Source organism: Varanus komodoensis, unplaced genomic scaffold (genome assembly GCF_004798865.1).
Source record: "Varanus komodoensis strain SLA01 unplaced genomic scaffold, ASM479886v1 scaffold21, whole genome shotgun sequence".
Taxonomy (NCBI): Eukaryota; Metazoa; Chordata; class Lepidosauria; order Squamata; family Varanidae; genus Varanus; species Varanus komodoensis.
Genome location: NW_025335589.1, coordinates 18,039,325 through 18,160,038, shown reverse-complemented (window position 1 = coordinate 18,160,038; position 120,714 = coordinate 18,039,325). Strand labels below are relative to the sequence as shown.

Genomic DNA, 120,714 nt, shown 5'->3' with positions numbered 1-120,714 from the left:
GTTCACAACCAACATCATCAATGGCTAGTCCAAGATTCGGCTCAAAGAAGAATTGTGACTAAATCCTTAAGTTCTGTACAGTGTGCTAACTCTTTTCCTCACATGCAAAAGATGATCCCTGCATTTGGAGACTGACACAACTTCAGGTGCTGTTGAGGAAAGACGCTCTAGCTGGGAAAATTATGATCTGTGTGAACCAGGCCTCCTTCATGCAGCCCCCACCACACTGCCAAATTTGACAGTGGCAGGTACCCCTAAAAGGTTGAGGAAGAAGAAGAGGAAAGGGCAGCCGTGGCACTATGGAATGCTGAGATCAACCATTTTTAACAAATTGTTTAAAAGGAAAGCTTACGCTATTGTAATGAATGAAATTAATAATGAAATGAAGTAAACAAGTAAGTAAATGAATAGAAGGACCTGATGTACCTTGTAAATTTAATCCTTGTGGTGTATCATATCAACCTGCTCCCAGAATTTGAGTCACAGATATGAGAAAATGGCCCCTGCCCCTCTCCAACTTATCCACCCAGCTCTAAGATTCTAAACAGAAGCAAGCAAGCAAGCAAGCAAGCAAGCAAGCAGACCTATGATCTTTGCATCTTTATAAATGCCGCCTGGGCTGCATCATTTACATAAGTCAGCTCTCCTTTCATCTGTTACTTTTAAATTGTAAGTAAAAGATGAATACTTTTAAACACTTGGAGCCAATAGAATGCCCTGCACCCTCCGTGCATTTAAGCTTGCAAATGTGGCGGCTTGCATGCCTCCTATGCCTGGAATGAGGATCTATAGTGGTGATCTCTGCCACTCTTCCCCCACTGAGTTCTTTATCCAGACAGCTGTTTTCAGCCATCTAGATTTAGTGCCTGACAAGAAGAGGGAAGCAGGCTATAATGCTCTTGGACCTAGCCTCTTCCCCTCCCTACTTTGATAATTAGTAGTATGTGTAGTAGTGTTTATTATTATATTGCATTGTTTACTTCTCCAAGGCCCAGTTGCAATGGGAAAGCTTGATTGTATCTCCACTGGCTCCAAGGTGGCAGGGTAGGAGATTGGATTTCCAAGCCCCATCAACTAGATGGAAGCAGCTGGGATTCTAAAGGCTCTTCTGGCCTCCCATACAATGTTGGAAGGCCATGGTATTTATGCCCTAATTAAGGAAAAATAAATTTTAAAAAATCTAGCCATTTCTGTGGCCTTTCGAATTTGAGGACTGGTTTTAAAGCAGGCTTTCAGTCAACAACAACAACAACAGCAGTAGTAGTTAATTCCTGAAGACAAATAAGGTGCTCGGGGAGGGAGGAATGCCAAATGGTGCTCAGAATTCTCTCCAACCCAAATGTCACATCCACTTAAGAATTACTCATCTTTCTCCGAGAGGCCTTATGGAATATTGTTAAAGCATTCTCCATAATGAACAGCAGAAAGGAGAATCCCCTTTTCCATCATTTGTGTTCCTGTGAAAAGATGCATTCAGCCACTCTTTCAGTAGGAGCTCTGAACTTAGCGCATTTCACACAACAGAGCAACTGCAAGCATTTCCAGTAATGGTTAGTGTGACAGTTTTGTTTCTGAAATGCTAAATATTTGTTTTCCTACTTCAGGCCAGCTCAGGACAACAAAAAATAAAAGTCTTTGGCATAGCTGAGAGGGCAACAAAGTTGTCATTGTGTGTGGAGTAGTTCAGTCGGCTAGCAGCTGTGCTGCAAGCAAGCAAGGACCTGGTGAACCAAGGCCAGGATACCTGCTCCACACAGTAAAGCAGGCAGGATTCTGCCACAAGAGCAAGTCTGTGTGGATCACTTGCCTGCAGACATGACTGAAAAACCATATCCAGAGGTTTTGACAGGAAGTCTGGCCGATTGCCTGTCAGGAATGATTCTATTTTAGTGAGACTTGCTGCAGTAGCAGAAGATCAGGCTCATGACCTGAGAAACCCTGTTACTCATTAACAGAATACCCAAATGAATGGCTGCCTGCTAGGTAGGTTCACTTGCGTGCAAGAACAATACAGGAGGAACTGGAGAATATTTATAGAGGTGAGCTGATGAATGATGTCATAATCATTTCCTAACGAACATGAGAAGGGCATATTTTTCGGCGCCAGGCGAAGACCTTTTTATTCAAATGTCATTTTAACTGTTAATAGTATTTATTTATTTTATTCTTTGGCCAGGGCAACTTAATTTATACTGTTAATTTATATTATTTTAAGGAAGTTTATTTATGTTTGTGAGCCGCCCCGAGGCGTTGGCGAATGGGGCGGCAGAGAAGTTTCCTAAATAAATAAATAAATATTGTATATCACATATCATATATCACATATCACGGACATCACCAGCAGCAGCAGCAGCAGCAGCATCACCATCACCATCATCATCATCATCATCATCATCACTATGCAGTTATATCCCACATTTCTTCCTCTTCTTAGGAACTCAAGGTGACTGATGTGGTGCTTCTCTACTCCATTTTTATCCTCACAACAACCTGGTGAGGTACGTGAGGCACAGCATGGGTGACTGTCCCAGAGTCATCCAATGAGCTTCATGGCCAAGCAGGGAGAAAAATGCAAATCTGCCAGGTCCCCAGCACTGGGTCTCATACTGGCTCTCAGTAGCCTTTTCAGGCTAAACAGGATGACAAATACTACACTTGAATTCAATAAATGCTAGTATTACCGTTCCAATAGCTCTTTGTAGACCTTGATGCTAGAAATGGGCAAGTCTTTAATTTCACATTCAAGGGTTAAGAGTAGAACAGATCTTGACTAATTGCTTGACTTGTTCAGCTGCTTTAATAAGTCAGCATGAGCTTCTGTGAAAATCTATTTCATTACACACCTGGCATAGAAAAGTAAACCTGGTTACTTCTCTGAGGATATATGGCTGACCTCAGAGAAGGGTTCTAGAGGCTGGAGGAGAGAAGAGTGGGACCACCATCTTACAATGTATCCTAGCAGCACCTCAGCCTCCTTCCTTCCACTTCAAAGCAAAACAGGTAGATGATTGAAATCAGCCATCTATTGTTTTACAGAGCAGGATGAATGTGGAGGCAACCTTAACTTCCACTTTTCATAGGATGCCCACAATTTCCCAAGTTGATGGGGGGTATGGGCAACCCCATTGGATTCCTTCTCCCCAAAAATATTTAGCTTATATGTGTGCTACACTTCACCTTTAAATGTGTTAGCCGAAGGTCAGGAGAATTATACTATATTTTATCTTTAGTTTCAGTTTCTTGAAACTGAATACCATTTTTTCAACTATATTTTTAAGCTACCATGGAAATACATATGGGGTCAAGCTGCCTTCTAATGCATCTAGTTTTCTATGCAATTTTTCATAGCATATATATTATCATGAACTTTCAAACATTATCTTCATAACAATACACACTTTTGTGTGATTTTTCCCCTAATGTGCATATTTTTCTTGCATTTCTGACTGAAGAACGCCATTGAATTATTTGGAGAAAATGAACTTCAAATGCTAACTGCAGTTCAGTTCCTAAATGTAAGTTCAAAAGTATAAAATCAGGTAAATTCATGTTATGTTGCATTTTATTCAATTAATATTTCCCCTTCTCCTATTCCTATTTGAATCTAACCATAGATGTAATCCTAGAAAAGTATAGACAGGAGAAATGGCCTACAGACGGTTGGGACATACTAGGAGTTGCAGGGAAGGGGGGTGGTCTCTTTCTTTTTCTTTTCCTTTTCCTTTTCCTTTTTTGTTTGTTTGTTTTGTCCAAACAAAAAGCACGAAGTCATCTTAGTAGCTGAGTCATAAGGATATTGACTCAGATAGAGTCAAGAGATAGATCAACCTTTTTAGAATAGTTTATCCAAAAGTTACTTATTTTATCAATTCAGTTTTGTTCAGTTATAATTTATGATAGTAGTCAATTGTTTTCATTTTCAAGATTTGAACCTAGTTATAATTTAAATATAATATCTGCAAGATTATTCCAATTATTTACTTTTACCTTGTATTACTGTATAACTATGTTTTTTCTTTGCAGGATTCTCAACAAATCGTACCTTATCCTGCATGATAATCTAGAAATAGACCATTTTCCATTATGATTTTATTTCTGTGTCTACTCTCACTATTTCCATTAATATTTATCAGTCTTGGCTTACTGATCTCTTCTTTTGTTTGCTTGTATAATTCTGCTGGCCATTGACAAATGAGTAATAATTTCTCTGCAGTCAGTCCTATCTTAGAAAGGTCAGATGGATATATTTTGCAAGGCAATGTCTTCCTTATGCCACTGCTTTCAGTTTCCCTACAGAGCTCAATGCATGGTGGTCTTCAGATAAGTGAAGCTCCTCAGAAGGGTTTCCTTATTTGTTTTGTTTGTGCTCTGTTAACATCCATTTTTTTCTCCTCTCAACGCTACTGTAAGAAGTTAACCTGAAAGAAAGTGATTGATCAAATCTCTGTACTTTATTGCTAAACAGAGATTTGAACATGGGTCTGCTCAAGGTAAGTCCAACAGTCTGTCCACTCTGCTAGTGGCTGGAACTGGGTCACCATAATTTGACACTAGCGATTGCAATTTTGTTCTCTTAAAAGCATTGGGAGAGTTACTGTAGCTTGCACCATACAGTGACTATAATCAACAAGAGTATATGGGCTAGTATAATAAGTATATCATAATAAGTATAATATTAGCATTAAAAAGAACATATTAGGATCCCATTAATAATTTGCCATTTCAGAAATAAGGACCTGGATTTACTTCAGCATTCATATTTCAGGTGCAGCTGGTAATAGAATACAAACCACCTTATTTATACACATGCTGCATTGTATTTAAGTATAGGCAACTCATTTTAATGCATGATAATCCATGTCTACGCATTCTTTTCTTAGGCACTTAATCCAATGCTTTCACAAGGACAGTACTCCGGTGTCCCCCTTTAACACATTCGCACACCTTTATCTGATAGCTTTTCAATGAGTAGCAAAAAGTCATGAAATAGTGCTTGGGCAAAATGCTACACCATGCTCATAAATCTTCAGCAGAATATCAATTTTTCTGGTTCTTTCTTTCTCATATGTGTTTCTCATTAATATGGTATTACCAGACTTCTATTGACAAGAGGAGGGCATGTTAACCAGCTAATTGAAGTTAACCATCAACCTGCAGTGGTATGATATGCATGGAAAATAAAACATTGGATAAATCACTTTCAAGTCTGAAAAGTTATATTTGGTAACTCCACTACTGAATAGCACCCACTGAATGTAAGTAAGTATGAAGCTGCTCAAGGTCACTTGGAGAACATCTGACAAACGTCTGCTTCCTGCAGACACTCCATCTTTTTCTATGTCAGTTGTTCGTGCCTGACTAAGTCAATGCTCTTTACCAAGGAGCAAGGGCTTCCTGATAGCAAAGGATCAGCTGAGTAGATGTTGTGACTGTCATTTGAAAATTCATTGTGGGGAAAGGCTTTAAAAGTACTTCTGTGTGTGCCTTCTTTTATTTATTTGGAAATTTTGTGATTAATGTTTCAGAATCCCAGTACTTGGATTCAACAATAACCAGTTCCTGCATAATTGGTTTCATTAGCATGCAACAGCTAACCCCTGTGGTTAGGGCTGCTCTAAAGCAAAAAGATCGGAGGTGCATCATAAAAAAAAGGGTACTCAAAAACTGTTGTGCATATTGGTAATGAATGCAACAAAATGTAGAAGGCAGGAGCTGCTGCCCTGTACACAGATACACTCCTGAAATGCCATCAGCCTCAAGTCATTTAAACTTGGAATGCATACCTTTGTTTCTAAACTTCAGTGTACTGTAGGGGAAAAGAACAGCAGGCTTTCACTTTGTATTTCCACAATTTTGAAAGGTATTTCAGATGTTACTTTTAAGTGGAAGTGCCTCCATACATGGTTAAAACAAATAATTAATATGGAAAATAGGGTGTGCTTATGTGACTTCTGTTTGTGCAGACCCTATGGGACTTAACTGGAATAAAATGTGCAGGGATTTCAATTGAGCAAATGTCCTTCACTTGGAACCACAGTTGTACATCAAACAATGAAGGAGAGGAGAGCAGCCAAAGAGAGTGAAAGATAGTGGTAAAGAGGACTCAGAAAGACAGAGACAGAGAGAGGATCCCACACTGAAAAAGAAGATGTACTTGAAGAAAAGAAAGCCAGAAAAGAGGGAAAGAGAGAAAGAAGAAGAGAGAAATCAGAGTGAGAAGCACATACACAGGGTGCATATTCATCAACATATACAAACACAGACAAGAAATATGCTCCCAACATTTTTTGATTGGCTGAACACCCACCTACAGCAGCTATTTTGTGATCGTACTCAGAAGAGTTTCCAAAATGCTAAATATGTGAATGATCCTTAAAAGTATGGAGATATCTTTTAAGAGAGGTATCTGTGCACAATGTTCCTCTAGAATGTATACTTTAGGCTTTGACTAAGGCTGGGAGGGTGGAAGAAATTCTAGCAACTGCCACACTGTTTACTATAGAATTCACATTATGAATACAATGAGTGTCTTGATGTTGGATACATAACATTTATGAGGAAGTAAATCCTACTGGTTTTAGTGTGGTTTCCTAGATGTGTTCTTATGATGTATTTCTCATTTGAAAACAAGAAGTCAAACGAATTCTAATCCTAAACATTTGCACCAATGTATAGATCTGTCATTCTAGAGCAACATCCTAGTGATACCAGTGTAAAATCAATTTTTTCACATTACCATCAATATAGTCCATTCCCCCTCACTCTGGTTTTTTGCTGCTTCAGCAAGTTTCACAACACTCTCAGATGGATATGCTGACTTGAACTATTCATGAAGAGTTCAAAATTTCTGCTTGATAGGAGCCAACATGTGATATGTAATGATGGGAAGATGCCTTTCCCAGTCTCATTCAGCTTGAATTGCATCAGAAACTTTTTTTCTCATCAGAGATGCAGTAGAGTTCATTCCCCACCCCAGGAGTGGTCAACTGGTGATCCTCCAGCTGTTTTGGCATACAAGTCCCATTAGCCCTGGCCAGTGTACTTAATGGTAAGGGATTGTGGGAGCTGTAAGCAAGACCATCTGGGTGGCCACACGTAAGTCACCTCTACCCTACATGAGTCCCCAGCCTAAACAATCAGAAGTACTCAGCCCAGTGTTCTGCTGTGGGGTTAAGGAGAACAAAAATCCCCTTTCTTTCACCAGGTAGGTGGGCAAGCAAGGCTGGGGACTTGAGGAAAGGGAAAGGAGAAAGGTGTTAAATTTGAGTGAGAGAACAACCTTGGTGGTCCTAATCCTGTCATTATGTTTTTTAAAAGTACTACTAGTTGCCAAGGTTAATTGCCAAACACTGTATCATTTCTGATGATTCCTTTGCTAATCAACTTGCTTGCCATCATTATGAAATTGTCTGATGTAATAAAAATCAATGACCTATGATAAGTGGAGACAAGTTACTAGCAGTCATACTTAAGTTATCATGTTGAAAGACAAATTCTGATTTATAAAACTCATGTGCAAGCATTTAACTACGTTATAAATGAAAGCAGATATTGGCCCTGGAAAATTATTCAACTTGCATAGGGGTAGAGCAATGTCTTCTTTTACTGTTCTTAGAGATATTTTGCATTTGTAGGTACAAACTATTAAATTGTCTGATTACATTTCATATGCTAATTACCTCAAATATCATTTCTGCTTAGCTTTGAATTTGAACTAGACATTGCAGATCAACACAAATTCTAGATAACTGTGATAATTACTGTAATTTTGGTTTGTTCCAATTAGCACCTTGAGGAAGTTTAAAGAAATGCTTAAGGAATATTTGACTTTTTCTTTCTGCAGCAAACACATTGTTGGGAATGAAAAAGGCCATTGTGCATGGCACATGTTTCGCGGGCAGGAAGATTTGAACACTTGGATGGCCATCTGACCCTGGGGAACTGGGTCTCCAGATACTGAGAAGGCAGAAGTGGTGAAGCTTATCTCAAGCTGCCCTCTCCAAGTGATCAGGTCAATTCTGAGATAGCCAGGATCTACAATTGCTGCATTGGAGGCATGGGACAAGAGCTCCAGCAGCCAGACAAACCTAATATATGATGCAGTAGAAGGGCTAGCCAATTAGCATACAGAAAAGAGGCTTGCCTGCCTCCCAAAGGGAGGGCCCACGGTTACTCAAAAGAGGTCTTGGAAGTAGTTGCTAGATTGAGTTTAACAAACCTCTTTGCATACTCAGAGACTCATTCTGTGGTGATTGTGCCTACTGGATATGCTTTGGAGAAGAAAGAGCTTTTGTCAAAGAATGTTCTGTTGTTTTGAAAGTATGAAAGAAGAAATCTAGCTCCCAACACCCATATCCTATAAAGAAAACTGATTTACTTGTTGTTGGATTTCAAATGGATGGCTGGTTTGTTTTAAGGTGTAGTAGGGAGGCTGCTGTTTGAGAGTCTCAAGGTCAAGTTTCCTCGGACATGTAAAACTGATTTTGTAGTTCTGTGAAACTTGAGTTCTATCAATTGATCAAGTTTGCTGTGTGTGTGTGTGTGTGTGTGTGTGTGTGTATAATTTTCCAATTTTTGCTTTGATATGTACAGTGGATGAGAATTGCTGATTGGACTACAACCAAACAAACTATGCTTAACTCCATCTATCAGTCATGGGGAGAACACATGGTTTTATCTGAAAAAGTTAAAATGCTTAATTTATCAGATCATGCTCTCAAGAAATACTTCTTGATCCAACTGGCATCAGTACACAAATGTTTGGGTTGCAAGGAGGAAAATATAGTCTTCAGCTTCCCCTTTGTTATGTTCGTTCAAAGAAGAGATTTTAATCTACACTGGGTATTTTCACTCTCCCCCATTTCCTATCCAGCTTGCAAGCTTACAGTCAAAACACATGGTATGCCTAGTGAAGTCAGCAATGACACACATTCCTAGTTACATCACACTTTTTCTCATAGTATGTCTTTTGGAACTGTTGAATAATGCATACTGAAAGCAGTTTTCTATAAAGGAGAACTACAATCTATTTACACTAGGAATCTCATGATAGGAGTTTTAATTAATACTGTGAAAAGTAAAGCACATCTGCTTAAGTCTCTTTGGGAAATAAAGCAAATTAAATGGCTTTGTTAAAAGAAACCTCGTACTCCAATATAAAGGAATACATTCTGGGCCTATTTCTCTCACCTTCGATACAGCATAGGCTTACCAGAACTGATTCCAGAATCTAATAAGCTTGATTGGAATGTATGCATTTCTTTTTAAGTGCCATTTCATGGCTTATTGAATACTGTTTACATAACAAAAATAGCAAATGTGTAAACTTAATGAGATGCCCTTTCTAACATGATGCTAGCAGTGATGGGTTCAAATTCAGTCCTCAAAGCAATTCATATTCTAGAAATGGTGAAAGAAAAGTTAGTAATTCTTTCGTTTGCATGTCAGCTTTATTAATTGGTATACATTCTGGCTGTCCTCAGTCAAGGAGGCTCATCTTGTAGCTTTGTTAATGAAGATACAAATCTTTGGAAGATATTCCACCTTGCATGTGCGTACAGGCTGGATTCCTGAAGACATTTACTAGGCACACTTATGGAAGACAATGGAGCTTATATCTGAGCAAGCGTTCATAGAATGCTAATCTCCACCGCCACTTTTTCATTTCAGAAACGCAGGATGCTGGTGAATAACTTCGCAATTGCAGCCCTCAACTGCCTTCTTATTGAACTCCAGGACTACTCAGCGACCTCTCCGCAATGCATAGCGCACATTTTCAATCTCTGTCTCTCGCTCGCTCGCTCTCTCGCTCGCACACACACACAAGCGCGCGCGCGCGCACGCACACAATACACGGATCCTACTCTTTCCCAAGATAACCTTTCCTGTCATCAGGGACTATTTACAACAGGAATAATCGCTCCTTCGGCAGGGTCTTTCTGGAGCTTCCTGCACCCCAAACCAAGATGTAATCCCTTTCCAAATGAACACTTGCGCTGCCTCTCCTTACGCACCTTTCCCCATACTTCTAAATCCTTTGGGACCGGCTGTTCCCAGCCTGCCTTTTGGCGAGATTGGGAATCCTCCGCACGCCACCCACGCTGCCTGCCCAACTAGCCTTTTCCTGGAGGATATCCCCCTCCCTGCCAATCCCTCCGCTTCAGTACACACAAACACGGTCCCCTGTGCGTGCCTTCTGCGTGTTTTTGCCAGGCAGCTCTGCTTCTGCCTTCTGTCGGTCTGGGAGCTCCCCTGACTGGCTGAGGGAAGTCCACTGCTTTGATTTCGTCTCCGCCCCCTCCTCTCCTCCCCCTCCCGAGCCTTGACATTTCCAGCGTTCAGGAATGTGGCGAGCTGGCTTCTGGCCGGAGAAGGAAGGCAGGGACCGGGGGAAACCCGAAAGGAGGCTTGCTTTGGCGCGTCTTTGCTTCTACCGGTGCTTCTGCTTGGTGGTCTGGGCTTCCCCTCTGAGGTTAGGCGTTCTCTGTAAATGCGCCGCGCAAATCTTGGCGAGCTTGTTGCCAAGCACGACAACCCCAAAATGCCCGAAGTCCCCGACGCCGGCGAATAGGAGACCCAGGGCCAAGGCGTCCTCGGGCTGGTGGATGTACAGGCGCGGTGCGCTGCCGGGGAGCTGTCCAAGGTCCTGAAACTCTCCCGCTTCTCTCGCGACTTGGAAGTCTCCCCAGTTCTCCGCTTTCCTCCGGATTCCCTCATGACTCGGACACGTTCTCTTGGGAGTAGGTTGTAAAAACCTCGCAGATACCATGGCCCGGATTAGATACCTGCGTGCAGCTGTCTCTGGATTCTATCTGTGGGAAGCTGCGCTGCTGCTCAGGTGAGTCTCCACCAGATCTCCCAGGGATCCTTAAGCTGGGCTTAATTGCACGGTAGAGTCAATGGAACTCGCGGTGGGAGAGGTGACAATGGCTATTCCAGCCTTAATGGCCACACTACACATCTCCTAGCAAAGCAAGAGGTACATAGACATTGCTATATCTGGTGTAATGGTCTCGTGCTTTCCATTTTTCCTTGAAGGGATACTTTAATCACCCGAGGCTGGTTTAGATAGAGTTCCATTCTCTGCTTAGTCCTTTAATCTCTCTGGAATCATTCCCACCCCACCCTCCACTCAACCAATGGAAAATGAAGCAATGTTTCCATCATGTAACATTTATTGGGACCTAAAAATAACTGTGAATCTGATATTATATTAAATAAAATATAATTAATTAATCTCTTCCTGGTACCAGTCTTTGCTAGTTTAAGTATGCATGTATGTATACCAAACAAACCATCTATATCTACACACACACACACACACACACACACGAGATCTCCAGGTTTTGTCAACTATTGAGATGTGGGACTTTCCATCTGGAACTGCCCATATTTCATGCACTTCATGCATACATGAGATACTGAAATATTGTTGATATGTTTATATTCTAACAAAAAGATACTGGAAGGAAACTTATGTGTGAACAGTATTTTCTCATGCATACAAATAGTATTGATTAATCAATATTAATTGAAGTTGATGCATGTTTGCATAGCAATTATTTGTACTGTTTCTATTTGCATAACCTATGTAATATATCTAAGTTGTCTCTCAAAATCAATGTGAAATGAAAATAACTACAAATTTCTTAATATAAGATGACTAAAATAAATCTAGGGATACTTCGATGTAGTGGTACAGTTCATGAGAAGTAAAATTAATCTTCTGCACACTTGAAAGAGCCAGGAACCTCATTCTAAAGTTTCCAAATGTTACAGGTACATGATTAAAGGTATGTAAATACAGTAATCCCTTAAAATCATATTTATTTAGCAATATGCATATACTAAATAACAGAAACAACAATAATAATGAAGAGAAAAAGATGAAGAAGAGAAAGATGTAAATGCAAGAGCACATTCCTACTTGTGTTTTCTGCCACTAGTACAGATATACATACTGCCTCTGATACAGGAAGTAATATATAGCCCTCATAATTAGTAGATATTGATAGCCTTAATGATTTATCCAATTCCATTTCATAGCCATCCAAAATGGTAGCCATGACTACATCTTGTAGACATGAATTCCATAGTTTTATGTGTTGTACAAAGGAGTGCTTACTTTTATCTCTCCTAAATATCCCACCAATCAGCTTCATGAGAGGACCCCTTTATGTTCTAGCATTATGATAGGGAAAAAATTCTCCCCATACTGGAAGCAGCCAGATTCAATACATTTTCACATTTGACCAGAGGCTATCAGGATACATTCCTCTGTTGACTACTGCCTAGGATGCAACCATCATATGCTGTTTTCCTAGGCTGGCAAAATGAGCAGGCTGTGACTGATTGGATGACAATAGGGTTGAAACAGCTATGACAGAGCTAGGCAGATGAGAGGGCCAAAGGGAAAGAACACATGATTAAGCATGCAACATTGTGAGGATGCACAAAGCCAGAGGGGGAAAGACAGCTGAATGTTGAGGTGGCATTGGCATTTTGTTTACATGTCACATTTAAGCTGTTAGCTCTATTTTATTAAATAAAACTTTAAAAAATGTGAAATCAGCAGGCTATCTAATCACAGCCTACTGCTCTCTAGATGTGATTTCCTACTGGCTGAGAATCATGAGAATTGTATTCCAACAGATCTAAGGAGGCACCAGGTTGGGGAAAGATGATCTAAAGAACTCTCTCTCTCTCTCTCTCTCTCTCTCTCTCTCTCTCTCTCTCTCTCTCTCTCTGTGTGTGTGTGTGTGTGTGTGTGTGTGTGTCCATTGGACCAAACTAATTTATGCTCTTCAAATTCACTGATGCCAGCTCACATAAGTGCACTTAATTTTCATTAGACAGAACATATCTGCCATATTTGTGGTAGACTTTGATGTGTAGGGGACATATACTTGTTTTTATTCAAATGCACCTGCCATTGGTCCATTTTGTCCAATGAGTACAGTGACTAGTGCTAACCCTTATAATAGTCACTCTGATGCTGCAAATCAGTAGCCCTTGTATTTTGAAGGGGAGTATTGTTATATCTCTGGATAAAAATTCCCAAATGTGCTGAAACATATTCAACTAATATATTGCCATTAAACCATCTGTTTTCATTAAAGCAGTCTCAGATACCACTGTGTTGCAGCCACCAAAGCATTTTTTTCAGTCAATAGTTGGGAGGAAATGGTAAATAGAAAAGTGTTTGTGGCAAGTGAGAGTGACCTTTGTTTGGAGGTTTCTGTATTTGATTGGCAACAGGAGAATGAAACAGGTGGGTGTGTTGAGTCTCAGAATTAGCAATTATGTAGGTGCATGGAATTTAGCTTCTTATAATTTAAGTATGGAATTGGTTTTTATTTAAGGAACTTGTTCTTCTATAACCAACTTTGAACAGATTCACTGGAGCATTCTTATATGTAGAAATGCTGAAGAAGAAGAAGACAATTTTTCTGACGTATTCTGTGTGGTATAATAATTTTGTGAATAACTTCAATTTGGCAAGTCAGGCTGCTTTTTACCAAGTCATACAAAATTTTACCAACATTCACATTGCTACTTCAGGATACCACTGTTTTCAGGCTATGACTTGCTGTAATTCAACACAGCATGGAACCAAGCAAAAGATATGGGCCAGGCATATAGTAGGAGGAGAAGGCACACAAGTCAACTTATATTGGCTTCAGTATAGCTAAATCAATCCTACTTTCATCCGTTGAAACCAGTGGACATGTTGGTCATGACTTACTTCAGTCGTATCAATTTCAGTGAGACCAAAACACAACGAATCTCATTTTGGTCCAACCTAATATGCTGATCTGTATAGCTCTGCATGATTATCCATGTTTCTAATAGCATAGCAACATAAAGCAGATTGATATGCAAATCAGCTTTGTGCAATAATGTTTAATTATGATTTCTGTTATGTAGACCATTTGATCACTTTTTCAATATAAATGATAGGCCAAGTCAAATCCATGTAAAAATTTCTCATTTTTCCAATACTACAGTTATAAGCATATAAGTTTCTTTGTAATACTCATAATATTTTAATTAAAGGTACACAAATCTTATTTCTTATAGTGTTTACACCTTTTTGAAATATATGAAGTCTGCAAGAAGAACATTCTGCTCACATATCATGATTTGACTATGCCTTTGTTTTTTTTACTATGTGTTGCATAAAAATAATTTCACACCATGATTCTGCTTAATTAGTTGATTATTCTTTTCGAGAAAACTGCCTGGTTACAGGTATGTTCCTACTCTGAAGACAGCTAAGGAATAGTACTATTCATTTGTCAGGAATCTTTATTCAAGTTCATATCTATTTATTTTCTTTGCAATCTTAAGAGTTTGGTTAAGGCATAAATCTCTTTATAAGCCAAGGTTTGCTCATATCTTCCTGAAATTGACCTAACAATACCTATATTCAATTGTACTATTGTTCTGCCTCTGGAAAGCCATTACTTCGGGTTTTTTTCTTAATTTTCTCCTTTGTACTCTGATCTGTAGATGTGAGTAGCTGCAAGACTACATAAGAGGCATGTTAAGAAATTCTCACGGAGGCATTCTGTATGGGGCAATTCTGCCTTACTATGCTGTCTGTCAGTTTAAATTCCATTAGAAGAGTTTGCTGTGATATAACAGGCATATACACATGCACTGAACCAGAGGGCCAGGCAAGGTGCATTGCTATGGCACACAGAAGCATCATCTCATAAACTGGCTTTTCCCATCACCTTTTTAGCAACATCTGTGTTCACCTGACATAAGCTTATTGCTGTGGTTGTGTACCAGGAGAGAATGGCCTTCTGTCCTCATACTGGCAAGACAGACAGAACAAAATCCTGCCAGATTACAGTCCTTACAACCAAGATGGCAACATACAAATACTCAGGAAGAAAACAAAATGGTGTCCTTCCCTTCCAGAAATATTGATCCTGGTCGTGCTTCATTTAGATGCTGAAGAGAAGAGCTAACAAATGCAAAGGCTTCCGTTTGACTTCTCATGAGTAAGGTGCTGCTCATAGACTGCTGTGAGCTGACCATGCTTGAGATAAACATCAAGTGCTTAACAACAGCACCACTGCTTCCTCTATCCTATGTCTGTACTCCACCCCAGCCAACTTAGCTGAAGCATGAAAAGGGGTAGGCAGAGTTGACAATGAAAACTGAGGGTGTCAGTTACTGTTTTGTGTAATCTCACATGGATCATGCACAAAACTTGAGCTTTGCACTTGCTCGCTTTGAACATGTGCTTCCTGCAATCAAACATTAAAATGAAAAACAAGATCGATGTCTTTCTGAAAGGTTCAGAAGAAAGGATAATTATTTCATTTCCCAGTATCCTGGTAGGCTTGTTATACTCTCTTGTCATTCAGTTCCAAAAGTCTAGAGGGGTGTCTTCTCTTCTCTTCTCTTCTCTTCTCTTCTCTTCTCTTCTCTTCTCTTCTCTCTTCTCTCTTCTCTCTTCTCTCTTCTCTTCTCTTCTCCTTTTTGCTATTTTTGATATATGAAAAAGCAATTGGATACAATGAATTTGCATTAAGAAACCCAGCCTGTTAAGTGAACAGAAGTGACAGCTGAGTATGGCCTTTCCAGTTGCTGAATCTTTCCCAACCACCACTCTATACAGAAATGATCTATATCAAATGAAAGATTAGGTCTCCCACAATATTCCCTGTTTATTTGTAATTTGGTAAAGATGAGCAACCTAATCATGTCATGTCAGTCATGAAGTCGTGCCCAACCCACTCAACTCAAAATTCAAGTTAGGGTCTTTGTCCTTTTTCACACATAATGCTAAGCCATGGTGTGGTGTGTTAAAATCTGTCTTCTTGCCAGATCTGGCAACAAGGTACAAACAAAAGTCATGTCTTGTTGTGAGCTTACTAAATCTGACTTACCTAAACCATTGCTTCTAAAAGGGTACCTGAATTTAGAACTGTACTTGATCGCTGACTTGTCCATGTGGCTTTCTGCCCCTGAAACAAAGCCACCCAATAAGAGCTACCTGAAAATGAAAATGCTCTGTAAGGTGGAAACATGGGTGGGAAAGAAACAAACAGAGCTAGGGAAACAGGCCACCATTTTCTTACTCAACTTCAAGAAAGTTCTTGGCTAAAGTAACAAGCCACAGTCAACATAAAGTATGACTTAGTTTTCTGTGTAAACACAGCCTGTGGATGATCCATATGAAGTCTCAAAACTCTCAAGCTTGAGGACCTGATGGATGCCCTTCCTCTTCCCATCTTCTTTTGCCAGGCCAATCTCTTCCTCTTGGCAAAGAGGAGTTCTTTTTTGTAGCCAGAAGTAGCTAGCTGTAGAGGGCAGCAGGTGTGAAGAGAATCAAGGAAGTGGGCTGCCTGAGATTGGTTCTGGCTGCTTCTATTTTACTCCTGTAACCTGAACAGCATCATTGTTCCCTTAATTTGAATTCTCACTTCATCTCTCTTTGTGATGTTTACACACACATGTGCATTTTAACTGCCACCTGCAAAGGGACAACTGAGGCATTTATTTATAGTGTGTTTTTTCCTCCCTTCAGCCAAAAAAGGCCCCTAGCAAAGCCTATACAATCAGTAAGAGAATTCAATCTTTGGTACACAAAGAAAAAGAGATGGCAAGGGAACAGGGCAAAGCAAACAGACTCTCCATAGAAGTGGGGGAATGTCCCTTTTTCCCATTGCATCTTCCACTGTACAGAATAACTGCTGGTGACAGAGATAACAGTACTGTCTTGAATATTGCATGGTAGAAGAGTGAGTTGGTTGTGATGAGTAGCTTTATTGTCAGAAGGAAATATTGTTTATCTGCTTGGAATGTTCCGTGATTGGGCTAGAATCCAGCACCTAAAAGAAGGGAAGCAAGCAAACTGGAGGCTGGAGATTCCCTCTCATCCCAGAGAGGACAGTATAAAAGACAGAAGTAGCTGCAATGGCAAACCTTTGAAGTTTACACAGTCAGAAAAATGGTAACTCAAGCCTGCCTTCTTTTACGAAAGCTCCAGAGACCTGATGTTTCATGACCACAGCTCTTTTTAGCTATGAGTCCCAGCATCTCTCCAAATCAGAATACACATCAGAAGAGCAACATGTGTTTTGAAATGGGCAAGACTTATTCAACATCTTACCTTTGTTTTCCTTTAAAAAAAAGATGAAGCACCTATAGTACCCAGTATTCCTGGGTAGTCTCCCACACAAGCACTAATCAATCCTGCTCAATGAATGAGCAAGAATGTTCATCTCTATCTGTAGGTGTGTGTTACATTTCTGGAAGGAAGGAAGGGAAAGACAGACAGTTTCATTCAGTGGAAATAATCTGCCTGTCCATCACTGCCGCTGATCAGGTCTGGCCCAAGATATTTTGCTACCTGAAGCAAAGGACAAGATGTTGTCTTTCCCTATTCCATGTACAAAGCCCAACCAGACTGGCCAGTGAATCTAACTTCAATATTGGCAATGAGACCACACTGTCCCCTGTTCCTCTGTAGCCCCTTGACAATTTGTTGTTGTTTATGAGACTCTTGGGAAAGGTGTTGAATATGGTGCAAGGAATGAAGATGGAGAAAGAACTTGGTGGAAATCTCCACTGCTCCCATGAAAGATGAAACACATTACGGTCTAAATTATTGTTGTTTTATGGATATTTTGTCATTGTTGAGAAATATTTTTATGTTGTACTGTTTCCTTAGCTATCTTAAGAGTCTAGCCTCATGCAGATTTGACATACACCTCATAATACTACTAACAAGCTTGTGAACAGTACTGGAAATTTAAGCTACTGTTCTCAGTAAAGTCAGTGGAAACTTTTAGCTTAATTCCTTGCTTTGTAGCCAACATAGGACCCATTCATGTGACCAAACTGATATGATGAAATTTGAATTGAATGGATCTCTCATTCCAGATTCTTCATATATCCATTCAACTCTCTTTTCAGCTTGCAATTTGGCTCTGTAATTTGTCCCACGCAAAAGGGTCAGCACAAGTGAGATGATGGTTCTAGATTTACCTAATGTTCTCTAGCTGGGTACCCTCCAGATGTTTTAGACTTCAACTCACATTGGTGTCAGCCAGCATGACCAATGTTCAGGTATGTTTGGAGTTGTAGTCCAGAATATCTGGACAGCTCCAGGGTAGGGAAGACTGGTCTACTATAATTTCCAGATACAGTTTTTTTTACCTATAAATAAATGTTTGAAATGAAATCTTTCAGAAGAAAAAAGTAAAGGGAGATTTCATGAATGATCTTTATCATGAATCGTGACAAAGTAGTTTCTAGAAGGGTCTCAAAATTACACTTGGGTTTCTTATTATGCATCATGCCTCATGCTGTGTTAAGTCTATTTTCTTATTCTCAGCTATTATTAATATGCTTCTCTCTAACTGATATGAATAGTGGTGAGTTACTTGGCAATAATATTGCTATTCTGTAAATAGGATGTTACTGAATGCCCAACCCACAAACCAGTTAAGCCAAAGAAAATGGACTGGAGTCCATTTAGATCTGCTTGACTGCAGTACTTCGGATGCCATTGAATGCCACTTTAGCTTATGAAGAACTCTCACTCCCAAAAAATGTTCACACTGTTCCAACATAATTCTAAATGTGTTATGGGAAACTGAGTCCTGAATCAAGGTGTGGATGTACACTGTGATAACACACATGATTTAGTACAGAGGTGTTCAACCCTTTTCAGCCCAAGGCTCAAATTCGGCTTCCCTGACACTTCAGGGCCTGCATCCCAGGGTTGGACAGGGATAAAGGAAAAATAAGGTGTTGCCAAATATCAGCATTTTTTGGCTTAAACTGCTTACTGCCAGGAATTAAGCCTTCAGAGAGGCATTCCTAAACTTCCTGAATGGGGTTTAATGCAAAAAATACAGGAAACTCCCAAATGACCAATGGTTGGTGAAAACAGGCTGAGGACCATGAATGAGATGCAACCATGTCAAGGACCCTGAAAGGTTGGACGGAACCAGGCATAGGATTTGGCCATAAGAGATAAGGTATAATACCCTTGCTTTAGTAGGTAATGTTCACCTATAGTGAATAACATTTAAAAAATACCATGTTCAGTGTTCAAAAAATCAGGCATCCAACTTTGGATTTTGCTATTGGCTGTAGCACTATGACTATTTTAGATTACAGGATTTGTACAGGGGTTACATGCTGTGTATGTTTGAAAATTGTATGGTTGGCTCATAGGTCGCATTATACAAATTAACTGTAGCTTCGTAATTTATAAAATATTTCTCCCGTGGGTATAGCCACACTTAAGCAGATTAGTATTTCAAACCTCTATTTGGTTTGATGAAATTATATATATTTATTAAGTCAATTTTTGTTGCTTAAATGTTTCAAAAAGGTCAACATATTGAAAAAGTCTTACATTAATTTAAATATCTGATTTATATTTTTAATCAGACAGGTTGTATAGAAGACACAAATGAAATAATTATTCTTACTTGTGAAAAGTCTAATACAAGGACATCTGAAATTGTGAAATTCTACATAAATTTAGATATTATATTTATATCCTGCATTTTTTCCAGAGAGCACATAGAATACTATTTTAATATTCATAAGAATCCTCTGAGGTAGGCTAGACTGAAAAAGGTGAATGGCTCAAATATCAAAGCTGAGGGGATTTGACCATGCGTGTCAGCCCATCAGAGTGGGTACCAGGGAGGCCAGTGTCCTCTAGGTACAATCTTCTTTATTTGAACATCTGATTATACAAATATTTGCCCATCCCCTTCCATATTTTAAGGAACCCCAATATTTTCACATCATGTTATCATAGAATCACAGAATAGCAGAGTTGAAAGGGGCCATGAAGGCCATTGGGTCCAACCCTGCTGTTGTAGAACACCAGTTTATATCATCCCATTCAGATGACTGTCCAGGTTCTTTTTGAATGTCTCCAGTGTGGGAGAGCCCACCACCTCTCTAGGCAGCTGGTTCCACTGTCATATTGCTCTGACACCTAGGAAGCTTTTCCTGATGTCCAGCCTGAATCTGGTTTGTTGCAACTTGAGTTGATTAGTCACTGTATGAGCACATGTTTTCATTCATTTCAACTGTATAATGGGAGAGGAGAATCATGCTATCTAACATTGGTTATCATAATTTTTCTATTTTATTTTGCATACTCTTTTTTTCTACTAGTCTAGAGACATGCTAACTTAAATTGATGTCCATAGGAGTAGAATTTCCCCAGGCTATCCTTCACTGTCCAATAATATAACATATATTTAGCAAAAATATTTTCTTATGTGTAAATGTTTTGACATATTCACCTACTGCATGCAAGGTTTGGACAGTACATTTTGTTGCACCATTGTAGTTATAGATGGGTAAAGGTTTCTGAGCACTGTTATCTTACAATTTCTTCCTGTAAAATATTTAAAGGTTAATGGAGGCAAATATGACAACTATTCATTATTAATCAGCTTATAAAACAGAATAAAACTGCGTATGAAAATAACCTAGATATTCTGCTTGTTCAGCACATAGTGGATCTTGAGTTTCCATCTGGATGTCCTTATTTTCCAGTTCTCTCCCTCTCTATCACTCATTGAATGAAAACCAGGGGGGACCATTATTTTGTTTCTACAGCAGGGTGTTTGATACTGAATTAAAACTATTGTCCTATATTGGCTAGTTCAGGTATAGGCTATTTGATATTTACATGTCAGGGTATTTACTGACATGATTCTATAAATGGAAGATTTTCCAAGCATCAGATTTCAGATTCAGTATAAAGACTGTTTAGATGACATATACCAAGAGACTTGGTAAAATAGATATAAAACCAAGGCAGAGCCCCTTAACTCCAGAAAGGCAGATGCCTACTAACCCTACTAGGAAACCTTTTCATGGCAGGGAGCAAAAAATATGACTTTCAAAGATGGAGGATCACTTTCGTGTTTCAGGGGAAACACACACCCAAAAACGTTTTGATGTTTAATTCAGCACCAGAGATATTTGGCATAGAAATTGTCACATAATTCATAAGAATAAGTTATACTGTTCAAAGATCATTGGTGTGTCTTCCTCAAATATTCTGATATTGTAGCAAGGGAATTTATATACTCACTAATTGAATGCAGAACACAGATGGCGTCCTGTATCCATACAATTTACCACATATTAAGGATCACTTTACCTTGATGGATTCCATTTCACCTTGAACAGGCACTTGACAAAATATTCCTTTTTTCACTGACTCATAAGTCCGTCAGATTAATTAAGGTATCAGTTAAATTCTCACTGAAACATTAGAGTTTCCTATAGCCTCAAGACAGACACTCTGTCCAGGTGTTCTGTAAGCATGTGATAGATCCAGCCCCATTTCTCCATCACCATCCAAATCACCTTTCACATGTTGAGGGGTAACTTCTGCAGTGGAGAGATGTGATTTCACCAGCTGATTTTCCAGAGGTCTTAATTGTGCATGAAACATACATGGATACAAATGTTCTCTGCTGCAGAAGCATTAACATATTCATCTAAACATTCATTCATTCTTCTCATGTTCATTCTTTAAAAAGAATAACTGAATAGAGCTAGCATCTAATTTAAAACTGTAATACCTCAAATCTGGAACTCAAATTTATCATCACTGTTTTAAGTGATTTCCAAAGTGATCAAGCAACAATATAAACACCAGACCTTCATTAAAATATTATAAAATAATATAACAATAGATATATATTTGTCAAAAAGATACTGATCGGACACAAGTTCTTAAAACATTAACATCCAATAGTATAAGCCTTTCTATATAAGATGTCATTATAGCTTCTTTGGAGTTAGAATTAGACTACAACTGATTCCAACAACTTAGATTTTCTGAAGAGAAGACTCGATGCTTCTTTGGAAGAGCTCTTTAAATGTAAGAACAGACTCCTTGAATTATATTCACAGGCTAAGAATGTAGCCTGGGAATGTAAGCCATCCTGGGATGATTTTCAAGTAAGACGGGATATAAATATTTTAAATAAATAAATAAGAATTAAGCCAGGATTAATTGTTAGAAGGTATATGACTACAGTCAATATCATCTTCAGCTTTTGTATATTCTCCCAGAATATCCCTTTGTTTTCCTGTAGTAAAAAATACAGCTGTAGATACTCTTGGAGGATGCAGAATATCTGCACACAGCTTTATTTAGATTTGAGTCTGCTTTAGGCCTGGTTTCAAGATGGGCAACTAAGCATTAATTTGATAGACATTACTGGATGTGGAGGGCAGATGTGATCCTGTTGCTTCTCTTTTCATCAGCTTTTGGTACTATTGTACTGGTACCCTTTTGACCAGTACTGTAATGTGGGAAAAGGGGTCACCATGGCATCAGTTGCAGAGAATGGAATTGGGCAATTATATACCCTTTGGCAACTGCTCTGTGAGGTGGTGTATGACATGGTCCTGATGCCAATGATTTTAAACATCTACATCTAACCATTGGGCAGCATCATTAAGGGATGGCATCCTATTTTGTTTCCCTCATACATCTGAGAGAGGTGTGGTTGTTCATGAACTGGGCTGGTGCCATTGGTGGACTAGACCAGGGCTAACCAGCTGATGTTAAATCTTGGTAGGTCAGGGATTGTGTGGATGGACAATTCCTGGGTCTGGGTTGGGTAATTGGGCGCAGAATGGGATTACACACCACCTGCAATCTGTGGGTGTCTTGGATTGATTTCTGTCACTGGAGAATGCAGCCCGAGTGGCAAAGAACATCTGTAACAAGTTGTGGCTTGTATGACAGCCAAGATAATTCCTGGACCGAGACAGCCTAGCCACAATGATGGATGCACAGGCTGGACTATTGTCTTGCACTTTACTGCCATTGAGATTCCTTCAGAAACTACAGCTAGTGCAAAATGAGGCAGCTAGATTGGGTCTTAACCTGATGGGTGTCTCTTTAACATAATAAAGATTGTATTTAGAAGCCTCTCATCATGATCTGGTGAGAAGAAAAAAGAGAGAGAGAGGAGAGGGAAGGATAGACAACCAGCTTGTGACAAATTGCTAGCTTCAGATTCTCTGTGAAAGCCCAGATGACTGTAAGATTGCAGTTCAGCCTGAAAATTCTTATCACTGGAAGAGTTATGCAAGAGTAAAAATTTACCCATTAATGATTTAACCATCAAGATGCCATAGTTGCAGAAACAGCTTTGGTTGTTTGTGTCTTTTAGAGACAAAAGGCTGCTCTCAAAGTCTGGTCCTATTAGCCTAGCAACACACAAAGATGTAAACAAGCATTTCCCCAGAGACAAAGCTTCTCAAGCTTCGGCAGGTCTTTGTGCACAACTATATCTCACAATCTTCTGAATAAGACACAAGGTATCATTTGATGCTCATATCACAAACTTACTGTTTTCTTCTCTCCAAAATGTTCCTCATCCATCCATGTACTGAAAATTCTTATGGCTGATTTCTAGAGTGACCAAGTGTACAGAAGACAGTCCTCCATCTGAAGGAATAGCTTATCTAATCCATTTACAAATGAAAAACATAAGAAATGCTATCCGTCAAAAGTTATCACCTGAACAGCAACTGAACTGGTGGCAGACACATACAACACTGGTCCCAGTATGCCATCCATTTCCCTTCTTTTATGTCTAGCACTCAGATCTGAAAAACTGTATTGGTGTGTGCGTATGTGTGTGTGTTTGTGCATGCATGTTTAAAGGAGCCATTTATAAAGATATACCTCACAAGTAGAGTCCGATTTCATTTTGTGTTTGCATGTGCAGAACCGCCAGTGACACTAATGGGAAATTATGTTGTGCACCCACTCATTATCAGAGACTTGTTTTACAAAGACAGTATGTAAGGAAATGGAGAAAAAAAATCACAACAAACTGTTTAGGAGCAAAATATGTCTCGTTAGTTCCTTGTAGGTTTTCTTGCAATGATGTGTTTTTCTTTTGTGTAGACACTAATGCTGTTTCTACTTACCCCCTCATTTGCAAATATTACAGTCATAAGAAGTTATCTACACTGTTGCTAAACTAGCAATGTTTCTGTTGTTGGGGCCAAGATGCTAAATTTCATGATTTTGATGCAGGTTTGGCAGTTTCAAAAGCCAGGCTTTATGTATTTATTTATCTATCCATTACCCAGTTGCAAAATTCCTAGCAAAGCACATAGGTTTTTGTCAAGTACTGATGCAGGCTTGTAACCCCCAATTAAAACATTACTGTTGGTAAACATTCTGTTAGTAAATCTCCATTACAACCCTTTTTTTGAATAACTGGCATTTATTCACTCCCAACTATCTTAATACTGCCTATAAATACATACAAATTAAAGCAGGCACCTGTTGTTCATATCAAAAAAACCAACTGCAAATTGAAAATAAACAAAATAAAATGCACTTTTAATGGCATTATGCTCCTTGTATTTTTACGTTCCATGTCCTAGAGCTATTTATAAAATTTGCATGTTTTGCTCCTATTAAATCTATGAATTGAATTGCTTGCATAAATGGGCATTTGGCTTTAGTTAGTTCCCAGACTCAGCTTCTTTTTTCAAATCGTGTAGTTCCTTCCATTACAGTAGTTTACAAGTTCAATCACTGCAAGCCTTATTATTATTCTTGAGATCAATATTCCATCCACCTATTCACTGAGGGTCAAAAGAGACTTTACTTTAAATCTGTGCCTAGCAGCTATGCATTTTTTTTTCATTCCTTGAGTTAGTAGAAAGGACTCCAGTTCAGATAATCCTAGTCTGAGGAACGGGGGGTTGGGCAGGACACATGAGCTAAGATCTTGATCAGAAGTCCTATACCTACTCAATACTAAGAATGAACCAAAAAGTTAAAGTAATATTTGCTCTGGTTTTTTTTAACATTTGTATTATTTTTTTTTCTAAATACTACTAAAATAAAAGATTAGAACTAAAATAGAAACATAAAAATAAACATACAATTGAAATAATTCTTAAATTCTGGTTACCTGAAGGAGCGCTTACATCCATATATGCCCGACCGCCCCTTGAGATCTGCGGGAGAGGCCCTTCTCTGGGAACCCTCCATGAAAGAAATTAGGAGGGTAGGTACTCGGAGGAGGGCTTTCTCTGTGGTGGCATCCAATCTATGGAATGTGCTCCCCAGAGAGGTCCGCCTGGCGCCGTTGTTATTTGTTTTTTGGCGCCAGGTGAAGACCTTTTTATTTAAACGTCATTTTAATTGTTAACAATATTTGCTTATTTATCTGGCCAGGGTGACTTCTTTTATATTTTATATTTTATATTTTTATTTATTTTATATTGTTAATTTTAATTTTATATTGTTATTTTTGTATTTTATTGTATTTTATTGTGTTGTAAGCCGCCCCGAGGCTTTGGCAAGGGGCGACATAGAAATGTTCTAATCATCATCATCATCATCATCATAAATATCTGCTTTGGACTTCAGCTAAACAGCTAGAAAGAATATAGTTGTGTATGCTAGAGTCTAGGATTTTCCTCTTCCATTCATGGTGAACCATCTGCTTTTCTTAAGTACACATACTTAACATACTTAAGAGAGTTAAGAGTTAATTATTATCCCATGGATACAATGTGAAAATAGTGTTCAAAGTACGAAGTAAGCAGACCAGCACTCCCGCATAATATCAATGACCCATTCACAGTGCATGACGAACCACTGGTCACTTGGCCTTACATGAATGCTGTCGTCTCTTACTGCATTGTGCAGAGAGGGTGCTCTATGGCAGAATGCTTCAGCAATTTCATAGCATTAAGATTCTATGAAATGTACTCTTAGTGGGAAGGAGGCACTTACACATCACCAAGAAATAGGGCAGAGATGTGTGTAAAATTGGCATATGCAAATTCATGTCCAGAAGGAAAAAGAAGAAGAATGACTATAATTAAATTATAAAGGCATTACAACTCACCATAGTAGAGCTGATGAGCAGCTTCAAGGACTCTGCTTTCAGTTCTTATAGTATTCTTTAACTCAGATGTTGACAGCCCTGCAGGGAATTGACCTCTTACAATCCTTCAGAAGACAATTCTGTCTTCTGCTAAGCCGGGTGCCCAAGTACCTGCTGCCTGCTGAGTTAAAAGATAGTTTGCTCTGTTGGCCTTGTAAGAAGAGAACTAAGCCTCATTTGAGTATATCATTCTTACGTCCTTATGCTAGAACATAGGAAGAGTCATGCTGTATCAGACTAAGGGGCCATCTAGTCCAGCATTCTCTTCACACAGCAGACAACCAGCTGCCCACAGAAAACCCACTCAAGCTGCCCAGCAACTGGTGTACACAGGCATGCTGCCCCTGATACTGGAGGTAGCATATGGTCATGGGGACTAGTAGCCAGTGATAGCGTTCTCATCTATTAATTTGTCCAATCCCATTTTAAAGCCATCCAGAGTGGTGGCTCCTACTACATCTTGTTGCTACATTGCACCAATTTGTTTTTTTCAAACAGTTTTTCCAATAAACATTCTCAAGGAAACCACTAGAGAGCTTCAGATTGTTCTGCTCTTCCCACAACACCACGTGTCATGCAATAAGGTAGCATGTGTGTGAGAAACCAAGGGCATTGTGGTTCCTTTACATCCTTGCTTCTATCTGTAGACTTAAGGAGAGAGAAGAAACTATGACACCTTCTACTTTTATGTTTCCTGCAAATAGTCTATAACGACAATCCCTTTTCTGGGCTCTTTTTACTTGGCCATAAACTGTGATCTAATCTTGATGGGAGGGCAGTGTGGGGTCTGGTTGCCTGGCATGGTTTAGTTTTTTGACATTTTCGTCACTGTATTTCATCCTGAGGTTAAGGAACGATTACTTTTATTGCTCTAATTATTCATGTCAGCAATTGCTCCATCACTTGAATCGGTAGAAACCACAAACAAGGGTTGCCTCATGCCACTCTTCTCCAACCTGTTACCTTCCAGATGTACTGTGTTGCAATTCCCAGAATCCCCATCCAATTAAAAGTGTGGGTTTTGCTTTTGCTTTTAGTTTGGTGGCCACGAAGGAAACAGACAGTGCAAGATCTCGTAGCACATCAATGTCTCCATCGGATTTCCTGGATAAATTAATGGGTAGAATGTCTGGCTATGATGCAAGAATCCGGCCAAACTTCAAAGGTAATTTCATCTCCCAGTTATCCACATGAGAATGACATTTCCATTGTGCAATACTTTGGGTAAAATGATCACTTTGGAAGGATGGATGGAAGGAAGGATTAATGTTTAGCTAATAAACATTTAACTGGAAGATGGGTTTGCTCTCTCACACACATTTTTCTGCATGGTTGAAATTTCTGGAGAATTTGCTATGCCCAAGTTATGTTAGAGAGTGGAGGACTTTTATAACATTTGTGGGTGAAAGACATACAGTAGAAATTAAATGCCTACAGAAAGACACAAGTTGTTCACAGCCAAGTTTTGTTTGAAAAGTAGCATTCTGATCTGTAACAAACTGAAGTTTGTGGACCAATATAACATGCAGTAACCTTCCTTCCTTCCTTGTAGTTAGTCTGCTTTTTAAATTTTTATTTTTATTTTTTGTTTTGGGCCTGCTTTCTCTTACCCAGAGAACATAAGGAGAGGCAGGAATGGAAGTCATAAATGTCATTAAATGTATCTTAGAACTTAGAATATTTGCCAGAAGATATTAAACTATTAAATTAAATATTAAATTAAAATATTAAACACTTGTGAAGAGAATAATTTTTTAAATTACTGGAAATATTAAATATTACTAGAAGTCGGGGCTGAAGAACAACACTTTCCTGCCTGGGACAAAGTAAACAACAAATCCAAGGCTTTTTCACAGGTTTGTTTATGAGCAAGGAAACTCTGATATTAAATGTTAAACCACAAATACCAGAACAGAGGTCCCATGAGAAGTCGCAAATCCAGTATTGTGAAGCTATACCATAGCACCACCTTTTGATAGATAAACAGAATATTTAGACAAGCACAAACCTCAGGGGGAAAATACCTGTGCAAGGTTCACACATTTCATTCCACAATAAAAACAGAATATTCAATAAAACAATTGGTTAAACACCTCATGTAGAGTAGTCTTCTATAGTCCCCAAAATAAGAAATCAATAGCTTAATTATTATTAGCTTTATAAATTAACGGGAGCTTTGTCTATTGGGAAGTATAGACAATAGACTTTGTCGCTGAAATAAATAATAACAGCAACAAAGACAATTACCTGTCCTTTCATGCCACCAAAAAGGCATCTCATTCTCCTTCTCTCCATTTGTGCAAGAGAAGCAGCAGTAGCAGCAGCAGGCCAGTGTGGTGTGGTGGTTAGAGGGCTGGACTGGGAACCTGAGAGATCCAGGTTCTAGTCCCAGTTTGGACATGGAGCCTGTGGGGTGACTTTGGCCCTATCACTCACTCTTAGCCTAACCTACCTCATCAGACTGAGGATTAAGTGGAGTGGAGAATAACTATGGAAGCTGTCTTGGGTTCCACACAAGAGAGAAGATGGGATACATGGGTAATATACGAATTACATCTCTACCCGAAGATTACTCATCGCTTGTAAACACACATAGACAGCACATTGTTATTTTAATATAACGGGCAGTATCCAATACAGCTGCTGTGCTTCTGTGTATTCTATTGCACTTGTGTGACTCATTGCAAGTGGAAAAAGAACTGATGCTTCCTAAAGACATCCAAAAATGATTATTTCCAGAACTTATTTCCATGCATTTCCCATTGCTTCAGGAAACTCTAGGTTTCCAGTGCGCTAATAGCAGGCCCTGCTAATATGCAATATTGGATGCCATTCTTGTTTCACTTTAAGCAGGGAAAGAAAGGGGAGAATCTCCTGAATAACTGCGCCTTCCTATGACCACACTTTAATGATCTGTTCCATTTATTAGCATTCTTTGAATTTAGCAGACAAGAATGTTGTCCCTCCAGGTAACTGTGGCCTGGTAATGCCCACCAATGACCGCTACATGGAGGTGTGAGCTTGTTTTGGCTTTTGGCTCCTTTAATCATTCCATGTAATGGCTGGATCCTCCCATGTAGCCTTTTCTCACAGGAAGCCACTTGTGCATTCTCAGAACCTCTGCTTTAGTGGAGCAGACTAAATTCCTGCATCAGCAGAGAAACTCCACAGAAAGAGCTTCTTAGCAAGAGCCAGGAATTTAACACAACCTGCGTGGGCAGCTGTTCCATATGCACTGATCGTCATGTGACTGAGGGAGGAGGGTGGCTCGACGAAGAAAAACAAGTAGGTTGGCATATAAGTGAACTTACACAGTTACATAAGATACACGCTTCTAATGTTACTTTCCTGCTGTTGTGTCATCTTCCTAATTGCTCTCTTTGCCCCAGCCTGCCCTGGGTTTGTTGCTCAAGCTGTTCTATGCTTCGTATTGCTGCCATCATTAGCCCCCGAACTTCAAGTTCAACCCCAGGTAAAGCCACGCTCCACAGAAGATGACTTCCTTGAGCAAATATATTTCTCCCCATTTTCTTGCAACCTTTTACAGATTTCTGGGAAAGCATTAGGAGAAAGCTTAAGACTTAGTGGTTCATTTGGTGATTGCAGTGTGGATCTTCTTATGCAACCATGCTCATCTGGTAAAGCTATAGAATAGAGTAGGGGTGACATTTAGCCATTAACAGGTTTTTGTTACATGTTTCCTAAATATAAAAAGATTGGGAGCCTTCTTTTGTAAGTTGCTGGGATATGAAAATATCAAGATGAAAGAGACAAGAACATAAGCTGACATTCTTTTCCTTCTCCTTAAAATTGCACTTCACAAATCTTCTGAACAATTATGTATTTAAACCGCATATTGCAGGAGCAATTCAGATCTATTGCTAGGAAACCATACCTACCTCTCTGCTCTTTGCAACTTTTATACAAATTTTCTATTACAATGAAAGCAAGTATGTTCAAACATAATTAAATATCATTTATGACTCTACAGAAAGACAACACATTTCAAAAGATAACTCTAGAAGCACTTTTGTCTTTCATGTAATATGAGAGTTACTCGTGCAGATATACACTTGATGTTGAAGATGAAAATTATTACATCATCTATTAGGGGTATGCTTCAGATTCAGACAAATCCCAAATCCTGAGCTGTACTGGGCAGTTTCAGAGAACATCAGAGTTTGTCTGAACTGAAAAGAGCTCCCCTGGAAACATTCCAAAGTGAATTGAGTTCTCTCTGAAGCCGCATGATTGATTTGGAGACAAAGGAATAAGCAGATAGTTTGTCACCACTACTTCCTATACTTTCCTTATAGGGAAAAGGCCAAGGTCTAGGGACAGAAGTGAGGGAGAAGAGATTTTGTGACTGAAATGTTTGGTTTTACTCTCAGGGAATGATTTTACTAAGACTTCCTAATCATAATGTTTGGGGGTAGGATGTTGAAATAATTTATCCACATATTTCCAAACTGTTTTGGTGCTGTTTGCTAATTTATCTATTGAGCAGGAATCTTAGAAGTTTTTGGCTTGTGTTTCTTATTTTTACCAGAACCTAAACCAGTTTCCTACCTTATCTTAACTAATCCTTTACCATAAAACACATGAACAAAAACCAAAACCAAAAAGTCTTAAACTGATTTCCACTCATTCCAACACTCTAACCCATATATCTGTCTTCCTAAAATTTCTTGCTGAGAGACCTCCATGATGTGACACTTTCATAGTAATTGGCTGCAGAAAGCATTTTTTAAAAATCCCAAAGTATATATTCTCATTTTCCATGAAATCTTCTGCACGTATTCAGGTGACATTTGGCAGACTACCATCCTGGAAAGCTTCATCTATATCTGCCTTGAAACTTATAGACAGTTCCCTTAAAAAATAACAAAAATTAAAAGGAATTTGCACAACACCTCCTAGAGAGCTTCATCTCTTGGGTAGTATAGAAATTAAATGAATGAATGAATAGAACCCAATACACTCTTTTGTTTGAAATTTGAGCAACTATTATCACCCCCACAAAAGAAGCTCTTTTGCCTTGAAATTTCATCTGCTTCTCACTGGTGGGTATGAAGTTGAGATTTCCTGAAATAAGATTTTGATGGAGGCACGAGCTTAATTAGGTGCCCTTCAAACTTTTCTGAGCTGCATCCAGTGGCTGTCTGAATCACCAACGTGGGGTGTGAACTAAGTATGGTTGGGGCACTCTTCTAATATCTGTAACTGCTTATTCCTTATGACAGACTAGCTCATTATAACTAAACTGAAGAGGCTCTTTCTTTTTTTGCCCATAGCAAAATGGTAGCAAGAACTCCTGTAACCTACCTGTGATTCCACTGCTTTATTCATTCAGACATAATATGATGGTTCATCATGCATCTTGTTCTTTGATGAGTTTTTTCACCTCATGTATTAATTTCCATTATTCTTCTGGAATGACCTTAGGTTCAATTTAATTTTCCTAGAACTGGAAAGCAACTGAGCATCTATTAATACTATTCTCAAAATACATTATTATTCTCCTTTCTTATAACCACTCCAGGCAATAGGTAATTATCCCCATTTCACAGATATGGATCTCAGGCTGAGAGGCTCACTTGCTGAAGGCCACTTAGTGATTGTTGGAGAAGAGTTATCACAATGACCCTGATCATCATTCAGGAACATCAACACAAAAGACCACACATGGTAGAAACCATTCAGGACCACTTGTTGTGATGTGTGAACCTGGCCAGTGAAAAAAATTGAAAGAGGGGAACAATGGTGACAAAATAACACGTGAAAGCATAGCTTTAAGTTACTTCCTTCGTTTGTACAATGTTTTATCATACTTTGAACTGATTTGGTTATTGGGTGGCATAGAGATGTAATAGATGCATGTGTCAGTTATTAAATGCCAACCAAGTCCCAAATTAGAGATAGTTTGCTGTTGCAGAAGGCATGGCACATGGCATTATGCTTGTACACATCCTCTCCTATTAAAGGTAGGATCAGTCCTACTGAAATCTTTTCAGTGGAGCAGAAGTTCTAGGTGTATACCTTTCAGTGCTAAGTTTGAGATGGTTTTCATCTCTGCATCCCTTTTACACAGGTGGAAGGGCATATCTGTAGATTTCTACAATGATCAAGAGCTACCTTGATCATTGTCTTTAGCCCACCTACTTTCCAATAATCATGAACATTGACAAGGAATAGAAAATGATGGTTTGATGTGCTCAAATGCACATGAAACAAATTGTTACACAACCATCAAAGGAGTTTTTTTAAAAAAGCTCCCCTTCTTTTTTGGCACTTCTGCAAATGTTTGATGTTAAGGCAGAAAATATTTCTAGACTACCTTTGACAAATACCTGAAGGAGTGTGTCCTCTTTGTTCTACTTGACAACCCCTTCTAAGTTGTCAGGGCAGTAAAATGTGATTGGATTTAACTTAAAGGAAGAGATTCATTGAAACAGTGTCTATTTTATTCATTGTGAAGTAAGGCTGCACTGTGTACTGATTCACAGAAAGTGACGTGCATGCTACCAATTTTATAGATTTTCACAGTATACATTTCACCAATGGTAGACTGATCTTTCCTTCAGCTGTCTGAAGTTTCTGTATTTCAGGCAGCCTGGGCAATATCCAATGATAGTAAGAGAGTATCAGTGCCACTCCTCTAAGTTCTTATCCTAATCCCACCTGCTCCTCAAATTCTGTTGCTATGGGGGTTTCCAGCCTGTTAGGGTTGGTAAGCGCTTTTGGAATTTTGAGGGAATGTTGTGAGCAGTCTCTCAAAATGGCTAGCATTGGATGCTTGCCTGTTCGTTAAAATGGCTATCATGGTGCACATGGCTAGTCATAAAACTCATTTTCCAGAAAACAACTGGTAAAAACAAAAAAAATGATAAATTGCCCTATGGACTCTTTTTTATTATTTGAACCCAAATAAAGGTAGTGCAGGAAGATACTTTGCAGCATACTAGACTGTCAGTTAACAAGAGAAAGAGGAGCATGGAACTTGATGGGTATCCATCAGCACATTGGTTCCCATGGGCACCATTTTGGACAGCTCAGTTTTACTGATTCTCACAAAGCCAATTTGTTCATCACTATAGCCTAGCCCACTAATATTGTTTGACAACAATACAATTGTTTGCTTCATGTAAGCATTAATATTTGAATGTTTGAAATTTCTTTTCAGGGCCTCCAGTAAATGTCACATGCAACATCTTTATAAACAGTTTTGGATCCATTGCAGAAACCACTATGGTAAGATGTTGTTTACCACAAAATTTAAATTTCTATTTATTTAGGCTGTAATGATTCACATGTTGACTCATTAGTAAGTTCCGTTGATCTGAATAGGACTCAGATGTAACCTTCTAAACAGAGACAGATTCCATACACTTACAGAATTCCTGCTTTACATGTATAGCCTTTCATTTTATTGACATTATATTATATTCAAATACTCTTAGGATGATGAATGTCCTTGGTGAAATCAGAAGCCCTGACTGACTTATTCACCTTATGTCCATGCCGTTTTTTTTCTCCACTGCTACGTATGTGGTCAAGTAATGTTAATGTGCCACCTTGATCAACACTCTACCTTTTATGTTCTATCAAACTATCTATCTATCTATCTATCTATCTATCTATTTATAAAATGTGTATGCCATCCAATTACTAACATCTCTGAATGGCTAACAGCATGAATAAATTGATGACCCACTCTGGCTGCAATTAATAAAATACAATGATACAATTCAATATTAAAACTTATTAAAATATTGATTAAATAAAAAGGTCTTAACCTGGCGCCGAAAAACAAATAATGACAGCGCCAGGCAGACCTCTCTGGGGAGCGCATTCCATAGATAGGGCGCTACCGCAGAAAAGGCCCTCCTCTGGGTACTCTGTCTCCTAATATCTTTCACAGAGGGTTCCCGGAGGAGGGCTTCTGCTGCTGATCTCAGGGGGCAGGAGGGCAAATAGGGAAGAAGGCGTTCCTTTAGATATCCTGGTCCCAAGCTGTTTAGGGCTTTATCAGTAATAACCAGCACCTTGAATTGAGCCCAGACTTCGATGGGAAACCAATGGAGCTGATAGAGGACTGGGGTTATATGAGAATAACGCCAAGACCTGACCCTCCACTCCAGCCTTTCTCATTTTCCACCCAGGAACTCATCTCCTTTAAGGCTAAGCCTCCAATCCCTTCTTAAGAATATGCCTTCCACAACCCCTCAGCATTTGTGAGAGAGCTCAGCCAAAGGAATGCGGGGTCTGCCTTTCTAAGTCTGCATGAAGCAGAAGCTCTCTCATCTCTTCAAAGTATGTCATCCAAGTTCTCTGTTGCATCCTGCAGGATGTTATCAAGAAGAGATCCATGACTGTTGCTACTGATCTAATGAGTGCATTTGTGAAGTCACTGCCCATTTCAGATACATCCTTGGTGTTCCATCAGTAGCATTCCACATTCATTTAATGGAATGGATGTTATTCTTGCACAGAGATGCTCCTTACACTAAAATGAATGGAGACAGCATTGCACAGAAGTCCATCAGAATTCTGGATGCAAGCCATCATTGGATCGTAGCAACTGAGTGGCAATTCCAGTGTGTTTTGGGGAGGATCAGGAAAAGCCCAGGAAGCAGAGAGAGGGTCATAGATTTATACAGGTGCCACACTGACTCTGTGATTTCATGGTCTTTAGCAGACCCCATCCACATATTTGGAGACCTCTTTATTTCCTCCCAGGAACCAGAATGCTGTTCATCCAAAAAGAAAGCTCTTATTTGGCAGGTACATGCAATGCATATTAGTCTCTGGAGTCTTGAGTGCAGTCAATGATAAATTATTGCATAATTTTTCTTTTTCCGTGTTCCTGGTATATTGGTTTTCAGGAATAACTAGTAAACGGCAGAGCTGAATGCAGGGGACTGCCAGTGCTCTGTAATAGTTTGGCTTCTAAATTATGCATTGATGGAGTGCAAAGGAGGACTTTTTTGCGGTCAGCAATTGTCATATTCTGTCAGAATCAAAGCAATCATTTGGAGAATACAAGCATGCTTAAAACGTACACAGCACTATTTGTGACCTTTATCTTAGTTTAGCATCCAGACTCTTTAACTTCACTATACCAAACAAGAAAAGCTTTTAAAATTAAAGTAGGACACTTAGGTACCTTAGTTAACATTTTAATGCTTTTTTTACTTAGCAGGGGGTCATCTTCAACTGCATATCACTTGGCTTGTGTAATCCTTACATTTTGCTTTCTCCTTGGAATGAGGAGAAACTGTTACTTAAGGCTGTATGACTGAATCTACTTCCAAGAGCACTGAATCTGGGAGCTAGGACTCTGGTTAACCCTAAGAGCACTTCAGGCAAGGTCGGGAGGCCATAGGAGTGTGGCCTAATTCTCTACCCAAATATGCCAATGTTTTTAAGAAAGGCTTTGAATTAGTTGACGTAAAAGTTCCTTTACACAGTATTATATGGAGCACACTGGGTAACATGGGACCAGTCACAGGCTCTCAGCTCAAACTACCTCACATGGTTGTTGTCAGGATAAAAAAATTGAGAGGAGGAGGAAGATTATGTAATTCCTTGAAGGGTTTTTCCTTGAATTATGACCTGACTTACTCAAAAGAAAAAGGAACAATATTAATTAAATAACGGACTATGTATTACCTGAGGAGATATCAAATTTAAATTCTGTATTTGGAATGATGTCATTTCACTTTCATGTACATTTCTCAAACACAAACACAGGTTATATTACCTGAAAGATTGATTTTATAATCTCTTTTAACTTAATACATCCAATATATTTATTTTTAAACATACACACCAAAATATTAGGTTTGTGGGGCGAAACAAAACAGTCAACAGGCAGGTAAATTCAGAAAGGTATGCCTTTGAGAGTGTAATTACTTTAAAAAAAAAATAAAAAACTTGAGGACTTTAAATGATAATGGTTAAGACTTGACCTTGTTATAATAAATTAAAAGAGAAATATGGAGATGCTAATGCTGGTGCTGATGATTATTTCTCAATATTCACAAAAAAGCATTCCACAATACAAGGTAATCAAATATAATAGAAAATACATGCAATTCTAGATGTAACGTAATCTAAACAGCCAAAACAGTAACAGTAAGCTTTTCAGTCTGAGGAATAGCAATTCCTGTACTGCATACCAAGTGCCATACACCTGGGAAGAAAGAACTGTCTTAACCTGTGGCATCAGGTGGATCTCAGTAGTAGCAGCATCTCATGACTGGGGGAAAGGGGGCATACTGAGATGCTCCTCTTTCATGTTGCCATGTCCCAAGCCTTCTCAGAATCAATACTTGGAGGAAGGCCTCTGAAGTCAATCTTAGTCTCCTGGATGCTATGGGGAGGAGGTCCAAATGTTAGGTAGACCTAGTGTTAGCTCCAGAGTCTTAAGAGTCCTTGGACAACACACTCTGAATGGCTCTCTCTTTCTTGGGAAGTCTATCTTCTCACCACCAGGCCTTCAGCTGTTATTATCCCTCATCCTCTGTCTCATCATTGCTGCCACTTGCTTTCCTGACAGGAGGAGAGACAGTGAGCAAGATGCTGGTTGCTATGGTGCAGAAGAGAAGCAAAACCAAAGAGGCTTGCTGGTGGACACCTGCTGGGTGTAGGCCCTGAGCAACGCCCAATCACACCCACCTTTGGTTCCAGTCTTCCTGCTACCCTCAATGAATTTGCAAATGTGGCATGTAACTCCTGCTGCAATCAGACACAGTTGATATTTAAAATTGCATGAAATATGTACTCCATTAAATTCCCCTTTTCCTCTTCCCCTTTTAAAGCAAAATACATTCATGCTCCCTTTCCATTCATTCTTTATTTACAGCTGAAGTAATCTACAAAGCCTTCCAGCATAAAGCAAGAACTGCATTCTCATAACACCTTTTTCTTGTGTTTGACAGCAGAGTCAGGGGGAGACAGCAGTGAGTCCTGATTTCATGAATTGACCAAACATTGTAGAACTGCATGCATGCTTGGTGACCTGAAAATAAGTTCCATAGGAATTTGCTCAAAGCTAATCAGAAAGCTAATACATTCTGATGAGACTGGACTAGTCCAAACATGCATGATTTTTATTTCCAGATGTCCAAGCAAGGAGGCAGCTTCCATATATACCCTATTTTCGAACTAGTTTAAAATTCCTTAATCTGAAAAGTTAGTATTTACATCTTAAAACTGTATTCAAGGCTTCCAAGTGTTGGGATATATTTTTCTATGTCGTGTTAGACACTTTTGAGCTCTATGTATAAAATATTAGATGTATCAACACACAAGGGATAAAATAATTTCATACTCCAATGGCACAATTTTATGCCTGCTGAACACAGCAGAACTTAGTTCCTAAGTAAGGAAGTTTGCATAGGATGAGGTACTATCCAAATCTGTAAAGACTGCACTTTTGCTTCATAGTTCACTGAAGGTATGTAGACAACTGCAGGAAGTTTGCATGTTTTGCTAAGTAGGCTTTCAATGAAATGTTTGCTACAGTTTACTTACTTGGTGACGGCCATGATGTTTAAGAAATTCCACCTGATCTGCTCAAAAACAGAGTTGTAAAAACTTGTTATAATTTATTAGCCAAATTTGCATTTAATATTTACTATTAACATAACAGATTGAAAGTTAATGCAGTAAGTGTGATCCTTGTTAGGCTTAGGAATCCTTTTAGTATAAACATAATTTAATAATGAAAAAGAGGGCCTGATTCAAAAATATGTTTATACAGATAATTAAGCTTTGGAATGACCAGTTTGAAGAAGTTTTATAGCACTCAGTTGCACACCTGTCTGGACTAGGTGATTCCACCATATTCATATATGTAATTGCTTTCATAATTTCCTAAGAGCGCAAAAGAAGCGAGAAAAACTGTCAGTGTGAGGAACCTAAACATGGAATATAAATTTGAGGGGAAATAATAATAATAAAAGCCCCCAAGTCCTGCTCTTATGCTTCCTACCTGAATTTTACAAATCAGAATGAAACTCTACAAATTGTGAATTGACTTCTACAGGAGATGTACATGTCATTTTACTGCCATCTTAAATAGCTGAAATAAAATTTCAGTGTTTTGATATTTAAGACAACATCCCGGATTCTTACCATTTCCCAACTGTGCCTGTAATAAACAGGTTACGGCAAAATCTATCAGCTATGAAAGAATATTACTCAGCTCATATTCAATGCTCTGCAACTCCAGATAAAGTTGTGCAGTTAAATATCTTATAACCCAATCTGGCAAATGCCTAACTGGATTATAAAGAGATATCAGCTTCTTATTTAGCAATATTTGTTCCATTTCAGAAAATCTCATCAAAAGCATAATTTGACTTCATATAAAAGCTTTACTGGCCTCCCACTCAATGGCACAAGAGTCAACATTACCCTCATTAATTTTAACAGTATAAATCAGATTTTTCAACAGCTTCTCATTAAACAGAGAAACATTAGAGCATCAGAGACTGGAAGACCTTGCCAAATCTGAAAATGGGAACTCTTAGCAAACTGGGCCATGGTCTGAGACTACCAGCATATCAGCTTCTACAAACACTGCTGTAACACTGGTGGTAAACACAAGTATTACATAAAACATTATATGTTTGCTGTCACAGTCAGCAATCACAACAGTAGGCGCATTATTGAGCTTGCCTGTCAAATGAATTCCTTTACCTTGTGAAAATAGACTTATGAATCTATAAGCCAACCACTCATGCTGCAGTTGGCTAGGATTCGGCATAAACTAAAGACATTTTGGTGACTGCCTAAATATAATTTTTACTAATGAGACAAGATTCTTTTCTCAATGAACTGATGCTCTTTGCTACCTTGACTCCCCTGCATTTTTTAATGGCAGCAGTATTAAAGTTGGTTATAGACCCAATGAGCAGGAAAGTAGAAAAGAGCTCACTTCCATTAGGACTGCCAGGTGAAGTGGTAAGGGACACTTGCTGGCTTCTATGTCTTTAGCAGTTTGGCCTACAGAAGTAGAAAAGCTGCAGGTGAAGTCACTTTTCACTACATGGAAATTGGTGTCCTGGCCTGCTAATATCTGCAGTTAATGTTGCTGTTGAAAGTACCAAGGCAGGTCTATTATAGAAAGAAAGGTGGCAACCCTATTCCAGAGCTGTCCTTTGGGTTATCAGTGGTTTCAGTGGCTGGTTTCTATGGCTGCTTATTCTGGTGGACTGCTTGATTGAAGGAGCAAGGGGCTAAGCAAAAACCTTCTCTTCAATCTTCCTACCTGTATCTGCTAAGTAGATTTCAGACATCCAATTGAATGTCCTTTGTTCCAAATTCAGCTCAGAAATCCAGGTGCCACATTCCAAGGCCAAACTCCTTCCATAAGCCGGGTTACAAAACCACTTTCAGTGAGCAGGAGATGTGCCCTTTCTGTTAATCTTCTGCTACCTATCATAGGATTGTATTATTCTGAACGGTCAAAGATAATATTTTGTGCAGTTTCTGTTTTTCATACTATTTCTATTTTAGCAAAATGTTTGAAACACCCAAGATAGGTAGTGGGCTTTATTTATATCTCACAGAATAAGACTATTTCTCCTTTTTTACTTTGCCCATAAGATTGGTATTGAATTAAGATCATTAGGAGAAGTCCAACATTTGGAGGCATATGGCCATTCCCTGCAAGGCAGGAGAAGCAGTGGAGGTGATCTCTGCCTCCCTATCTTCCCACTCTGCATTGTCATTAGAGGAGGTTTTTTGTCCATCTAGTTGGGCTGCCTTAGAGGAGAAGGGAAGGGGGCTGGGGAGGCATCAGGATAGTTGGGACTCTGGCTCTTCCAGTCTCTGACTCTCTCTACCCCTGAAATACCACCTTAGCCACTCTCCAGGGCTGCTTCCTGATCTCAGAGAGCATCCAATGTAGTTCTTTCCACAAGGGCTGTGAGGTGCAGTGGTAGATAAGATCTATTTCCTAGCTCTTAAACCAGAGTGCTCTCCCCAACATCAGATTGGGAATCCCAACTATCCTACGGCTGCTTAGTTACTATTTATAGGCCTTGAGATGCCTCCTTTAGGATTCAGTCCTATTGCCCCTGTAGCAAATGCCCATCATCTCTTAACTTGGAGGCTTTCAGGCTTCCAGTGGTAAGAGTAAGTCAAAGCAGCAAGAATCTCCACTGCCACCAGGCCTCACTTCCTGCATTTTCTTTAGATAGTCTTTTTCAGCCATCTAGATTTACTGCCAGGGAATAGGAGGGAAGGAGAGTAGGTTGCCAGTTGAAACTGGCACAATCTGTGGCCTATCCTCATCCCTTTCCATGCCCCAGTTTGCCCTCCAAGGCCCAGTTGTGACCAGGAGACAGGAAATCCAGCATGGTTTTTTCCATGCTAGCAGTGAGATAGAGTAGGAGCTTGGTCTTTGGAGTCCCACCTCTAAGATTGGTCTTTGGAGTCCCACCTCTGAAGGTTCCTATGGCTTTCCAGATCCTGTCAGAGGCCATACAAGAGCATTTTAGTCATCCTTTCAAAATATGGAATGCTTGACAGACTACTAGAATTTCTTAAAATGTATGTACTTTGGACAAAACATACTAGAGTAATACATCCATGTTAATTTGAGGATGAATGGAAGATTTCTACTCTACCACTAAATTAATGGCCCAGGATTTCTAGGTCAGATATATTAGAAGGAATTTTCTTTCTCTTGTCTCGAAAAGGACACAATTTGCCTGCTTTTTTAATTGGCCAGGCATGAATCCCCTGTGGAGTTCTACAAGGCACACTTAGTTCAGCTAATTTGGGTTTAAAATTTTAAATGGACAGATAAAGGAAGACTACTCAGGTGTCCCATTGGATATAATGGACAGCTTATCAGAAATCACCCCCATTTTAATTGCCTCTCAAATGGTGACACTTTGCCCAATTGCACTGAAATGTGACAAGCTTAATGATCTGAAGGACTTCTACAAAAACCTGCAAATTGCTTGACATTAAAATTTAAAATGCAAATATTATGGTGGCAGTAGACAAGTGAGGACTCCTATTGAAAATGATGTTATCTGAAACAGAAGCAGAAATGAGAAATATTATACAAGCTTATCATGCAGGGATATTGAGATTAGCAAAATTTAAAAGGGTGTGTGGGATTATAATCAACATCATCAATGTAATAATGATAAAGTTAGTAATCATCTATTTGATACCACCGAGATAAATGTACTAGATTGCTCTTTCCCTGCTAGATGTGGCCATTGGCATTGTACCCTGCACCCAGAAGTGTGATTGGACGTATCAGCTGAAGGCACTGCCATCCTAACCTTTTTAACAGAAAACTTTGATACTGCAATCCTAAACTCACTGAACAAAGTGGGACTGCTTTCCGAGCAAACATGCACAAGATTTGTGTTCATTTGTCTTTAGTCCTATACACACACACCTGGGACTTGCTTCTGGCCACACATGTAGAAGATTCCATGGTTATTTAACTACTGAACACACTAATGCATTCTGCTCTTCTACTAGCCTGTGAATGTTTAACATGAAACACTACTATTTAAATCATGCTCATGCTTTATGGCTGAGTTGTAACAGCAAAACTGCCAAAATAAGTTTCAGTATGCGAATAACTTTTGGGGTAAGAAGCCCCAATCTCATTGATTACTGTAGTTCTGAAGTTTAAAAAATAGGATTTCAAATGGAATTTTAAGCTGAAACAAAATCTCATGCGGTTTCCTCTATAACACAAGTTGTATAATGACACTAAGTACTTCTTGCCTCAAGACCTAAATCTTAGAATTTGATTCATTAGTAATTCATGACAGAAAATAAATACATATGGAATTCTCATAAGCATGTAAGATCAGATCAAGATCCATATAGTCCAGTTTTCTGTTCACAAGAAACCCACAGGGAGATCACGGCAACAGCATCCTCTCAGCCATGTTCACTGGCAACTGGTATGCATTGGATTCTGATACGGGATGTAACATACCAGAGCAGTAGAGCAGGCAGTCTTCTGGTTTCTTTTCAGCAACCCCAGTTAATACTACCTCTATGTCCAGGCCAAAGCCATCACAGGTGCCAAGTACCAGCCAGCACAGCAGGTGAAGTGTTGGTGCCTGGTGCGCTGACTGCCTGGCCCCACAAATAGCCACCTTGCCTTATCCTGCACCAGCTGAAGTGTGCAAGCCATCTTCAGAGGCAGTCCCACATACAGAACATTATCTTAGTCCAGACTGGATGACAGGGCATGAAATATTTGTAATTTGCCAGCCAGGATAACCATATGGCACCACTTGCTAGGAGGACACACATAAATCACACATACCAGCATTCTCTGACGTGACTTCCCTTGGAAAATGACAACTCCTAATTTTGCTGTTCCCATCCCTAAGTGATTTGTGTGTGTGCATGTGTACATATATAACTGTATACATTTATCATGCAAATTAATTGCTTCCACTTTCTCCTTCAGTCCTGTAAGGTACACTTTGTCAAGTGTACAGAGAGAGAGAGAGAGAGAATAACGTGGAGCATCTGTTTTTCATTTGTTCTGTTTTGGTCCAGCTTGTATTTAACAGCTACTTGGGGAGATTGAAACAGGCTGGAGCTGTTCCAGGTAGTTAGTGGTAAATGCACCTGGTAGGCAACACTTGCCCTGCTCGTAGAAGCCACATACTGCAGCTCGTGTGGCTATGCACCCAACCTCTGACTTCATCCTGCCCTTTGCGCCTTAGTGCCCTAGTGGTCCATGCAGAAGGTTCTACTCATAATGAGCTTTTATTTTATTTAACTTCATTTCTATACCACCCAATAGCCAAAGTTCCCTGTGCAGCGCACAACTGCCCCCCATCATTGAAGCAAGCTTCCTGCTACAGCCCACATGGCACCAAAATTTTTTGGCACCAGCTCAAGCCAGCCCTCCATGCAGCAGCCTTTAAAGATCTCCTTGGTCACCCAGGGGCTCAATGGGATCATCCTGGTGCTTTTTCTTCTTGCCAGGTCTTTTTATTGTATTATAAGCTACTTTAAATTAATTTGAAATTCTATTAACATTGTTATTTTATATTCTTTATATTCCTTTTTATTATTTTGTTTTATACCTTGTTGTAAACTGGTCAGAGAGCTTCAGCTATGGAGAGGTGTAGAAATGAAATAAATAAATAACAATTAATCATAATATGTAAAGGAGAGCCTTTTCCCATATGAACCTACCCTTAGATCTGCATCTGAGGCCCTGTGAGGGAGCCCCCACCTCAGGATATAAGGAGGGTGTGTACAAGAAGAAGGGCCTTTTCAGGAGTGGCACCCTGAGTTTGGAATGAGCTCCCCAGAGAGGTTCACCTGATGCCATCTTTATACTCTTTTCAGTGCCCGGCAAAACCCATCAGTATTTTGTACAGGGAGCCATGTGACTAATGGTGTGTGTTAGAAATCATATAAATAAATAAATAAAAACACAAAAGAAACAAAAAGTACAATTGCAATAAAACACAGTATATGATACCAATATACAAATTTAGAGTATTATTTCCAACTTTTTTCTTGGGGACAATATTATGTTTTTGAGTGAATAATGATTATTGAGATACTATGGAGTGATGTTAATACTAAAACAATGTAAGAAACTACTTCTTCAGGCGTGATAAAATGAATGCTGAGTACTGTTAGACCATAAGCAGTTCAATGGGACATAAAGACACTGAAGTGTGTCTAGATTATGTGCACCACACTAGATTTTTTAGTTTATCTTGCTCTATGAAATCAAAATGGCCTGTCCTGAATAACCTTGAAGTTATTTCATTCCTGTATTACTGAAAGCCACACTGAATACTTGAAAAGCCATTGGAAATGGCTTTACCTATAATTTGCCTTTGTCAAAAGCAGCAATCACTGCTTTGGGTGACTTGTAATGCTCTATGTTGCAGGCATACACAAAATCAGTAGAATGAACTGTAAATAATTTCAATGCATTGGTTAAATTATTCCAATTTAACCAATCTAACCAATTCCACCAAGTTAGACTTAAAGAGATTAAAAAGCTAATGCGGCTTGGGAAACCCTAGCATACATCCCAGTGTGCTCATTGAAGTTTGAACAAATGGTAATGAAATTAGAGAGTCAAAGAAACTTGGATATTTTGTTCCGGAAGCCAAAGGTAAGGAAAGATGCAGCAAAACTCAAAGAAATCCTCCTGTCCTTCCTCATCACTTATTGAAACATTCTTGAGACAAATGGCATTTTTTAAAAAAGATGAGGCAAATAAAGCATAGGATGGATTCATTTAAAAACTGGTAAACCGAGAAAAGCAGTTATTCCATGCATATCCATTTCTTCCATAAAATGAAATGCAGTGAAGTTTTTTGATTGGATGACCTTGACAAAATGAACAGGACTCCAGTGAATTACACTAAAGAGAGTGCTGTCAGCTTTTTGCTATTTTCATCATGCATTTGTGGAAATGGTGAATATTCCTCATAGATGACTGGACTCTAAAGTGACACCAATAAAACTGTACTAAAAAATAGCTCTGATGATCAGCTCAGTGGTAAAATAAAATAAAGTATGTGGTACAGAATCTTGAATTGTGTCACCAAACATGTACTATAACCAGAAGAAGAGGAGTGGGGCTCATCTCCCCATTGTAAGGGCATGCTTGGTTTTGAATAAACAGCACCATAGCTCTTATTACAGAAAGTGCAAAACTGTCCAGAGGAATTTTAATTCTGCCTTGATGGCTCACTGAGAAGCTTCTACAGATGGGATGGCTGTCAGAACATATCTACTGAGCACTCACTCCTTACCATCAGTAAATAATTTTGTATAAACATGTTTGACTTTCTTTTCTTCTTCTTTTTAAGTCTTCATAAAATGGAATGGAAATAATGGATGTGGTAAACTAGGGCCTGCACTAACATTTGTACTCATAATTTCCCCCATTGGAGACTGCTCAAGGTTTATTTCATTTTCTAGCCTGTCTCCCAAGGAGCTCTGGGCCATATATACAGTGTCCTGCCCCCAATATTGACACAGATTTTTTTTCTCACAACTCAGTCTTGTGAGATAGGTCAGGCTGAATCACTATGAGTGGTCCCTAGTGAGAGTCACAACCAAAGATGACAGAGTGGCTTAGGAAAATATGGGAACGACTGAAACTTGGCAAGTTAGCAGCATTACAGAGATTTACATTAAAACATCAAGAACTGATCCACACTCATTATCTATTTTACAAGTTCCCTAGGTCCAATTTTAATTTATATTTTGTGAGTTAACATATTTGTCTTGAATATGATGTGTGACAGTTTCTTGTTTCTACATTATATTGTAGTGTTGTGTGAGGTTTTTTCCTCTTTTCTTGTAAACTTGCTATATGAAATAATAAATAAATACACAGGCTACACATCTTTTTTTAGGGGCTCTATACAATGGACAGGTGACAAGCATCTGCAGAAGGCCTGCCCACAGGCACAGAGGCATTGATTCCATGGAACATTAAGGAACCTTCCTTCCTAGCACACTGTAGGTGCAGTTTGGCAGTGCAGCTTGGTAAAGGCCTTTCCTAATAAAGGAGTTAGACTGTAATATCACATTTTAGGTAGGAATGATGAAACATGCAAAAAACACAACTGTAGGGTACCTGCTGGAAGAAGACAGGCCCAGACCTTGTCAAATTCTTTTATTATGCTACATTCAGGTCTAGCAGCAATAAAAGTCAAGGAGGGTTCTGGTGAAGAAATTTGCATGCATGTCCTCTGTTCAGAAGGGTTAGTATTGGTTCATTTCTGTAACTACAAAATGAGAACAGAATGAAATAAAGCATTATTTTAAAAACTCTTTTACAGGCAAGTAAATTACTCTGGAAAAGTAATCCTCCTCTGTGTTTACATACACAAAAGTACACGTTTAGCCTTAAGTTTTCAATCTTAAATTCTGAAAGCAAATAGAGCTATGATTATTTTTCAGGAAATCACTGGTATAGTTTCTCTCTCTTTCTTCATGCAGTTTAGGTTTATATACAGTACTGTTTCATGGCTAAAGAGGTTGAAGTCCACAATTAGTGGTACAAATGACTTAAGAGAATTGTGGTTGGTTATAGGGTGAAGATAATAAAATATATATTATTCAGCTAAATGAAAGGAAAACCGCTATCCTTCATAAAACACTAATTCCTTTTTCCTTATCCTTTTCCTTTTCCTTTCCCATTAGGACTATCGGGTGAACATATTTCTCCGTCAGAACTGGAATGATCCACGTCTTACTTATAGTGAATATCCAGATGACTCTTTAGATTTAGATCCATCTATGTTGGACTCTATTTGGAAACCTGACTTGTTCTTTGCCAATGAAAAGGGAGCAAACTTTCATGAAGTAACAACAGACAACAAGTTGCTACGAATTTTTAAAAATGGAAATGTTCTTTATTCTATCAGGTAAATTGCAGAATTTATGTGGGACCTATGAGCTGATGTTGCAGTTTGGGTGCAATCAACATTCCATTAAGGTAAATGGTAAAATTGTAGTTTCATCTATTGGTTGTTCACATATACGAATATACAGGATATAGCCTGAGCCATCCATATAGAACAAGATCAGTAAAATTCCTGACAAGTGATTTGAATATTAAGGCCCCATGTGGAAATCACAGTTTCGCATTGCCCCAAAAGTATAACTGCTGAATTTTCATTTGAAAGCAAAAAAAAGTTAGTGTTTTTCTAAGAGTTTATTTTACTGGTTCTAGTTTCAGTTAAGCCCCTCAACCTTAGATTTCAGAGGAAAGTGTTATGATAATAATACTTGTGTCTCTTTATTTTGTTTATTTTGATGGTGGTGGTAGCTGATTCTCAACTTTTAGATCAAAGTCTTCTCTGAATTCCCTTCTTTAGTAATGTGGTCTAGATCTCCAAGGTAGAATAGCATTTATTTTTCACATTGCCAGAGGCTAACCACAAATACCCCCTTTCCCAAATATCAACAGGAACATAACATAAAATGAGCCCCATGGATATGACCAAATGCCAAAGAAGTCCAGTATCCCGTGGCCAAATCAATAGGAAATTTATAGTCCCATCGCAGTGTTGTTCCCCAGCAACTGGCATTCAGAGGCATTATATCAGCTGTGTAGAGTACATTTTAGTGATACCAGTTATAGTATCTGAAATAGCAGTCAGAGGCAGGAAGTTGTGAACAAACAAAATCAGTTTCAAGACCAGCTCTCTGATTGCAAATCCTGATAGTGACTCCATGAGCTAACATCTGATTAGGCTGCCCTAGCAAGGAATTGTTATTCCTTGGGCAAGTCTCAATGAGAAACAAAGCAAGTAAGTTCTGTATTTATGCAATGTGTGAAATACTTGAGGTCAACTTTGGCCTAAAATTGTAGGCCAAAGTTTTATATGGATTTTGAGGTAAGAGCTAGGCACATTGTATCCCTTTATGGATTTGATGGGAGGGTGTTGCTTTTTAGGGCAATGTACTAGATGTACGCTATGCTTCAATGCAGGGGTACTGAACATTTTTCAGTAAGGAAGCCAAATTCAATTTTGGAGAAGCTTTTGGGCTGTAATCCAATAGTGGGTAGGGCTGAAGTCAAAGTGGGTGCAGCTCAGAACTATTCTTGTCAGTGAATAAGCTTTAAGAGAGGCAGTTGTACCTTTTAGAATGGGGAAAGACACACAGAGAGCATATGGGAAATGGTCAGTGATTGCTGATCAGGGTAAAGTGAAGGAGGAAGAGGTCTGGCCATCTGGTGAACTCCATAGGACAATATTAGAACACCTGATCAACCTGAGCTTCCATACTCCTGCTTCTTCTCTTTCCAGCCTTTTGATCTCTACAATTAAAGGATACCAGTGTATTACTTTACTTGAATTAAGAAGATTCCACTAGTAGGCAACAAGTAAGATGGTCTTTATTTGAAACTCCTAGATGGTCCTTTAGCAGTTATCTCACAAACCTATCATAGCCTTCCAGGATTGATCTGTAGTCTACAATGTAGCTGAATCCTGTAAAACCCTCAAAACATATTTACTCACAGGAAGTCCACTGACTTTCTTAAGGTTTTCTACTGATGTACAGCCTTAAAATACATTTTTCAAGATAACTTCATGTTATTTTCCAAATGCCTAACTGATTGCAATAGCATATGCCTGACTGCTGAATGTTTTACTTTATAGTGCATATGGATGTGTACGCACGGTCATTTTGAGTAAGCAAGGACTATGTGCCATTCAACGTATACTGTATAAAAGTTGTTTTGTATTCTTTCAGATTGACTTTAATACTCTCCTGTCCAATGGATCTCAAAAATTTCCCAATGGATGTCCAAACATGTATAATGCAGCTGGAAAGCTGTAAGTTTAAACATAGTATTTTCATGTTGCTAGCAGATAGACTGTACTGGGTTAAAGGCTATTAATTCATTGCAGTATGACCTCTCATAGATGATAACTGTATTCTTCACAGACAAGTTCCATGTATACATGCAAATAGTAATAATGGTTACATATGAGCACATTCTCCTGCTTCTCTTAATAGAATACACATCACCCATTCAAAAAATGCTCATCCTTACCCTTTCAATGCAATTTAGTAGCGTGCAGAAAGAAATATGAGTCAAGCATGCTTCTTAACCCAGATAAACTTGGGAATTTCCAAATTGGTACCTATATGCTGTGACATACAATGTCCTCCATATAAAGGTGGAGTGGGAAATTGACAACTGTCATCTGCAATGACATGGATGTGAGCTCGTTATTAACAGCAATGCTCTTTTTCCCTATCACACGGAGATTAAAGTCCTGGAATGTAAAATAAGCTGTAATACCTCCTTGTTTTTCTGCTTGTTTCTTCACAGTGGAACTCAGGTCATGCTTAAAGAATCTGTGATATGGTTAGCTTCAGGAATTCTAATCTTCAGACAGAGCTGCATGCGTTTGGCTCTCCTGGAGGCATGCTGTTGGCTTGCCTTGCGGGGAAGTAGTAAAATCAGTGCAGTCAACAGGATGAGATTTCTTAACCACAGCAGGATGCCTAGAGATCCACTTGGATTCAGAAAAGCAAAATAGCTCTGGAATATGTGCCTTATGTAGTAATTTGTGTGTGTTTCTGTGGGTGAATGAGAACAAGTAAGTCACTGTGACTCGGAGAGCTATAAGGCTAATGTCTAATCTAATTGAGCTGTTGTGAATAATTGCTTACTGTACAAAAACACTCTGACTTATCTTACTGTGTCCAAAGCACTTCATGTGTATGGTCAAACTAAGTGAGCAGGGTGGGATGCAGTTGTTTAAGATAAATGCTGGCACTACCCAAACAAAGCATTGAAAAATAAATAGCTGTTATGACTGGTAAAAATCTTACAAGGTCACAAAGTCCCTTCGCACAATCATGCAGTTTTATTGTAGACCTGTACATGCTTTGTGGGTGTAACTGAATCATGACTGTCCTTCTCCTTTGGGAAGGAAAGAGGGAAGGAAAGAGCATACAGTAGAGTTCCAACTATCTGGCCTAATGTGGTGGAAGGGCAGGCCAGATAACAAAAAAGCCAGATAGGCCGGAGTTCTATAAATGCTCACTTCCTAGTCCACCCATACCATTAAAAACACCCTTTTTATACCATAACCCACTCTTATTCATATTTTCTGACCTCTTAGTACAGGCCAGTACTTTATAAATGTTTGTTATGTACTGTACTGTACAAGTTAAAAATTTATTACAGAAAAAGGAAGTCCAAGGATAAAAATATTGTACACATTTTAAGATAAATTTTATAATGTCTAATTTAATTGCAGGAAACATAAAATCATGTACATTGTACAGTATGAATACATACACTTTTAAAATAAACAAAACATTAACGTAAAATGTAGGCTTAATTCTTACAAAAATTATTTAAACTTATTTTACTGTTCATTGATAGTTATTTTTAAACTAGGCTGGATAGTACGGAGGCCGGATAGTCATGAGCCGGATAGTCGAGAGTCTACTGTATATGTTGCATATAGAAGTTCCCAGGTTCAATTCTGGCATCTTCAGGTAGTGCGAGGAAAGAACCCTGCCTGAAACCCTGGCCTGGCAAGGTGGTGGGGCCACTGGGTAAAAAACCCCACTTTTTTCCTTCACACAGCAACACCTGAATTGCAGCTCCTCCCCCAGAATGGCTGGCCTGCAGGTGACACATGGCAGAAGCTATAATCCAGGTAGAGATAGGTGAATGAGCTTGCTCTGCTCAAATGGATAAATTGCACAATGATCAAACATAATTTTCTAGTGCGTGCAACTTTCTTCCATGGAGTAAAGTAAGGCTGATTCAGTATACAAGGGAAATTTGTGCAATAATTTGCAATTTTGCAATTTGTACAAAAGCAAACCTTGTGCAAATGGAATGCAAGCACATGTCTAGCAAACATTTTTGGCAGACATGTGCTTATGTTTTCAGTTATATTCAGGGCATGCTTACATGTTTTGCAAGCAAACACAAAATTCTCATATGTCCTAAACTCAAAGCTCATGTCCTCTCCATGAAGTTGAGCGGGTTGTTGCTACATACCGACTGCAGCATTTTATCCAAAGTGTGCCAGTATGTTAAAGCCCATTACCAGTGGTACTACTCTGTAGGAGCTATCCAGCATACAGAATTACAACAGTGTGATTGGCTTTGTGGTATCCATAGTCTGCTCTTCTGCTCTCATCTCATCACTTTCCAGCTCAGCTTATTTCAGGCCCACAAGCTATTAGAGCACTGTGTCTGTTTACAACTGTTGTGCTGGTGCAGTGGCACGCAGACACGACTCTCCTAACATCTAGGTCCTGGGACAGCTCATTATACTAGCGCAGATTTGGTATTGCATTAACAAAGCAGTTTTGAGTGCCTCTCTCTCTCTCTCTCTCTCTGTTTGTGTGTGTGTGTGTGTGAGAGGGGGGGGGCAGGGAGGCAGGGAGAAAATGCTGTGGCTTATAGGATCCGGCCATAAGTTTAGCTGTGAAAGGTTAGTAGATCATTTTGAGCATTCTTCAACCAGGGACTATAATGCTGTCAAGTATTAATAGGGTATGTCCTCATCTATTGATCTGTAAAGTTTATTTCCATATTTTGATGTCAGAAATTCATTTTCTATGCCATGGAAAAGATAACTGGTCCCCTCAGTGCTATCTGGTTAGTGGGGATGATGATACTGTATCATACTCTAGAGAGAGACCGTATAAGTCTGTTATAACAAGAACAAAAAAAAGTCTTGAAATCTTTGAGACCAAGTCTGCATTTTTACTTAGGAATAAGCCTCACTGAACTTTCCTAGCTTTGCTTAGCACTATGCTGTAACAAATTTATTGCAGTGTAAGCTTTCATGCACTACAATCAACATCTTTATAAGTATGAAGTGCTATTATCCTAGCTAACAAGTAGGTAGATATGAGAGAGAGAGGGGGGGGGGGAGGACAAATGGATGGATGGATTTGTAATCATCTTATGCAGTATACTTTGCCATTTTCAAAAGTAACTTTCTACAGAGAGCATTCAAAGTTCAGAACTGAGAGATATTTAAGTGGGATTTTTTGCCCATTTTTTAAAAATGAAACTTTCTCCCTACAGCAGAGTGTTCACTGAGTTAAAAATAATAAGGGACAAGGACAAAAATGCTGGCAGAAGAATTCATCTGCAGAGAGAATCCTGAAGACTTAGAGGAACCGAGTGACATATTAAATAATACACTTGCATTCAGGCACTTTGATTTGCTGTCTTAAATATTTAAAATGTCTTAAATTCTCACCAATCTTTTATCATGCTAACAGGGTGTGTGCTCTACAAACATTCATCCCTACTGCAGCATAACTTATCTTCCTGCCAGTTTTTGCATATGCAAAGCTATTCATCAGGAGCTGACTGTATGTTGAAAAGACCAGTATGCTGTATTGATACTCCCTCCCTTCATCTTAGTTGAGCAATCCTAAGCACTCTTACTTGAAAAGTGTCATTGAAATAATGGGATTTACTTCTAAGTAGGCATGAATAGGATTGTACTGTTATTGGGGCAGACTATAGATGGAGATATGCATTCATTTTATACCGCATTCCAGCTATTTTCTGCCTCACCTGGACATGCTGAATTAAGCACTACCTGACATGCTGGGGCAAGTATCCTGCCTTTTGGAGCTGGTATCCAGCAGAACTGCCAGCTGAAGCAAGATAGGGAAGGTTGCTCACTTCCAGATGCAGAGCAATCACAAGGTTTCACTTTCAATGACCTCATTCCTGGGATACCAGAAGGAGGACTGGAGGAGGGCAGAGTGGGGAGGAGGTGCCTTCGGATCCCTGCTCTGCCTGACCACCCATTGGCCACCTTGCAGGCAGTAGCACAAACAAGCAGTGCAGCTTCTGATGTCATGTGAACCCAGACACTGGAGAGTTTTCCTGCTTTGATTCTGTCTCTGCCTTTACCAGAAGAGGGTGACCTGAGGAGCTCAAGCACAGCAGTAGAATGCATGCTTTGCATGTGAAGCTGCTGGGTTCCATCCCCAGCATCTCCAGGAGGGACGAGAAGAACTCTTGCATTTGGGAACTGCTGCCAGCCAGTGCTGGCAATACAGGACTAGGTGCACCAAAGATCTTAGTATATGGCAGCTTCCTATGTCCCTATGTTGTATATTGCAAAAAAGTCCTACAACTTCCAGCATGTCCCAGAAAAACCATGGAGGCAGGGGGAATCTTAGAGTTCTTTCTATCTGGACATAAATTGCACCTTTAAAGAGTTTATTAAGTAAGTTTATGTTTCATTACACTGAGTCTGTTGCAGCTTTGATAATAAGTGGATGACAAATATTTGTTTCCAGTTGGACTGTGCTTTATGAACACTTTAAATATTTTCCATTTAATTCATAGAGAGTTTAGAAAAAGAATTCATATACTTTCTTTTATGCTAATTCAGGGTGACTGGAAGCTGGACCTTGATAAATAATATCAAGTTAGATGGTTCTGAAAATTTTTGTTGATAATCTGATATTGTGTGCGTGTCAGGGTGTTAAGCAGGGGATGGTCAATCAATCTTTTTGAATTAAATCTATGATGTTAACTTAAGGAAGTTAACATGCATTCAGCCACTTCAGCCCCCTAGAGAGTCTAGCTACAAGGTCAGAAGCCCATCTCAGCATTGTGGCATAAAGCACAGGGGAATTTTAGCAGAGGGAATGTCCAGAAGAGCTTTGTACCTACTGCACATTTTTCACAGAAAGGTCTTCTATGAATCCAAAAAGTCTGGAGTCTGGAGTGGGTGTGCAGTTCAGCTGGCTACAAGACAGAGGAAAGACTAGGAAAGACGTGTGTGCACATCATTCAGCTATCTTATCTGAGGATGCTTTCATCATAATGTATTGGCCATAAGTCAGGGCTGTAGACCAGACAAGACCATGAAGTGTCTTCACTTCACCTGTCGCCTTCTCTCTCAGTCCCCAACCCCCTCTTCCTCCCCCAGCTGAATTTCTCTTATCTTAAGTCAGCTGCTGATCAGAGATCAGATTTCTCAGCTGAAAATATATCTGAAGCCCAGTGCCAAGGAAGGCTATGTTAAAGTGGAATTGCAGTCGGAGAGGCATTGTGTGTGTGTGTGTGTGTGTGTTGGGGGTGTCGCTTCTCCCCAGTGCTGCAACCCTCCATAAAAAAAATCCTTTCTCCATTGCAATCAGCATTTAAACACGGTTGTGCTGACCAGTGGGAATGGTCCAGCCCACAGATGGCATGCAGGTCCCAACATGCTTGCCTATAGCCACTGTGGTCTTTGGACTAAAAAAGACTTCATATCCCTGTATGCTGTATAATTCTAGACTGATTTATTTTACATAATCCTAGACGGTTTTTGTTGGTATATTTGCCTACGGCACTGTCCTAATGCTCTTGTCATGCCAGATTTCTTGGCAGTAAATTAGCTTACCAGTGGTTACAAGCAATTTGCATGCTGGTACAACGTTAAGTCATAGGAACAGGCTATAGTAGATATAGAAGAAAAACAAATTAACCCCAACTATATTTTATGGAACCATATAGAACTATCTCAGATTTTAGTGGTCTAATTTTTTCAGTAATTTCAAAGAAAAGCAATGAAAGGGTAATTGTCAAGTTGTCTAGTACCTTCAAAATGGAAGAGGCTCATATAAGTGAAAAAAACACATATTGTACAACATTGGCCATGCATTTTTCATATTTAAATTAATTGTATCATACAAAGGGTCAGTGGGCATAGCAAATAACGATAATCAAAATACAGATTAAATGAATGGATCTCATTTGGGAAAATCCATTTTGACACAGCAGTTGTTTCTTGTCAGTTCAATGAGTTGCACTCAAGAGATTTTTCTCCTGGCTATAATCTGCATGCTTCAAATGATAATTTGTTTTACACACAGCCGGTTTTCCTCTGAATGCATGCAAGGTGTGATACAAGATATGCATCTGTGGATCTCTTTCTGTAAAGTCCTCTTGTGGATCTGTAATAAGGTTATCCTGCATGATGTTATACACTGAAAAATGCAGCAGTAAAATGCTATATGGGGTACAGAGCTAAAATTGCTTTCCAGATTATTATTTAATTCGTAAGAGCAGAGTTCCAAATCAAGATGGGAAATATTTATAGGATAGCTCTTTGCATTCTAAGCATCCTGTGATGCACAAATAACATTACTGACTGCAGAACTTACACCCCAACCAATCTTCAAATTTATATGATGGTAGATAAATAGAAATGTCAAGAAAGTTGAGACAAATAACATGGGATTGCTAAGCAGTTGGAGTAATCAACAGAGGAAGAACTTTGGCTCATGACTGAAAGGAATCTCAGCCAAAATTTGAGATTTTCCTCAATGACAGAATGTGGTCATTAGGCAGGTTATAGGGCCAAGCAGACCTGGCACACAGCATATTCTATTAACAGAAATTAACTAGCACCAACTATCACGTTAATTTTACCTCACTAGGTAACATACTTTGGGTGCAAACCTATGGATACAAGAGACACTCTAGATGCCATAGGAAGATGGGACTCCCAGCTCTGGCCTCAGAAACACATTCTAAGGTCAGAGCTGGGACTCCAGATCTGGAGCTTCTGCCTCTGTCCTTGCAGCGGGCACAGAGAGAACTATGCTGGCTGCAGCACAAAGGCCGTTTTGGATGAATATTCTGAGGTATGGAGAGGGAAGGACTAAAGCTCTTGCGGGATAGGATGTTTCTTGGCAGGGCCTAAGACTTTTCTCCTTGCATGCTGCAGCCAAGAACTTAGATGGCCAAAATCTTTTGTAGGGCAGGAGAAGAATGGGAGCAGCCTTGGACATCTGAGTTTGGAGGCTTATGGGAAGCTGTACTGTTTGGGTACAGACCTATGAGCATTTAAGATGTCCAAGTGTGTGTTTGTGTTTCTGTGTTTTTAATGTATTGTTTAATTCTGCTATGTGTTTTACCTTTTTATTGTTCAGTACTCTGGTTTCCATATAGATATGGAGCAATACACAAAGGCTATAAATAGATATTTGGACAGGAAAAAATCCGGTGACTGAAACTCATAGGACTTTCTTCTATCTGTACATGCATAGACATGCAACCCTTATATACCAGTTGTTTTAATGTTATCAATATTGATAAAATTACAGGATCTCCATAGAACTCATATCAAAAAATAGGGAGAGAGAACAGTTGGTTGCATACAGAATACTTGCCCTAACATGACTTTTCTCTCTGTGTGTTTGTCTGTTTGCTATGAAAAGGATCCTGTAGAATTTGTCTGAGCATTAACCATCATTTTCATATCACTTATTTTAGATGTATAAGCCATCCTCCCTTAAAGCTTTATGATGGGTGTGGGATTTCATATGCATCATGAGTTGTAAGGGAGAAAAGGTTTCCTTTTTTGCTTTGTGAATGTTTTCCAGTTAGTTTGCTATCTAAATGAAATATGAATATGTTGTTTATATTTGATATGCCCCAGCTCTTTTTTGGTCTGCAAATAAGCCAATAAAGGTCCAGTGTCAGTGCTTGCTATCCTTTGGCAGTGGCCGGGCCCCAGAGCTGAAGCTTTTCCTGGGCTGCCCTTTTCTGGAACTCCAATCAGTGCTGGGATGGCTTGGAATTGCCAATCCAACGTAGTGCCACCACCCCTATTATGGGCACCCAAGCAATGGCAATGGCAGTTCCAAGTCATTCCATTGCTCATCAGAGTATTGCACTGTTACTTTCCCTGGTGCAGCAGCACAGGCTCATGGGAGGCCAACCAAACTAGGGGGAGCTGCACTTCACATTCTCTCTCAGGGGTGCAGAACTTCAAGCCCATGGGCCAAATGCAGTGCTGATCCATGAGGCTCCATTCAGAGAGACTCCTCTGATGGTCTATAAAATAGAAAGTGTGCTGTAGGTCATGATGTATGATCAGTGCAGCTGTTTTAGGTTTCTCAACACTTATTTGCCAGACCAGAATCTCATGCATTGGGATTCATAAGACCAATCATCTTATCGCCATATAGAAATAACATTGATGAGTAGATTTGACAATGAATTTCTCTTGTGGACTTGTATATGGTCCCAGCATTTGGCACAAGGCTTATATATACTGATTCATTGTATGCTTTCTTTTGCTTTCCTAGTTGGATACACAATGAATGATCTCATTTTTGAATGGCAAGAAAACAGTGCTGTTCAAGTAGCTGAGGGGCTCACTTTGCCACAATTTCTGTTGAAAGAAGATAAAGATTTGACTTACTGCACCAAGCACTACAACACAGGTAGGAGAACTGTGGAGCCCATTGACAATTCAAAGGTCAGGTGTTCCTTTTTTACTGTGACGTTGGTCATTAGTCAACCATATATTCCATATATTCAGCTTCAGAGCAATGGGGCTGGGAGTGAATGCAGTTACATTCTGGATATTGTGGCTGCCACTGCTAAGTGAGAACTAAAGGGGTGATAGTGTCAAATGAGCGACATCAACAAAGTTCTGAAACAACAGTAGGCCACCTTTCCTATATCAGTGGTGGGCAACTTGTGGCCCTATACTTCCCATGATTTGGTCAATACTTCCTATGATTTCTTGATATTTGTCTGTGTCAACTAAGATTGATGGGAGATGTAGGCTGAAATATTTGGAGGACCACAAGTTGAGCACTCCTGGCCTAAATACAAGGGTTGGGGATAGGAAGAGTAGAAATCCAGCAGTAAAAAATTATTTTTGGTGAAATCCACATAGAAGATACATGAAAAATTCAGGTAAAATTGTATACACTGGATTCTTGAAACCAACCTGTTTCTCACACCAAAGAACACTGATCTCAGGTTCAATATTCTGATCAATGGAATACATCCAAATCTTTCTTAACATGCCTCCTATGTCCTGAATTCCATTATCTGCTAACTCTGAAAGGAAAATATAATATGCAGGAATGAATAATTTTAGTCAAGTCAGTTTTCAGGGTCCATTTGCTTGTTTTACTTACCAAGGAAGTCTGGAAAATCACATCCTTTGTGTCATTAGGGTATGGTAACCACCATCAACTGACATGGTCTATACATACATCTTTCACTCACCAATTTAGTAGGGATTCTTTCCAATGTTAATGGTACTTAGAGTAGATGCAACAGAACTTAAATTAGTTTTGACCAACTTAACTTCCATTCATTTCCATGGGTTTACTTTGAGTTGGAATAACAGTGGATACAATCCTAGATCCAAACTACTACAGCTAAGCAGCAATGCAGAAAATGAAGTATATTTGTGTTTGCTGGACACAGATTGTCTTGTGCCACTGTTGACCATCTGTTGTTCAAATCTTATGCCAAATCTTTCAACAAGAGCTTCTTGATTAAGTAAAATTACATGAGGTCAAATATTAACATGAGTTTAAGTGTGCCATTTCCAAGGAAACACAGTGAATGCTTGTTTCACATATAAGCATAAAATTTTGCTTCACTGCTTTTTTCTTTTCATTCATCTTGCTTTTAATGATTCCTGTGAAGGTTGACCTACTATTAGAGAAAAGGAGGTGGCTACATCAGGTGGCTGAGTGTGTAGATTGGGAAACAGCAGTAAACTTTTAGCTATTCTACAATTATTGTTTTATTTTTACTGCCAAGGAGCAAAAGATGCTTGCAGGATTTTCTGCCAAATGTACCAAAATAACACTGCAACCCTTGGAACGCTGCATCTTGAGTTGGATCTAGATTTAATCATACTAAAGTTAGTGTGTAGAAATCAATGGGATGTAAATCATCCATAAATAACTTCAGTCCCATTGATCTACTTTGATTATGGGGGATGCAGGTGGTGCAGCAGTTTCAACTGTTGAGCCGCTGGGCTGTTGACTGGCAGTTTTAATCTGCATGATGGGGCGAGTGCCCTCTACTTTGTCCCAGTTTCTGCATACCTAGCAATTCAAAAGCATGCAAATAGATAAATAGGTGTCACAACAGTGGGAAAGGTAACAGCAGTCCATGCACCTTGGTGGTGCTGGCCACATGACCATGGAAGCATTTTTGGACAATGCTGACCCTTCGGCTTACAAACAGAGAGGAGTACCGGGCCGAGAGTTGGGCGTGTCTATCACGCCAATGGGGATAATCTTTACTTTTACTAAATCTGGTTCCAATTCCTTGATTTGACTTGAGAGTGGAAGCACCATTGTTGTTTCACTTCAGGCAATTCAGGTCTTCAGCCAACCCTGTTGATTTTTATGCCACTGCCTGCTCATCGTATCAAGTTAACCTGCCCTTTCTCATCAAACCTGCTACAAATGTCCAGTATCTTTAAAGAAGACCCAGATAATTTACCAGTCTGTATGAACAGTGCTCTTGCAAATCCCAAAGCTTTAAGGTCTGGATTAGTCCACTGTAATGAAATTGAGAATGACTGTATAAATGCAGAATAGGGAACCTGCAAGTCCCCCAACCCCAGATGATGGATTCCAATCCCATTTTCCTTGACCACTGGCCATGCTGGCTTGAGTTGACAGGAGCTGGAGACCAACAACATCTTAAGGCCTCAGTTTCCCCCTCCCCTCCACACACACACCAGCACCAGATGTAAAGGACAGAATAACTGAACAACATAACTTCAGGTATGTTAAGAATGTAAGAACTTCCTTGTCTGATCAAACTACAGGTATACATAGTATCACATTCTGTTTCTAGCTACAGCCAGCCTGTGCAGACCCTTTGGAAGCTCCCAAGAAAGACCTGATACATTATCCCTGTTTGCCTCTAGCATCTGTTAAAACAAGGAATAGTGTGAGTTGGAGGAGTGTGTCATCATTAATGTCTTTTGCTCAATACAGAACTAGAGGAAAAACAAGCAAAGATCTAGAGAAGTTCCACAAAAACCTTTTGTGTTTTTTTAATTGACTTGCTATAGGGTGACTTTATTGCAATGGGTTTTAATAATAGTTTGACATATTAATAAGAGTTTTTACTTATTATTAAATGCTACTTGTTATTGTCATCCTATTGCTCTTGTTTTTGTTGGTTTTAATAGATTGTAATTTTATTAAAACTTAAAAGGCAGGATAGAAATCTATTACATAAATAAGCTCAAAAACATTGAAACACTGTAGTCATTGTCAAAGTTAAGTCTTCTCCAATCTGGTACCCTCTGAATAAGTTGGTTTAAAGCTCCTAGCATTCCTTAACCAGCTGACTGGGGAATGCTAGGAACTGTAGTTCAACCTATTTGGAGAACACCAGCTTGGGGAAGGCCATTAACACTGCTAACAAATGCTCTGCCATTACATCAGGCATGATTAATAAAGAAAAATGCATCATATTCTTCTAACCGTTCTTCTTTGTCATATCTAGGCAAGTTTACATGCATTGAAGTTCGATTCCACCTTGAGAGGCAGATGGGCTATTATCTCATTCAAATGTACATTCCCAGTCTCTTGATTGTCATACTGTCCTGGGTGTCATTTTGGATCAATATGGATGCAGCTCCAGCCAGAGTGGCTTTAGGTATAACAACTGTACTTACTATGACAACACAGAGTTCAGGGTCACGGGCTTCACTCCCAAAGGTACGCAAGCTCTTGGACTTTGTGTGTTATGATTTTGTTGATGATGGAACATGTTTTTTTTTAGTTCAGTATTCTCCAGCATGGATGGTCTTAAATGTGTGCCTCTTATACCAGAGTTCATTAAAGGAAGAAAGGTAAGAGTGTGCATTGTTGCCCTATAAACCATCTTAATTGTACCCAATGTAACTTACTTCCGAGTAAACATGTATGGGATTGTACATTCAGTAGCTTGACTGCACCAAATTTATTATGCAAATTTAGATAGTCATTGAAAAAAATCACTACTGCATAGTAGTTCTTATACTCGTCTTATCTCTTCGGAGCAGGTAACATTGTCTCCTTGATGACAAAATTTGGAAGCAAAGCTCATAGACAGGAACATTTTGGATGGGTCCATAAATGTAGAATGCCCTTCCTCTAAAGGTTGGAATAGAGTTTTGAAGTCCAAGAGATGCCGCTTCCCCCAGGCAAGCCAGCCAATTTGGTCATCATGCTTACAGTTTGCATCCAATGAGCAGGCAACTAGGATATCAAAGTGATCTTGGATACATTTAACAAGTATGGGTAGGATTAATGCTATAAAATTGATAGCAATACCCATATAAATTATATTATTATTTCCAAACATTTCTCTTAACTGATACATGATGAACCAAATATATTAAGTATTTTTTATTATGTACTTTTCTTTCTCTAAAGAAAGAAAAACAAAGGCTTGTAAAACTCTTGAGGCAAAAACTATTAAATGAAGGGGGATGATGGGAACCAATATTCTTAGACAGTATGAACCAAATCATTTAAGAATGGTAGTATTGTATTTGGATGGAGCATCAGAGAAACTGTGTATAGGTATGGAAGAAATGCAGGAAAAGTCACAATAGGATAAATTTTATTTGGAAGTGGAGAAAGGAGTCCTGAAATAGATAGACAACCCTTTTTGATATGCAATTTAAAATCACAGAAGCAATGGGAAAATAATGTGAAATCGCATTGTTTCCATTTTTGTTGCCTTCACATTTTGCTTCTGTATATAAACAAGAATAATCTACAAATTAGGGAAAAAAAGTATTCTTTTCTCACTTTCTTTTTATAGAATGAGAAATTTCTTTGAAAATGAAACTGATCTTACTGTAACAAAATTAAAAGAAAAGCTTCAGGGAATGCAAATGAATTTGGTTTTCCTTCATCAAATATATTATATTGTTATGAAGGCTCTAATAATACAAGAATATAACTAGAATGATGACAAAACTTGAAGATATTTGACTGGAACACAGGATCAGTACAGAAGGGTTAGACTCTAAAATCTATTCACATTTTCTGGGGAGACCCATCACAACAGCAAATTGACTTGGTGTTGTTCTAGAGGTCACTTATGCTAAACATAATTTACATTTTTCATAATGTTGCATTGGATAATAATGTTGGACATGATAATGTTAGAGTGTTACAGCACTCTAATTTGTGCCCACGGATTCTATATGGTCAAAGTATCTTTCTGCCAAGGATGAATAAACCCTGATGCCACCCTCAGTAGAACAGACAAGCAGGAAACTGAGAACATGGAGTGGTCTTAACAGTGCAATCCTATAAGTAAATGTGCTTTGATAGAGGGAGAAGGGCTATGCCAGGGAATGGAGAAGGGAGCAGGCTGGGGCCATCTCCTTACGTCAGAACTCCAGCCTCTTTGCTTCCCCACTCTGGTGATTTATCTAGATGGCTGAAAAGGACCATCTAGATAAACACATGGAGCAAGGAACGGTGGCAATGGAGAGAGCCATGGCAACGCTTTGCTGTGACCACCCGTGTGCTAAGTGAGCCAGGGACTCACTTTCACGGGCGTTCCAAGGGTATGCATTATTCAATTCTGAGGAAGAGTCAGAGGAGGGGGTGATGGGAAGCCAGGAGGAGGATCAAAGGGCAGCAGAAGTCTTGGATGCTCCGTCAAGGTTGCTGCCCTGCAGTTTCCCAGGCTGACTGTGAGAGCGGGCTTGTTTTGGAAGAGACAGGAAGGGTTTCTGACCATGTGGTGAGATGTCAAGAGAGAGGAGCTACCTAGTTAGAGGACTTGCCTAAGCCTTGCGGGCTCTCTCTCCACCAGTGGGAGCCACCTGAGAGTGTTGCTCACAGTATTACTGAAAGAGAAGGATTTGGGAGAAGTTTCCAGTTTGGGTTCAATGATTTTTGTACGAGCAGAGGCTTATTGCTTGGCTTACTCTTAGAGTGGTATTGTCTTGTTATCTATGAAGTCCTAACAAAACTCTGCATTAGGCCTGGTGTTTTGGAGCCTAAGGGCAAAAAGGGAAGTGTCTGGCTCATGACAACCAGACGCACATAAGCCTCTGAGGTTGGAGGCTTACATGCCTGGAAATTTCTCTCTGGAATGTTGGGTGCTCCTTCCTGAACAGTACAGAATGGGGTACAGAGTATTGTTAAGGAAAGTAAGTCTTATCTTGGACCATATGTTAAACCATCCCAAGACGAAAAGGAACAGCCTAAAAGGGTTTTGAATAAATAAATAACTATGATTTAAAATAAACTTAAGGTGAGATCCTATGGTCTGACAAAAACAGGAAACCTATAACAACCAGCATGTCCCAGCCAGTATAGCTAGCTAGAGCATATCGGGAGCTGTATGACTTGTTTCTGTTGAAACATGCATTTAAGATTGCACCCTTCCAGAAGTTCATAACAGATAGGTTTCTTATCCCTTCCTCCATGCACTATCCCACATGGTTCCAGCATGCACCCCTGACCCCTTGCAGAGCACTCCTGAACAATGTGGGATAATTGCATTTAATTCTTTAATATCAACACTGAAATGTTATCTGATATACTAAAAAGGCATCAGTGTGGTGTTTCTATGGGTCAAAGGTAGCTAAAGTGTGGTGAATGGATAGGAATGCTTCCTTTGGTGAATTTTCTTATATCAATATATTCGAAGCCAAGCTTGTGGAACTCTACTAAGGCTGAAACAGGAACCCTATTGAGCATGTAAGGCTCAAAGATGCATGCATATTCCAGAATAAAATGGCATTTTGCTGAATTCCTGGCCTTTGTTAAATCCATTCCGTTTTGTAAGTTGTCGGCCACTTTTTGTCCCATTATCTGAGTCAGATTTTCTGCATGAGAATTTTGTTCACAAATTCATAGCTCCACAAATGCTCATTGTTAAATATGCACTTGCAAATGTGTATTTGTAAATGAACAAAATTGTGCAACTCCCCACCAAGAGTAGAAAAGTAAACTTTGCAAATTCATGGAATCTGTGGGAGTTGGGAAAAGTTAGTCTGCTGCAGAATCTGTAGGTTGCAGTCATAGAAATAGAAACTATTTGATTTCCTTATAGATTTCTCTTACATCACTACCTGATGGTGAACATGTGTTCTGTTTTTATGCCTGCAGTTCCACAGCGGGCATTGTGTTTGTAATGCTGTTTTTGATCAATGGCTTGTACATTCCATCCTAAGATACTTTTGTGTAATAGCACAGCAAGTCTTGAGTGCTTTTCATATAAAGACTTTTTCATAAAATGTCCAACGATCTTGCTCTCTTTTTATATAACTAGCTTTCACTATGATACAAAGAATTGTTTGTTTGTTTTAATTTCCTTGAGCTCAGAGACACTTAAATGTCCCATCTGCATTTCTAACACTAGCCATCTTCAACTCTCTGTTCTCTGTAGGTGTCGTACGTCAAAGCCATTGACATCTGGATGGCTGTTTGTCTGCTTTTTGTATTCTCTGCACTTCTGGAATATGCAGCTGTAAATTTTGTGTCAAGGCAGCATAAAGAATTGTTGAGATTTCACCGAAAGAGGAAGAAGAACAAGGTAGGTATGATGCACTCAAAAACAAAAAGAACAGAGGGAGAAAATATCTGCTCCTAAGAATGGAATGCTGTTTAAAAGTGGCTATACAAATAGCATGTTAACATAGGATGACATTCCGTCTTTTGCATAAGGTCAGCAAAAGGCCTATGTCATACACAAATCCCACTGAAACCTTCAACGTAAGGATTAAAAGGGATTTCAGTGGCGAGCCTTGCAGAAGCTTTCTGAGCAGAGTTTAATTTCCCCATCGGAGAATACCAGCAGATTGTTTCTTTCTGATGAAAAATACCAGAATGAGAGGTGTTAAAATAATTTCCAACTGTGGTTCAGTAGAAGACCTTGATACATGCATTTAAGGGTTGTTGGCTTTTTAATAAAATGGCAAAAGTGAGCTTCTTTCTATCAGAGGTTTTAAAAAGTATTAAAATAGACAGTTCACTGTGTTTGTGTGGGCGAGGAAGATAAGAAGAAAATCATTTCAGGTCACTTGGAGACTCATAACTGAATGCAAAAGTTCAGTTTATAGATATGAGATGAGATGAAAGGGGTAAGAAGCAGAACAAAGTTACCAAGAGCTTTTCCAGAGAGGCTCACTTGGCACCTAAATGTTGGTCTTTTGGGCTGCAGGCAAATGCTTTTAAGTGTGGTGCCTCAGAATGGAAGGGAAAATGCTGCCAGGATACACAGTGGGAGTTGTAGGATCTTTTCTGTCTAAATATATACAGGATTGCCCCCAAATGAACTGTTGTAGCCATTAGGCTTTTCTACATGAGACATTTTTCAAAGGCATATTGTTCCTGACTCACGGCTGCTTATGCACTCTTTAGTTAACATTGTGATCTCTAGCTCTGCTTCTCTGTCTAATCAGCAATTTATACAAGTCCTTTTTGTGCAGAAAATGGATATTATTTCTGATGGGAAAAGGAAGTCCCATTTTCTCCTGCATATTTGTGCTGTTCAGGCACACTGTCTCCTTAGAGGTTATGTAGCAGAAAGCAGGAAAGGAAAGCAGGAAATGCTCCTTTGATAGATCTCAGTTCTGTGATGAAACTGAAAGTAGATACAGCAGATTTTCAGCCAATTAAAGCTCACTGTCAAGGTCTCAATGGAACAAGGAGTTTTACCACCTAGGAAGAACAATGTTAAAATGCATTGTGCATCTTATAAACTATGAATTCCCTATTCTCCATGTGTTTAAGCTCCAACTCAAGACCTAGTGTCTCTTTTCATTCTTTTGGGAAGTGGGGAAGAGACACTTTTTTCTTTTGCTCCCACTCAACACTTCTGCTTTCACTGTGGCTGGGATGATGGAGGATTTGCTGGGATATAACAAAGGAGAAATAAAAGTCCAACAATTGTGGAGAAAGCAGAGACAAGATGCATAGGAATTTCCTAGGATTAGAAGAGTATCAGTGGCTTCTGACAGTCCAACAGTTCCTTCTGGGTGATGAACAATTAGGAGTCATGCTAGGGACAGAAAAGTCGCAGGACAAAATAACACACAAATGTGCATACGCTAATACACGTATGTTCTAAAGACTGGGAGTGTCTTTAAAGGATTCCTAAGGATGTCCCTACTTGTAAAATTGAATGAATAGACACAGGAGCAGACTGTATTTGCAACTCAGTCAGAAAGATTCAAGGGGTGGAAGCAGGTAGTGAACCACACATAAGCAAAAAGCCAGGTAATCACATGAACAGAGGTCGTCAGGGGCGCTGTACCTTTATTTAGTACTTCAGAAGAAGATCCCATGGACATCAGGGTGGTGAGGCAGAGCGTTTCCCTGAGTTTCAGAGTTTCAGGGCTCTAAATGAAAGATGTGGGGTTTCTGAGCCACTCCTTAATACCACCTTTGTGGTGGTACAAAGGTAACACCACATTACTCATGATGAGACATGTGGGACACCAGAAATTTATTGAAATAAGGACAGAAAATCCTTCAGTTTCAGGCTTTTTACTCATCTTTCTTATCAGGCAATAGAGAAATAGAATTCAGACAGAAGAGCCATGAGAAATCTTAAATTTCTTAAACTGTTTTTAGATTACAAAGATTACTGTCTTCCATATATGAAAGCATTAACTGCCAACCTTCTTTTCAGTACAGAATTGGATACAGTTTTAAACACATACACAGATGTTTTGTAGGCTTATGAAGCAGGGGATGATATAGCAGCAGTATTTAACACTGCTGCCAAACTGGTTCTTCCATCCAGATTATAGGGTGCATTGGAATCTGCAGACCTGAGAATCTGTGTGTTGCCAAGCAGTTAGGTAACAAAAACAATTGGTAATTAGAACACAGGCAAATAGCTTGTTCGATTTCAGTTTAAAGACAATCGATTTTCCTTTCAGTAAATCAGAGCATGCCATTGAATTTTATTAACACTCTGTAATATTCTACTTTGCTTGTCCCATTCCCTTTCACCCACAAATAATTAAAAAGCTTGGTGCCCGCCTAATTTGTAACACATCTGACAGAGGTTAAACAATTGCTAGGTCTTAGAACTTCTTTTTTTTTCCTTTTTAATGCAGACAGAGTGAAAAAGAGAAACAATTGACCATTGAACTCTATCTAGCCCAGAAATAAGTAGAGAGCACCAAAAACAAAACAAAAGTAAAAGTGCACCCCTGTGTAGTTCTCAGCTGGGTCATGCCAGGTGTTGTAGGCCTTTATTCTGTCCAAACTTGCATAAGATTGTGCCTTAAATGGCTTGAAAAGATGTGTTGTATTGTCATCCTGTCCTGTCCTATCCTGAATTTTAGAAACATGCCACCTACAGTAATGAATCAAAGAATGGCCTGTTGTGTGTGGCATCATGTTTCAGACACAGTGCTCCTCTTGTGTAGGGTAGCACAGTGAAGAGTAGTTCAGTCCTTACTTGCCTTGCACCCAGAATTTCTTGTGTAAAACCATCTGTCATCCACTGCGTCAGCCTAATGATCTGGAAAATGTACATAGCTTAATGCTTAAAGGAATCAAAGTATGATTTAGAATTTTGACCTCACCCTTGAGGTTGAATTGATTGTCTGAGCTGTTTCATAGTGAGATGGTTACTGTCACTTATTTAAAAGGTTCTTGCTGATTGGAGAACCATTGCTATTAATATATCAGTCGTTGCTGCCTCAGAATAATAGTTTCTTCATGCAAACTGTAAAGTCCAAATGCTGCACACAGGGGGTTGGATTCAGGATATGTCTTCTGAGGGAAGAAGGATTCCATTTCTAGAAGGTTCTGTACCTGATTACAAAAGTTTGTCCCCCTCAACCCCAGACTACACCACATTCAGAAGGGTTCACACATCATGACAAGCAATCATGTGTGGTGTGCATTTTTTGCCTGGATGGGTCTGACAATCAAGTTCCACCCAACACTAAATGCCTGGAGCATGGAAACCATAAAACAGACTGTTGTTTCTTATTATGGTTTCTAAAAACAAAACATAGCATGACAACAGGCTTCAAATAATACAACAGACAATCCTGTGCAAGAAGCTACTGTGATTTGCCATGTTGTGCAAACCCACCCATTGCTTAGTAGTTTCAGGGGTCACCCTGAGCAAATTCGCTTCCACAAATGCTATTGATCCAGCATAAATCTGGTTTCTGCTTATGATGGAGCAGAAAGCAAATTTTCTCCACCATGCCTATGTACTACGTGACACTGGTCATGGTATATGCACTTGTATGAAGACACATATGATTTATATAAACTTTCCACTTTTTACAATTGTTATTTGCAAGGGAAGGATCACGAGGTGAAGGATACATGTGCGTGGTAGATGAAGAATTGTATGTCCCCTATTTTGTTACATTGCATGTGAAGTAAAATATGCAGCTTGGCCCTTTTTCCAATTATATGTACACTTGTTTGGATGGCATGCAGTAGTGCTAAAATGAGCCCAGCCAGAGAAACAATTTCAACATGTCCAATACCTCATTTACTGCATTTTCACCTCTCACTCTTTGAAGTATGGTTGGAATCATTCCTGTAATGGAATAGCTCTGTTTATCACTACAACTTATAAAACATATTAAGAAGGATTCCAAAATCCATAGTTAAACACTTTCTTAAATAGGAACAACCAAAGATGCACAACTTGGGGCAAGCTTTTGAGATATCCAGGTATCTATATAAGAATAAATGTCCTTGATGCATGAAAGCAGCCTAAAACAACAACAGCCTGAAAGAACTGATATTGCCAATTAGTCCACAGATCATACTAGTGGATAAAAATTTTTAGCTCCCTGCCAGCAGACAAATACCACTAATTATCTTCTATTTCATACAGAATTACCTGACTGCTTGCTTGGAGACAATTCTTTCTTACTGCAGACATCTAAGCAAGTGGTTATTTATAAACTCAAAAGAGCACAAAAACAAATGTTAGCCCATTTGCATTATCTGCCAATACAAGATACTAGGCCATTAAATATTTTTAGACCAATATCAAATACCATGAGAGGTCACATATTAAATACTACCAAATGCCAAATAACAGGTGAGAAATATCAACTATCAAGTGCTAATAGATATTAATAATAATAATAATAATTTCACTTGTATGCTGTACCCAGAGCCATTAAGCTTTCTGAGTGCCTTGCATTACATTCAGCAACAATGAATAAAACAATTCCATATAAACTATTCATAAAAATCAATAAAATAGCACAATAAAAGCAAGAACAGTAATAAAATCAACATTCACTTAATTTTCAAACCCATTTTAACAATCAGATTACAACAATCATTTAATTAAAATTGTCTAGCGGCTAAAACTCTGATACGGCAGTAGCAGTAATAAAAGCCAGCATAAAATCAACCCATTGACCCACTAAAATATTTGCAAAAAGGAAATGTTTTTAATAAGAGTCTGAATGACAAGGAGACCTCAAATGAAAGCATGTTCCACAAGTGGGGCACTATTGAAGAAAAGGCACTTCTCCTAGCCGTTTACCCAATTACTTCAATGGGAGAGGAAGCCAGAGAAGAGCCTCAGATGAAGACCTCACTGACCAGACTGGGACTTATAAATATAGGTGTTCCTTTAGATATCAGGACCCAAAATATTTAGGAATTTGTATGGGACTGCAGGTGGTGCAGTGGTTTAAACTGCTGAGTTGCTGGGCTGGTTGATCGAAAGGTCAACAGTTCAAATGCACACGACGGGATGAGCTCCCATGCTTTGTTCCAGATCCTGCCAACCTTGCAGTTCAAAAGCATATAAATGCAAGAGGATAAAAAGGTACCACTTTGGTGGGCAGGTAACAGCGTTCCGTGCACCTCGGTGTTTAGTCATGCCGGCCACATGACCACGGAGACTGTCTGCGGACAAACGCGGCTCCCTCGGCCAGGAAACGGAGATGAGCACCGCCTCCTAGAGTCAGGCATGACTGGACTTTAATGTCAAGGGGAAACCTTTACCTTTAATGTTATCATAAGCACTTTGCATTGGGTCTGGAAAGCAACTGGCAGCCAATGTAGCCTGTGCAGGACCAGCATGATGTGTCCATGAAAGCCAGTCCTCATTAGCAGGCCTGCTGACCTATTCTGGACTAGTTGAAGTATCCGGATCATTTTCAAAGGCAGCCCCATGTAGACAGCATTGCAGTAATGTAAAATGTAAAATACTAAATATTAGTGGATGTAAAACTCAGATTGTTCAATATCAGATACCATGGTATGTGAAAAATGAACACTGAAGATTAGATCTACTGCTAATGTGAAGTCCTTGCATTCTGTAGTCCTCTCTACAAGTTTGGTTTCTGCCTTTCTATTAACCATTGAGTGGGATCCAGATTTATGAGCATGCAACTGGGCTGGCTGAAGCTCATGCTCCTCTAGCCATGCCTCCAATCCCCTGGAAATGCTACACGTATAGTGGGAAGACCTTCCTGAATGGGTGGGCTCTGATGATGCAGAATGGAGAGATCTCCAAAAATCAAGTGGAAGCAGTTTCTGTTAATGGAGCTGCACTCCCAGAAGTTGCCTCAACTTGAGTTTCAGAGGAAATTCCTCATCTCCACACCACAGCCTACCCCGTTCAGCAGTGCCTCTTAACCTTCTGTGCATTGTATCTGGAGCTCAGGGTGAACTGTTATGGAGAGCAGGCGGTGGAGAACTCTTACAGGCAGTCCAGTTCTATTCAGTTAAATCTGAATCCAACCACTTAATAAACTATATCTTTGAGCTGGATCTAAATATATTTAGGCTGAATACATCTACAATTTACACCCATTTTGCCCTTTTAAAAGCTCTTACAAGAGAGTGCAGGGAGCAAGCTGGAGATGTTTCATACATAATTGATATACACAGATACTGTTTTGCGTGTTGACATTTCCACTTTAAAAGAAGCAAGCATGCATACTAACTTTGTACTTGTGTTGGGAAAAAAAGATAGTTTGCTCTAAGGCTATTATCTTAATAGCCTTTATTTACCTTTCAGAAGTTTTAAACATGTTAGTTGAAGTTCTAAATGCCATTGGACTTCACTCTTCAAATAGCAAAAACATTGCTAGACTGGCTTGATTACTTTTCCCCCCACTGATAATCATATCTTTTTCCCCATCTTTCCCCTTTTTGTTTTCTTTGTGGTCCACCTTCCATTTTGATGGAAGTTTTATGAGGGAGTACTTGATGGAAATGAAATCAATGCATCATTGTGGCGTAGCAATGGCTTGAGAAGTACAGAACACATAGACGGGACTTTGCCTCAAATCTACAATATAAATTTAAGGGTAAACTATGTAGAAGATGTCCCATTTGTCATAACATGATGCCCAGTCATTAACAAAGACCTAGTCATTTGTCTGAACTAATGTCTTTCCATGTGAACATCCATACTACTTATTTGTTGTACTACTATACATGGTATGATAGAAAGATACATCTGTGCCTCATATTGGAATCAAAATTGGTGACAGTCATTTAATCAAACAAAATTAACATTTGTTTTTGCTCAACTTCAAAGCATAGATTAAAGAGGAATATATTATTAATAGATCTAAAAAATTATACATCTAGAGACTTCTACAAACACAATATCATCAGCACCATGAAGGAATTAAGAACATAAGGAGAGACATGCCAAAGGCTTATCTAGTATAGCATTCATTTCATATAGTTGCCAACAAGCTGCCTTTGGGAGGTCCAGCAACTTGTGTTTGGGACGTACGTCCACTAATCCTGAAGGTAATGTATAACTGCCATCACTAGTAGCCATTGATAGAGTTATCATCCATGAATCTTTATTCCTGATTTTCACATGTCAGTTTACAGCCATCCCTACATCCTATTGCAGTTACATAATCTGTGAAATTTAACTTTGTTTTGGGTTAAGAGAACTCAACTGAATTTCTTACCATTTAGTTTTATGGGATCACTCCACTGCATTCATAAAAACAATAGGAACCTGTGAAGCTGCCTTATATTGAAACTGACCAGTGGTCCGTCTAGTCCAGTGCTGTCAACACTGACAGCAGCACCCCATTTTCATGCAGAGACCTTTCAGTCATTCCAGGAGATGCCAGAGGTTGAACCTGGAACCTCCTTCATGCAAAATAATTACTGAACCACTGAGTTATGCCCCCTAGTCTATAATTACCATCAGAGGGAGGAAAACTTCCACATCATTCATCATGTTGTATACTTTTATTGTGTCTTTTCTTACTAGCCTACTTTCAAAGCCAAACAGCCCCAAACATTGCAAATTTTTCTCATAGGGGAGTTGATCCAGCATTTTGACAATTTCTGTTGACCTTTTCTGTACCTATTCCAAGATACACCTTTTCAAGGTTACATGAGCAGAATTGTAGACTCTGGGATTGATGCAATCTAAAAGCAGTACCGGGCTCTCACTAAATGCATAGAAAAATAAGAGTTAATGTGAACTGTCCCAGAGTCCAGAAAATCAATCTCCTCGCATTTGCTGCTGCAGCTGATGATGTCTCCAACTTCACTTACCTGACAGGGGCATGATTATGCTCCACGCATGTTGATTGTATTAGGACATAATGTGGCCTGGCTCACTCTCGTTGTGCCCCTTCTTGTAAAGATTCACATGCATTCCTCAAAAGCTACTGCAGATGATGGGGAAGCTGACTGAGCCATCTTTAAACACTGTAGAAGTACTAAAGAAGGTGTTTCTGGCTCTGCCAGTACCAGTGCTTGTCTACGAAGTCTAGAAGAAATCTCTGGCAATTAGAAGAAACAGAAGGAAATACAGCCCAGTTCAAAGGTCCCAAATCTTTGGGACCATCAATGTGGACCACAACAGGCATAAATTAAATCTCAGTCTAGCAGTGATCTTTTTGCATTAGAGTTGTAGATACATTATATTATTTGGGAACCCAGTAAAGATTGATCGGACTCTACCACAGGGTTATGAAGATCTTTAAAGATCTGCATCAGGCCCCCATGCCACAGTTCTACAAGAATGTCTGTTTTGGCCCAACATGTCCTCTGAGCTACCTGAGGCACATGACTACTGTTTTTAAGAGTTTTCACTTGTCAAATGTAATGGAAACAATATATCACCAGGTAAGCTTTTAAAACATTCATAGGCATGCTTATTTTATATAGATATTGCCAAAATGCTTTCTGCAAAATACAGAGCATGGTGGCTTTTCTAAATAAGGCATGTGTTTTGTGCTGTTGATAAAGTTATTGTTGGTTAGGAGTTCTTTAGATGATGTAATAATCCTCCATTTTCTCTTCTTTTTTTCCAAAAACATTTCCCCTACTTAAAAAATAATAATGGGGGAAATGAAGGATGGAATTCCAACATAGAAAACTGCACTTTTTCTCCTATTGTATTTGCACAATTCTGTTATAGTACAGTGTCACCTAGACATTGTGTAGCAGAAAAATAGAAAAGGAAGAACTTTTTGTATAGAGCTCTGATCTCAGTGCTTTCATGAAGCTAAAAGTAGATGAGAAGATCAAGAACTTCCTGTGGAAAAACTCCACACTGCAAAGTAATGTTTATAATCATAAACTGCAGAAAAGTTCACAGTCTATCTTCTCACTGTAATTTCATGTACTGACTAAAGTGGCTATATGTTATTCCAAAGAAGAATAAATGATCAAAGTATGCATAAAACCAAAACTACCATGGTCAAGAAGCTAAAGGAAATTAATTCCTTTACTTATTTTATAGCTGGATATTTTGCACAGCAATGGTGACATGCAAAGTCAGCAGCCCAACTCATTACTTCCAAACCTTTCAAAAAACTATATTCTTTTTTAAAGAAAAATGGGCAGTGCTTCTTTAATCATAACTGATTCATGTCAATAAAATATGCAAAGATCTGTTTCTGGAAAAATAATCTAAAATCATGTTAATAGTTAGGTTTCTTACAACGCAGAAGGCATTCTGGGGCCAAAGGATAAATCAGATCTTCTCCTCAGTGTAGAAAGAGTTCTGAGCTCATAATCACTTCCACCACGTTTCTGCAGAAATCTCTGCCGTTTTTATCCCTCTGATATGGAAAAGGTAGATTAGTGAGTGATCCCTGAATATATTCAAATCAGTTTTGGATATGGAGGATTCAAATTTATTCTAGTTTCCAGATACGCAAGCAAAATGGTGACCAAAACATCTAGCACATATATACATATGCCTTGATATAACACAGGGGTGGAAGAAAGTGAATCTCCAGACATTCCAGGTGGTCCTAGTACCATAAGTAATTGCCAGGAACAAAGTTGAAATCCAAAACATCTAAGATCTTCTTTCTCATCACCACTGATCTAACAACTATTTGGGATGGGTAGGCACAGAATAGCATTCTATAGCTTTAAGTTGCCATTATAAAATGTTACTAGATGCCAATTCAAATTGAGAAGTTTTGGTGGAGTCTAGATCCAGAATTGACTTCATCCAACATGTTTAGATCAAATGTTGTGATTAAGAAGGAACTGTTTAATTAATAATAATAAAGAGCACTTATGAATAGACTGGCTTTTTTGAGCTTAGTTTTGCAATTACTAAATTCTATTCAGAATGGTACTAGCTTTAGTCATATGGTAAAATGAATCACACTGCTATGCATTCCTAAACGATCTAACGTAGATTTTGAATCAGTAGGGTCAATATTTTTGCCATTTCTTCTCCATGTTCATTCATTTAGTCTAGACTATGAATAACAACAATGAGGATGTTATTCCACAGACACTGAAATAAAAGCAAGATTAGGCCTTGTTTTAATATAGAGTACAATCTATGATCATTTAGACAGAAAAAAACTCAAACTCCCAGCTGGAGTATGTTGAGAGTTGTAGGACATTTTTCTTCCCCTTGAATTTTAAATATTATAATTTTCATATCAATTAGCACTTTCATCTTACTTACATCATGTTGTACTTTTGTAATCTTCATTTGTGAGTAATTCATAGCTTATTCATTTCTTGATGTTGTATTCACTTTTCATTTCTTTTTGTTTGTCCAGGGTGCAGCAACAGCTGCAGCAAAACCATTCGAAGAGTATGTATATGTTTTTGAACACAGTTAGCAGTAGATATCAGTTATTTGGTTTACACTGTTTTACATGATTTGGCTCCATCTGCAGGATTTGAAAGCAATTTTCTGCTATTGTTGAATTATTCTGTATACATTACATAAAACAGTTTTAATTTCAGCTGTAAACTAAGCATGCAGTTTAGAGAAAGTTAGACTGTTCCCCTTTCTTTTGTTCCTAATCCTGCCAAAATATATTTAACTGTTACATATCATTTGATATAATCATACATTACCTTTTAAAATTTAATTGTTTACCCACTACCCTAGGAGTAAACGCCACTGTATAGGATTGCATAGTGAATATGATAAGTTCAATAGTGGGTGAGATTTCAGTCTCATTTGATAGGTATGTGATCTCATCAGAAGTTTTATTTAATACACTGGACCTAGCTTTACTTGTTAATGAGGCTAAATACCAGGACAAATACCAGATCCCATCACATAAAGGTGCATTGAAATTAAACAAAGAAACAAAAAATATGACAAATGCTCTCCTGTGATCTCACGGCAAAATTAATGTAAGACTTGTCCTTTAATCTATTCTTAATCTACTCCATTGAAACACATGGAAAACACTGAATTGAATTTATACACTAAACACACAAGTTAAGTTTTGTTTCCCCTCTCCTCTCTACAAGGAAAATTAGTGCTCTTGCAGATCAGCTTTTTTCTATAAGAGGAACTTACAGAGGACTCATCTATTTGTAAATATCTATCTAATATTTCACATGATGAGAACAAATGGTGAGGAAACAACAGTTGACAATGACACTGACAGTACAAGACTCAAATAAGAGAATGATAAGATAAATGTATGCCAAAATGGGCAAGTTTCCCCTATCAGTTCCAAATGACAGATTTTCTAATAGGTATTACAATAAGCACGCAGACGTTTTTCCAGGATTTGACTTTTAGCTCTGCCCCCAAAAGCTTTTTCAAAGGGCCAAAGGGCCTGTCTTGCTCAATAATATATATATGAAACTACACTTTTCATTCAAAGATTTCTGGTCTTTTAGTGCCATATTTCCTATAATACTTCAGGCTTTGACATTACACATATCCAGGGATGTTGAAATAGTTTCATAGTTTATTTCATAGTTTTCCTATTTCAACACACACAGTTTCCTTTATTATTGTGCCCTTTTAAAGTGCTATCTGGCATATATACAATTTTTGGTTTCAAATGTGCCAGCAACATTCCATTCTTTTTTTAACTTAATGGGGCATCTATTGTATGATTGATGGCACTTTAATATATCCAGCTAGCAGCATGGTTCCAATGCAAGCTCAGTCTTCATGCTCATTGGAAGAGGAGCAATCTTAGTATATTGTTCTTTCAATGCATTGAGTAACCCCATTCTACGTCCTGCCGAGCTGTACCCAATAAGGTTCTTTCTAGATGCACATGTGAATACACCCTAAGGGTGGTTTGTGATACTCCTTGGCCATCATATGGCAAAGGCAGACATTACAGTTTCACAGTTTTTAGGTAGACAGTGGTCAATAGGTTTTTATGACTGCAGAATTGTGTTCAAAATGGAAGAAAAGATATTGAGAAGCCACACCGTGGTTGCTGGGTTATAGCTAATATTTTGGAATACAGGGTTTGGCATAAAGATGTGGGGTTTTAGACTCACCAGATGAAGAACTTTCATGGTTTTTGTTTGTTTTTTAACAGGATGATGACATAAGGGAGAATCGGTTCAGCTTCACAGGCTACGGAATGGGTCCGCCATGTATACAAGCAAAGGATGGAGTGGCTCCAAAGGGGCCAAATAATCCAGTTCAGCCTGTACCAAAAACCCCTGAAGAAATGAGGAAGGTATTCATTGATCGAGCCAAGAAAATTGACACCATCTCCCGAGCCTGTTTTCCATTAGCTTTTCTGATATTCAACATTTTTTATTGGGTCATCTACAAGATCGTAAGGCATGAGGACATTCACCAAAAAAAAGATTAAGGTTTCCAGTGCTTTACTACTTCTGGTTTTCAATTACTGTGGTACAACTCAGTATACAAATACTGACTGTCTTATAAAGGCATGGAGGAAAGAAATTATATATGACTTGCTATGCAAAGTCACAAAGGGATAGAAGAATGAAATCCAGTGAAGATACAGTACTTACTACAACTGCATTTCTACTTGTAATTACTAAAATTATTCTTTTGCAAACTTAATTCACAGCATTCTAGACTAAAACTCTACTGCCAACAAGTTTATACATACATAATAGTATCATATTCTTTGATGTTCCTTGCTACAATTTTTAATTCAATTGTATTTTTAAAATCTATTAAATGGGGAGTCCCAAATGTCTTTAGATAAGTGCCATATTGACAGACTAACTAACTACACTTTTATGTATCCTTTAAATTATATTAGCAAATGTTTACTTTTGGCCTTGATTCTGAAAATGTAACTGTTTCAGATGAGGAAGCATGCTTTCTAGAAATTCAGGGCACTGCCAATGACATGTGCAATAAACACAGGACACATTTTAGGCTAATGTTACAAAAAGGAACTTCACACAAATTACTTCATAATGATGCAATCCACAAATGACGCAACAAGCTCCCACTGATGTTCCAGCAATGCTTCAATACTGCTCTAGAATAAGCAGTTTGTTGATTGCCAGCCATGTCACAAGTAATAAGCCTTCGCCAATGATGGGATTTCTATTCCAGATACAGAAATATCTTATCACACTTTATAGCATGCAGAAGTGTAAGAGTCAGCAGGCTAGGCCTTCTTTTCACTTGACAGGTCACTAGCTCCTGGCACTTAGCTTACATGTTGTGCTTTGAAGCCAGATACTCCAAATCACACAACTGAGTACAATGATCTTCAAGGCCCCAGAGGCTACTGGGCACAGACAGGAGAAGATTACGTGTGCTGAACCCTATAGGAATTATGAGAAGTGAATTAATGACCTAATATACTAAGGGTAAAATCTTCTGGAGCTGAGTGTAAGCTACCAAACTCAGAGGCTAACACTCCTCCAGTGCAGAATTTCATCACACTGCTCTTCTACTCTGCATTTGCATGAGGTAGCCATTTCCAGCCATCTGACAACAACATCTCAGGGGAGGTGGGAAGGAGGCTGCAGCAGTTTCAGGCTTCTCATCGCCCCCAAAATGCCCCCCTTGACCACACTCTGAATTGGCTTTCCTGAGCTCAGACTCCAGTAGGAGCAGTTCTTTCAGTGCTGGCTGCAAGCAAGCGAGGGGCAATTCTCAACTCCAGGATCCAAGCCCTGCCTCCCGCTTTGAGCCAGGAAGCCACAAAGACAACGTCTAGGGGCCCCAGGATCATTCCCTGTCTTTTCTATTTATTTATAGCATTTGTATACAACTTTTCTGATACAAGGAAGGTGGTTTATGAAACATAAATCCATAATCTGACAAAACACAGTGCAGCAGTAAAAGCAACATACCAAAACAAATCTTTTAAAACTAAGTTAAAATGATTCCAACAACGGATGCCAAAAAAGTAGAATCAAGTCACAACTCAATGGAAAGTGCGGTCCAGCATTTGAAAGCAACACAAGAGGAAACCCTTGAAAACAATTTAACTGACTTCCTAATAAATGTTCTTAAAGCCAGCTTGTAGGTCCTATATTTCACTGACAGAAGAAGTAAAAATATACACAAATGTTTTTGGAAACATTTTCCTACCCCAAGCTAACCAATGTATCTCGGGGTAGCAAAATGTCCAAAAGAAATAAAAGTGTATACTGTCAGGAAAAGGAACTTAAGACTGCATGCTTGACATTTGTCTGAATTATTTTATGGGACTGTTTTGTTAGTGGCTGGAGCTAAATAGATCCCCAATGGCAAGAATGAACAGATGTTTTTAAAGAAATTCATAAATGTTAAATGGATGAAATTTGGAAAATTTCCTTTACTGTTGTGCAAATGACAATGTCCAAGAAGGAATGCATTCTAAATCTAACTTTTATAGTCTAAATCTATCTTTTTAGATTTACATTTTAAATCTAACTTTTAATTACACCTAGGATGGATTTTTTTCCCATCCATTGGTAAAAGTTCTTTAAATTTCACATATACTAATAACATTCTGCCAAATGATTGCTATTAATCAAAAGATTGTTATTAGATAAGCACTAGAACATAACTTGGAACAAAGCAAAACAAAACAACATTACTTTGAAAGCAGTTTCAATATTCTTTAACAAAATATACATCATGGTACTAGGCTGAATATTAAATTATGGAAACTCATTTTTATTTTTAGAACTGTACAATTCCTTTTATATCTTTTATAAATTTCAGATTATGTGATGGGCTTATGGAAAAAGGGACAAAGCATTTGCATTGGCTTTTAAGCATTAAATTCTGGGATCAAATATAGTAACAAGTCTTATTTTCAACTGAGCAGACATTTACTTCTTACTTTCAAAGAGGAGCAGAAACATGATCCAGTCAAATTGAAGCTTTTGTGGAGTACAAACACTGAAGCCTTTTGTCCCCATTCTTTCATCCCAGTTTTCCAGGAAAGAAGTTGGTGGACAAAAGTGCTCTGGAGTCTGGTGAATCGCCAGAAAAATGAAGGCTTTGTCCTGTTCCTTCATTTTTCCTTCTTTCCTGAAATAACCTAGGTAGTGTTACCCTGCCAGACCCCCAGAAGGTCAGGCCCTTCCTTTTCCTTTCTTCCTTTACAGAAGAAGACAGGTAACAGGGCCAAGCTACAAATAATCCATGGAATTAATCAAGATCCTACAGCTGCCACCACCAAAGCAAATACTAATGTCAGAAGAGAGACTTCTGTCAGGAATACAGTAGGGGTGGGAAGGGTTAAATCCCTGTTTCACGCCTGCTCTGATCCCATTAATGTCCAGGTCACCCCAGATGATGCCATTTACATTTTTAAAAGAACTTGCACTTTAGTTGCAAAACAGTCTTGTTTCACCCATAGGATCAAAGAGGATCCTCCACTCAGATTCCTTGACTCAGTCCAGACTCTGTGCAGTCTGAAATTGATTTGTATGATAGTTGTGTGGAAAGGCTTAACAGAGTCAATGAAGTTATACATGGATTCCTACATCATATGCATCTAGTCATGCATGTCATCTGTCTTCTCTTGAACCAGTAAAGCCTCAACCAGTAAAACTATGATGTTATTCCTACAATTAAGAAAAGAAAAGAAAAGAAAAGAAAAGAAAAGAAAAGAAAAGAAAAGAAAAGAAAAGAAACATATGGCTAGATCTATTATTACTATTAGCATTATTACGTTTATAGCCTACATCCCTCATCCACTCACAAGAAACCCAACACAACTTACAGGGTTCTCCTCTCCATTCTTCACAATAAAACCCTCTGGTAGGTTAGGCTGGAAGTCAGTGACTGGCCCAAAGCCATTTTGTGAGTTCCATGGCTGAGCGGGGACTACAACCTGGATCTCCAAAGCCCCAGTCCAACCTTCTCTCCACTATGTCACACGTGCAGTCATGATGACTCTGAGCTTCTGCGGATGTTTGTTTGTACACCACCCTCCCCATTCTCCCTCACCATACCACATGGCGAACCAAAGTTGAAACCGAATAGGGCATTGAAGAGAGTGAATCAGTGAAAAGGAAAATCACAAATTCAGCAAGACTGACCCAAGCATGAAGGAAAGGAATTCTTTGCATGCTGCTTATATTTGCAGCTCCTGTATATTTCCCTCATAAACAAATGCAAATGTGTAGTATAGGTGCTCTATAATGAGAGGAATAATCTATAGCAAATTTGCGCCCATAGCTAAAGCACAACAGTGGTTTGTTATTAGGTAGTAGATCCTGCAGAGAAAATGCACCCATTTGGAGAACAACTCACTACTGAAGTTTTACTTTGATGTGGCAAATTAACAAACATGATATTGGACTATTTCTGTATGATATAGAGCTAGTTACTCAGATTACTGAAAAACAGAGGAAGCAAAAGTGTTCTTACGTGATTGTCCTGCCTCTAAAGTGAAAAAAGAAAAGAAAAAGAAAGGAAAAGGAAAAAAAGACTGTCCTGTATGAAGAACAAATTGAATATGGCTTTTATCTTGATATTGGGGGGAAAATTCTTGTGTGAAATTTGAGGTGGTAGGCCCACATGTGAGGTCTATGCTACCTCAATTATGTATATTTGAATTGGCTTTCAGGAAGACCAACACGTGGATTAAGGATTTTACGCTGTTAAACAGAAGCAAATACTTGTACAACTATAGTTTGGACTATGCAAACCTCCTGCATCTAAGAAAGTTATGTAGACAGTTTGTTCTACATGATTCAACTACTTTCAAAGAAGAAAAATGGAAGTATCATTAGAGGTTTCCCTTGGACTTTTCCACTAGCTACAGAGAGAAGGAATACTTTGGGAAGATCCTTATTTAACTCCATATAAATTGTTTGACTTAACTATTGGAGATATTATTGGCCAGAGATGTTTTGTATTACAGCAGGGTATTAGATGTGATGCAACATTCCATCTCTTCTGATACTTCCACTTTCCATCTAGGGCAAAAGTGATGGATTTCAAATGCTGGAGGTTAAAAAAAATGCCACACTGAGAGGATCCTACATTTCTCAGTTCAAGAGCTGTGAAAACTGCTGAATTAGATGCTGAGAAAATATGTCCTGTAATCCAACCTAAAGATATGTTTAATTTGAGCAAAAGATATAAGCAAAGTAACAATTTTAGTGGCACACCCAACACTGTTTTTGCACTGAATGTAAATTCTTTGTAAATGGATAGGCTGGGGGATAGTAAAATGTATTTATAGTGCATGATGTCTAATTCATCCCACTCATTTCCTTTGCAATAGAGAATGATAAAGAAATTTTATGTTGTCTCATGCCACAAAAAAAAAATAAATACCAGCAACCCACTAGTGCCTATTTTTAAAAAGTCCAAAATACCAGCAGGCATATGACAACCTAGCATAAATAAATCTAGGAATGGTATTACAGTCTTTGATATTTGAATTAGCGCTTGTAATAGATTTAGTATACCTTCATGAAAGTCCAGTAGCCGAGGATAAATGATTTTAATAGAATGAAAAAGTTTTTTAAAAAGTTTATGTAAGACTCACTTTTGGGAAGATTTATTGAACATGATCCTTCAAATGGTGTTACTGTGAGGTCTGACATAAAGAATCAGCAAAATAAAACCTAGGGTGAGTTTGAAGGTTACTGTGACATGAAAGTCCTCTTTAAAAAGAGCTGGAATACCTTCCTTTTTGAAATAATTTGGGCGTGTGGCTGTTCACAGCCATGAGGATCAGTGCCATCTGCCAAAAAATCAGTACTTTACAGGAAGACTAGGAAGTCCCCACACTGCCTAGCTGACTAGGCAAGCTTTCCACTTTCCCAACACAGAAAGTCTCTGCATTGCCTAGGCAACTGGGCAACTGTTCTATTTACAGCTGTGCATAAATAGCCTCTCAAATTGTCAATCCAATTGATGGGCAGAAAAAATTGGAAGGACAATTTCATTGAATTCCTCCAGGGGGAAGAAAGTTTCTCCAACAGTTTTCCACCGGAAGTGCTCACCACTGGCAGGGTTGTAGCATGATGTCTTTCTCTTTTCCAAAGGGTTTTTGTGGGTTTTGTGCTGCCACTACCAGTAGCAATAGTATTGACTATGCTGGCAGGGCGCCCCCCATTCTGCATCCTCCCAAGAGAAAAAGCAGGTAGTTCTGTGCCAAAATCTGGCCTCCAATTTCCTGAAAGTCCTCTTCCCAGCCAGACAACCAAAAAAAGACTTTTGCTACACTCTGCCTCAGGACATGGCATTCTTGGTGACTGATCTAATCAATGCAAGATGGTAGATAGCTCTGTGCACGTGTGTGTGGGTTTTTTCTGTCTCTCTCTTGATTGGTCTGGAGCCTCCCAGGCTGCCTGTGTTTCCTGATCTGAAAAAGACTGATGGTAGATATCATCTCATGATATATTTCCCTGGCCTTTAACTGAAAGGTAGGAACTTGAGGTGGTTGCTGAAGACATGATTGTAGAAAAAATATGCATTCCTTGCCCACCTCCTAAATAAGGTGAGTAGAAGAATCGTGAACCCAACCAATGAGAATGTCTTCAAAAATTTCAGCTTTGAAATTATTTCCGTCAATGCAATGAGAATGATCAAAATTGTGGAAGAAATTTTCTGCAGTGTTGCAACATGTTGATTAAAATTAATAAATTTATTTTGAAGGTTGGGAGAAGAGGTCAGACAGACAGACAAAGGAATGGTAAGCATGACTCTCTTAAAGCACTGACAGAAACTGTAGTGCCATTTCACCATCTGCAAGCAAGGTTGGGAGGGAATGCAGTTAGTTTTAGCACCATTCTCATTCTTGCACAGTGCCCATTGCTTTGAGTGGGATTTGCTGAAGACCCTTGTATAAGCTACATTATCTAGAAAGGAGTCATTTCAACTGTTCTTTGTTGGAAACACAATGTTGTCCTAGATAGGGGTGGACAGAAAGTAGGTCTCCAGATGTTTTGGACTGTAGCTGTCAGATGCCACTGGCAGCTTGGTCAGTGATCAGGAATCCTGGAGGTTAAAGCGCAAACTGTCTGAAGATTAGATAGACAGACAGATAGCAAGAGACAGAGAGACACAGAGAGACACAGAGATCATTCACATTTATACACTTCCATTTCCACTAAAAAGTAATCAAGGCCATGTTCGTTTATTTATGTATTTATTAGCTTTGTATCCTGCCTTTTTCTGTTAAAAAAAACAGAGTGGCTTAACATCTTTCTCCTCCTGCTGCTCTCAATTTTATTCCTACTTTAAGAAGCCTGTGAGTAGGTTGGGCTGAAAGTGAGTGACTGGCTCAAAGTCACCCAGATGGCTCTATGGCTGAGCGGGGACTAGAACCCAGATCGCCTGAGTCTCGGTCCTGCTCTATTAATCTCTACACCGCACTGGCTCTCATGTTCAGTGATGTAATCAGTAAAACCCTAAAATAAATAAAAACAAAAACATGACAACTGAAAAAAATAGTCATGCTAAACATATTTTAAAATGCCAAATCAAATAGATAAGCTTTTACTTTTCTAAAGTCCAAGAGAGAGAGAGAGAAAATTGTAGTTCTTTTTTAAAAAATATTGCTTCCTTAACATGAATAGAATACAGAATATATGTATAGAATAGAATATATATATAATTGCCAAGGGATTTTGACCAAATATGTTCAATGGGTTATACATTCTAACCCACGAATTTCAAAGAGACCAGAAATGTCTAACTTTCTGACATTCAATATTTTATGGAAGCTCAGAAAAAAGAGAACTATTGTTCTATATACCAACAATTTTTCCAATAACTTCACCAACTTTTTAAAGAGCTTCCTTTTACATCATATTAATTATACTGGGTATAACAGAATTTCCACTTGTCATTAATTTCTTCAATCAGTCTTCTATTTAGCAAATAGTAGTCCTTGAGGGAACACAGGAAAGTTCTTTTGCATGCCCAGCAAACATACCTCTGTGGGTAACCTGAGAGGAACCCTGACTGCTTATCTTAAAACTTGGCCTTTTTCATGGCTAACGTATGCATCTTGCTTCTGCCTCCTATAAATTAACTATACGACCAATGCATGTTGTAAAGTCTACTAACTCAAGAGCACTTTCTATTTAATATGGAAGTGTAGAGACATATTCAATTCTGAATTATGATTGTCGAGGTCAGTTACCCTAAAAAAATATTAATTTTTCTGACACACTCTTATTTGTTGTGGTCTCAGTAAACAGGTGCTTTAAATTGGGACATACAGGCCTCAGCACCTGATCCGGCATTGCAGGAGTTATATAAGTATAGAGGCTGTGCAGTAGCTTGTTACACTTATGCTGGACACCCACTGGGTAGGTAAAGATAGGAAAGTCCACTGAAAGCACGAATGATAACAAGAAGGTGACACAGGTTGCTTTGAGAACAATTCATTTGAGCATATGACTGTACAGTGGAAAGTAGATTTCAGAGTAAACCATGGTTAGATTTCCATGAAGAATTACAACTTATTACTCCCAATCTATGGAAGGTCCTCCTTCTGGACTACTTAGATGGCAGAGAGCTATTCAATTTTGTTTCTCCCTGAACCAAAGACAAAAGAATCACCCATTGAAGTGTTCCCTACCATGTAACTGCAAATATTAAGTATTTGAACAGCTTTCTGAGGGACAGGCAAACCCAGTTCTGAAGCACATTCTCAGCACTACCCTCTGTGCATCAAAAGTGCTGGAGAAGAAAACTGCAGCTTCATGTTCTGGGAGGCAGGCTATACATTCATTGCACAGCATAAATGTTGCAAGCAGGATGTTCAAGCTTCATTCCCTGATATCTCCAGTTGTAGATGTCAAACTGAAAGTGATGTCAAAGATCCCTAAAAGAAACCCTAGAGAATTGCTGCCAGTTAGTGTAGACAAAACTGGGCTAGATGAACAAATGGTCTAATTTGGCAGCAAGTGGTAGCATCCAATGAATGGCTGTGCACAAAACTGACAGATACCCTGGAGGTGGACTATAGACTGCAATCTAATCTTACTTTTGGGAAATGGATCTGCTCCTTTTATGGGTTTTTTGAGATCCACCTGACTTCAGCATTCACCCATGGAGTATCTTCACAAGGAATGAGGAAGAATTTCATGACTGAAAAAAATCATGTTGGATTGCATTCTAATGCAGCTTTCCTGAATTTAAAACAGCTTGCAGCTTGTCAGCTTAGTACACATTTAAATCCAGGGCCTACAATGTTGTGTGGCTGTACTTGCAGTTATAACAGTAATTTGCTGTTGCTTCTCATTCTCATGAAACTTGCCCAAGTGGAAAGAAAGAGATGTGGTTTAAATACTACCCAAATACAAAGCAAAGTAGTTAATATGACCTGAAGACTTTTGACTGCAGATATTTTTGTTTGAACCAGGGGTACAAAATCTCAGGTCTGAGGTGCCCCCTATCTCAATCCAGCCCCCAACATTCTGTCTTCAACCCCCTTCTCTGGTCCAAGCATCTATCACCTGACCACCAATTATGTGGTTCTCTTGTGCCTTGGTAGGATTTCCCCCTCACGCTAAAAGTTGAAATACCTCTCCTAAGGATTAGTATATAAGAGTACAAAGGTTAAACTATAATATGCTGTTATTTTTTGCTCCACTCCCTTAAATGAACTCCCTCAAATCTTCTCTGAAATGGAATTCAGCCTTCAGGTTGAGAGAAGTTGTGCACCCCTGGTTTAAGTGGAGGCTCAAGAAATGACACTTTCCCATTAGTACTAATTTAATCATATATATTATGTTACTGAGTTCTCATTGATATAAATATTATCATAAATGTATTATATATTTGGAACAATTAATTATAAATCTTGCTTAAAAGCACTATTTTGTCTGTTTACTATCAGATAGACTGCTGTTTAAAACAAAAGAATATACCTGTGAACTTTAGGCTTAAAGGGACAAACATTATTCCATTTTATGTCTCTTTCTGTTGCAGAACTGGTAAGTGATCGTGTAAGGATGCAGTCCTATGGATTCCTCCTCAATTGACAGAACACTTCATTTCTAGAACCTTCTATAATTCTGTGTCCTGCTGGAAAGTGCCAGGCAGGGCTGGAGGAGGACAGAGGTGATTTTGCCTCTGTTCCACCATTTAAAATATCAAAAGCTCCCTACCCATAAGCATATGCCCTTTTCTCCCTCTCCATTTCTGGGTATGTGAGAGGGAAGGTCCACAATCAACAGTGCACCAGATGCTGCCTAGGAGCCATAGGACTGCTCTTTTAATGACTATCCATTGAGTATCACTGTTGAAAACAAATAAAGCATCTTTAACTTTAAATATATACATTGTATTTTTACTTCATTGTATTTTTATTAGATAAAAAGTGGTTAATATAATAATTAAGTCCAAGTGCAAGGAAATGACATATTAAGAGCACAAAGTAACCCTTTACATGTAAATTCTACTTTGGTGTGACTGAGGTAGAAGTTGTTTTGAATGTATACCTCTCTGAGATTAATTACATATCAATTCTTATAATACTCCTGTAACTGCAGACTTTTAAGCCCATGATTAATTAGACGAAAATATTGTATTAAACAAGCATAATGGTGTATTATTTGTTTCTTTTCTAAACAACATAAAAATCTAGTTTTCAGATTCAGCTTCTTGGAAATAAAAAAGTGTACCTGCAGGTTTCGCAAGGTGTGTGTTCTGTGAAAGCTTCTTCACAGAAGCTACAAAAGAATGCCTATAGGCAAACTAGATATTCCATGATGCTTTTTAAACCATTATTGGTTTGAAAGGTTTGTAAAAACATAGATAAGTCTAATGGAAGTGTTTGGATTAAAGGCCATGAAATCCTAGCTCATCCTGTATTCTTGATATGCTTCAATATAATTACACTTCCTCACATTCATTTCTGTGAAATATGCAAGAGCTCATTCCTTGAGTTTGTAATGTTGATATATGATAGAACGATATCAATGGATGAACGGGACTGACATTCAGCATTCTATGGATATTTAATTGTGAGCTGCATAAAAACTGTGCCATAAGCTTTCAACATGAATTTTAAACCTTATATGTAGTAGCTTGTGTGATAGTGAGCCAAGCTTCCTTAAAAGTTGACAGCAAAAAATAATAATAATAATGCATATAATAGTTGTTGATTACTTGTCTGTGGTTATTAAACAGATCATCCTGTAAGTTCTGTCTAGACAACAGCAAATGCCAGTTTATGTCTAGAAGTGTTTCTTTTCAGTATAATTCAATGAAAAAATGTCATGCATGAATTTGATTACGCTCCTTTTCTTTATTGTATTATTCCTGTGTCCAGCACTACTGCTAAAATGCTCTTCTGACAGAGGTGTTAAGATTTGTGCAGCCTATGGTGTTCATGTAATTGTAGATATTTTGTTTTAAATCAGGAATAAAAGCTACCATTTTTACAAGCTGCTGCTCAACCTGTTACCACAAGTTAAGCACTGACTACTGAAAAGTCAAATTGTTAATATAGAGAATGCAAACAGGGATCCATGGAAGAGATGCTGTAATTGTCAGCAGTACAGAGGCCAGCTTGATAGGAAATTCAGAGCAGGAAAAATTCCAGGAACACTCTAAACTAAGGGTGAGGAAACTCAGCAACAAGGGCCAAATCTGGTTTCTCTAGGATCGCAGGTGAGTCCTGCAGTATTCTTCAGGCGACCATCACTCATCTCCTTGATCTAGTACCTTCCCACCAACTACATATGGTTTGATAGTTTCCTGGCTTTTGTGCTGTTTTTTCTCCAGTCTAAAAATGTGACTAGTCATAAAATCATAAAGAAAACAAGTGTTCATATTTTCTGTTCTATTTCTTTTGTTTTCAGCCTCATCCACCAATGGAATACCTGGAATTATGACCTCAGTCTGAAAAAAAGGATTAGCATCTCTCTTCTAAGATGAGAAGATGCAAAAGCTTTCCAGGGATGGACAAAGCTGAGGTCCAGGATTTAGGGGTCCTAAACAAGTCCTTGACTAATCAAGATGTCATGAATTGTAGAGATCTGGCTCATCTCCGTCAAATTACAGTCTCCTCAGATAGATTCTTCAGATTCAGAGAAGAAAAAAAGGAGGGGGGAGGTAGGCAGATGACTTTGCAACTTCAAAGCTCCCAGTGAAGATATACTCAGGCAGACCATGAGAAGCATTCACCTAGGAAAAGAGACATTTCAGCACAGAGAGGAGTGGAGATTGCAGGGGATTTCTTTGACCTGGTAAGGAGATGACAGGCAAAACAAGCAGACCAGTGAACAAATGTTCTGCCATTGAGGCCTCAGTTAGTGGAAGCCACCCTAAGGGTAGCAAAGCAGAATCTCTCTGAATGAAAGGGAAGGATGGGATGTTTCAGTTTAGCCTCAGCTCTTCATGTTGGCAGATACTACTTCCACATCTCAAAGAGATCATTAGTTCAGTTCATGCTGTTTGTAACCTATAGATGTCAAATGAAAGACACTGCTTCTAAAGTTTTGTCTAAATCTGCTGGTGAAAGTAAAGACAGGGGGAGACATGCTCAAACAAAAATGAACTTTAGCAAATATCTGAAAAATTCAAAGAGTGAATGGCTCAGAGAGAGTTCATTCATCCTATAAGGCTGCATGATGCAAACACATTGTCATGCTGCTAATCTACATCCTGTTGTACTGACAATGCAGAATACTTTATCCTCTGCATCGTCCAGCATTTCTTTGTGGCTCAAATATGCTTCTTATGAAGATGACCTCTGTGTCTCAGTATTTCTCATTAGTACTTTTGGTGTTATTTCAAGCAGCCTCCCTTGCACAATTCCTCAGAGTGTTTCCAAAGTGAGGAAGCCCTTCAAATGAACATGTAATGTGTTGTGAGTAGTAGTTGTGAGCTGTATATATTTTGTTAAATGCTTCTGCCTGAGTCATATGGATTGTCAGTATCACTTATTTCATCATTGGTCATTGACAGAATCATATTTGCCTTAGGGATGTCATTCTTTCTACTTGCATAAGTGAGCATTAATGCTAAAGTGCATTTATGCAAATGTGCATTCAGTAGCACTAATGCACATTTGTGCAAGTGCATGCTTATGCTAATGCACATGAGCACAAGTGCACCTCAGCATTAATATGCATTACTGCAAGTGCAAATATGCATGAATCCTTCCACAAAACAAAATTTTAAAAGTCTTGAGAATCCATGCAGAAAAAATGGTCTGCTGAAGACTCTACACAGGTCAGATTCTTTGAAAACCAAACTCATTTGAATCCTTTGACATCTCTAGATATGAGTGGATGCTGCCAGAAGCATTGCATGTGAAAGCATTGCATTTTCCATGCAAGAAAAGTGATGCTCAAGGTGTTTCCACAAAGAATTTTATCTTATACGGAATGAGAAATACCTGGCATTCAAGCCAGTTTCTGAAAAGGAAGAAGCACACAAAATCATATTGCAGACATACACTGGCTACTATAGCACACCAAAGAATATCAGAAGATGTTCACAAAATCAATGCATCTGAAATATGGTACTAGGGGAGAGCTTTGTGAATACCCTGGACTGACAGAAAGATGAATAAGTGGGTCCTAGGCAAATCAATTCAGAACTTGTCCTAGAAGTAAAGCTGACAAAATTGAAGCTGTCATACTTTGGGCTGACCATGACTAGGCAAGACTACCTGAAGAAGACAATAATGGTAGCAAAAGTTGAAGTTTTCTAAGTCAGAGACAACTTGATGACACATAACATGTGAATGCCCTTTCTGTACATTCACAGGTTCTTCAGACCATTTTATAACCACACCTTCAACAAATCCTCAAACTGCATTTTAAATCCCACTGTATTATTAGAGAGAAATCTGTTATTTCAGCAAAGCTAGTCAGTACAGTCCCTCTAACATTCCCTTAAAGGGACATTCTTGGACCAAATCCCCAAGCTACTCCTTAGGTTCCATGACTTTGCTGAAGCACTGGAAATCTGCAAGGAAGAACTAAAAAATATTGGACTGTGAGTGTGCCTTTATATCAAAAGCCTTTTCAGACTCAGAGAAACTGATTTAACGAGGCAGCCACAACAGAAGGAGAAAAAAATGTAACTCAGGACTATAAATGTGTACCAATCATAATGGTAAACAATATGAAAGCTTTAAGTATGGTTTAGGACAGTGGTGGCGGACCTATGGCACATGTGCCACAGCGGGCACACACAGCCCTCTTAGTCGGCACGCAAGCCAAGTCACACCAGCTTTGCCCTAGCAGCTGACCATTGGATAACAGCACGCATAAGGGCCATGCGCATGCTGGGAAAGGAGAAGTGGCACGAGGCGATGACATCACAAGCTGCAACTCAGTAGCTGCGACTTGTCTGAGCTATTGCATGGCAGGTCCTTGCACTGCCAAGCATGTAGATATACATATATATCTGCTTGGACTGATTGTGAGTTGTGTTATCTACACTAAAACCTCAGTTTTCAAGTTTCATTGGAGTGTTGGCACCTTGCGATAAATAAGTGGGTTTTGGTCAGCAGTTTTGGCACTTGGTCTCAAAATGGTTCACCATCACTGGGTTAGTCTTAGAAAAATGGGGTGTCCTGGCAGAATTTCGATGGTTGGAATGTGCTTAGAATGGGAACAAATGATGTGCTGTGCAGAAACGGCTACTCATGGAAGGCTTTTCCAAAATCGCTCTTTTTTCAATGGAATGTTCACCCTATATTAGAGCTACGTTGGTGCACCAGGATAGGGTTAGGGTTAGCAAAATGAGATGTCCTGGCATGATTTGGATGGTTGGGATGGGTTTAGAATGGGCAGACATGATGTGCTGTATGGAACCCGCTACTCACGGAAGACTTTTCCAAAACTGCCCTCTCTTCAATGGAACTTTCCCCCTCTATTAGGATTAGGGGTGTGCACCAGGGTAGGGTTAGGGGTAGCAAAATGAGATGTCCTGGCATGATTTGGAAGGTTGGGATGTGTTTGGAATGGGCAGAGATGATGTGCTGTGCAGAAACCGCTACTCATGGAAGGCTTTTCCAACGTCGCCCTCACTTCAAGGGCACTTTCCCCCTCTATTAGGGTTAGGGGTATGCAGCAGGGTAGGGGTAGGGGTAGCGAAAAAAGATGTCCTGGCATGATTTGGATGGTTGGAATGTGTTTAGAAAGGGCAGAAATGATGTGCTGTGCAGAAACAGCTACTCACAGAAGGCTTTTTCAAAATCACCCTCTCTTCAATGGAACTTTCACCCTCTATTAGGGTTAGGGGTGTGCACCAGGGTAGGGTCAATGGCAGTGGTGGTGAACCTATAACACACGTGCCACAGCGGGCAAGCAGCATTCTCTTAGTCAGCACGTGAGCCAAGTCGCTCCAGCATCGCCCCAGGATCCTAACATCGGATAACAGCGCACATAGAGGCCATGCCCATGCTCGGAAAGGGGTAGTGGCACCAGGCGATGATGTCACAAGTTGTGACTCATTTGCTACGATTCATCTGAGCTTTTGCATGGCTGGTCAGTGCGCTGCCAAGGATATATATATATTTGCTTGGACTGGCTGTGAGTTGTGTTTTCTAAATTTAAAACCTCAGTTTTCAGGTTTTATTGTAGTTTTGGCACTTTGTGATAAATAAGTGGGTTTTGGTTTGCAGTTTGAGCACTCAGTCTCTAAAAGATTTGCCATCACTGGTTTAGGATATTCAGGAATTCAGAAAAACAGACAGCATGTTCTTATATAGCAATAACAGAATCAGAATATGCAATATTCCGATGCAATTGAGGAAGAGGAGATAGCCACAAAAGCCTTTTGAGGAATGCCAGGTGAACAAGGGACCCTCATGTTCTGTGGATCCCAGGGCATCCTGTTCTGTCCCCACCTATTAAAGGACATCGTGGATGGATCAACCATGGAGTTCTCTGCCAGTGCACCAAAAATGCTCTACTTGAAGACCTCCACCTCTGGCTACAGAGGATATGCCTGGCCAGAAATATTCCCAGTGTGGACCCTTGGCATGGTTGGGCAGGAGCGTGCTATTGAGGACACCCTGGATTTGCTCCTCACTCCACCATTGCAACCTGATTTTTCATCTGCTCTGGTTCAGAGAATGAGAACAGTGAAAAGGACTAGGAGCAGGCACCCGCTTGCTCACTGAATCTCCACCTGCCTGTCAAGCAAGGAAGTGGCAATGATGAGGATGAGTAGCAAAAAACGTCAGTGGCAATGGGGGTAAGAACGTAGACCTGCGGGAGAGGACCCATCTTGCTCATGGACCCTCCAAAACCTGGAGCTTTCCCCAGCATCTTGTGTCTCCTGCAGCATCTCACCCAGGGAGCTCCCTAAAATAAGCCATGTTTGAATAAAACATTGAATTTAAGTGGCCTGTTAAAATGGATGTTTTTGCCTTTCTTGGCCTTAAATATACGGTTGGATTAGCAACAGGTTAAGATCCAGAACTGAATTATATTTAAGGAAGAATTTCATATCCGTTTAGTTTTAAAATATGTACTCCTGCATATTCCTGTATTCCTATATAATGCAATTTCTATATATGTAGATTGTATGTGTGTGGGCGTGGTGCTCTTTTTCTGTACTATTTCATTTCATTTAATACCGTTCAAGAACCAAAGCTCCCTGGGTGGTTTGAAAAGATCAAAAACCTTAAAATACATTATAAAATATAGATAGATTCCAACAAATAAACATACAACACAGGCACACAAACACATATATCTCAAAACAAATTTAACCAAAGGAAGAACATGCAAGGCCTAATTAAAAGTTTCATCATATGCAGCCAAATACCTAAGAAGATATCTTAACCTGTGCTGAAATGATAACAATGTCATGCCAGGTGGGTCTCACTGAGGAGAGAATTCTACAGTTGGAGGACCACCACTGAGCAGGCCATGTTCCTTGTTGCCGCCTTCTGAGTCTCCCTCAGAGGAGACATATGGAGGAAAGCCTTGGGTGATGAACACAGTGTGCAGGTAAGCTCATGCTGGGAGAGATGCTCCATCAGATACTGTGGTTCTGAGACATGCGCAGCTTTACAGGTCAAAATTCAGCACCTTGAAAAAGGCAGCCAATAAAAACAGGCCAAAATTTGTCTTCCACCTTCCTGTTATCAATCTGGCTGCCACACTCTGCACAAGCTACAGGTTCTGAAGTATCTTCAAAGGCATCTCCACATAAAATACTTTGTATATACTTTTGTATACATACTTTGCATATACAATACTATTAAATATAATTTTAACTATCACAGAAAAGGAACAATGGATTTGTAGGCACAGCAGAGATTTTCATGCTAGAATGCCAGGGAGTGAGCCTGAATCCTCTGCATGCACCAAGTTTGGAAAGGTGCCACCAGGCAGAGAAAACAGTGCTATGTGAGATGTGACACTGATCTGATTCAGCCCATAAGAGCTTCCCACATCCTTTCCCTGTGGAAGAAGCAACATATCTGTTGCTCTGATCTGGATCTTAAAGCTTCCTTACCTCCTTTCATCCCATGCTAGTATCCCAATCCAACTTGGAAGCCAAGCACTTACCCTGAAGCAAAAACGGGAAAAGAGATAGCTGCTACGATACAGATACAGATTTTAAATAATGTCAGTTTTGGCTCTCAGTGCATGTGTTCTGTCTCACAAGCAGTTCTGGCATGGACAGACAGAAACAAATCTGTCTGTAATGCCACTGTGCCTTCTCAGTTGGGGAAAAACACCACACTGCTATGACAACTGCATATGTGCACTTTTCTCCACCAAGCAGGGAGATTAGATGGGCAGAAGGGCTCAGCAGAGTAGTCGCAGGCAGTAGAGATTTGCTTTGCTACACCCCCTGGGCACCCTGCTACACTATATCCCAGGCGGGATAAAAATCCAGATGTTGTGATGATCCCAGGCATTAAAACAAGGTTGAAGTAGTCCAGGCAATAGAGCTGTTGTTTCCCACACTATATTCAGTGACAAGTTCTTAACCACACCAAGATAAAATGGGGATCCAGACTGGATGGAGAGTCCAGGTGAAGAATGCTTCAAGCAGCTCAGATAGTTTAAGTTAAAACAACTAGGATTTGGGGCAGTAAATCTAAGAATGTCCATAGCAAGGTGCTGTAACCTCAGCACCTGCTTGATTACTCTAATTGACAGGATCTTTTCCCATAAGCCATACATAAAGGATACAGTTTTACTCTGCTTTCCATAGGCAGCTCTGTCCCAAGAAACCCTCTTAATCCTTTACTGAGTCTTTCCCAGACTGCCTCGTTCTCAGCTTTCTTAGCTGCAGGCAGGTTGCTCAAGGTTGAATATTGCAGCTGGTCAGGAGTGATACAAAAAAGTCCTTCCTAACATTCTGGCATTCCATCACCCTAGAAAACTCAACCAGGCCCACCATCTACCCCTCAACCTGCCCTAAGACAGGAAACCAGGCCAAACTAAACTCTCTCAGGCCTTAGATTTTTTGTGACTAAAATCATCTTTAAACCTTCCCAAGAATTTCCAGATTAGATTCTGACTACTGGGCAGAGAGCAGTATTTGGGCCAAATCCCAAAAATAACATTCTTGAACTCTGTCCAAAAAAAAAAAAAAAAAAAAAAAAACCTGCTACGAAAGTGATGCAGTTCACAATTTGCAATCTTGGCACACTAAGTACCTACTAACAGTACCAAGATTTTCAATGCATTTAAAACTTTTTGTCTTGTTGCATTTGCACCTACAAAAGTTAGGATCAGTGTAGTCACCCTATATATACACACAACTAGTATAAGACACATTGAGAGCCAGTATAGTGTGATGGCTTAGAGTGCTCGATAGGGAAACTGGGAGATCTGGGTAATCCCTACTCAACCATGAAACTCACTGGGTCACTTTGGGCCAGTCTCAGCCTAGCCTACTTCACAGGGTTGTTGTGAGCATAAAATAGAGCTATGTAAGCCATCTTGGTTCCATCTCATCTCAAGAGATGAAAAAGGCATGGTATCAATTCAAATAATAATAATACACAATAACTGCAGCCTACTTTTTATCTTAGATAATTTTATCTAGAAAATGAAAAACAGAAAATGTAAGTTCCTACAACATGTTATTAAGACATTTTGGCTGTTTCATATATTACTTCTGTGGTATCAGATGCAATTAAGTACAACTTCTAACCCAATATCAGTATCTGAACTACTTATTTATGATTTATTAAGAATATATTGCCCCCTCATCACATATGATCTTGAAGCAGCCCACAACAATCAAATAAAAACAAATGCAATTTAAGGTGATCATTACCTATACTCAACCAATCATGCCACATAAACTTTGTTCCATACGCATCGCCTGCAAATAATTCATGTCTACACATTATATGAAACATCAGATAACATTTTATTTTCAGTGTATCTCTTTCTGAAAAATACTACGTGCTGCGCATTATTCCTGGCATTCTTCACTAGCCAGCACCTTTATAACCAGACCACAAGATGGCCCTCTTTCATCACCTGTTAGAGAATATCTTGCATATACCCAATGCAGACTTTCATTCTTAGTGTCAAATAAACAACAGTTGAAAGATAGAGCTTCACCATTAGCAATGTGCTAAGGAGGATGTGCAGGCCAAAGCGAACTGGGTGAGGAATCAGAGTTTCCTGATTTCAAAAATAGATAAACCATTTTAGCATATCCATGTCCTTCTTATGTGCATGACTCTTCCTCACACCCCACTTTCAGTGCATTTAATGGCCTAATACTATTTCAATACGTGTGCCACTTGAATGAAGAATGTAAGAAAAGTCATGCTAGATCAGGCCACAGGTTCATCTAGCCCAGCCTATTCTGGAAGCAGTAGTCTGTAGGAAACTCATAAGCACGGAAGCAGTGCTCATAGCTTGTGTTCCCCTGTGACTGGTGTACATAGGCACAATGCCTGTAATACTGGGAGCAGCACATAGCCATCAGGACTAGTGGCCATTGATGGCCTTCCTCTCCATGAAATGATTTAATCCTTTTTGAGAACTTTCCTAACTGGTGTCCATCACTATCTTGTGAAAGTGAATTCCATAGTTTTACTATATGCTATGTGAAGAAGCATTTTCTTTTATCTATCCCACCAATCACTTTCATGGAATGCTCATGGATTCTAGAGAAGATGAGAGAAGGGAAAATGCCCCTTCATACCATGCATGATTTTCTGCACCTTTATCATGTCTTCCCTTGCTTTCTCCTTTTGTAAGCTAAGACATTGTAACTTTTCCTCTTAAGGGAGTTTCTCCAGTTCCTTTGTCATGTTAGCTGGCCTTTTCTACATTTTTTCCAACTCTATGATATCATTTTTAGGTGAGCTATGTTATAATTAAAGCACAGTTAGGCAAGATGCTCCTAAACTGGCAGGAGTACAAATGGGAAACATCTTTCCTTGCTCAAAAATAGCTCAGATATCAGAAATGAAGGAATCAAGATATTGTAATAATTAATAATGAAATCCTGTACATCTAAGTCCCTGTGAATACAGTGGGGTTTACTCTCAATTAAGTGAGTATAGCATAGCACATTATCTTTACTATGAGTCCTGTAAGTCCCATTGAACTCAGAGGGACATATTTTGAGGACGTGTCTATAGGACTGTGCTGTAAATAATGAGGTCAAACCAGAATTAGTCATACTTAGAGTAAACCCATTAAAATAATGCATTTAGCTGGGTCGGCGTTTACTTTATACATGTTCTTTTTAAAGCTGAGAGCTTTTAAGTCCTTGCATTTGTGAAATCTTGCAATTTTAGGAAGACCATGAAACATAAGCTTTATCAATCGTCTGCCCTAAAAACCAGCTGGGATCTTTCAAACTTTAAATAAACTTCCAGGTTCAAGTGCCTGTTATTGAGCCTAGAAACATTTTTTTGTCTAGAACAGATTCACTGAAACAGTAATGACTAGCTTAAGCTCAGTGAGTCATTCTAAGTATGATCAAATCTTGATCCAACCCATAGTTTAGTATCTCCTTCTAATTAAATTAGATCACCAGGCAAATATCATATAACAAGATGCATTTTACTTTATTTTAGTTCTGTACACTTATGCCTGATGAAAATTCCATGGTTTTAAAATTCACAATAACATCATTGTTTCTTCTTCTTTGCAGATGTTTTTACAAAATGAATTGCAAAAGGCATAAACCACAGCAATGATAAGGTGTGGCAGCATAAGGAATTTAACCACCCTTCAGACCTCAAAGTCCTGCTCACCCAAAATGTGTCTCCCCACATCTGCATATCATTTGCAGTGGTTTAGGGATAAACGGTTTCCACAGTTCACCTGAAAATGAAAAGATGTATTTAAAAAAAATACTTAGGGTTGCTTTGGTTTCTGAACAGTATTGACTCACATGTGAATTTCCCCACATCTCAAACACCTTATGCTTCTCCCCACAGAGTTAAGTTCTGAGTCTTCCAGATATTTCATGGGCTCAAGATGTGACACCACTATCTCCAAATGAGTAGTCATCATACAGAAACTCCTATAGTCCTCTACTCATATCATTAACAACCTGGTAATTTGGCAACATTCCTGGAATATCTTCCTCCATGATCTTTTGACCCGTTCAACAATGTGTAATTATGTTGATGAATACAGGCAAGCAAGTGTAGATCTCTATAAAGAATCTCCCAGATATCCAACTTTCCCAAAGGACAAAGCACCGGTATTTCTTACATTTCTCTTTCAGTTATTGATCATAAAAACAGAAGTATGGAAAAACGTACCCCCAGTTTAGCTATATTTCTAATTTATTTTGAAATGGAGGGTACACCATTCAGGTCTAGATTTAGGTATGGTCACATACACATATCATTTTAAACATGTACAAAAATATAACATTTATACCATATTTCTAAGCCATGAATAGCAGCCTGGGAACAGGCTCTGTCAGAGAAGTGCAAAGATCACAAAGCTATAAAGATACCTTTATGAGCTAGGAGCGTTGTACACAATTTCTGCAGCAGGACAAACTACATAACTATGCAGATACCAAGGTAACTCAGGCTGCAGTCCTATGCGTGGCTGGCTGGGGTGTGTGAAGAACTGTAGGCCTTTTACCCATGTAAACATGCATATGTTTGCACCCTTAACAAACCAGAATACAAAGCAAGCAAAAAAAGCCCCATGCTTTCACTGGAACCCAGATTTCAAATAAAATATATCCAGCTAAACAGATGTGTGTGTTTTTATGAAACACCCTGGAGAACAAAATGACTTCAAATGACATTCACAATCACAATGGAGTTATTGGCTGTAATGTTTAAGTGCTGTTTTGCAAATAAAAGGGAGATTATATATTGACAGAGAAAGACAAAATGAGAACTTATATGAGGTCATTGGCAGGGTTCACAAGCCACTGCAAACAACCCCTGAATGGTTACCATGGTCCAGATGCTTTTACCTCAATGTTTCTGAGTGAGGATCAAGGTTCTCATGGTAATTCTCATCCCTCCCACCATCTCTTTTCCTCTCAGTCCTTCAGGCACAATCCTGAGAGGCACCACAGAGAGGAATGAAGCTCCTTTCTTTGATGGCTAAAATCATAAGCTGAGGTCGGTTCACTGTGGCTGCAAGCAGATGTACAAACCAGGCTCATGCCCTGCAATGCAGCAGGTTAAGTGAACCGAGAAGCGACCACTGGGGCAAGAGCGGGCATGCCTGATCCATGCTCAGATGCAAGGAATAGAAATCAACTGGGTGGTACTGCAGAAAGGAGCAGCACTGCTCAGCTGATTCTTCCTCTGCATCTCTGCAGGGCCAGCAGGAAGGCGCTCTTGTGTATGAGCAGAGAGCAAGAATCAGCTGGGTGATGGTGCCTAGTTCAGACTGCACTGCTCAGCCGATTCCTCCACTGTCCCCATTTGCCATTTGCTAGCAGGCTGGGGACACCTCTCTCATAAGCAGGACCAAGAAAGGTGGGTAAGCATCACCTGTCACTTGCAAGAAAGGTGATCAGGCGGGCACTGGCTTGGGGTGCCTTTTGCACAAGTGGAAGTGAAAAAGGAGGATGGGTGGGTGAATCCTCTGAGTGGCACTGTTGCCAACTGGGGAAATGAGTGAGGGGCTTTCCTCTTGCATGTGCGCAGGGAGGCAGTGGGGGAATTAGCATATTGCCTGCTCTTGCCCAGAGGAGATCCTTAGGGCAGGAGGCAAGCAGAACAGGGATGATTCTGACAGCCACACAAAATGGCAGCTGTCAGTGCCACTTTCTAGCCAGCTGCTTGGCAGTTAGCACTCTGGCTCTGGCATTGATACTATAATGAATTGTGCCTTCTGGGTTCAGATAATACAACCAGCCATTATGCTACCATGAAACTATAGAACATGCTTCTAAAGGTTTGACATCCCACACTGAAAAACCATGACAGGGTTTGGATGACTCATCAGACCAACTATGGTAAAAAAAACCCAACAACACACACAGCGGGGTCGGGGGGGGGGCGCTTATGCTGCCACGTGACCCACTCTAAGAATGCAGTTTTTGTGCACGAGTGTTTTGATCATAGTCAAATTGTGTCAGGGATGCTGTTATCCTAGTATCGATGTAGTATTTATTTAGCTTTAATACTCCAGTTCAAATGATGCAGTATGACTGTGAGGTTACATAATCCACAGGGAAGTACATTTATCCGTGAAGTGGGTGTAAGAAAATATCCAGCATCTATAAATGCAATGAAGTAATCAGAGTGCAAACAATATCTTTGCAAAATGGATAGAGCTCTGGTCAGCAGGCACAATTTTCTTTAACAAGGGTCATATTGTATGTTGTTCAAAGGAAACTGTCTGGTTTCCCTAACTGACTTACTTTGGCTATACTCGGTAGGACTATATTAACTTCATTTTCTTTTGTCTGTAACATGGGCAAAGAGCCTGTTGATCCCTTCTTTCCAGACTATTTGAAGTGGAAGTTTGACCAAGGTCCTATCATTCTTAGGCACCTAATTCCAAGACATAGCCCAAGACTTTTTATGTATCTCAAAGGAAAATAAGATGAAAAGCTATTTATACTATGCACTTTGATATTAAAATAAGGAGAAGGAAGGAGGACGATTAATTGTATGTCCTAATCCAATAAACCTGGGTACAATATCGATAATCTTTATTGGCTTTCCATTGTACTCACATATAAAAAGTGCAAAAGTTCAACATACTATGTGTTGAATAGACAGTTTTATGATGCATGATACTAGCTATTCTCTCAGGGTCAACTCACTTAAACTAATAAAATGATGAAGAATTAGCTTGCCTAGGCAAATTAATTCTGTCTTTGCTTTTTGTTTTGGTATCTAAACATAGCTTTCAAATTTTTTCTTCATAAAACTGTCTAATCAAAATAAAAAAATTCACTCTTTAAAAAGTGGAATGCCAGCAATTTATTTCACTATTTCATAGGCATCATACCACATGTTGTATCTATAGAAAGCAAACAACTAGAACATCAGTGTTGGGTGTTTTTCAGCTAAAGACCAAACTTGGTTTTGCAAAAACTTCCAGGGATTGCCTTCTTGTGGGGAGAGGGCCAAAGACAAAGGGGGGGGGGGATATCAATATATTTTATCTTAAAGTTCTTACCCCCTTAGGAGAGGCATTGCAACCTTTCAAAAGTTGAGAAATGGCCAATTGGTGATAGGAAAGAGAGAGAAAGGATTACATGAAGGAGTCCAAGAGGACCAAATTTGGCCTCCAAGCCTGCGCTCCTTTATTCCTGGGCTAAATTATCCATATAGCAATTTGATCTGAGATATAAAGACAAAATGGTAAAATCAGGAGGGGTAAATTCTCTTTTAACCATAGACCTTTTGTACTTGATGGAAATATGTCTCATTTCTGAGTTAAACTTGCAGAGAAGAATAGCTGGAGATGTACCTAATCTAAATTGAGATTACATCTTGAGTGAGGGGGTTAATTGGTTTCCCCTGCCATTAACCCTGGGATTAAAAAAAAAAACATTGACAGCAAAAGGTACAAAAAGTGCTTACATCCTATGAGAAGTTGTAGAATTAGGTTACAATATTTGTGGTGTCAATGGAATGGCCCTAGAGCCACCGAGAGAATCCTTTGGGGTTAGGAGTAAGCAAAGAATGAATAAATGAATGAATAGCAGGATTAACCAGTTGGCTATGCCATAGTCCTGATCTTGATCACAGGGAGGCATGCAGGTGTGATATTAAAAGAGAAAAGTACATTTCACATCTTTTAAAGTCTACCACCAAATGTAACTTATACTTTAATACCTGGATTCTTTTTTCCTTTACCTGTTTCAATTTGGCACAGAATCCAACAAATAGTTTGGCACAAAATCTGTGGACTTAACTGTACCTTTTTCACTGGAACTTTGATATTTATACACAAGGCTAATAACAACTTTTGCTGCAGTCAGGTTTGCTCATTTGCATTACTAATTATCTCTCATCTGAATGAAGAATATGGAGGTGTTCGTATTACTTTAAAAGAGGTTGGAAGGCAACATAAGGGCCAAATGACACTCAGTGTAGGAGGGCCAAGACAAACATCTCCCAAAGCCTCTTTGTTAAAACCAGCTGCAGGAGGAAGGGGTGATTTGGATTGTAACCTCACCGCTGAAGAAGGGGACTCATCCTTCACCCCTCACACATCTCCCTACCTTAAATTCTCCAGCTCTACCCACCTTGAAGGTACTAATTTCGGAGGACAGGAGCAAGTCAGGTCCTTGATGTGGTCTTTCCTCCACCATGTTAATAGCAAATAATACCAGTTTTACATCACATGAACAGAAACTTTCCCTTTACATCTCAGAGGAAATGGGTGCCATGTGCTTCAAATCATATTTTGTTGTCAGTGTTGCAACTTCATTCAGAACTCCTGCATGTACAAACTAAGTACAAACTAAGTACTAAGTACACAGAAAATGTTTCAGGATTAATGATAAAATTGTTTGAGCCAAAACAATGTCTTTCCCAGTTTCTTTTGAAATACACACACACATCCCCTTTCTGGGATTGTTTTCATTTTGAAGAGAGTACAGGTACAATCATTGAATTATCACTCATGCTTATTATTATTATTATGGGGCATGCATGGGCACAGATTGTCTGGCTTTGTGGATAGCAGCTGCAGCCATATTCTACAAAGATTTAAAATGCAAGCGTTTATACCCATGTACTTTTCATTGCCATTGCCCACATCAATAGCCTCCTTCTAAATGCATTTCATATCTCAAAACTAGCTTGAGCAGAACATTTGTTGAGCATATTTACGGTGTGTCCTATACATTCCTTTTAGAAGTAAGGCCTATTGCATTCAGTGGCACTTAGTCCTGTTAAGTGAGTACCAGATTGCAGTACTGAAGGATTGAAATACTGAAGGATTAGTATACTAAAATATTAACTAACTGAAGGATTAAAATACCTTGGTAGCCACATGATGCCTAATGGACTAAAATAGAGGAGCCAGGAATGACTCTCTAATACTTTATCATCTACATGGATTGCCTATTTTATTTCTTCTCTGTTCTGACACACACAAAACCCTGGAGGTGTGACTGACACCCACACATTTTATCCTGCTTTATTAAGCTGAGAAATGCAAGCTATTTTATGAATTTCCTGCCCTTTATTGCTGCAGTTGATGTTCCATGGCTTTTATTAGGATTCTTATTACTTTTTGCTTAACTCCCTGATATTGTAAGATAAAGGACAGTTATAACAATAGTTTTAATAAAATTAAAGACTCATTTGAAAGGGGCATTTCTTACCTTTAAAGCCCTGAGTGATCTGCGATCATGAGAACAAATGAGATTCAGGTGGAGGTCCATTCAGTCCAGCATTTTGTTTTCAGCTGTGTCTCAGAGAGCATAAAAAATGGAAGGCATCTGGGGTGATCCACTGATCTAAACTGAACATAATGAGGGTGGTTAATAAGCCAGTAACATTCACCATTTGCTATCTTGTTAACACATGTGTGTGGGTTGGTTACATACTGGCCTGATTTACATAATTCCCCTCTTTGGGGTGAACATGTAGGAAGAGGAACAAACCACTCAGAACCCATGACCTGTTGTGGAGTTGCTTTTGACCATGTTTATACAACCACATAGGAGGAAATAAACACGGTGGATTACTTAACCCACTATGGTGGTGCAAAACTGGTCATCCAAGTTCTGTGTGAGATTTATATACATTCCCTCAGCAGCATGTTGTCACACAGACCTAGTCAGGATGTCTTGTTTCTTCCATGTGTGACCATCCACCCAGAATTCATGGAACATTATGTCTCCTCTGTGATCATACGAGCTATATTCTAGTAGTATTCATCTCTGCTATAAACAGGTCTCCAAGCTTGTAGTATTGTCTAGAATAGAAAGGAAATGCACAGCATCTTTTGGGCCCTCTTTTGGGACAGCATCTTTTGTTAGGGAGGGGTCATCAGATAGTGTTCTAGATTTCTTGTTTCAGAAAAAAATATTTTTATTGAAAATTAGTTTTCAGAAACATTAGGGATTGGAAATAAACTAAACAGAAATGCATGTTTCTTTACAGAGATCGTGTATTTTGACAGGGCATTCTGCAGTTTTGAATCATGTGTTCTAAAATGTTCCCTTAAGTAATGAAAAAGAAAATGAATAAACTAATTGATTAAAGTAGATTTTTTAAAATTTCTTTTTAGACAACAATTAGAAAGTCTCCCTTTTCTGCAGAAATAGAATCTGGAATTTCTACTGGTTAGAGAAGGCAAATATTATATTCCCAAACAAGAGTAGACATGATCTGTTACATTTTGTTACTGAATACAATTTACTTCAAACCTTGTTCAATGAAAAGATAACCTTTTGTTTAGCTTCAAAATTATTAATTCAGCCTTTCAAGGCTAAAATGAAATGTCATACATTTTTTCCATATGCTGAAATTTTCCTTTAGAGAAATCTATTGGCCTGATCACCACATTGAAATTCCCCAAACAACAGTATTTTAAATCATAATGAATAAACAATACGCGGCCTTCATCAGACAGCTATTTTAAAAGAGGGCCTGAATTATCAATTCCTGGAAAAACACTTGATAAATTGTTTCTTCCATATGTTCTAGCTACTACATTTGTAATCTTGCCTGTTCAAACTTCAGTTTACTTTGGAGGTCCTGAAAATGAAAGTGCTGATAACACTGGTTGGAACTGGGAGCCTGACTCATATCACTTTCTCATGCTACTTTTGTAATGACCTCTCATTAGAGTGCTGACATAAGGATCATTTTTCTTCGGTAGGTTTTTCGATATACACCAAACCCAGGATATAAAATTGAACTGTCACTGAAACCATTCACATCTAGAAACCTAGAAACCTACCTCTGAGCTTTCCTCATGTGTTCTCTATATTTTAAAAGAATGTTTGAGGAGTGAGCCAATTCCACCCTCCTTTTTACCACAATAGTTGCCCCGTATCTGCAGAAGTGACCATCTGAAGTGGAACACCTCCTCTGTCTGTGGAGGCTTTCCTCATGATCAAGAATGTAATTTTCCAGGGTTCTTAACTGTGTGCAGGGACTCCATTTCTGACCGTTGCCCTTCCTACATGCAATGGAGCTGACAATGGAAAGGAGATGTCTGGAGCATTCCCCTTCTTCTACATTTTTAAACACATGAAGAATGCGTTTGGAGAGCTTTAGATATACAGTGTGTTGTTGAGTTAACCACTGGACTGTTAACCCCCAAACAACCTAGCATTCCAAGTTCACACTTTGTGCTTCCAAATGATGATCTGGCTGATCATAGGTTAAGCCATGTTGGATCAAACCGATTCTCCCTCTAGTTCAGAATTCCATTCATACAAGTGGCAAACTAGCTGTCCGTTCTACCATTTTGCTGGCTTACTGTTAGGTTTTGGCTTCAGTTGACAAATCAGTTTGAGATGATTATTGAGTAATTTATACAGAGATACAGGTGTAGAGAGAGATAGAAGATGATCACTAAATAGCACTTAATTTCTTTTCTGATAGTTGCTTAATTTGCATGTGGGCTGATATGCTTTGTCACTGTGGCTTTGTCAGAAGACACAAGTATGTCATAAGCAGGGCACTCCATTTGCGCACAACTGTTATGTGTGAACAACCCTAATGAAGCTGATTCAAAGCTTCTGGCATAGAGTATGAGAATTTCCTGTTCTCTTCTATGAAATATTTTGGAAACAGTAGCACTAGAAGAAAAGCCCTCATTCATGTGGTTGCCTAGAACTGTATTGAAATCTATATATAAGCAATCATCACAGGAAAACAAGTCCTTCCAATTTCAGTAAAGCTTACTTCTATTTCATGGATCTTTAAGTATAGATCTTTAAATATGAGTCATACCTATATTTAAGTATGACTTCACATACTGGCAAGGCCAAAAACATTTACTGTTAAGCAAAGGTATGCAAATTCCTTGCATGCGAGGGATAACCTCATTGTATTTGTATAGGCCTATAACAATATCTAGAGATAGTGAAGAAATCTGCAATGGATTCAAGCAAGTTCAGATTTCTATGAATCTGATCACATTGGGGTAAGTGGGGGCAGCTTTTGCTCAATTTCCAGGATTCTGCAGATGGACATTTTAGTTTTGGAGAAGTGGGATTTGCACAAATTTGCTTTGATACATGCACTTATTGATGTGAAAGTGTACTAGCGCTAGTTTGCACTTGTGGAAGTTCAATGAAATTCTTGTACATCATCTAAAAAAAGATTTTGTCAATGAGAATGAAAGGTGCATTAAAATAAGGAAAGCAGAGAAAGAATGGCTTTAATAAAATCTGTATTTCCCTAACATTTTAATTTACTTAGGCTACAGCTCTATGCACTCTTGAGAGTAATTCCCATTGAACTCAGTAGAACTCACTTCTGATTAGACATACATAGGACTGTACAGTTAATAATGCTGACAAATATTGCTAAAACAATCAAGCAAAGCCATAATCTCAACTCATGAAAAAAATGTATTTCAGTGTGATTCAATCCTTGAATTTCTTTTCTTTTCTCCCCACTTTCTTTTGAAGAATGTTGCCTGCTCCCTAACTGCATACATCCTGCAGCAAATTTATTATAAAGTAACAGAAAAGTACTCCTCCCTTTCATGGGATTTCCTCAGTTTTTCTATGTGTTTTTCCACACAAAACATGAACTCTGTTAATTTCAGTTCTGTATTTTTCATAACAGAAGCAAAATGGATGAAATTCATTTGTAGTGTTGGAAAAAGTCCCTTGGGGTAAAAATAAGATTCATGAGGCAATGTCTCCTGCAATGGAGTGTATGTTTAGCCCTCTTACAGATTAAGAAAACAAACTGAACAAAGAACATAACCTGAAGTCAGGTTTTAGGGCATAGTGTCTACTCTCTTTTTGGTTGTTCATATGGTAAATGGAATCTGTAATGAGCATCAGAGGTCATGATATTAAACAATATTCACTAAATCATCTCATTTTTAAATACAGTAAACCAGGGAATGGAAGCACATTAAATTATTGGCTGTGTTCAAACTGAGTTCTTTCCCAGTCATGACTATGTATTTGCTTTCTTTGGGAAAGAAGACTAAAGTATGGCATATCACATGAACTATAGGATACTTGCCTTTCACCTGCAGGGAGGGAAAATAGAAAGTAAGGCCAAATTGTTAGAACAAACATAAAGGAAAAGTTCACAAGTGATCATATGATTCATTTAGTTAATAATTTGTAGAAAAAATGAATTATAAGATGAACAATACATGTGCATTAGTGAGGGTGCTGCCTGCTTAGAACTAATGGGCAACTCCTACTATAATAATATAGATATTTGCAGTTTTGAGGTTTTTCTATTTTTAGTTTGAATGTAATAGGCAGGTTTGTTGTGCTCTCAGACTACTCCTTCAAAAAGCAAATATAACATCATCTTATATACCTACTGATATTGACAACTTCCATTAAGGAATGCATAATGAAAAACAAGTTAAGTGGTCAAGAAAAGAGTGACATTCAGCAGTGATGGATATGTCTCAGAAGGTTTTACACAATTTTTTCTGCACTTCCTGTTTTTTTATGCAGTGAGCATAAAGCTCCAGTGCCAAACCACCAAAACAGTCTTATCAGACTGCAAGAACAGAAGAATAATTTCCACAAGTAACTAATAACACTGAAATGTCATGGTCATTTGCAGCACATGCAATGGATTTAGTCTTGGATTCAGTCCTTTTCTTCTAGTAGTAGGAAAGCCATATGTTTGTGGCAACCTAGTGGCAAGTGGATGGCCAACCTTTCAAGCAAGTGTGGGCAACTCTGCGGTCAGTTTCAGCTTCTCCAGAAAACAGAGGTTCAACTGTGCTGCTGTGTACAACTGAATTTCAGTGACAGCAGTAGAAAAACAATTAATGGCCTGCCACTGACTTTAGTGGCAAATTGTGACAGTGACCTACATAGGTCATATATAGCTTTAAAATATAGCACATGAAAAATGCAGTGGCAAATAGCTTTTACACTTCTGGCACTACCACACCAACAGATTCAGGGTGGCAGGATCTACATATAAGACTACAGGATAATGCAAACTTGCCAACACTGCACCGTGCTTTTCCATCTGTGCCCTGCACCCACCAGAGCACCAAAGGACTCTCTGTGCTTGCCTCCCACAACTGTCATGCCACTGGGGGGCAGACAGGAAGTGGGAAGATACAGCTGCAGCAGTCTCCATTCTCCCGGCCACCTTTGGAATGAGATTAATACCAGCCCCTCTATTTCGGGCACCCTATTTTGGTATCTGCCTGTTGGATACCCAGTTGGAGCCCGCTTGGCCTAGAACAGGGTTCTCAAACTCGCGGCCCGCGGGCCAATTGCCGGGACGGGCAGGGCATGGGGGAGGGGTCCTGCGGCCTTCAAAGCGCCGGCAGCGCCTGGGCTGGCCGTGGGATGAGCGGCCCACCACCACCGCGGTGGTGGAATACTTGATGCGGCCCAGCCTCACCCAGATTCTACTTCCAGCGGCCCCCAGGTAAGTTGAGTTTGAGACCCCTGGCCTAGAGACTATGGCCCATGTCTGGCTTTTGTTTTTTAAGAGTACCTGCTTAATTGAGAAATGTGTCCATCATCTAAGCAGTGACGGATGTCATTTTACTGGGCTTGGCAATGACAGCAATTCCACATTCCATGTAAGGGGAGATTCTTCAGGTTTAGTAAGTAAAGTGGCAAATTCCAAGGAATTAAGTTAGCCAGCTGAAAAGGAAGAATTTGAAGAGGCTGGAGAAGTTAGTTAAAAGGCTTTAAATAAAAGGGTGGACACTTCAGGAAGAGCTTTTCAACCAAAAAGAAAAATATGATAGGGAACATGTTTTATGCATATATTATTTTACATAAGAGGCATACTTTATGTCTCAAGCCACTTATAATATTGTTTTATTATAATGTAATGTATTCTAGAAAGATTCGTGTTGAAAATGTATGTTAGTTTGTAGAAACTGTTTACTATGCTATTGTTTTTATTATGTTTTATATTGTACAACTCCCATAGAGCTCTTTGGGCTAATGAGGCAGTTTATAAATGTCACAATAACAATAACTACTCTTGCTTTAGAAGCTACAGTGTGAACCTGGCAAAGCCTGCTTTATTTTACATGTTTGTATTATTGGTTGCCTTTGCTTGCTCAGAGATATTTATATACTTTTTCATCTACAGATTTCAGCCCAATGCAGTATGAAGCATAAAAACATAAAACCAACACATAAAATTAATTTACCACATCAACATACCTACTGTATATGAATAAAATACATGTAATGCTAAACTACGCCTTGCATAAGTAGGACTGTTGATGCAGGTCTAATCTCCAGGGAAGAACATTCCATTTTGTGAGACCCATCAAACCAAAGACCTCAAGTATATATAATATCACCAGGAAGGCCTCACTAAATGATCTCAAGGATCGAATGGGTCTATAAAGGAAATGCAGGTGATCAACTTCTAGGATGTTTAGGACTTTATAAACTGGAAATGACATTTTTGCACATCTGGTTCAACAGCAAATAAACAGCCAGTTATCTGATGAGTCCTTCTGCATGCGGCAAGTGAGCGAGTGCACAGAACAACACTGGAGTGACTGGGGGTTGCCAGTGGCCCTTGGGCCTTGTAGTGAAGGCTATATGTACTAAATAAGTTATGCTACTGAATCGGGGGTGCAGGGAAGACCACTGGTGGGGCATGTGCTTTGCCTGCAGAAGTTTCCATATCCATTTCCAAGCACTGCAGCTATAAAAAAAGATGAGATGCGAGGCAACAGGACCCTTCCCTGAGATCATAGAGAGCTACCAGTCAAAATAGATAATATTGGGGAAGATGAAGGAAGGTCTAACCTGGCGTGAGGAGACTTCCAAAGTTCCTCATTTAAAAGTATTATTCGTAATTGGTCTTAGAGTACCTTTGAAGATCCCTGCATTATTTTGAGGCAAACAGAAGTGAATTTCAGGCTGACACATTTCCCATTCTATCTATGTGGACTATGGATTGTGACCAGGGTAGCAAACACTACAAAAGTATCATGTAGCAGGAAGACTGGTGTAGATAATGAGCTAGATTTTAAAATCTGGGGTAGTAGGTAAAAGATGCAGAGAGCAATAGAGTTATAAAGCCAAGGCTGAATGTTAATGTAAACATATCCACAGTACAAATGAACAAACAAAAACATATTTATTCTAAAATTGCTAGAGATCTGTTCCAATCCAAGTGAACCTTCCAGAATTTGCCTGCCCACTGATTGAGTAATGAGGCCTCACTAGGGCTAAATAGAAGATATGAGAAAGAAAGGCCACCAAAATCCTCCTGCCAAGTCTTACGCACAGCATCACTGCTTGAACTGGAAGAGAACCTTCTACCTCTGCATGGGAATGTAGCCTTGATGGCCATGCCTGGAACCAGTGAATCTCCTTCTGGAGAAATTGTGAATATCATTAATATATTAATATATAACAACCACAGCATATAAAAGAACAAAAGGTATTAACAGACAGCTGACAGCTTTACGGAAATGAATAGTAATTGAATCAATGAAGTAGGAGTCAGGGTTGACTAATATTTTTACCGCCATATCATTATGATGTATGGTTCCTTTAAATGTAATCCTTCTCTGGAGTTTACACCCTGTTTGATTCTCAGTTCAGTAAGGAAGCTTAACCTGTTTGCTTTTAGCTGACAATAAGGATCCTTTCATCCACTGCTGTTGGTTCTGCTTGGCAACATACATACCCACAGGAATCAAGGAAGCAAGTCATGGTTTTATAGTGATCTAATGAGTCCTTCTGCATGTGGCTGAAAATGGCCACAAGTGGGTTCCACTTGCAAAAGTGTAATGAAATCCTTCCAAAGGTAGCTACAGTCATTTTTGCTTTGAGCAAATATCAGAGAACCACTCACCACCACCACCACCACCACAGACAACCTAAAGAGCTAGGCTGGTGCAGAAAATACAGGAAAGAAAATCTCAAAGCGTACTGGCAGATTTGATACCCCTCCAACTGAGAATCACATTTGAGGTAAATCCTAGGGCAGAGTAAGAATTAAAGGAACAATGCATAAAAGGTGTATACTTTATTTCTATTTTGTTTATTTCCATTTGACAAGAAAAAGCATGAAACACTTCATGTTAGTTTGCAATTCAAGGAACAGAATGCTTCCAAAATGAACATACAAAGAGGGTAGCAGTGTAATCCTATGGATCAACTCAGAAGTAAATCTTTTCACTGAAGAGCTCCTAGTCCTACAGGTGAAGGAGTAAAGGATTGCTGCCTGAGTGAATATCAAAAGCATGATGAGCTAGAAAGGTCAATGACTGGTTCACTTGCTGAAGAAATTTTGTTTTCATGGGAGTGGCTGAATGCCCGTTAGCTTCAAAGTGAAATGGGAAAAATAAAAGAGTGATCTTTACATACTCTGGAAACTGTATACTAGATGATGTATACAAGCATTATGTAGCTTTGCGGCCTACTCCTGAAACTCAAGCAAACAAATTATTTTCTAGAGAAAATAGTAATTCAATTTAGGAAAGAAACAAACACAGATGCTGCATTTGCCTGCACTTGACCATACAAATCAAGCTTTTTTCCTCCCCTGCTCCCCACTCTTCTCACAGTTCTCTCCCCCTATATAACAACCCCCCATGCATGCATGCACACATGTGCTTACACACAGGACATTTGAGCTTCCAGAACTTTTCCTGGCCTTCAGATTCTACTTTTCCACACACACTTCCACTCAGAGTTGTCTTTAAATAGTCATAAGTCAAACATTGATTTTATAATATGTAAGTTTGTAATTAGAAAATGATTATTATTTTAAGTTCTCAAGAATTAACTGAATGGATGGAAAAATACCCTTTTTCTTTTTTTTTTCAGATCTGAGAATGAGAGAGAGAGGTTGAAGAAATGCTAAAGGATTAGAAGGGGTTGCACTATTTCTTAAGTCCAGAATTGCTATCCTTCAGTCACTCACTTTATACAAGAAGGTCAATGACATCATTGCAACCTGCTGGGATAGAACTCCCCGCCCCCTAGCATTTCTTAAAGAATTGACAGATATTCCCCATCCGCTCTGTTTGCAGAACAATTCATCCCCATGAAAACTGGGGAACCTTGGCTGCTTTGCAAGGCCAAGTGAAGTTCTAAGAACTGGAGAGAGAAGGAGTGGTTTATGTTATATTTAGAGGCCGTTTCCTTCCCACCCCATTTTTAGACTCCTTAAAAAAGCTATGTAGTCACTTGTAGCTATAAGCCTCTCTACATCATTTCAGCAGTGTTTCCTATGCCAGAAGGCCCATGTGAACTTGGCGGGAAACAACTCCTCTGCTTTTCAACAGATAGTAGCAGACAGATGTTCCTGCATTAATTGTAAACAAGGAAGCTGTAATCTCAACAGTAGTTTTATGTCATCATACTTTTACAGTTGCAATTCTTGTTGGGCCAAAATACAGTATACACACAAAAATCATGAAATTGCTTATTCCAGTGATTTATAAATAAACTTCATATCTATCATATCTCTGGATTGACTGATTAAACCTTTCTAGGTTAACTAGAGATTGAACAGTTGTTCTGGATATAATTGACAATGTGGCATTTGTTGCTGTTGAAGCATTGCTTTTCCACAATCAGTTGAAAGATATAATATAATTCTGTAACCCAGCTCACATATCAGAGCAGTAAATTGTTGGTTAATTAACCTATCATTTGTCTTAGAAACAGGGTTAGTAGTTTTGTACAACTACAAATTTTGTAGTTTTTCAAATCACATACTATGTGCTGGCTGTTTCCACTTTCCATAATAATCCCACTCATCGCAATCATATGTTGCTATGTGACATGTAAACCTGGAAACTTTGGGTGGTTTGATGGTTAATTAACCATCAAATCCAGAGTTAACAAATGATTAGTAAGTTAATCAAACAATATGGAAGCATGTTGAATAACCAACAGATTGCCACTGTGATGTGCAGACAGGCCCTATATCTCTGTTAACATACTGCAATAGCTGCTAGCTGCTTTCCAGCCAATAAGAAAGTTATTTTCAAGGAAGAACAATGTTTCTAAAAATGAATATGAAGGACATAGAGCAGGTGAGGAGGATCTGCTTAATGTAGCCTTTCCTAACCTGGGCCCCTCAAATAATTGGAACTACAACTCCCAGCATTCCTGGCAACTGGCTGTGCAGGCTCCTGCTGATGGGAGTTGAAGTACAACACATCTGGAAACACCAAGTCTGGCTTAACTCTTTCCCTTCCAGCTGTTTTCTGTTTACATTTACCTTTGTGTGGCCAAAATAGTTGGAAAGGGGTGTGATCAGAAGGTGGTGCTGGGGGACTATGGCTCTGCGCCATGGCAGTTATGCCATGGAGTACCGCAGGGGTCCATTTGTCCCCTTTGCTGTTTAACATCTACATGAAACCACTGGGAGAGGTCATCAGGAGGTGTGGTCTGCGGAATCATCAGTACGCGGATGATACCCAGCTCTACCTCTCATTTTCCACCAATCCAGGTGAGGCAGTGGCTGTACTGAACCGGTGCCTGGCCAAGGTAATGGGCTGGACGAGGGCCAATAAACTGAAGCTCAATCCAGACAAGATGGAGGTCCTGTTGGTTGGCGGATCGGGCTTCGGAGAGGGTGAATTGAACCTTGTCCTGAACGAGGTTGCACTCCCTCCTAGGGACAAGGTCCGCAGCCTGGGAGTGCTCCTCGACCCAGAGCTTTCACTGGAAGCTCAGGTAACAGCAGCGGCGAGGAGCGCTTTCCTCCAGCTTCGGCTGATTCATCAGCTGCGCCCCTACCTGGAGTACGACTACCTGGCGATAGTGACACATGCATTGGTGACTTCCCGCCTTGACTTCTGTAACGCGCTCTACGTGGGGCTACCCTTGAAGACGGTCCGGATACTTCAGTTGGTTCAAAATAGAGCTGCCAGGCTGCTGACGGGGACTGGGCGTTATGGTCACATGACTCCAGTTCTCCGTCAGCTTCACTGGCTTCCCATTGAAGTCCGGGCCCAATTCAAGGTGTTGGTGATGACCTATAAAGCCCTAAACGGCTTGGGTCCTGGTTACCTGAAGGAGCGCTTGCATCCATATATGCCCGGCCGCCCCCTGAGATTGGCGGGAGAGGCCCTTCTCCGGGAACCCTCCGTGAAAGAAATTAGGAGGGTGGGTACTCGAAGGAGGGCTTTCTCTGTGGTGGCGCCTAAGTTATGGAATGCGCTCCCCAGAGAGGTCTGCCTGGCGCCGTCATTATTTGTTTTTCGGCGCCAGGCGAAGACCTTTTTATTTAAGCAGCATTTTAACTGTTAGTATTACTTGATCTTATCTGGCCAGGGTGGCTTATTTTATATTGTATTTTTGGATTTTTAATGTTTATATTTATTGTAATTTATATTATAATTACTTTTATTTATTGTTGTAAGCCGCCCCGAGGCTTCGGCGAATGGGGCGGCATAAAAATGTTTTAATAAATAAATAAATAAATAAATAAAATCAGAAAAATAGCTGAGTAGGAAAATCTCAAACAGACTCTTTCTCTCCTTTCTTCTTTCTCTATTGAAACATTTTGCCTTAAAAAGAATATAGAACAATGTATAGCATGTTTCACAATTACCTATGTGCAGTTTTGCTCTTTGGCCCTAATCTGTAAACTGGTTCCAGTTCAGTGATGAATGCAGTTTTAATTAATACATTCAGTAGGAGATTGTAAATCTTCACAGCATTCTTTCACAATGGTTCACCTTCCAATGGCATGTGGTAACATGTCTCAAATCAGATTGTAGTAGAAAAGATGATCTGCAAGGGTATGAAACTTTCATGGAATTTAGATCCTGTTTTTCCTGAATAGTGTAAAAAGTTCAGTTGAGTTCATATGTCCTTTCTTTGTCCTAATTTAATGAACATGCAAGGCAAGTACCCTCACAGAAGATGGGCAATGGGGTGGCTTAAATTATCTATTTGTTTTGATAAACTAGTGTCTGCTTCTCAATTTGCCTTAGTTTACACTTGAATTTGAATTGTCACACTTCTTCTTTTCCACAATCTATATCTGCAGCAAAAGCCTAAATATATACCTAAACAGCGGGTTGTACAAAAGCTACCTCTAGTTACTATAATGATTGCATATATAGGAAATGTATAGTTTTCCTGAGTTTGAACAAAAAGAGCTTTGTAAATCACAGCAGTTGATCATTCATTTGACATTAATGTTTGAGAAGGCTTTGCATGCTACTCCTCAGGCAAATACAAATTAATCATCATGTCAAAACTGTTATTGGCAACTTTCCTAGTTTATTACACAGGACTAGCTCTTTTAATTGTATTATTGTCAAAACACCTGGGCGTGATCAGCATATTTTCTTAAGGTATGTATGCACCATTCAGTTTATTTTAGAGAGAAGAACCAAGCTATTCCTCAGTGTCATTCTTCCTGGATGTTGTGGAAATACAGAAAAATTATTTGTGTATGAGTGCCAAGGCTGGGAAGGTTTTCTAATCTTATTGGGAAGGTTCACATATGTTGCAGCAAATTTAGCTTTCACCAACCAGAATATCATTCGCAAACAAATCACATGTTCTTCACACCATTTGTTATGCATTGCACATATGATCACAAAGAAGCAAATTCCTTTTTAATAAGGAATTTGCTTTATTGCAACCAAACCCTGCTGTAGAGAGTAATCTGTTCTGGTACCTACCATGTAGTACAAACTATACAGGGTTCCTCTGGAAGATATCCTATGGTAGGGATGTGTGGAAGGATTCTTTCAAAACTTTCCACATCCAACTTTTCCTCCAAATTTTGTACTTCTGAATTACCTATTTCTATTGTAAAGTCATGTATCAAGAATTTCCATTGGTTCTGTTTTAAGTTCCAACTTTTGCAAAGTAGTGGAGTACATTGAATCATCTTTTCATTTATATTGACTGCTTCTCGGACATCAACTTTATTAATCTGCACATTAATAAAACACTTGCAAAACTAATCTTGAGATGATTGAACTAATTTGTGGAATCCCTATTAAATGAATACAAAGGACATGGAGTTGCAATCAAGGAAAGAAAAAGAATAAAACTCTAGCTTAGATAAACTTCATCTTCACTAGCTGATAGCAATAGACAGGTAGGTTATATCTGGGGTAGTCTCAGGTCCACTGTCTAAGGAATGCAGGAAAATTAGCTTCTGCTAACTCAACACTGAAGATTTCAAACAGAAGACTGGGTTTATATTGATTGAAAACCTTGCTCTGAAATGACTGCAAGGGCATAGCCATCTTTAAGAATGGTTCCTTGGTTCAGAATATAGGGCAAGGCATGTCTCAGCTTGTCCTATTTACTGTATACTAAATATGTAGCATGAAAAAGTGCTGTATGCAAGTAGAATTAAGACAGGTTCACTTATTCAAATAAAAAATGGATGTTATGGCATTTTGTGGTGCCAGGTGAAGACATTTTTATTCTCTCAGGTTTTAAATGTCATGCTGTCTCACTTTTTATATATCTACTTTGTTAATATATTTATCAATTACATTTATAGCTCACTTTTCCTCCAAGGAGCCCAAGTCAGTGTTCATGACCATCCTCCCTATTTTATCCACACAATAGCCCTCAGTTTGGTTGGGCTGAGAGTCAGTAACTGGCCCATCAGTCACTGAGTTTCATGTCTGGGTAGAGACAAAACTCCCCAGCCCCCGTTCAACATTCTTAACCACTACACTACACTGGTTTTACTCTGTTTCAAACTTTTAAATGTGCTATTCTTTATCATGTTGAATTATAAGATTTTAATTTTTAACAGCTCCCCAGACAGGTTTGGGTATTGGGCAATATAATAAATGGTTTTAACATTGTCTTTCTGCTTGCTCTTCCTTGTACAGTTTTCTCAGCAAAGACACAAGACCCTGTGCTACCCAGCGGTACTGTTACCATTCATACAATGCAGTGGCATCCCTCCATTGTCTAGGCGATGCTGGGAGTTGTAGGACTTTTTTCTGTCTAAACATGTGTAAGATTGTGCCTTAAACGTTTACAAAAAAGCATTATCTGTTAAAACAATTGCACTTAAAATTGCATCCCAAAAGAGTTTAACAACCATCTAGTTCATTAATCTTCTGTGAGTATATTCTCCAGTATGTGTGACTAAACCCATTATTGATTCCACATGGCAAGAAATACTGAAAGTTTCTTGTTACCTCACTCGCATTTGCAAAATCAGGCAGTGCGTCATATTGTTCATATGTTGCATAACCTTTTCTTTGCAATGTTCAGTTATCCTTGCTCCTTCCCTCACCTTGCAACCTCAATATGCTATTAAGAATGACATGCTCTTTACCAATATAGAGTCAATAAGTTTTTCTCGTATCATTTCTACGCACAAAACAGAAACCATTTAGTACTGCAATCCAAATAAACGAAATTGGTAAGCACATAAAAGGGGTAACTGTTTCTTTGTGATGCATTTTTCAGGTGAGGGGGCAGTTCCTGTTAAAAAGTCATTCAGGACCATTTTTGTTTGTTTGGTTTAGGTGTTTAAGGATTTTTCAGAAGTGTACACCTTATGACTATAAGGCAACCATTCATAAACTATGGCCCATTTTATCTGCAAAAAGAAGCCTTCGTGGGTGAATTTCCCTGAGTGTTCTTGTAGCAATAGCCACTATTCTGAAAATATGGAATATGGTGGGAGCATAGCATAGCTTCTCATTACAGGTAACCCTGGTGAGAGTGGTTTGTCAGGGTAGTTGATAAACCACTCACAACACTAAAACAGCCTATGAGTTCTTGGTGGCTTGTCAGACATCTCAACAACTCATGCTGTGACTGAATGTAAGCAGAAGCCATGGTGGTGGCAACTTGGATCAGCCACCTGGAGACTGCAGAATTGAAGTATATCACCAGGAAGAAATCAGAATCAGTGACATCTTGTGAGGATATCTGGGAAACTTTCTCAGTTCAACTTTCTACACTAAAGAGAACAAAGATGACAATCAGAAACACAGTGAAATGGAATATATGTCATCTTCTGCCAACATTTGAATACAGGAATAGTTCAAGCATAGGAATATGGTGAATTTTCTACTTAAAAGTCTTAAATTCAGCTCCCCTCTAATTATATCCACTTAACCCATATGCTCGTGATAAGACCAACAGAGAATTTACATTCTTTGAGTGTCAGAGCACAGGAGAGCAGTTTAGAGAAATCCTTTGGGGATTCATCACAATCCCTTTTCTTTCAATCACCCTAATTAGTTTGGTGTTGTCAGTAAATGTGGCTCACTCCAAAACCCACATGATTTAAAACAGGCTGAAAAACTAGTTCCAGTACAGATTCCTGAGGGACCTCACTGTCTAATCACCTCCATTGAGAGAATTTGCTATGTATTCCTATTTTTTAATCTGTTCTTTAATCAGAAGACCTCTCCTACTATTCCATGACTGCTAAATTTGCTCAAGAATCTTTAGTGAGGGACTTTCTGAATAGCCTTTTGGAAGCCCAAGTAAACAATATCTACCAGATCATCCCATCCATATGTTTATTGACACTTCAGAGAACACTAAAATGTTAGTGAGAGAGGATTTACCTTCACAGAAGCCATGCTGATTCTTTATCAGAAGGGTTTGACCTTCTACATGCTTACCAATTTTATTGTTCAAAATGTTTTTATCAAAAGCATTGTTATTAGATCCCCAAAAATCTAATTTATCAATCTCTCTGCCTGTCTTAGCTTCTCCAAGTTATTAACCTTGGCTTCAAGGGAATGAACTTGCTTCCTGAGATTCAAGAATTCATTACACCAAGGACACACCCATGGCTTCTATCCAACTGAAAGATAGTCCTACATGTCAAGGAGGAAAATACTTAATGGAAGAGTTTCTTTCATTATGAGGAAAGGAAAGCAATGAAAGAAAGAATGGGTTGTTGAGTGGATAAAAGACAAAGAGTAGGTGAGTTGGTTCAGGCTTTCCTGGGAACGGAATAGGCTGAGGCACTTATACTTGATTTAGAAAGGGAGCCCCTACATGTATGTCTTCTAAAATGAAATGATGTGCAGAACACTCAAGCATGGGCTGAGTCTATTTCTGAGCTCCAGTTTATGAACTACTTTATAATTCCTAAAAATATGGACATATACTGAGTCCAAACTGAAGCTAGCTTACACTTTCCTGTTCATAAGCAGACTTTTCTAATATTTAGGCCTGCATAGTGAGTCTTCTTAATACAGAGCTAGGTACTGCTTTTTATTTCCCCTTCTGAAGCTTGGTTTAGTTTAAATATCTAGCTGATGGTCTCTTCAATCATTTAGGAATGTCTGTAAGAGAAAGGCTGTAACAAATGGAAGTTCTTGCCTTATTCTCCTTCTGGGATTTAGCTCCCTTTTCTGGGAGCCTTTTTTGGCTTTAGCTGATTATTAAATTACTTAAGGTGCTTTCCAGTGTTGAACTGACAGTTTTAAGTGTTTTCCACATTCCCAACATTTCCTTAGGTCTCCAACTAATCCAGAAAAGGTAAACATTGCTCACTCTCCTTACTTGGCTCCTTCTCAGAGCACTTACTGCTGAGCATACTGCAGTTCCTTGACCATTCTAAAATAATCCCTGAGAAGATGGCAGAATGGGGCAGATATGTATTCATTCATTCATTTAAAGCTTTTATATCCTGCACTTCTCTTTGCTTTTTTCCCTTTTTAACTGTTTGACAAACTTCTAATTTAAAAAGACATCCTGGTAATTGCATGCAGATTTCATGGCTGGGAGGTAAGTGGAAGGGAAATTGCAGATAGATAATTTCCTGCAACCCATAATAGTATTGGCCTCCCAGGTTCAGATGACACAACTAATAATGAGTTGAACAACTCCTAGTACAGCCATGGGTTGTCATGATGGTTTACTGGGCCAAAATAAGGAAGGAAGGATTTGGATGTCACTGCAACCCACCATGGTTTTTTATCAATGGATTGTCATATATGAATCCAGTCAATTGTGAGAATTAGATGTGCTTAGCATTTTCTTCATTTAAAATTGATTCTGGTGTTTAAATACTACCAGTTTCTTGCTGTAATATGTTACAATTTGGGACATAAGGAGGATACTGTAAGTATAAATGAAACTAGAAAGATTTTATACTTTGCCTATAAAAACTAGACTGGCCTGTTTATTATGGCTAACCAACCAATAATACAAAATGCAACTTTATAGACTAAATAAATTGAGATCTAGCAATCATAACCAATGTAAGAGATATAGCAATATCTACAATTTTTGCCATCTGCTTTAGTCCATTCAATAAAAATTATCAAAAGGATCCACTGAGACTAGGTTCTTTAAAGTCTTATGAGAAGATAGGTTAGATAACTAAACCCCTTGGTTCTTTACTGCCCAGAACTTTCTTATGTTAAAACTAAAACCACTGTTTATAATACACACACACACACACACATATTCTCTTTGGGATCTAAAATAAGAAAATTAGCATACCAATATAGGCAATGACCAAGAATTTGGTACTATGATATGAACTACCTGATTTTGAAATTCGTACTGAAATGGAATCAGTTACCAAAACAATTTAAAAAAAAAACCCAACCTCAGTAAACTAACAGCACAAATCTAATGAATAACAAAGAAACTATGGGGAGAGCCATACTTAGGGTCAAACAACACATTACATTAATTGCAGCCCTAACTCTTTTTGTTTTTGTAATAGTTCAAAATAAGTATACACGGCCCTGATTTGGATCAGGATCAGCATGGAGTGCGATATAGGATTAAACTATCCCCTATTACCCAGGTGAAATTCTAGAAAGTTGGTAATTCACTATCCTGAAACACATGCTTTTAGTGTCGATATTGACTCAACAATCAAAATAACAAGTTGGACTGTACTTTTCTGCAGGCAGTTTTCTGACTTGTCTGTCAAGAATGTACAGTAATTAGAGTCCAATACCGTCATAAACCAGCTCCTCAGGCAAAAGGTAAGCTTCTCAGTTATCTGTTTCAAATTAGGATTATATATCAATGGCAAGATCCAGTTCAGCCCCTATATTGGTGATCTGGAAAACAGCCTGATTCAGGTCTGATGGGTGCAGCCGGATTTGAATCCTTTCTACATCAAAATTGTGAAGCTTCTGCTTTTGTTGGTTGTCAATGACTGGGAAATAAACAAATGGCAATAACATATTGTTTTTGATAGACATGGATGAAATTTGAATATTTAGCCTCTTCTAAGGAGATGCAGCCTGCCAGATGTCATATGAAGAGCGTAGGGGTGGGGTGAAGGATCTTGTGCAAAAGAGTTGCCTGATCCCTTCAAGAGCCATTTGGACATTTTCAAAAATGAATGAACAAATTGTATTATTATTACTAGTGGCAGTACTTTGCATTTTTGCTCTT

The 120,714-nt window shown here is 39.0% G+C and overlaps 1 protein-coding gene across 1 annotated transcript; it reads left to right on the top strand.

The window, feature by feature from the left end:
- The first annotated feature begins 26,975 nt into the window (after positions 1-26,975).
- On the top strand, positions 26,976-76,357 carry LOC123023748 (glycine receptor subunit alpha-3). Its single transcript, XM_044430741.1, has 8 exons — positions 26,976-27,120; positions 33,139-33,206; positions 46,158-46,381; positions 48,219-48,301; positions 56,568-56,705; positions 59,764-59,978; positions 63,664-63,810; positions 76,007-76,357. Exons 1-8 carry the CDS (start codon positions 27,042-27,044, stop codon positions 76,286-76,288), a joined length of 1,236 nt encoding a protein of 411 aa, XP_044286676.1. The 5' UTR covers positions 26,976-27,041; the 3' UTR covers positions 76,289-76,357.
- The last annotated feature ends 44,357 nt before the right edge of the window (positions 76,358-120,714 follow it).

Excerpts from the sequence above, each read along its gene's own strand:
- LOC123023748 (XM_044430741.1), top strand. The coding sequence starts at position 27,042 with ATGTCTCCATCGGATTTCCTGGATAAATTAATGGGTAGAATGTCTGGC. Across the intron at positions 33,207-46,157 it reads CCATTGCAGAAACCACTATG|GACTATCGGGTGAACATATT; the intron begins GTAAGATGTTGT and ends CTTTCCCATTAG. Across the intron at positions 63,811-76,006 it reads GAAAGAGGAAGAAGAACAAG|GATGATGACATAAGGGAGAA; the intron begins GTAGGTATGATG and ends GTTTTTTAACAG.